Here is a 106,578-nt window from a genome sequence, read left to right as displayed (position 1 = left end):
ACAATAAAAATACAGAATAGTTTGTCATGTAGTCATCTGAGTAGATATCGACATGAAGCTAGGATAGGTTTTCATCATCTGAGTGATTCATCAGTTGTGTTAGAAAGATACAGGGACTCAGATTGTGATTTAAGTGTTGCGGAGTTGCAACAGTTGCGGCCAGAGTTGTGTCTTCAGCCAGTAGTTTGACTCTGAGGGAAAAAATAAATCTTGTGTACCCCATTGCAGTGTGAGTGTGGTGGTCCCTTACTGGTCGATATTAGAGCTTACCACGTTCTGGTACTTAAGCCATTTTGGGCCGTACATAACATAAGCATAGCCAAACATGATTCACATCTGTTCCGGAGAGCAGCTATTACTGATAATTACAAGCATAGGGTAATTGTCATGAAACAGCTGGGGCAGGCAAGATGTAAGACCCAAAATGCAGGACACTCAGACAGAGGAGTAAACTCTAAGAGGCTGCTTTATTGCAGTTATAGGACAAAACTCCGAAAACAATAAACTTGCAAAAAACAAGCTAAAACTAGAAACTAAAACTAAACTCTAAGAAACCTGGAGACAAGAGACTAGGAGCACAGAGGGAAACACACACACAGCATGAGGGGGCGACACAACACTGACAGAGAGAAACACAGGGCTAAAATACACTGAGGGATAACAAGGGAATGAGACACAGGAGGAGAGCACAGCTGGGAATTATCACACTTGACGAGACTAAGGGGAGACAAGGCTAGAGACGTTGGCTGTATCCCAATTCAGGGTCTGCAGCCTTAAAGGCTGCATTTTAAGGCCGATTATGTCACCGCGACGCAACGAAGGCTGTCCCAATTCGAAGGCTGCTCGAAATGCGGCCCTCAAATGCGTCCTTAATTTCCCTGAATTTTAAGGACGTACGCGGCCCTTGAGGATCATTGAGGCTGCGTACTTTAAGGCTGCAGACCCTGAATTGAGATACAGCCACAGGCTGTGTCCAAATTCAAGGCAAGGCAAGTTTATTTAAATAGCACAATTCAACAACAAGGTGATTCAAAGTGCTTTACAGAGACAATAAAAAACAAAAACCAATAAAAAGCATGATTTAAAATGAAGCATCTGGTGGTACAAAAGTTAAATTGTTATAGTGGTTGTATTGTTAAGCAGTGGGCATCTGCATAGACGTGTTTTTTTTTTAATTAAAATAATCGTAAACTAGCTTGTAAGGTGGGTCCCACAGTTTATCCTATATTACTGCTTCCATACAGCCAATTTTGATTTTTGCAAATTAACCTTTTTGTGATATGTTGTAGGGAACAAAGACCAAAGGGCTCATTTTATTAAAACAAGGAGAAAATGATCACCTCTTCACTGGGGTGAAGAATTCAGCCACTGTGGCATGGAGGTACAAGAATAAATCAATTTACACATCATATTCATATGAGTACAGTTTTATTAACCCTCATGCTATATAGCAGCGGTCCCCAACCATTTTTGTGCCATGGACCGGTTTAATGTCAGACACGGAGCGGCCTTTAAGGTGTCGTGGAAAAAAACAACAAAATAAAATGATAGGACCAAGACAAAAACTGTGGTATTTTGTAAATATAACAATAAATGTGAATTCACTGTGTAATTGCGCAACTTTATTAGCAGCATCCTCCTGAAAATGCACGAACAACATTGAGAGTAACATCTTCCTCTCTGCCCTTTAACGCTCTCTGGTCGCTATGGTAACGTGTAAATATTTCTTTCGAAATAAGAGACACAACTACAACACGGGAAAAGACCCAGGGAAACCGAATTAACAATAAAAACCCTGAAAACCATCAATTTCACAACCGAGCCTCAACTCTCACGGCCCGATACCAAACGACTTGGTATCGGCCCAGAAATTGTAAGGTGGCTACTGGGTACAACTTTATTTGCTGTACAGAACCTGTGATGTCCAGACGGTATTTGTCTTATGTTATCCTGTGCAAACTTTTGGATTTAGGGATTAACATAGTTGCCATGGTTTCCTCTCTTCTCCTATTTGTTGTGTGTGATCAGGACAATTCTGGAGAAGATGGGCCTGCAAGGGAAAGTCACCGCCTTGCAGGCCAGAAGACATGGGATAACTTGTGTTATCAAGAAGATAATTCTTAAGAACACACTTTAATAAATGTGCAATTACAAAGAGTTGTTTTGTTGTTTTTATTTCGCTACTGTCTACTCTTTGTCTACTCTTCCAAAATTACTAGACAGTCAAGCAATGGCACTGGATTCGCCACTGACACCAGGTGAACTCCAGGAAGCGCTAAGTATGCCCAATAATAAGGCTCCAGGTCCAGATGGCTATCCTGCAGAATTCTACAAAGAATTCTGGACAATTTTGGCACCAGTATTCCACAGAATGTTGCAGGAAATCAAGAAAAATGGCAGACTACCACCAAATATGTATTCTGCCAACATTAGTCTCCTGCTAAAACCAGACAAAGACCCTTTATGTCACGGATTGCCGGGGCAAGCCGTGTGGAATGTAGGAAGGACCCAAAAGGCAGCAGCTCTGGTGCAGGTGAGTGTTTATTAACAGGGGTGGGTAAGTACAAACAGCGGTGGCGACAAAACATGAAACTGGAAACCTAAACTGGGTAAACTAATAAGACAAACCAGAACGAGGATGCAGGGAGGTCCGGAGAAATACATATGGGAAGACGCAGGGAGACCAAGGGGAAACAACACAGACGAACCAGCAATTACTAAGACAGAAAATACAACTTAAATACACTCAGAGAACACAGGGAGATTACACACAGGTGGGAAACACAGCTGGGAGTGATTAACATAACGAGACTAGGGAGGCAAACTGAAAACACTCACATAAGACGCAGACCTTCACAATAAAACAGGAACACACGGGCAGAACAGAGTAAACACTAAACAAAGGAAGAACAGAACCAAAATCGAAGAGAAAACACAAAATGCTGGGTCAAAAGGACCCAGGATCATGACACTTTATTTCCCTCAAGCTATCGTCCAATATCCCTTATAAATGTAGACCTCAAAATAATCTGCAAAGCTCTCTCAAAAAGATTAGAGAAGATAATTTTTAATTGCAACTTTACACAAATTTGGTTTTGGAAACTCTTTCATAAACTGGATAAGAATATTTTATAATTCCCCAACAGCTTGTGTCAGAAAAAATGACCAGACATCCTCCAGCTTCTGTCTCCTGAGGGGCACCAGACAGGGATGCCCACTCTCCCCTTCACTGTTTGCAATTTTTATCAAACCACTAGCAGCAGCATTTAGACAGGCTACAACAATTAAGGGCATAAAATGTAAGAACGTAGAACATAAAATCAGTCTCTATGCGGATGATGTATTGCTTTTTCTCCAAAACTCACAAACCAACCTTTCTGAGGTAATTACACTAATAAACAGGTTTTCAAGAGTTTCAGATTATTCAATTCATTGGTCAAAATCTAGAGTTCTTCCCATTAACTGCTCCTTCCATAATTCTTCTTCTGCCCCACTACAATCTGGAAATATTAAATATTTAGGTATTCATTTCTCTCCTAAGCTTTCAGACTTAACTAAATTAAACCACATCCCACTTCTAAAGAAAGTACAAGGCGATCTGACTAGATGGAAATCTCTACCCATATCACTCATGGGAAGGGTCGCCACTATAAAAATGATGATCTTGCCAAAAATAAATTATTTATTTTCAATGATCCCAAACAAACCATCACAAGATTGGTTCAGATCTCTTGATTTGTATATTTCTAAATTCCTTTGGAAAGATAAACCCCCCGCGTATCAGCTTAAAACCACTACAAAGAACCAAGGATAAAGGAGGACTAGATCTGCCTAACGTTCAACAATACTTCTTAGCCAACAGGCTTCAGTTCATCTCAGGATGGTTAAAACATACCTTCTTAGATGAGCCCTGACTAGATGTTGAACAGGCACTATGCAATAATCTAGAGATTTCAGACCTACCATTTATCAGCTCAAACATCAAAAGACATGAATGCTTTAAAAGCATCAACATCAGCTCTTCTCTGACAGCATGGTGGGAGTTTCTAAAAAATAACGGAGTCTTCATTAATCCCATGCCAACGTACACCTATCTGGAATAACCCTGACATTTTACAAAACAATAATATGATTAATTTTCCAGATTGGAGTTATAAAGGAATTAAATATTAGAAGGAAAAGACTTTATTCCGTTTGACAGACTAGTTATACAATTTTGGATCAACAAGAAAAGATTTTTAGAATATCAACAAATTAAATCCATAGTAAAAAAGAAATTTAACCTCGGTCAAGTTGAATTACAAACACCACCAAGTGCGGTACATTTTCTTACTCTTAAATCCCCCAAATTATTGTCTAAAATATACAGAACACTTTCTAAAATAGATGAATCAATATCCCTTCTTATTGCAAAGTGGGAAGCAGATTTATCAGTCAGCCTAGACCAAAACTTCTGGTCTCAGGTATGCTTAAAAACCTTTAAATTGATTAGAAATCCCAGTCTGCAATTAAAAACAGGTCATTTTTAAATTATATATATAACCCCTTTGTAAACCCTGTTCACTGAAGTCTATTTACCAACATAGATAAAGATATCACACATAAAAATACACACAGAAACATTGGAAATCAGTTTTTGGCAGGCAAACACTTTTTGGCACAACACCCCGGCAATAATTCATTCGCTGAAATTATTCATGAAATTAGCTAAGTAATTCCTAAATGCGTGTCAATTAAAGAAAATTGTTTGATTGTCTCTGATGAGCCTAAGGTACAAAACATGCCGGCGATGATGATAAAGTCTTTCTAGCTCCTTTTGCTTCTAGCTGCATACCCAGCCTTCGAGGATCCTACCTACATGACGTAGGTAGGATCCTTCGGAGCATCCTTCCCCTGAATTTGGACACAAAAACAGACATGAGACAAGGGACCGTCAAAGTAAAATGAACACAAGCACAGAGAACACCTAAACACTGGAAGAAAAATAACACAAAACTCTAAAAAATTAATAAACATAAACACGGAGTTACCAGACAGTAACAACTGCAAAAATTACCCTTTCATTTTGCTGACCATCAGATTTTGTTGTAATGCAAAATTGTGCAATTATTTAAAAAGTTAGAACTCTAAATGATATAAGTGCCAGTGTCCTCTACAGCGGTCTCACAGCCCAGCATAAAAGCTTCCTGTTGTGAGTCAGAACATTGTCAGGAATAGGGAAGGACGTAAAATTCTCAGTAAACAGTATCAAACTTTCTCAATTTATATCTGCTACTTCCTTATTGGGTTTAGAATTTGTAGTTTCAGATTTCAAACAACAGTGCAGATAACCACAAGCTGTGATTTGTACTCAACAATCTCTGTATCAGTGATGCTTGTAAGTTTAATGAAGTTAGCAAATACTTGCTCAATAAAACGGTTTTGAACATTTAACAGTCTGATAAAGAGAAGACTTTGAGCTAGTTGTATGTTCTATGTAGACCCATTGCATGTTTCCTCGAATCTCTGCATCAGAGGTGGCGAGGCTGAAGCTAACATGTCCCATTGAGCTCCAATAGCGGTAATTTTTACTCCCAAGTTTCAAAACAACATCTCTGGTTTTCTGTTGTAATAAACACTATTGTGTATACATGTCAAGACTATTAAGATTGCTGATAATGCACTCAAAAAAGATAAAAACAGTTCTAATGAGTACTAAAATAAAACATGTTACAAATAGATCCTTGACATATGAAACTCTTCATCTACAAATAGTGTTTGATGTGTAAGTAAGTGAAAGCTGTCTGGATTTAGACTTTCAATTAGATCTTTGTCTTCTGTGACTTGTGTCATTATAAGTTTAAATTGGTGAACTACTGCTTGTAAAAACACTTCCGGATTGTTTCAAATGTTATGGAGTGCAAGATAATGGCTATTTTACCTCCCCCCCCCTCTGTAGCAACTCTACCCTCTTCTGATCACAAGTGATGTACTTGTGCCCTCAGACATGTCAGAGTTACCGTCAAATAGAATGACTTGGCCCAGTGATTAATACTTATTCAAAAAGGGGAAGTTCCTATTTTTAAATGATACTGTGGAAAAAAAACTTTCAAGACACTACTGTCAAACTAATAATCTGTACTATCCAAATAGCATAATGGAAGTCACATTATTTGGAATCCAAGCTCCACAAATATCCTCTCCAAAGAACTTAATTGTTTAGGAACATACATCAAAAATTTAATGGCAAAATATTGTAAAGGTCAGTTTTACCAAAAAAGAACCTTTGCTAAATTAAAGCAAATTATATCATTAAAGGTCTTAAAAACTGTTAACCATTAATTTATCATCTCTCAGATGGTGTCAGGGCTCTGTGTGCGGGCAGGCAGAGATGAGGATCCAAATGCAGGACTCAAACACAGAATTGAAACTCAAAAAACCTCAGCTTTATTGCTGGCAGAAAAACAAACATGGAGTGAGGATGGAACACTGAGACCAAGGACACACAGGCATAATTCTGAGGGTACGACGCGACACTGAGCATGGGAAAACACAGGGCTTATATACACAGGGTAGTAACGGGGGAATCGGCAACAGGAGGGAGACACAGCTGGGAGAGATCAGGGCTAACGAGACGGGGGAGCTAAGCTGCACACACTAACATAAGACAAAGACTTTCACAATAAAACAGGAAACATGAATTACAAAACAAGCATGCAGACTTTACACTGAGAGACAGACAGAATGACACATGGAATCTGAACTAAACTAAACGTGAGATATAACTGAGAACAAATCCTTAAGCACGGATAAACAGAAACAAGAAATAATCATCATCATCATCATCACTACGAGAAGAAAACAATCCATGAAGCAGAAATAAACCAAAACATAATAAACTCAAAATACTGGGTCCAACGGACCCAGAACCGTGACAGTACCCCCCCCTCTAAGGGCTGGCTCCCGACAGCCCCAAACAAAAAAAAGCACAACAAAGCACCAGGCCAGGGCGGGCGGAGGGGGTCCAGGATGGAGGGACAGGCCCAAGCAAAAAAAAACAAGGAGCACCAGAGTCCAAAAAAACGCAGGAAAGCATATCAAAAACAAAACGAAACCAGAGCTCACCAAGAGTCTACAAAAAAGTCCAGGGAGCCGACCGTGCACACGGCAACGGTGGCGACGTGCGAACAGTTCTGGAGGCCGACCGTGCGGACGGCAACGGCGGCGAGGAAGCAGTTCTGGGGGTCGACCGTGCGGACGGCAACGGCGGCGAGGAAGCAGTTCTGGGGGTCGACCGTGCGGACGGCAACGGCGGCGAGGAAGCAGTTCTGGGGGCCGACCGTGCGGATGGCAATGGCGGCGAGGAAGCAGTTCTGGGGGCCGACCGTGCGGATGGCAACGGCGGTGGGAATGCAAGCCTGGAGGCCGGCCACGCGGAAGGCAGTGGCGGCAACAGAAGTCCGGAGGGCGGCCACGGTGGTGATGATGCCCAACAAGCGGCCTGGCAGATGACCGACAATGTGGAGGTGGTAGGAGGGGACCCGAAGGCTGCGTGGCCCCTGCAGCCCCAGGCGAAGCGGAGGTTGGATCAGATGAGGCAGAGGCTGAAGCCGAAGCTGGGCCAGGCGACGCTGAAGCGAATGCGGAGGCTGAACCAGGTGAGGCTGATGCAGAGGCGGGGCCAAACGAAGCTGGTGATGCGGGAGCTGGACCAGACGAGGATGAGGACGCGGGAGCTGGACCAGACGACGATGAGGACGCGGGAGCTGGACCAGACGACGATGAGGACGCGGGAGCTGGACCAGACGACGCTGAAGCGGATGCGAAGGCGAAGCTGAAGGCGAAGCCGGACCAGGCGAAGCTGAAGCCGGAGCCGGACCAGGCGACGGCGTGGGTGGAGACACGGAGGCTGCAGCTGGCGTGGATGGAGACACGGAGGCTGCAGCTGGCGTGGATGGAGACACGGAGGCTGCAGCTGGCGTGGATGGAGACACGGAGGCTGCAGCTGGCGTGGATGGAGACACGGAGGCTGCAGCTGGCGTGGATGGAGACACGGAGGCTGCAGCTGGCGTGGATGGAGACACGGAGGCTGCAGCTGGCGTGGATGGAGACACGGAGGCTGCAGCTGGCGTGGATGGAGACACGGAGGCTGCAGCTGGCGTGGATGGAGACACGGAGGCTGCAGCTGGCGTGGATGGAGACACGGAGGCTGCAGCTGGCGTGGATGGAGACACGGAGGCTGCAGCTGGCGTGGATGGAGACACGGAGGCTGGACCAGACGAGGATGAAGCGGAGGCTGGACCAGACGAGGATGAAGCGGAGGCTGGACCAGACGAGGATGAAGCGGAGGCTGGACCAGACGAGGATGAAGCGGAGGCTGGACCAGACGAGGATGAAGCGGAGGCTGGACCAGACGAGGATGAAGCGGAGGCTGGACCAGACGAAGCAGCTGATGAGGATGCTGAAGCTGGGCCAGGCGAAGCAGCTGATGAGGATGCTGACACGGAAGCTGGGCCAGGCGAAGCAGGTGATGAGGATGCTGACACGGAAGCTGGGCCAGGCGAAGCAGGTGATGCTGATGATGATGCTGATGATGAGACCGCAGCGGGCGAGGATGATGAGACCGCAGCTGAAGGCTGGACGGGCTCCTCGGGCCCCCCAGCTGACGAGGCAGAAGGCTGGACGGGCTCCTCGGGCCCCCCAGCTGACGAGGCAGAAGGCTGGACGGGCTCCTTGGGCATTGACTCTGCTCAGGCAGTGACAGCCGGGTGCAGTCCTCAGCTGGGTTCCTAGCCTCCAGGGGTCCAGAGTAGGCTGAGGGCTGAAACTCAGCCTCTGGGGAGGCCCTGGAGCGCGTCACAGTCTCTGAACTGGCCAGCTTTTTAGGAATGATTACATTATCATGAGGTTTGTTGCTCTGCTTAGAACAAACTGATGAAACACAGTTCCTTTTAGATTGATTTGACTGAGCTTGTTGTACCGGGGTAGCAAGTGACACAGGGTGCAGGGCTAGTGGCTGCTGAACAGGAGGCTGAACTGAGGGTGACTGAAACAATGGTTGGGATGACGACGGTGGTGGAATTGGAGACTGAGCTTGAGGCCGGGCGGCTAACTGAGCTTGAGGCCGGGCGGCTAACTGAGCTTGAGGCCGGGCGGCTAACTGAGCTTGAGGCCGGGCGGCTAACTGAGCTTGAGGCCGGGCGGCTAACTGAGCTTGAGGCCGGGCGGCTAACTGAGCTTGAGGCCGGGCGGCTAACTGAGCTTGAGGCCGGGCGGCTAACTGAGCTTGAGGCCGGGCGGCTAACTGAGCTTGAGGCCGGGCGGCTAACTGAGCTTGAGGCGAAAATGGTGGTGGTGGAGTTGGTGTCTGGGCTACAGGCGGCTTCTGAGCAGGAAACACAGGACACTGAGCTACAGGTGGCTGCTGAGCAGGTGACACTGGAGACTGAGCTACAGACGGCTGCTGAGCAGGGGACTGAGCTGAAAGCGGACGGGCAGCTGACTGAATAAACATAGCTCCAGAATAAACAGATCCAGACGGAACAGTCTTAACTCCTGGATCTGAAAAAACATCAGGCGCACAGTCTTCTGAACCAATGGGAAAATAGTCATTCTTAAAACGAAAACTCTTATTTTCCCGAACCGGAGAAACACGAGCTGTAGTGTTCATGTAGCTGGCGTTCGCAGCTTTGGGAGAAACAGTCTGTCTATCCCTTGACAAAAAAGGCGAATGAAGGGAGACTCTGTCACTCACCCTAGGCGGTTGTTTGAGCTGAATCCCAGGCTCCTGCTGGAGCTGTGAGTGCTGGCTGCGTGTTCGCTGCCTCCCTGTTGAAGAGGGAGCGGCGCTGGCGGAATGTGACGAGGGAGGACTCTGCTGTGGCTGCTCCTGCTGTGATGTGGAAATGCTGGGTGAGTCAGGCGGCACGATAATAATCCCTAACATCTTGTAAAAGGCTTGTGCAGGCGTGAGCTGATTGCTTGCAGGCTCGTAGTAATCCTCCCGGGACCGGCTGGAGTGTTTTCTGCGAGACCTGGGCGTCCGCGGGGAGGAAGCAGACGAGTGGGCCGAAGGGTAGGCTGCCAGCGAGGAACGGCAGCACGGAGGCCCTCCAAGCGCTAGCCGAGTCCCGTCAAAACGGGAGCTGCGCTTCCACGGTGAGTCCGCTGGATCCATTACTGGTCGCGTCGTTCTGTCAGGGCTCTGTGTGCGGGCAGGCAGAGATGAGGATCCAAATGCAGGACTCAAACACAGAATTGAAACTCAAAAAACCTCAGCTTTATTGCTGGCAGAAAAACAAACATGGAGTGAGGATGGAACACTGAGACCAAGGACACACAGGCATAATTCTGAGGGTACGACGCGACACTGAGCATGGGAAAACACAGGGCTTATATACACAGGGTAGTAACGGGGGAATCGGCAACAGGAGGGAGACACAGCTGGGAGAGATCAGGGCTAACGAGACGGGGGAGCTAAGCTGCACACACTAACATAAGACAAAGACTTTCACAATAAAACAGGAAACATGAATTACAAAACAAGCATGCAGACTTTACACTGAGAGACAGACAGAATGACACATGGAATCTGAACTAAACTAAACGTGAGATATAACTGAGAACAAATCCTTAAGCACAGATAAACAGAAACAAGAAATAATCATCATCATCATCACTACGAGAAGAAAACAATCCATGAAGCAGAAATAAACCAAAACATAATAAACTCAAAATACTGGGTCAAATTGACAATGAAAACTGTCGGTTTAACCCTGCCTGGACTGACAAATACTTATTCATTTTACCGAGTTTAATAATCTTACAACCGGAGTTGTACTACCATGGTGAGGGTCCTGTACAGCCCAAGATAGAGCTGCAGCATCTTCCCTTCGTGTTTGCTTCTTGGCGAAGAAGAAAAGGCCTTTCACAGATTCTGAAACAATGAAAGACTGCATGCTGGCCGTGGTGGATGCGGTGAAAAGTGAGTGTGACATCTGCTATTAAAAACGTACCCCTGTAGGACAGTTCAAATATTCGTAGAATTGAAGTTCTGGCGTCAGACGAGTTTGAAATGCTGTTAGATGACCTGAAGAAAACTGATGTAATGTCTATAGCAGGAGATCACAGACAGAACTGATAATGCACAGTTATGCGTATATGTCCGTTTTTTGGATGGGAAATTGCTCGGTTTACTACCGTTAGAGGGACACACAGCTGGCGAAATGATGTTTGAGAAGATTTAAGCTCTTTTTGAGGAAAATGGTCTGGATATGAAGCGTGTCTGTATACTTGTGACCGATGGGGCTCCATCCATGGCAGGAAAAGTGAGTGGTCAGCGAAATATTTATTTTAATTTGAAAGGAAATTATCAAAATGTTTTTTGTTATTATTATTATTATTATTTCAAATGTGCAAAAAATAGTTTAGTTATAGCTCCCTTTTTTTTAAATGGACCTTTTGGTGTGCATTTGTGAGAGGTCACCACCAGATTTACAGGGGAAAAGGAATAAAAAAATACTTGTTTTTCAGTACAGTTGTGTGGGTTTGAAATTGATCATGATCTGCTGCTTACTGGCTGCAAAAAAAATATCTGGCCCAGATAAAGTCCTCGGTTTGAAAATCTGGCCCAACTAACTTCGTAGTTGAATAGGCATGATTTAGACAGTTTTTAACTCTCAGTTTTCCACAGTGATTGCTTGACTTATGGACCTGCAGCGGAGTTTGGGCCCAGACACGCAGTGTTGCCAACTCCTCAGTAAGGAAAATCGCTATTGGTTGTCCTAAAAGTCGCTAGAAGTCGCTAAATGACGTCATCGCCTAATTTGCATAATTGGTCATGCTAATCTAATTGTAACCTATGTTGTTGGAGAGCGAAATAACATCGTGGAAGAGACATAAAGTGAGTAAAAAATGTCCTAAATGCATTTAGAGTTTATTTAGAACTACAAATTAAATTTCTTTTAGCAATTGCTGTTTTTTTAATGTCACAATTCCAACCCTGCTCCTTTACCTGGGCTTGGACCGGCAAAAGTGACCCGAAACAGGCACTCTGGTGGAGTTACTTTGTGTGTGTGTGTGTCTTTATAAGTAGTTTTAAACCTTGTGGTCCACAAAACAGCATAAGAGTAAAAGAGTAAAAGAAGAACTGACTGCGTTACAGCACCCGCTGCTTGTTGAGAGTAAAAGCGATACGCACTTTCACGTCTTTTTTTAGCGACTTTTTTTTAGAAGAAAAGTCACTAAGGGGTCTGAAAACTCGCTAAATATAGCGACAAAGTCGCTAAGTTGGCAATACTGCAGACATGGCTAATGACGTCAGACTTAAAGACCGGATTAGAACAGGTTCTATAGACACAGAGACAACCATTCAAACTCACGTTCACACCAATGGGCAATTTAGATTTACCAATTAACCTAACCCCACTAACTGCTTGTCTTTGGACTATGGGAGAAAGGATGGAACTCAGGACCTTCATACTGTGAGGAAACTGTGCCACCGTCCATATACAATGTTTTAAATATTTACATTCAGAAAATAAAGTGTAGGAATGTTTAGCTGATTTAGAGTTTAGAAATGTGTTAACATAGAATGTAGAACTATTGTAGAGACACTGACCTTAATATAATAAAGGCCTCATTGTGTTGTGAACTTAGGAGTAGATTGTAGGAGACCCCTCCCCCACTTGAACTGTGAAAGTAAAACAGAGAGGAGTTAATGCTGAGTGGAAATTCCCCAGAGGATGTTTGGGTGGGGGTCTCAACATTTGTAACTGGATAACTGTGGTCTGGAAGGGAGATGGGTTTTATGACCTAGGGAGTCACCTACACCCACAGTGTTTTAACTGTCACGCACACTCACTCATGTGCACACACACATCCACACGCACACTCACTCATGTGCACACACATACACACAGGTATGCGTACACAGTCACACACGAGCACTCACATAGACACGCGGGAACGCGCACATGTAGGCATTCATGTGCTCGTGCACATAGACACAGACAGAGTTTGCAGCACACCGTGGGGGGTTTTATGATAGGGTCGCCCCTACAAAACTGTGTTTCACAGACAAAGGAGTGAAGATTTGGAGAGGGACACACCGGCCTCGTCTTCCCTTCTAGAAGATGCATGCTTAAATGAAGATGAGTAAAGATGAGTAAAAGATGAGTAAAGAAGATGAGTAAAGATGAGTAAAAGATGAATAAAGGTTTTGTGAAATGACTACTGAGTCCGGTGCCGTCTCTGGATGCTCGAGGAATAAAAAGAACCGGGGTAAAACTGATTTCGTAACAAAAGCAAATTTAATCAATTTTCACAGTCATAACATACATATTTGGTTAAACATTCTCCTGTGTTGTTTCAAATATGCTTTTAGCCATTTACTGCCACCTCAGCTCAAATTTTCATAACATACTAGGAATCACATGGGCCATGCAAATGAGCCCAAAATATTTAAATTACATACTGATTAAATCTCCAGTGTTCTCTTCTGCTGCATTCTCTGCCAGTATACTGGTGTCAGCTTGCTCAGGCTGTGACACCCTACTACTGAAGAAGAGCGGGTTATCGAAAGTGTTAGGGGCGGGTAACTGATGACCAAATTTCTTGAAGAAGAAGACAGCAGTGACTGCCACCACTGCAATTCCAGTAATGACTAACACAACTGCAGTGGTTATATAGACACGCTGATGATGAGGTAATCCAGTTTCTGTACAGAGTGAAAAAGTAGATGGTAATCAGCTAAAAAACATTTGTAATAATTTGAAACAAGATATGTAAAATAAATAGTTAAAAGAGGTGTTTCTTACTCGATGATGGTGATGGCTTTGGTAGCAATACTACAAAAGGGAAAAAAAGAACAATCAAATAAGACACTTTATCACAAAGTAACTCTACTTCATTTAAAAATAAAAGTAAATTGCTATGGCGTAAACAGGTATTTGCATTTGTAACACGGTAACAAGAGTTATTCCTTTTGGATTCATATGACTGTGTCATGTCTGTTGTGAACATCTTACTAGAGATTCATATCATTACAGAAAAGAAAAAGAGAAAACACTTTTATAAATAAAGATTATTTTACCTTTTTGTATCTTGCAGATGTAAGGTCTTTGAACCCACATGCCAGTATCTGTCCATGTCCCATCTGATGTACTAATCTCTCCTCTGCGGGGTAATCTGCTGCCATTAACAGGTTGACCTTCAGCCCAGTTAGTGTAACTAATGACTGTTTTATCCAACCAGAGCCATTCCTCTGCAGGCAAATAGACAAAAACAACAGTGTACATCATTTAAAAAAAATATTTATTTTGAACTGAAAATTTGGTTTAAAAACAAATGATCAAAAAATATGTTACTATTGTTATTATTATTATTATTTACCATAAAAATAAATAATGACTCACCTTTGTGTTGTTTTTTAAACAGGCCAATCCAGAAAGATGTGTAGCCATCTTGAAAAGTTCTTAGGTTAATTTCTAGAAATTTTTGCTCAGAGGAATCTTCAATGCTGGCAAGCATTCCACCTTAACAAAACAAATCAGTTGTTAATGAAAACTACAGCAATTTATTGCATAAAAGTATCTTTCAGATAAGTCGCCTACCATGTGCTACACAGCTGGTAGATGCTTCTTGCCAGCGCTTTTGCTCTGTAATAAAAATATAACAATAACCCCTGAATGGTACCCAGATATAGTTCTTGTTTTCTATTGTTGCCTCTGGGTCTAGAGGACAAACTCCTGGAAAAAGAGTTGACTCTGTTGGCAGCACATCTGTGAATGAGACAATGATGTCAATGAGATCAATGAATTACATCTTTTAAAACTCTTAAATGTATTGTTTTGACAACAAACGTGTGTGTGTGTGTGTGTGTGTGTGTGTGTGTGTGTGTGTGTGTGTGTGTGTGAGAGAGAGAGAGAGAGAGAGAGAGAGAGAGAGAGAGAGAGAGAGAGAGAGAGAAATTTTACGGACATCAGTACCTGTGATCTGTAATTTAAGCTTCTCAACAGTGATTCAAGTTTAAATGAAACAGACATGCCAGTCATTACAGGGTTATAGGGTATCTATTAGCCAGTGTTTGGTCGTACCTGTCGACTTCATGCAAACACTCATTAGTGTCTCGTTACAGTGAGTGGTTTTCCATTTTCCATCCACATCCATGTATACACAACTTCTGTCCTTGCTTGGTTCATTTTTACCCCATCGACTGAATATTAAATGCCATCCATCAACATAGCGGAAAGAGCCATTGATCTGAAAGAAAAGATTAATGAGACAGCAGTTACCAATCAAGAAAACTAGCAGAACCATAGGAACCCTCTCATCTGTAATCCAGTTTTGAGATCCCTTCCCACACGCCTTAACGCCCTCTCACATCTTGGGTCATTTGATCTGAGTAACTCAAATGATAGGGTGGCGTAAGATCTAACAGTGGGTTCACCGGAAACCTTGGCTGATTGTGACCCACACCTGTTTTTATCTATTTAATTCGGCTTTTAGGAATATTTCCCTTAGTAAGCATAGCTGCACAGAGGATATAACAGTTGAACGGAGTTGACTCAAACTAACATGATAATCTATACTGCTCAAAAAACAGGTAGTCCAGCTCCTCCAGGATGGCAAATCAAAATGTACCATTGCCAGAAGGTTTGCTGTGTCTCCCAGCAGAGTCTCAAGAGCATTGAAGAGATTCCAGGAGACAGTTACTCTGGAAGAGGTGGACAGGTCTTTAGAAGGTCCTTAACTCATCAGCAGGATCAGTATCTGCTCCTTTAGCTAAGACAGCCGGAGCTGGGTAAAATGATGGAGTTTAAAGTAACAGTTTAAGAGTTTACATAAGAAGTGCTGCTGCTCAACATGCCTTCCTCACACAGAGCATCTCCCTGCTGGATTAGGGAGGCTGCACTGATCATGCCCTGGGTAAGGTAGGCACTTTAGTAAAACAGTGAAACTTTCCACAATGCTTATTTAATGACTGCTGCATTTAAAAGTGTTTATTTTTAATGCAGCATAATGTGCAACTGCTTCTTTATATGACCTTTATTGGCATCTTTGTAATCAAGTTAGCAAGTGCTACACAGCAACTTCAAATGTGTTTACGTGGTGCTGGCAGACGTATTATGAAAAGCAATAGCTAGATTTAACTGAAATGGATGGATGATTAATCTCAGTTCACAAATAACCGAATGATTGGATAAATAACTAGGCCAGTATATTTATCCATCAACGAAGATTTCATTTTCATAATTACAGATTATTTCGTTAGATAAAATCTTTGTTGAAATAATTTTTTGTGCACATAAGTAGATTTTTGATTGAATTTGCAGTCAGAAGTTTCGAAGTGGTTGGCCCTATTATTGAGTTATGAACTTTTTATATGTCTTCAAAAGTTTACCTGCGCTTTGTGTAATCCAAACCAAAGAGGAGCCTTGAGATTCAGCGCCAGGAGCTCAACATAAGCTTGCGTCCACTCACTCCTCAGGCTAGCTAGGAGGGCATCGTCATTTTTACAGTACTCTGCAGCTTTATCCCAATTCATTTGTTGAGGAACAACCTTAATGGAGTCATTGAGTATTTTGATGTAGTTAGTAGAAATTGTTGGTTCTGGAGAATCTGGTTGAGATGTGTCTGTTTAGGATGAGAATAGAAACTATTTTATTTTTTTTACATAATAAAACCCTCTGAATCATTCTTAAAAAGTTATTATAGCTATTTCCAGTGATGAATCATACCCTTGATCATAGATATTATTGTTATTATATATTATATATAGATATTAATTACAGGAATGAAATGTCAAAGCAAATTTTTAGTTGTTTTAGAAAAGCTAGAGAGAGTGTGATGGAGCTGCAGCTGAAGTTGGGTGGCAACAGGCCTGGGGTTAGAAATGGACTCACCAAGATTTCGATGACAGATAAATCCATTGGTGTCATTGCATGACTTTTGAATCCATTTCCCAATACCAATTAAAGGCTTGGTATTGATCACAAAACAGTTTTTCTGTGGAAACAGAGTTGGGTCAACAGAGAATAATGATACGTGATGATACAGGGAACTGTGTCAGGGAACACGGGGCATTCTTGGATCTTTAAAATCGACTTACCTTTTGTTTATAATACCAATACCAATGCTGCAACGTAAACACAAAGATTTTAATTATTTGTAAATACAAAAATATAAAGTTATGGATTATTTCAATGTGCCTGACCCTCCACAATAGGTAATATAGACTGTATCTACATGGTGCAAGTTCACTGCTCAAAAAATTAATGGAACACTTTTTAACCAAAGTATAGCATCGAGTCAGCTAAAGTTCTGGGATAGCAGAGCAGGTTGTTAATCAGTGTCAGCAACTTTGGGGTTAATGAAATTATCAACAGGTGCACTAGAGGGGCAAAAGTGAGACAACCTCCAAAACAGGAATGGTTTTACAGGTGGAGGACACTGACATTTTCCCCCTGCTCCTCTTTTCCGAGTGTTTCTTCACTAGTTTGGCCTTTGGCTAGAGTTAGTGTCACTGCTGGTAGCATGAGGCCATACCTGGATCCTACAGATGTTGCACAGGTAATCCAGCTCCTCCAGGATGGCACATCAATATGTACCATTGCCAGAAGGTTTGCTGTGTTTCCCAGCACAGTCTCAAGAGCATAGAAGAGATTCCAGGAGACCGGAAGTTACTCTGGAAGAGCTGGACAGGCCTGTAGAAGGTCCTGAACTCATCAGCAGGACCAGTATCTGCTCCTTTGTTCAAGGAGGAACAGGATGAGCACTGTCAGAGCCCAGCAAGTCATCTCCAGCAGGGCACTGGTGTAAATGTCTCTGACCAAACAATCAGAAGCAGAATTCGTAAGAGTAGCCTGAGATCACTACATCATGTAGGGTGGCCTGTGCTCACTGTCCAACTTCATTGAATTTGATTGGTATTTGCCATAAAATACCATAATGTTAAATCGTTCAGCATGACTAGTTTGGTTGTGGCTCTGTGACAGTCTGGAGAGGCATATCCATGGCAGGATGCAAAGACTTTTATAGGTTTGGCAATGGCACCAGTGTTGCCAACTTGGCGACTTTGGCGATATATTTAGCGAGTTTTCAGACCCTCTTTTCTAAAAAGCGACTAGTGACAAATCTGGCGACTTTTGCTGGTGTTTTTAGGAAGACTTATGACCACTTTGTGACGTGAAAGCACGTATCGCTCTTACTCTCAACAAGCAGCGGGTGCTGCCATGGGCACCTCGCCCGTGCCAAAGCGCTCACAGGCAGCAGATCATCCTCACACAGCAGTGTCCCCCAGCTGGTGTCAGAGCAGATGTTAACCCCTACGCGTCCAAACTGCAATGAATCGCGCATGAGCAAAGCCACTGCTCCAGCCCTGACTGTAACACAGTCAGTTCTTCTTTTACTTTTACTTTTTGTGGATCACAAGGTTTAAAACTACTTAAAAACACACACACACACACACACACACACAAAATAACTCCACCAGAGTGCGTATTTCAGGTCACTTTTGCCAGTTCCAAGCCCAGATAAAGTAGGTGGGCTGGAATTGTTACCAAAAAAAAACTATAATTACTAAAAGAATTGAATGTGTAGTTCTAAATATATTCTAAATGCATTTAGGGTGTTTTTTACTCACTTAATGTTCTGATGTCTCAAATCTGGTGGGAGACACCTGAAACACTATCAGTCGTGTCATTAGAAACATGCCCCAATATCATCAAGCATGTATACAAACATGCGGGGGCCATACAAGCTACTGAGTCATCTCTGTTCTTTTCCTCCTAGATCTTAGTGTGATACTGGTAAAAATATTAGAAATATGGTATCTAACCACATGCGTACTCTGGATAGCATTACCTTGGCCTCCAGAGACACTGTGATGAATCTTAAGAGTTGTTTTGACCAGGATATTAAACAGATATGTAAGACTGCTTTCTGGGACTCTCCACTGAAAAACTAGTTCATGCATTTATTACTCCTAGGCTTGACTACTGTAGTTTTTTTATTGTCAGGATGTCCTAAAAACTCCCTGAAAAACATTCAGTTGGTCCAAAATGCTGAAGCATGAATACTGACAGGGACTACAAAGAGAAAGCACATTTCTTTTATATTTGGTTCTCTTCACTGGCTCCCTTCTAAATCCAGAATTGAATTTAAAATCTTTCTCATCACATACAAGGTCTTAAATAATGAGCCCCCATCTTAGGTTAATGACCTATGGTACTGTATCACCCCATTTGAATTTGGCCACTCTCTAGGTTGACCATTTTCATTTTTGTCAAGCCAGGTGGCATCTGTTCGTTCCTGACACATTACCCAGTCTATATAGCTACAGATTTTCAGCATGATTTTTTTTACTCACTGAGAACAGATTATTATTTTCCCACTTACATCATTACCCAAATTGATGTATGACTTTGGTTGTCCATCAGTCCAGTAAGTTCTCCACTGTGACTGAAATAAACCAATCCACAAGTCTGTAGTAGGCGCATCAGCCATTTGAGACAGTAGAAACACTGAAAATGTAGACAAAGATTTATGGTTAAGATATTTTCTTGCAAATAAAAGTGCACCGTGGTATCAGCTCTAACTTGTGGGTATGCCAAAACTGCACAACAAAAGAAATTCAGTGGTAGTATCATAAATGGACCGCAAAAGACGAGAAGGTAACAAAATCGAAATACTTATTTGAGTGAAAAGAAAATGAAACAAACCTTCCACCTGTCTTGAAGTAATAGACACCAAGTTTCCACCCTTTTGTTTGCATTTTTCCCTTGCATCATGCCATGTTAAATTCTGATTGTCAATGATGCTGTAACACTAAAATTGAAAGATGAAAAAGATCAATATAGTGTTCCAAGCACTAAGAACATATTGCTTCAACAGTAAATAATAGAAAGATTAAAAGACATGAAAAGACATCTGACCTTAGAGTTAAATTTTTTCCAGGGGTGTGGACATCCACCTTTTGGGGACACTGTAGGCACTGCGGCGGTGGTGTTTGCAGGTGTTGAGCTGCTGCGCTTACAAATGGACGCATACTCAAGCCCACAGCTGGAGTCATGCCAGAATCCTGCAGGCCAGGTCAGCATATTAAATTAATAACATTATTGACTTGAATGAATAATTAAAAAAATCAACTTCAATCAATTTTGATATCACACACTCATTTTATCTTTTGTAGCATGTCGTCTTGAGTAGTTTCTTTTTCTACATACTTTTTACTTTTACTCCCTACATTCTTAAACAAATATCTGTATTCTACTTCTTACATTTTCAAAACAGACTCATTACTATTGCTTTAACGCTTTAGGGTCAAGTTATTATTTTGTCCCTGCGAGCCTCAAAACATCAAACCGATTTGAAGCAGAAGTCAATCCTGTTCATGTGTTTATCACCAGAGGATGACTCGTAAAAAGAGATGACGTGTGCCAAAGTCAGGGGTTAAAGGCGGGATGGTGTTTTTCTTTTTTTTTTGTCATAACACCACAACAACTGCAGGTGTCCGTACGTTGCGGTTTAGGTACTTTAGCATCATAGCTAGTGCTACAATAGAGGAATGAGCATAATGGGAGTGACTTTTTTTTAAGTGGCAGGTAATTTCAAATTTCAAATGTTTCTATCAGCTCAGCAAACATCAGCAAACACACAAACTGTTTGTGTGCAGTTTTTTACACAGTGTGTTGCAAGCTAAAGGTCCAGCTGCTGTGATGAATTTAAAGTAAAACAGTGTGTGACTGTGACTACATTTCACTTTTTTTTAACTTTTACTTGAGTACGAAGTTGAATGTTTACTTCAACTCAACTTATATTTTCTAATAGTAGTATTTCTAGGATGTCTGTACTTTTGCTGTTCTTTGATATGTGTGTATGGGCTGTAAAGGATACGTATTACTGTGATAAAACTAGGGTGCCAGTAAAACTGAAGGGATAGTTGTGACAGGATGGCCTGAGTGCTATCACTGGGTGATACCACTTGTATGTATTTCAGTGAAACTGAATCGTATTTCGGTACACTCACCATTGTGATATGTCATGAAAGCACAGTTCTCATCAAAGTTCTTGAAGTCAGGTTGATTTTCCTGCCAACTTTGAAACAACAACTGAGAACCATCCATCCACCTTAATGTAACACAAAAAATAAATTTGTTTAAATATATCTGTAAAAGATTTGTGACAATAATACCAAGACAGTGGCATACTGGGTTCATTAAAGATACTCTTATCCTTCTTCTTTTTGGTCACACTTTTGTTGTTTTTAGCTGTAATAACTGAGTAAAATTGGTGGGAAAGATTACAAACAGGAAACTCCAAAATTTTACAAATACAGACAAAGCTTCGCAAATAGAAATGCAAATAGATCTGCATTTGCAGTTAGAGCTTAAAGTATTTGGACAATAAGACACATTTAATTTCCCCTTTGTGTATCAGAACAGTAGATTTTAAATCAAACACTCAAGATATGACTGACTGAAATTAAAACTGGTATACTTATCTGACATGCTGCCTTGCACTAAGTACTTTTTAACTTGCTGTTACATAAATTTAAGTTAATTGTAAATTGCATTTACGTTTTTGTCACTAAATTCATACTCACTGAAATGTTCCATCAAGATCTACAGATAGGCCAATCCAAGAATTCTGATAACCTGTTGAAATCTGCACAAAAACATGGATACATAGGAAAAAACTGTCGGTGTCTGGATGTTTAAGTTTTTGCAATTATAACTTAAATACCCATTGCCTTGGTAAATCTTTTACAAATGCCATTGCTCACCTGTTTCCATAAAAATATCCTTTCTGCTTCACTGTTGATAGATACCAGGTCACCATGCCTCTGTCTGCAGAACATACGAGCGTCCTCCATGGCCATCGCCTTTTTGTTAATGTAATACTGAGCCCCATTCCATTCTAGCCACCCATCAGATGTCGTGTTATATTCTGAGAATAGATAAGAAATGCGCAATCTATTTCAGTAAATGTGCAAATAGTATGACCCTCTTTTTCAAAAATTTCAAAGAAAACGTTATAAAAACATGTTTGGAAACTGCTGTAAATGTGTTAGATAAGCAAGTCTTAAAAAAATAACTTTTTTCATGACAAGCTCATGTTTTTCCAGCTGTTCACAGTGAGGCTTTAAAATTATGAACAACAACTGCATGTTTTCCATCTTTTCCTCAAACTACACAATCCAATCTTCCTTTCTTCACTGTGAGGTTTATGCTCATACAGTATCAATGAGATCTGGTTGTGGCAGATGGCCCCGCCTCCCTGAGCCTGGTGCTGCCGGAGGTTTCTTCCTGTTAAAAGGGAGTTTTTCCTTCCCACTGTCGCCAAAGTGCTTGCTCATAGGGCCTCATATGATTGCTGGGTTTTTCTCTGTATGTATTATTGTAGGGTCAACCTTACAATATAAAGCACCGTGAGGCAACTATTGTTGTGATTTGGTGCTGTATAAATAAAATTGAATTGATAAACAAATAAACAGTTCAACTATGAAAAAACAGTTCAGTCTAATTCAACTGATCCTTGCACCGTCAGATACAGAGAAAAATAAAGGATGGTCAGCCATTAAATCCTTTCAATGGGCTTCACACACTCATAGAACTGACTTTCTATTTACTATTACTATTCTCACAGGTTTTTATCTTGTTTTGTTTTTTGAAATCATTATTCCATTATCTTTTGAGATTTCAGAAGAGCAAGTCTAGGTTCTGTAACATATTTTGGATTTGTTGTTGGATTATGAATGGTAAACGGCCTGTATTTGTATAGCACTTTATATAAAAAACGCATTTCATATGAGTTCATAAACATTCATACATTCATATATTCATTGTACATGTGTCCTAGCAGACACAGCTATGGTATCAATTTCAAAAATCAAAAGTGTTTTCTTGAGTTATCGCATTCACAAACACAACACCCATCCATCCCATCTGCCTGCCCAGTGGGGGTCACAGCAGTACCCCATCAGCCTTTAACAGCTTAGTGGTAAAAACAAAACAAAACACAATAATATTATTCAGCCTATTATTATTATACTTATTATATTATACTAGTTTCAAATATTTGCCACGCAGAAAATCAGCATCCATGAGACATCAGTTTCCCTGTCAGCATAGTATGAATAATGGTCTCAGCCTGGTAATCCCAATAGAAAGTCAACAGTCATGTAAAGATGCTGTATGGCAGTATGGTCAAATTCCTCAACGCACTGGTGCACTTACCAGGGGTGACAGGGTCTGGAGCCGGCTTTGGGGTGACTCCTGTGAAGGAATAAAAACAGAATAGTGTTAAGTTACTAGTGACCAGCTTGACATTGTGAGAATACATACAATAATCTTCTGGTCCAAAAAAAAATGCTACAAAAGAATTGTATAACTGTGACCATGCTGTACCTGCGTGGATCTGACAAATCCAGTTATTGTACTTCTCACAGTGCACATCACTCCAAAACAAAGTTTTCTCCCAATAATTGGGTTTTATTTCAGCACATGATTCGGCGTTATTTTCATTGTTTGGCTCTCCATCACTCCACTCTTGAAAGTTTACCTTTATACAAAAATAAGATAATTATGAATAGTAGTAGTAGTATTTGTAGCAGTAGTAATAGCAGCTGTAACATCAGTAATATTAATAATCATCATCTTGATCGTTATCATCATTTTGGCTACATAAACCATTGTAGAGAGTTAAAAACTGTAAACTCACCGGGGATCCATCGCTCCATACATAACCTGTGTCTGGGTCAGGAGCACTAAGTCCAATCCAGTATTGATTATGCCTATAATGGACAAATGTATGTTCCAAATGTTTATACTTGTGTAATTTCTTTTTCTTGCTCAAAGACCTTTTATTTACTTATTTTGTGTAAATATTTTGTAAAAACATGTTTCCTTTTTTCTATCAGTGATTATGCTAATACGCAACTCATTGCTTGAAAATGATAAGAATCTATGACTGCCACTAATGTGTGACTTAGGCTGGAGGTGTACTTTACGAAAGATTTTTATCTTATGTAGCTCTGATTGTAGACCAGATAACACCATACCATGAAAATTGCCTTGGTAGTAAATCAGCACCGCTGTGAATGCTGACTAGGTCTCCTCCAATGGCTCTGCAGTAATCTCTAGCCTCGTACCAGGTCTTTCTCTTTTCTGAAGCCTCTGGAAAGATCTATAAACAAAATATAAGAAACTGAGTTGTGATCTGAAGCTTAATAATATTTGTACATTCAGAACTACATGCTAAACATGGGCCGTCATCTCTGTTTTTATGTCATCCTTGTTATGAATAAGATCAACAGAATAATCATATCCTTCTACAACAGAAAGGATTATGAGTATGGAAGTGACAGAAACCCATGTGCAGAAATGATCAGAAATCACTAACAAAAAGGAAAGTCAAGTTGTTGGCAAAAAGTCACAACTGTCACAGATATTATGAAATTGATGGGACACACACTCAAAACAAAATTAACATGTTTTTCCTCTGCTTATTCAGCAAGAGTTTTTTGGTTGTTTTTTTTTTTTTTTTTTGGCCAGTTTTGAAGTTAGCTCTGCAATCCAAACGGTGATATTGCAGCTAAGCTAAGAGGAATACCATCTATATTTACATTCTGGGATGTTATCACAAGTAGAAGCCTCTTGTCATGTGTCAATGCATACTTTCTTTTGCATAAATGATGCAAATGACAAGTGTAGTTTGGTTGGAATGAAATCTTTCCTACATAAAACTGATCACAAGGTTGTGAGGCTTTTCTTTATTTGTTTGGTTTTTTGGGGCTTATAGCAGCACAATGCATTCTGGTTTCAATAATTTTTCGGAGTAAAATAACATCGGACATGTCTTTACCCGTTTATTCTTTTAACAAAACCAGTTAATATTGGTCCTCTGCTACTGCCTTGAATCAGGAGGAGCTCAGGGTAACTTACTTGTTTATAGTGCTACTATACTGCTGCCCTTGGTAACTCTACTGTTTGTAAAGGGCTTGTGAAAAATAGAGACTGCAGAATACTTAAGTCATGTACCACTGTGGCAGCCACAGTACCTTATAACAGATGCCTCTGGATTGCATCTTAATCCATCCATCTGTGCAGTTAGGCGTGGCAGTGGTTGGTGGAGCTGGGGTTAAAGCTTCCCCCTCTGCCAGGTGTTTACAGATGTATTTTTCCTTATTGGTACAGGGCAACACATCCCAAAGGCCAGCAAAATGCCCAGTTGCCATAGCAACACAACCCTGCACGTTACCTTGTGTTATAAAAGAAATTGTTAGCTGTCATTTGTGAAGTCATCTCCCAACTATAGTTTACATAGCGATTCACATTTTGCATTACCTGGCATATGAGTGTTCCAGTGAGTATATCTTGCATAGGCATTGTTGGTCCACATAAAATATTCTCTGTTTTTCAGGTTTGAGAGACCTATCCAGAAGTGTTTCTCTGGCCTCAGCCCCACCAAGCTTACAAGGAAAGCATTATCCACCCTGGAAATATTTACACAAGTCACATTAGAGGCAGCCTGATGCAAAATTACATATAATTTTTTTTTTATGAAAACTATTTTACCCAGTTGAAACGTCAGCTAAGTAAGAGTTTGAGCTCTTGCAGTCATCGTTGGCTTCATGAAACGTCTTTGTCTCAGTCCCTAGAAAGTAGCAGTAGGATCCATGTCTTTTCCAACCCTGCATTGCAGAGAAACAAGTTGGAGAACTATTCAAGCCTGTCGTTAAATGCTGTCTTTCTGTCTTTTTGTGATAGCAAGGAGTAAAACACCAGAATGCAGAATCACACTGCATCAGTGTGACTACTTGTTTACTCTACAGGAATGTTTTTTTTTTCCTAAAAATGCAATGACTAAATAAGATGTTCTCTTAATCTTTTTACTATAAACAGCACCCAAATACAATGTTTCATTAGGCATCATACCTTATGTGTATGCTGCTTTCCTAGATATTTCATGGACCACAGGCACAAAATTAAATTTAGACATTGTGCCATTTGAAATATACAACAGCCTTTACAAAACAGAAACAGATAACAGAATGTGTGCATTCGACCAACCAGATGCAGACATTCTTTGGAAAATATATGAAAGGTTCACATACAGTTTTGCAGCCTGCGTTCAGCTCCACTTCATCTCCAGAGGGTTCAGAGTCACTTGTCTTCATGCAGATAAAGCCATGTTTCTCATCACACACACGGTCAGCCCAGTTTCCATTCTGCAAGAATGAAAAGAGCAAAATATATGTGGAAACTGAAATTAACAAGAGATAGACAGGCTGCGGTGCATATCATAAAACAAAGACCTAATTTTCCTGGATATTAATGGACCTTCCTGGCATCCAGTGTTCTTTAACAGAACTGCATAGTTTTACAGAAAAAAGCTGGCGTGTCACATTCATTAATAATCTCTCCCACACTGTGCACCTTACCTCCCCTCTGATCAGAACACAGTCTTCTTGTTCAGAGGTGACAGTTGGTTCCCGAGAGTCCCAGCTAGTGTAACTCACAGGAGAATGATCACTCCAAACAAACAGCCTCTCTCTGTTCCTATCGTTTAGTCCAATCCAGAGTTCATCAGTGGATGCTGCAGACAGAAAATAACATTAATTGTTGCATAATCTTCTTGATAAATTCTGCTCATTTGCTACTCTTTAGATGTTACTTTTGCACTTAAGTTTTAGACTGCTGCTAATCGTCTGCCAGAATTGCTGGACTTGTAAACAAACTTCATCATATGTGAGATGTGCAGTGATACAGGGATCAGTCAACAGAAAGTGACTGAATGCTTATGAAGTGACAAAATCAAAAACCTAGTTTTGTGTCCAAAATAGCAGGATTCCCAAGGTGACCGACTAATGAACGGTCATTATTCTAAAGAGGTAGTCTGCATGGTAGGTCTGAAGTGACTGTTAGCTGTGGTGAGAGCCCTGGATTTTCTGAAGGTGGTGGACGGCTATACATTTCCAAGAATAGATTGCTCACAATTGTATTATGTGTGTAGCTATAAAATAAGATATTCATTAATATCTGTGTTTGAGTGTGTTTTTAACTTTTCAGTGTGATGTTCAAATTAGACATTTTAACAATTAAGGAGAGACAACTTCTAATGACTTAATTACAAGCTGAACACTTCCTGTAACTTTAACAGTTAACTTGATATTTATGTGGGATTTGCATCTTTCAGTTAAATGGACTGAAGTGAATTTAGGGCTGAAGTATAAAGGAGCATAAATTTGTTCAATATTCAATCACCTGACTTCTTGTGACTTTAGTTTTATGAGGTTAAATGTGTTCTCAGAAATGGACTATCTGATATAATCATGTTAAATCGAAAATAGAATTGAATTTAAAATCCTTCTCATTATGTACCAGGTCTTGAATAATCTGGCACCATCTTGTCTTACTGACCTTATCACCCTATTAGAGCACTTCGCTCTCAGCCTGCTGGCTTACTTGTGGCTCCTACAGTAAAGTTAAACTTCATTCAGCTTCCAAGCCCCCTCGACTATGGTTCAGAGAGGTAACTGTTGCTGTGATTTGCGGTATATAAATTACATAAAACTAAATTGTTGGTCTTTTTCTTAGATCAACATGTTTGTTTGTCTAGGATTCACACTGTATATGACAAATAACATTGTTATGATTTCACAACTTTGCAACTTGGAAAAAACTTGCGTTCGGCATTGGTATGTGATCATTGTTAAGGTTTGGGGTGTAGGGTTAGGGTTTGGTGTGTGGTGTGATGGTGTTTCCACATCACAACATTATGACATCACTGCAATGCGATTGATAACTTGCAATGTTGAAACTGGACAAACATTACTTTTGTTGATCCAGGAACATACCAACACAATCATATTAGATCGTGCCTCAAAAATATTTCAGTTACTCACCAGCAATTGCATAAAAATTGCATAAATATGAAAAGTGTAGGGTGAAGATTATGTTAAAGGAATGCAAATGGTGCTCAGAAGTTTTTATTGCCATACCATATCCAAGTTGAGAGATGATGAAGCTTTGGTCCTCTACATTACGAATAGTTACTAGGTCTCCTCCTTCTTTACGGCAAGCTTTCTGAGCATCAGACCATTTTTTTGTTTCATTACGATAAAGGTAAAAGCAGTGGCCATTGTAGGGGATCCAGGGTGCTGTACAAAATCCACTCTCGGGAGCTATGAACCAAAAGAACAAAAGAAGATCAAAGAAATAGAGTCAATCAAGTTTTTTAAGAGAAGGGTAGAGAAGGGATTTTTTTCTATACCTTCAGTAGGTGCATCCAAAGGTCCTTCACTGTAGCAGATGTATCCCAGTTTCTTGTTGCATTTTGAACTTTGCCAAGAAAGCTGAACAGCGCCATCAATAATTCCACACTTATATCCTGGATTAGAAACTGGATGTCCTACGGAGCAGTGATGGTAAATGAAACTTGTCACTTATGAGATGAGACTCGGCAACTTTCAATTCACAGGATTCTCAAGATATTTAGAAGCATGGTGTGTATTGTGTATGAGCATTTTAGTTTTCGTGGAAATAAAATAGAAGCCTATGATTTCTACCCAAGAGTGATAAGGTTATGTGACACACAACGCCACCACAATAATTTAGCGGTTGTTGAAATTGCTGAACAATAAGAGGTTCTCTGATTATTGCTATATCTGCAGTGTGACTGGCACGCCTGCGTGGAAGACATTTTATAAAAAATAGGGAAAAAAATATTGACTTGCTGACAGATAACATTTCTTATATCAATAAAAAAAGATGACAAACATGATCAAGATGACTTGCTGAAATATTTTAACAACAGTAATGTAAATTATCATCAGAATGGTAACACAAGCTCCTGAAACTTGAAAGAAAACTTACCTGAGTCCCAATTCAGATATGCATAAGGATTCCCATTAGACCACTTCCACACATAATCTAAATGCTGGAAGATCAGTCCAACCCAGAGCTTGTACTCCTGTCCCCAATTTGTCCCTAATAGTGCTGTCAGTAGAGTTTAACAGACAAAAGAGACAGAGAAAACAAAAGTTTACAAGTATAATACTCAAAACATAATCATCAGCTGGAGCAGTGTCTACAGTCTACAGACCACAACAACTTTAATGTTTCAAGTTTTAGCTATTTGTAAAACTCTCTCAGCTTAAACGAATTGTTTTGTTTTCAATATATTCAGTGTAGTGTGGAGACTTGTCTCCTTACCTGAAATATAAGCCTGCTCATGAGGATTGCTGATACTGAGCAGGGAGGCACTCTGCTGTTTGCAGCTGGCATCAGCCTGATCCCAGGTCAGCGCTGACTGTGTGTTCAGCTGATAAGATGCTCCTGTTGTAGGGTCTTTGTTCCAGGTTTCTTTGGCTGTGACACAAACACAGTTAAGGTATTATAGTGTTACACTGAACTTGTACCTCAAGATGGTGTTCCTCAACATTTAAATTTGGATGTCCAGGTTCTGCTTATTACTCTGAAAACCTGTATTAGAATTTGTTGTGTACTTACAGTTAGTTGGGCAGTAACCCCAGAGTTCATGATCATATTTTGTTTCAACCGCACACCATTTACGGTTCCCTGGAGAGTCAAATGCAGTGCACTCCGAATACCAATTGCTTTTGTAAAAGAAAGGAAACATGCACGGCCTCCCAGCTGCATTTCCTTCAATGGTGTAAAGTTCTGAAGGACCAAAATAAGGAAAACATATAAGAAAAGAACAAAGAATAGCTTGAATAGTTTAAGCAAAATGATACTTTTATCATTTATCAACATCTTGTAATCATTTGACACACTATCTTTGCATTACAACTGTTTTGGAACTAAATATGAAAATCTACAAATTTATTATGCCACTAATATTATTTCCATAAAAGTTATTATGAATTACTTTACAATGTATTTGTTTTTTTGTTTTCACTTACCTGTATATGTTCTTGTGCAAGCACCACTGGAAGTCCCAGAAATTGTAAGGTGGCTATTGGGCACAACTTTATTTGAGAGCACAGCTGTGTTATCGGCAGTGAGGTCAATGTAAAGTTCTTGGCCTTTGAGAGCGATCACAGTTTCATTCATGCATTCCCACTTTTGGAGCTCACTGGTTTCATCACAATCATACAGGTTTACTTCACTGCCCACAGTTTTTCCCTGAACACCCAGGCACTTGTTCTTATTCTGAACCAAAAGTCGATCCCCAGATGTCCAGCGAATGTCATTGCAGTGGTTATTTAATTTTACCAAACAAAAACCAGTGGCCCTGTTAATTAGTTGAAATTGGGAATCTGTAGAGAAAAAAATATTGAAAAACAGTACTGTTGGAGATGTAAAAAAACAAAGAAAATCTTCATCCATTTATCATACTTGCTTCAACTGATTTTTATATTTATAATTGCGGAAAGTTTACTTAAAGAACAGTTTTTATGATAAAATCACGAATAACTCATTGTAGAATTGTAAAAAAAAACAAACATAAATACAGGAAACGATGGAGGACACAACAATCTTACATTTAGTGCAGACAGGCAGGACGCACGATAGTCTGTTAAAAGCCTTAGCAAAAAATACAAGAAATAGTTGATTACCATCTGAAGCCAAACAAAGAAATGTTTGGATGAGAAGCACAAAGACTGTAGAAGTTATCCTCATTGTTAGTATTCCCATTCCTGTGTCTTATATTTTCATATAAGCTAGTTGCACAGAAGCAAAACACAGGGTGTGAATGATTGTCAACCATGACTCTTTATATCATCCTGTCTTGGGTCATCATGATGAGTGATGTTTTACAAGAAAAAGGAGGGGAGGGTTACTGTGAATTTTGCCTCACTGACTTGTATACTGATTTTCTAGCTTATCCAAAGAAACACAAATGTAGACATTTTCCCTGTAGTCAAGAGAAGTAGGACGGAGGGAGATTTAACTCAAAAAATGTATGATTTAGTAAAAAGAAGTTGAATTAAGTTAATTGTTGTTAGCAAACAGAGTTTTAAAGGGGGGGTGGGGGAGTAAAATAAAGTATTCATATATAGCTGTATAGCTGGATTAAAAGGGATCATATTTAGTACCAGCGGAATGAGCCACTGCTCAGACTGTGAACCTTTGGTTTTGTATTTTTTGTTTTTTTCTCTGCTAATTTTTGCCATGCTAGAGTAAGGAATCAAGAAGATTGGGATTTCCACTCATAAGTGCATCTTATGATCCAGTTGTGCTTATCCTCAGATCTTGTTTTTCCCCATTCAGCTGACTCTTCAGGACCTTGATTTAGCGCTTTGATTTAATTCAACATTGTGATTTACCAATTGTGTTAGAAGGATACAGGGATTCAAATTGTGATTTAAGCACAGCAAAACATGATCCACAGCTGCTATGATTGGCAACTCCAAGCATAGGGTAATAATTGCAAAAATTAAGCTTTCATTATTCTGACGGTCAGAATTTGTTAAAGTGGAAAATTATGAAGTTTTTTTTAAAAAATATCACTCTAAATTATGTTTGTTTGTTTGTTTGTTTGTTTGTTTGTTTGTTTGTTTGTTTGTTTGTTTGTTTAATCTAGAATTTGTGTTCGTACTTAGTTTTTTCACTGAATTCGCCACAAGCTCTGATCACCAAGTTCTGCATTGGTGATGTTAAGGCTTATATGTTTAATGCAGTTATCAAAATACCTGCTTAATAAAACTGTTTCAACATTTAAAATGTCTGATAATAGAAAACCCTTTGAGCTAGCTATATTTTTTATATAGTCCTACGTTTCCCTGAATCTACATGCATAAGAAGTATAGAGGCCAACAAAGGATGACACACATAGGAAGTTTCAAAACAGCTCTGGTTTTCTGTTGTAATAACCACAACTGTATGTAATGTCAAGACTAATGATGCATAATGATGCAATAAAAAAAAATCAAAATGGCTTGAATGAGCATGATAATAAAACACACGTAAAAAAAGATATATGATATATGAATCTCTTCAGCTGCAAATAGTTTGTCATGTAAGGATGTGAAACTGCCTGGATTTAGACTTTCAATTAGGTCTTTTTCTCCTATGCCTTATAAGGCACCCGTATGACGATAAGTTTAAATGGGTGAACTACTGTATGTAAAAACACTGTGAAATTGTTAGAAAATCCTCTGCTCACACTGTTAGAAAAAACATCTTAAAAAAACAGTAATATTCCAGCAGCTGGGGCGCCAAAATAATACCGTAAAATAACAGAAAATAACTCATAAAAATATGGTTATTTCCAGTAATGAAAATACAATTTGTTGCCCTAATTTTACATGGGATTTTGCCTTTTTCAAGTGCTTTTAAACATTAAATTAGGAACAATTTAATGTGATTAAACAATGAAATTACCTATAAACAAGGTCAATGAATGCGGCAATATGAATAATAATACTTAAATGTACAGTTAACAGTTGGTTTAAATAATAATGGATTGCATTCATATTGCACTTTTTGAGACCCTCAAAGTGCTTTACAATTCCACTTTATAATTCCCCTCTGGCCATCACCTGTAGGTGGTAGGTGAAGTGCCTTGCCCAAGGACACAACGACCGAGACTGTCCGAGCCGGGGCTCGAACCGGCAACCTGCTGATTACAAGGCAAACTGCCAACTCTTGAGCCACGATCGCCCTAAATAGCAATAATAATTATTATTATTTGATGTAAAAAAAGTTTATAAGACTCATTTTTTATATTTTTCCACATTTTTTACATTTGAATTTAACAGTTCAACCTTTCAAATAACGGAAAAATATTTGTGAAATTATGATACATTTGTGAATGTATTTTAACAATCTAAATATGCATATGTACAGACAAATACATTTAAAAAACAAGAAAATTATGTTTTATTACATTACAGTGATTTTACGTTAATTTACATTTGAAATGTGAAATCACAGTCTATTGATGTAAATTTAATGATATTCTAGAAGAACAGTACAAAACTGTAAAATACACAGTAAAATACTTTTATATTAGGATTTTCTTTTACAGTGCACAGTTCTTTTACCTTTTTTTTCCTGTTTAGCAACCCTACTCTCATGATCAGAAGTGACGTACTATGCATTTGATCATGTCAGAGTTGACTGTAAATAGAATGACTTGCTGCACTGATTAATTGTTCTTCAAAAAGAGGAAGCTCTTATTTCTGACTGATACTGTGTCATGAGCCGATGTTCTCACAATTACTGGACCCAGAAACAGACTCAAAACAAATTAAGCAGCAAACTATATACAAAGTTTAGTTCATGTATGTCTCCAAAAGTTGATTCTGTTCATCTGGACGTAGCGTTTTGTGGGAGAAACGTTTCGTCATCATCCAAGTGACTTCTTCAGTCTCAGCTGACTGCAGGTTTCCCCAATCTTATAAACAGTACATTTGCATAATGACTGAAACTAGCACCACTGAAGGAACAATGGACTGGGAGGTCAGTTCCTTAATTATAATTATGCAAATTCTCATGACCATTGATCAACAACCACTGACCAAAACCCACTGATCAAAGACCATGAGTACCATTCACAGAGAGTTGGGGAATGGCTGCAATCACAGCATTGTAAGATGGCGAAAGATGTACCCTTAGGCCCCCTCCTCGATTCAGAGATGGTCTTTCCCTTTCCACGTAAATGGCCTCCTTGACTCTGCGCTCAAACCAGCGTTCCTCCCTGTCCAGGATGTGTACATCCTCATCATTGAAAGAGTGTCCACTGGCCTGTAGGTGTAAATAGACTGCAGAGTCCTGGCCTGACGAGGTAGCTCTTCTGTGTTGTGCCATCCGCTTCGCCAGAGGTTGTTTGGTTTCCCCGATGTATAAATCCTGGCAATCCTCCTGGCACTTAACAGCGCACACTATGTTACTCTGTTTGTGTCGGGGACCCGATCCTTGGGGTGGACCAATTTTTGGCGCAGCATGTTTTGGGGTTTAAAAGCCACAGAGACCTGGTGTTTCTTGTATGAGAAAACAATAGCAAACTATGAAAGTGAAATTTAAATTCAGGCCAGAGGAAACGGAGCAAATATGGAGGTCAGTGCCGAGAGAAGCCATGATTGGGACTGTGGGAAAACTGCAACAGAAGAGGAAACAATTACTTAACTGTGGGAGAATCTAGAGGGATGAACTGACAGAGAGTGTTATCCAGCATGCAGGGCAGGCAGGAGGACAGGCAGGTGAACAGGCAGGTAGTATTTCCAGCGAGCAGGACGGAGACCTGAGCACAAGGGAGTAGAATTAAACCCGAGCAAAAAACCAAAATGGGTACAGAGCAGTTAGTTACCACTAAGAGTGACTGAACAGACTGGCGTTGAGCAGCAGACCATGCTGCCTGAAGTATTCCTCCTGTGATTGCCTGTCGATGGAATTCAGGTGTGACGCTGGTGGCCCTGGCCCAGGGCGTAGCCAAAGAGCGATCCCGAAACACTCCCCGCATGATTGCTCCCACGGACCATGACCTCCTCTTCCTTACACACTGCTGAGTTTGTCCTGGTGTATTATCAGGGGTGGACAGCCTCCGTCCCATCAGCTCTCCGTCAGAGATGATCACAGATGATCTGCAGCACTGTGTTTCTGAGTATGTCCTGAATCTGGACACTTGCAGTTTTCATACATGGAAATCAAATGTGTGATAAGCTGCAGGATTAAAACACAATGCATGCAATAACAATGAATGTATGCTCCTTCCTCCGGCTTGGCATACAGTCCCAGAGTGGTGGACAAAGCATCTCCTTGGTAAATCCTGCATGATGACTTGTGCTATAGGCTTGAAGTTGGCCAGTGTTGTTCACCATATCCCTGTTGATCTTATATAGTTTTAGGCATTCCAGGATCCATGCGTGAGGCAATTCACTTCAATTCAATTTCTTGTAGTCAATTCAGGTGGTGCACGGGTCTTACAGTCTCAAGCGAGTGATCTTTTTACCTGTAGCTGGTATTTTGCCCCTCTGGTGTTTTTGCCTTTTCCTTATCTACCCCACTCATGTATTGATCCATGTACAGGCGTGACAGCATCGTCCATGTGGTACTGAGGGAGGTTATTGGTTGATAGTTGGATGGGATAGGTCCCTTCTGTGGAATCCTTGGGGATCAGGCCCATTTGGCCTTCAGTTAGCTGTTCTGGGTGTGTCTCATTCATTAGCATCTGGTTAATGAACATTTAATGAAACATTTTTCATTAATTACATTTAATATCTCACTTCAGCTGTCTCTTGCGAGCTCAACATGCAAGTTGTGTAAGGAGAAAAAAGGAGAAATCACAACTCTAAATAACAGCAGCATGGAGCATAATGACTGATTTTGAACCAAAATAGCGTTCATCATTTAATTTACATTGTACATATCATTGACTTGTTGTCAATCATTACTTCACAGATAAAATTCAAAAATTAAGGAAAAATTAGTGCTTGGATGAATTTGTTTTTAAATTTTTTTTACAAAGATAAGATAGATGTTCAAGTTGAAGCTGACATTCACATACACGTGAAGAATGAGTCCCAGCCTCTTCAAAACAATGACAAATAGTAGGACCTGTACCCATGGCGGGTAGGAAGGCTTACACAATAGAACCTGAGCCTTTGTTCGCTCTGTAAAGAATACACAAAGCGCATACGTGAAAAAAAGAGGGAGAATTCATGAGGAGCATGTATTCTTGCTTTTTTTTTTTTTTTTTTAACTAAAGGGCAGCTACACTAATGCTTTCTCATGAAACTGGTGGTGAAATGTTTTGTTCAGTTTTGTACAGTGACTGTAACTATTTCCTTTAAGGTATACTGACAGACAAAGACTAACAAAATCCAACGATAAATGAGAAGTGGAAACCAGGTTGGCAGAAGCATGAGAGCCTAGAGCAGGGGTGGGCAACTCCGGCCTTGAGGGCCTTTAGATCTCACCCTGGGTCAACACACCTGAATCAAATGATTAGGCCAATTATATTATATTATATTATCCATCCATTCGCTTCCGCTTATCCTTTTCAGGGTCGCGGGGGGCGCTGGAGCCTATCCCAGCTGTCATAGGGCGAAAGGCGGGGTACACCCTGGACAGGTCGCCAGTCTGTCGCAGGGCCAACACACAGGGACAGACAACCATTCACACTCACATTCACTCGCACATTCACACCTAGTGGCAATTTGGATTATCCAATTAACCTATCCCCACAAGCTGCATGTCTTTGGACGGTGGGAGGAAGCCGGAGTACCCGGAGAGAACCCACGCAAACACGGGGAGAACATGCAAACTCCACACAGAAAGACCCCGGCCTGATGGTGGAATTGAACTCAGGACCTTCTTGCTGTGCGGCAACAGTGCTAACCACCGTGCCACCGTGCTGCCTCTATATTATATTATATTATATTATAAATAGAATTAATCAAAAACTAAGCCATCTGTGACATGACATGGCATGGCAAAGACATATTAAAAATAAATAAAAGAAACAAATACATTAAACTAGTAACACTGTCATGAACAGAAGTAGGCAAAGATCTCTTGTGAGATTGAGAGAAAAGAATGCTGTGGCAAGTTAGAACACTGTGTCCATCTTGAATGAAGCAACACAATATCCTGTTTAGGGATGGAAACAGTCAGATGTTTGCTCTTAAATTCTTCCCAAACGTCTGTCATAGCATTTTCAGTTCCTGTTTTGCTATCAATCTTTCTAGCACAACATTGTGATAATATATGAAGCTTTGCTACCACAGTAAGAAAACCCCTGATATATATATATAATTGGAACAATCACTGCAGTTTTTCAAATCTCAAATATATCAGAGTTCATAAAAACATCTTTTCATGTATCTCTTTTCTGGCATCTATTCCCTTTCTCAAATACCCAGATTAAGCAATGGTTTTAACAGCACAAACAGGGTTTCGGCATTTAGAAACTACCGTATTTTCTGGACTATAAGGCACACTTTAGTATTCTCAAAAATCGACAGTGCACCTTAACGTAACCCGGTCATAGATTACATATTGTTATAATTACACAAAATGTGTTCTTCTCCAAGCCTTGTAGTTATATTCATTATCAGTTAGAGCATCTCCTCATTTTTTCTTCTTCTTCTTTGGTGCAACCGTATAAATACAGTTGTCATGTTCAAATTCTTGGGCTGCATCCTCCTGAAGACCCGGCCTGCGCGGTCTACGTGAGCCGGGTCCTCAGAAGGTCGGGTAGGCCGGAAGTAAATGGCTGTGAAATTGGACAGTCTAGCCTTCTGATTAGCGTCACCACTGTCTCGAGGGAGTTTAATAAACTCAGCCGTCTGCTCCTTGCTATCTAAAATATAACAGGACACTGGTGTAAATTCTCGACCATCTCACACTTCTGTTTAATCAGTTTTCTGTTTGACGTTTACTCAGCTGAGTGAAAACCAAGGAGGAACCCACCTGGGGGATTAATAAAGTTTTATTTTATCTAATCTAATCTAATAACTTTAATCTCAGCCAAACCGATTTACTCACAAATGAAATAAAACACTGAAAAAAGCCAAACAATGACAATTTTAGTTTATCTAAGTGACATATATTACGTTTAACCTGAGTAGCGAAAGACTGCAGTGATCTGAAAATGACGTGCCTGGAGTTGTGCCATTCTCAGCGGCTCTAGTAACCCTCGAGCTCCTGGCTAGCTATCAAGCTGGTGGATAACGGACGTCTCCGAATACGTCGGAGCACTTTTGCAAATATGTGAGAGCTTGATAAACCAAGCAGATATTTGAAGTTTACACAGCTACATTCTCGCCTGAAAATATGCTAAAAGTTTGTTTTGTGACCTGGAAAGAGTAATAAGAGTAATATTAAAAGCTTAGTAGCGGCCGCCATTGTTGAAAACTGGAATTGGCTGGGCCTTGCTATGAATTCTGGGACATGGTGAGCCATGAAGGATATACACGACCCATCCTTCAAATGATGGAAAAGGAAAAGGAGGATACTGTCATGGTCCGGAGTCTGTGACTCCGTGTTTATGTTTAGTTTATTAGTATTCTGTGGTTTTGGTTACCTTGGGTGTTTGTACTCTTCTGTTTCATGGTTCATGTTCCTATGTTCTGTGTCCCCCAGTCTGTGTTAAGTTGGTGTGTTATGTCATTGCGTGTATGTGTTTCCTGTTTTATTGTGAAGGTCTGCGTCCTATGTGAGTGTTTTCAGTTTGCCTCCCTAGTCTCGTCACGTTAATCACTCCCAGCTGTGTTCCCCACCTGTGTGTAATCTCCGTGTGTAATCTCCCTGTGTTCTCTGAGTGTATTTAAGTTGTGTCTTCTGTCATAGTAGTTGCTGGTTTGTCTGTGTTGTTTCCCCTCATCTCCCTGCGTCTCTCCGTATGTATTTCCTCGGACCTCCCTGCATCTTCGTTTCTGGCTTGTTTTGCTAGTTTTACCCAGTTTAGGTTTCCGGTTTCATGTTCACCCACCATTGCTGTTTGTACCCACTCCTGTAAATAAATACTCACCTGCACCAGAGCTGCCGCCTTTTGGGTCCTTTCTCCAACTCCACACGGCTTGCAGCGGCAAACCGTGACAGATACATTTGTTGGCTGCATTTAGAGGAGTCTACGAATTTGGACAGCCTTTGTCGCGTCACTGTGATGTAATCGGCCTACAAATGCGGCCTCAGGAGGATGCATTCCATGAATTTAGACACCCCCAGTGTACCCCTTTGGCTTCTCCCGTTTTCTACAATTCCCCCGTGGGAGAGGTTGGTGTAATTTCTTTCCCAACACTGTAAAGCGATCATATAATGTATATTTATCCACCCTGATGCTTCTGATTGTGATTTTAGTTCAATTATTGTCATCATTGTGCCTGTTTTTGTTAGATGCTATAAATGTGTAGTATGTGTGTGTCATAAATGTGTTTTAGGCGCCGTTAACACTAGCATTAATATATAATTCTGGCTAGCTTGGAAGTTGTGATGGGTTGAGCTAACCCTCTCCCCCACTGTTGTATTTGGTCATAGGAGCTGGAGCAGGCAAGTTATTTACTTGGAGGTCTTTCTTTCTTTTACCTTTCTTTGTCAGACACAACGCAGGAACACATCGGTTACACACCTTATGTATCAATTCTGGTTGTGCTTACTGACCTCGAACCGATTTTGTGTGGTACACGGTGCTCAAAAATCTCTCAAAAAATGTTTTAGTACAACTTTGGTGAGCTACGAAGCTGCACCGCTTGATGGATTGTCGGAGCATTATGGCTACCGTTGTCAGAAGCTTTGCGGAGTAAACAGAGTTCAAACTCTGCTTAAGGTCCCAAAGTCAAACAAACACTGCGGCATCACTTAGACTTAAAATCTGCCTAAATTCTTTCATCTTTAATAAAAGGATCACCGTTGCTGCTTCACCAGGTGTAACAATTAAGTTTAACATCCAGGCATCCATGAAAACAGAATTTATTAAATTTAATGGAGTTCGAAGTTAGCAGGAAGTTAGCTTGTTAGTTTCCACCTAATCAGTGATGCTGCAGTGTTGGTTTGACTTTAAGTGGACTGAGTTTAGGACCCAGATTACTCCCAGATTTATGAGCGCCTTAGTCCAACAAATACGGCAATAATGACGGCCCGCTTGCATGTTCTACAAAAAATTTGCTTTGTAGTGTATCTGACGGGCAAACACCAAACCAGTTCCACATCACTGAAGTGGCACCATTTTTACAAACTAATGCTGGTTCATCCGCTTCACTCAACGATCTGCTTTCTCCCTTCTCATTCTCCGTTGCCGCCATGCTTGTTTGGCCATGTGCGTATGAAAACAAAGGCACTGCACATGCGCGTTTTACCCATATTCTATTGCGATATTTCATTTTCTTATCGTTGCCTAACATTGTAGCGGTATTACCGTGAACGGTATAATATGGCCCAGCCCTACCTCGAACCAACCTGAGTAAGAGTCAACTACAACCAGGTGATGTTGACCATTCCACTCAAAGATGTCAGTGGCGACGGTTGACCAGGGTAACTCCGGCACTGGATGTAGCTTGAGTGGCTCCTTCTGTTGATGTGGCCTGGTGCTGTTGCACACTGGACACACAGTTGTTTCTTGCTCTATATCTTCAGTCATTGTGGGCCAAAACACGATACCACGGGCCCTTTTGCAAAGACTTTGGGATCACTGTCTTCGGGCCTTTCATGACAATGCCATCTTCTAGGGTGAGTTCATCTCGATATGGGTGGTATTGACGAATTTCTGTGGGCAGCTGAGTTTGTCTGCAAGGCCACTCATTGTGACATTTCTCAGTTTCTGTAGCTCTGGATCAGAGGCAGTGTGTTCCTTCAGCTGGGTCAGCCTAGAAGAAGAGATTTGTTGGATCGACATGATCTCGTAGTCTGCTGTTTCATCACTGTGCTGACCTGTCAAGGTTGTGGGAGCACGGGACAAAGTGTCGGCGAGGTACATCTGTGAGCCTTTTTTGTACACCATCTGAAAGTTGTACTTTCATACATGCAGTATGAAAGTCTGAGCATCAGTCTGAGCAGTCTGAGCATCATGCGCTGCAGTTTGGCTGGAGCTGAGTGTATGGGCTTGTTCAGGATAGTGACTAACGGCTGGTGATCGGTTTCGATTTGGATTTGCTTTCCATAGATGTAATCATTGAACTTGGAACATGCAAATACAACTGCAAGAAGTTCCTTCTCGATCTGCGCATAGCGCATTTCGGTCTGTGTCAGAGTACGAGAGGAGTAGGCGATTGGGGCGCCTTCCTGGAGGCATGCAGCCCCGAGTCCATACTCCGAGGCATCACACGTTAGCGTGACGGGTTTCTGGACGTTGTAGTAGCTGAGAGTGGGTGGACTGGTTAGGCTCTGTTTTAAAGCATCGAATGCATCCTGATGCTGCTTCAGCCAGCACCACTGAATGTCTTTTCACGTTAGCTCCCGAAGTGGGGCTGAGAGCTCACTGAAATTAGGAATGAACATTCCTAGGTAATTAATCATCCCTAAGAAGCGTTGGAGACCTGTGACATTTTCAGGTGTGAGCATCTCCTTAATTGCTTTAGTCTTTGCTGGGTCAGGCTTTAAGCCCTTGCTTGTGAAGACATGACCAACATAACAGACTTCTTTGAGAAGGAATTTGCACTTTAGGGGGTTGAGTCTCAGCTTGACTTCCCTTGCACAGTCAAGTACCTTTCTGAGATTCTGTTCATGCTCTTTCATATCTCTTCCGCCGATGATTATGTCGTCGACGATGACAGCACAGGGGTATCCAGCAAAGATCTGCTCCATTGCACGCTGGAACACTTCGCTGGCTGAGTTTATTCCATACGGCATTCTGAGAAAGCGGAATCTGCCAAATGGAGAGCTTAAAGTCATGAGCATGGATGATTTGTGTTCAAGCATTACCTGCCAAAAGGAGCATTTTGCATCCGGGACAGAAAAGACTTTGGAGTTAGCCATTTGGGCGGCTACCTCCTCTATAGTATGCATAGGGTGATGCGGGCATTTCAGCGCTTTGTTTAGATCTCTTGGATCGATGCAGAGTCTGATGTCATCTGAATTTTTTTTGGTGGGTTGCCACCATAGACAACACCCATTCTGTTGGCTCGGTGACAGGGGTGATCACACCCAACTTGACCATGCGGGTTAATTCTGCTTTAACCTTGTCTTGCATTGGAACTGGTATTTTACGTGCAGGCTTTACTACTGGTGTGACTTCTCGGTCTATTTTCATGGAATAGGTAACCAGAAGCTTACTAAGTTTATCTTCGAAGAGATCTGAATACTCTAAGAAGATCTTTTCTGAAAAGGTGCTTTCCACATCCATGGCTACATGGTGGACTTCTTTGTTCAATGTGATTAATTGTAAGCGGAGTGAGCCTGGTAAGCCAAGTAGGGGTTGTACGTCCCATTTCACTACGAAGAACTGCAGAGGGTATTCCTTGCCTGCAGAGTGGCATGAGAGTGTTGCTGTGCCAGCGGTTTGATTTCCTCACCTCCATATGCCACCAGTTTAGTTTTCTGTGATGGCAGGAGTTTTTCATCTTGTCTCAGATGTTCAAAAAGGTCAGCTGGCATGACATTACATTTGGCGCCAGTGTCCACCTTGAGCTCTATGGGTTTTCCATTAATATACACTGTGGTGAAAATTTCATTCTTGTATGGAAAGCAGGGATTTATAGTGTCTATATTAATTCCAATCACATAGAACATTTCCTCATCGCTGCTAGGCGCTTGCATCTCAGTGTGGTTAATGGGTCTCTTTTTGAATTGCCGTGTGTGTGATGACTTGCAGTATTTCTGGAAGTGATTCCATTTTTGGCACTTATGGCATTGCTGGCCATATTTATTATTATTAACCTTTATTTAACCAGGAAAAGTCCCATTGAGATTAAGAACCTCTTTTTCAAGGGAGTCCTGGCCAAGAGGCGACAACATGTTGAAATTATTATGCTGGGCATTTGTCTCTTTTTGCCCCGTGGCTGCCCCCGCAGTTGTTGCAGTTTGTTATTGCGTGAGCGGGCCTCTGTTCTTGTTGTGTTGCACGCCGCTCATTGCCTGTCCTCGTCTTGACTTTGTGTAGATGTTTTTTCTTTATTATGTGATGCAAGGTGTCCACCTTTGCTGCCATTTGTTCTGGAGCTGCTAGAGCTTTTTTGTATGTTGATCTGTCTGCTCGAATATCTGGCACATTTCAATTGCTTTGCTCAAAGTTAGGTCACTGTTGCGCAGCAGTTGCTTTCTCATGCTGTCACTATTTATGCCACAAACGAGTCTGTCTCTGATGAGCTCGTCTTTAAGCTGGCCAAATCTGCAACTGCCTGCCTTCTTTTTCAAGTCGCTCATGTAAGACTCAATTGTTTCATCTGGTCGTTGGTTTCTAGCGTTAAACTTGTGCCTTTCCATTGTTATGTTTGTTTGGGAATTACACAGTTTCCGAAATTTGCGCTTGAGACATTCCGGGTCTTCTCTCGATTCTGCTTCTCTCACCAATTGTCTGTGTTCTCCTTCCCCCGCGTGCACAGCGGGTGCATAAACGAAGGCGCGCTCCCGCTCGATGGCTTCAGAGCTGGCCAGGTTTAGCAGGATGAACGCTCTAGTTCGAGCATCCTTATGCTATGAATATGTCGTATTCCTGCTCGAAAACACGCCACTTCTCGGCGATGTTTCCACTGAACACCAATGGTTCTGGTCTACGGAATCCGTCTGACATGGTCATTGATGCTTAATAGCCTTTCCTGCGATAGCCGAGCAATGCTAGCTGGTTACTTGCTTGCTTCGTCTGCAAAGTGCTGAGAAAACTTTGGCCTTACCACTCTGTCAGCAGGGCTGTAGCACACGACCAAACCACAACTTCTGACACCATGTTTGATGTTCAGCAATGACTCTGGATTCGTGATTACTAGCAAGCTTTGTTTTACTACGTAACTGAGCAGACATTACATGTAAGCAACTCCACGGGGGGGGGGGGGTTAGGAAAATCACTATTGGTTGTCCTAAAAGTCGCTAGAAGTCGCTAAATGATGTCATCGCCTAATTTGCATACTTGGTTATGCTAATGTAATTGTAACCTACGTTGTTGGAGAGAGAAATAACATCGTGGAAGAGACATAAAGTGAGTAAAAGACATCCTAAATGCATTTAGAGTTTATTTAGAACTACAAATTAAATTTCTATTAGCAATTATTGTTTTTTTTAATGTCACAATTCCAACCCTGCGTCGTCATAAATAAGTCTCCAATAACACCAGAAAAAGTCACCAGATTTGTCGCTAGTCGCTTTTTAGAAAAAAAGTCGCTAAGTTGGCAACACTGGGGGGGGGTCTCACCTTCGCGCTGTATCGCTGCATGCGTGCGCAGCGTACTACTCGGAACAGGTATATGAAAGCGGCATTAACGAACAATATTAGTCAGATGTTCTACAATGACTGAAAGGCACAGACAGTTATTTTTGCAGGTTTTTCGACTGTAATTTTAAATCAGAATCTACTTGACAGGTTAGGCACAAAATTTGGGATTTAGTCTGCATTTGGTCTTATTCAATGTCAGGCACAAAAGCATTAGTTTATTGTGTGTGTGTTTGTCTGTTTTTCCAATAACCTGTCCAATCTGTACCCCACTGTCATCCAATGCTAACATTCACACCTACTGTCAGTTTAGAATCACCAGTTAACCTAACTTCATGCATGCCTTTGGGTTGTGGGAGGAAACCTCTCAGACACATGCGAACACCACACAGAAAGCCCTGACTTTACACCCATGAACTACTTGCAAGAGGCAAGAGGTACTAAGTACTAATCACCAACACCATGCTGTTTCATATGTAGATCAAATCTGTTAGTCCAAAGTGTGCCTGAGAAAAAACAAATTACACGGTAACGCTAACACAAATTTTGCTTTTGAAAACTAGAAAGATAGCAACTAAACATACTAAATACACATTAATTGTTTATTGCCAAGTTTAATGTTTATTCAATACCAACAGGCAGTACATTTATGTATTTCAAGACTACAAGCAATGAACAGCTACTAGTGGATCTAAGCACCACATGTAATAATTATATACATTCAATCACAGGGATAAAGAAAAACAAATTGTTATGGGGAAATGTTTTTATGCTTCGCTTCATAATAATAGTGTTCATATTTTACACTGTGCAGCCCAGCTTCTAAACAGTAAACTGTAAGCCATATAAGCCATATGATAAGACCACATGAGATTAACACACAAAGCTGAGTTTTGCAGAATTTGACTCACAAACAACACCCACACACGAACATGAAAAACAGGAACTGCTATGCTTGTTAAATAAAGGAAACGCCTGCGACTCGGTGTGAGTCTCTCTGTTGAGCTCTCACCCGTGCACGTTAAAAATCTCTCCAAGTGTCTAAGTGTTGTTTCTTCACCTGAGTGTTTGATAATTGTTGATATCCTTGACACAAATCAAATAATAATCCTATTCATACAGACATCCTAGAGCTTAAATTGGTCTGTAATGAGGTTGCCACCTCCACTGAAACTCACATTTAGTGACTTACTGTTAAATAATTGCATGTATTTACTGCATATAGTAAACAACCAAATAATAAATCATCAAAGTGTAATGCATCAGTTTGGAACACAGTAAAGTTTATATCCTAATAGACCCTACCTAAAATCACAAAGTTAAAACTGGTTCAGGGTTTTCTGCATTCTCTATTAGTTTATTGGTGTCAAGCACATCAGGTTGCGATCGTTCACCATTGAAGTACAGTGGATTTTCAAATGTGGGGAAGGGACCAGGAGACTTCTTGTAGAGGAAAAATGCAATGACTACCAGTGTGGAAGTGATCGTAATCACCAGTACAACTACCACAGTAGTGTGGACACGAGTTTGATGAGCTTGATCTCCATTAGATCCTGCAGGTTTAAGCAAGTAAGTTCAGATTTTAAAACATGATTTAAATTTTCACAAATTTTCACTAAATTTTTCACATTATTAGTAGTAGTATTGTTATATAATTAAACAACACAGAGCCATATAAAGACAGAACTTACCATCTTTTGATCCTGAAGTTTGAGGCATCACTAGTGGCAAAAAAACAAAGGAAAAGAAAGAAAGAAATGGTAAAAATGCAAACATATAGGTTTATTAGCTCTCTCTTTCCTGTAAACCATAAAACTTTAGCATTAATGTAAAGTAAGATGTAAGATATCCAATGGTAGATGGCATCTGTGTGGTGTACTAACAAGCTGCTTAGTAACACATGTAATGAGTATTATTAATTATAAATTATTATAGTTGTGCATTTGTTAACATTTTCCTTCAATAAATAATTGGATATAATTACTTCACATTGACACAATTATTTTACCTTTGGCTGTTTTACAGATATATGGTCTGTCGTGCCATCTGCGACCCGAGTTCCAAGTCCCATCTGAGGTTTGGATTGCTCCAAAATCAGAATCCGGCTCATCTGGAGCCCAGTTAGTGAAGTCCAAAATAGTTCTATCCAACCAAAGCCATGTCCCTAGAGACAAACAGAAATGTATTCCTTTTTTCACTTTGCTAACTTACCAATACCCCACTGAATGTGGCTACACAGTTGCTGACAAGAAAGACATGATAAATAGTACTGATTTAGTGGTGATTTGAGGTTATAGTTTGTTTCTTCAATTAAGTCAATAAATTGTTAATATGGTTTCATTAAATAGTTTTTCTATAAACACTAAAAGATTACACTTATTGTGGCCATACCTTTATGAGTTTTAAACAGACCAATCCAGAAAGAGTTGTGTCTGTCTTTGAAATTTGTCACAAAGCCTTTGATGAATTCTTGCTCGGAGGGATCTTCAATGCTAGCCAACACTCCACCTTAAAAACAAAAATCGACTGGTTGTGACAATGTTGAAAACACATATTAGGCTTAATCTTAACACCACATATTTACTGTATAGTGATTCTAAAATTATTCAGCATGTATCTTACCATGCCTTACACAGCTGCTAGCTGCATCTGCCCATTCAATTTCATCTTGGATAAACAAATAACAATAACCCCTATACGGCAGCCATGTGTAGCTCTGTTGGTACTCTAGATCTGTATCTTCAGGACAATTTCCAGGAAATATTGTAGACTCAGTTGGTGCCACTTCTGTGAAGAATAGAAGCAATAATGCTCAATGAATCACAAAATGTTTTACTGTGACTTGGTGAAACGGTTATCTCCTGGGATCAAAATGTTCTGCGATGTCTGTTACTGTAAATTAATGTAAATAATAAAAGAAGAACACTTGAGCTGACCAACAGCCAGCTAAGGAAAAAAAGCCCTCTGAAATAGCTCTTATTTAATGGACAGTAATGGGTCTCAAACACTCACAGGCCATCAAAGTTCTGTTCTCGTTACTCTCACATGATCAGAACACAGAGCACTGAAAATCCTGCCTCTTACTTTTAACTACATCCTTCTAAAGACATTAATAAGCACAGATTGCTTGACATTGGCCAGTTACCTAGCAGTTGCCAATTTAGTGATATCTAATATAGACGTTAAGACGTATAATCAAGATGCCAAAGATGTAGGAAAAATCATTAACTTGTTAAAACATACCTGTAGACTGCATACAGGCACTTTTTATGGTCACATTGCAGAAAGCGGTCCTCCATTTTCCATCCACATCTACATACACACAAGGTTTGTCCCTGCTTGGTTCAAATTCAGCCCAGCCGGCATTGTTCAGATGCCAACCATCAATATATTTAAAATAACCTCCAGTCTGAAAATAAACATGGATCAGATGTTGTCAAATCAATAGTTTTGTGGGGGATGTTTTCTGTCTGTCATACCTTGTTAAAACTGCTTCTGCCAATATGTGTTACATAGATTACAAATTTTGATTTTATTAAGAAGTCAGCAATCTTGGGTCATATGCCATTTGTCATGATTTTCCAAAATAAGTCATTTAATAACTTTATCACATCTTATTTCATACATAACCAAGAACCCTGTATAACTCTTATTTTCAGGTGTCCTGTATGTTTAATCATTTTATAGTACTTTTTATAGTTTTTATAGTAATTTTGGATAGTTGCAGCCTTGTACCTGCTGTTTGTTAAGTCCAATCCAAAGAGGACTATTGAGTTTTATAGCCAGTAGCTCAACATATGCCTGTGTCCAGTCATTTCGCAGGCTGGCCAAGTTGGCTTTCTCAGCGTTACAACGTTTCTGAGCATCATCCCAGGTCAGATTTTGAGTATTAATCTTGATGCTGTCATTTCCCAGAGTCTCATAGATATTATAATCTATGGTTTCAGGTGGTGCTTTAATGTTTGGATCTGTTAAGAGCAAAAATAAAATTAGACATGAGATTAATTCACATTTTTTTGCACCACTGCAAACATTATAACTGTCAACAGGACTTTTTATTTATTTTGTTGTGCATTATTTGCAAATTTGTTCCCCATAGCAGGCCAAACACATTGATATGAGTGAACTACCACTGGAATGCAGTTGTACAACAACAATTTAACTTCTTAACATCCACCAGATCTCCAACGACCTCATTATGGGTTAGAGCTGGGTTTACATCAACCTCTCTATAACATTTTCACCTGTTTGCTCAAATGTAAATATAATAATAGAATTAAGGCTTATGTTTGAAATGAAGCTCTTTTTGAATTTGGATCAAATGCTACTTAACACTACCCCTAAATGGTGAGACTGCAGGAGAACAAAATATTTTATGAACTATGTTTAGCCTCTGAAAATGTCTACTCCAAAGAGATGAACTCACCAAGATTCTGTTGACATATATATCCATTGGTGTCATTGCAAGACCTTGTTGTCCATTTACCAATCCCAAAAACAGGATTTCCATTCATTACAACACATTCATCCTGGGTAAGAATGGTAAGTGAACATGATTTTAAAATCTATTTTTTTAAAATGCGCAATTAATTAAGATTACTTGTTGCATACAAACAGTGGTGACATGCTTAAATTAATATGGAAAATCATTACCTCATTCCATCTTTTATAAAAGCTGCCAGGATGACGATGATGTCTCTGCAATCAAAATGATCATTATTAATATTTCATTAACATTTCTATTCCTGGGAGAAGAAAAACTTTTGGTTGGAGTTTGACATTGACCTCTGACCAAGCCCAGCATCACTGGACACATCTCTAACCACACCTACCTGTCAAATCACAACGCATAGCTCAAACTATGTTTACCTCATTCCATCTCGGATACACCATCCCAAAAGGTTGTTCACGTCTCTGAAATCAAAATTTGCTAGTGTAAATATTTCTTTAAAATGTCAGTGAAAACTCAAAAGCTGGTCAAAGCTTGACACTAAATTCTGTGTAGTTCAATTAAATCATAGCATCACTGAATATATATCTGTAACTCGACAAGAAATGCGCATTGGCGACTGCTGCTGTGATTTGGTGCTATATAAATGAAATTTAATTTAATTTAATTGAAAATGTGAAATCATGATACAAAAGCAAGCTGTAAAATGACAATACAGCTACTGATAGTTGTACAAAGGATTAGCTTCACATTACACCTGTATGAGATTGAATGAACTCACAGAATAGCCCCAGTTGGTGTATTGCCTTTTTTTCCCATCGGTCCAGAAAAATCCCTCTTGGCTTATAGCATTCAAACCAATCCACAGGTCTGTAGATGCTGTATGAACCATTCTGGTGATCAAAAATGCTGAAAATTGAAGATACAGACACAAGATATTAAATGTAGGTTTCTGGTTTCTTTTCCATTTTTGGTAAAGTATTCACATCTTCATAAGCTGTATGATATGTTTAACTCTTTCCTCCATAATGACCTCCCCTGTGCCCTTAATGAGGAGTTTTGAAACCTTAATATACACCAATAAAAATGTGGTTTGACAACCATTTGAATGGGCTTTAGGTTTTTCCAAACTTAGCCCTAGAAATATGTAGCGCTAAGTACAGACAGAGATCAACCACACTAACTTCAGAAGCACACCCAGTAATTTTGTTCTGGAAGCAGACCTAAAATATAACAGAAACCATTGAGTCCAGAAAAGAGAAACGAGGGATACACCTAGTAGGTATTTAAGGGGGAAAGAGTTAAAGTTTAAATCCAAATCTGAATAAAACACAATTAGAACTAACCTTGCACACTTCTTGTAGGTATAGAGACTAAATTGCCTCCCACCTCAGTGCATTTTGACCGTGCATATTCCCAGGTGATCTGCCTTTCGTTAAAGATGTTGTAACACTGCAGAAAAGAAATGTAATTATTATTATGATAAGACTTAGGTGAAACATTTCACCACTGAAACCTGTGTATTTTAGATGATCTCATTTATAATTAGTACTGAATGAAGTACACAGATGGAGGGGTCAAAATTTGCTGACTTTTTTTAATGCCACTCCACATTCGACAAACTTCTTTCTGCTTCCTTCATTCTCCTTCATTCGTGTTTTATTTAGTTATTTATTACATTTTAAAGAATCAACTTGACATTTGAAGCCAAATAAAGGCTCAATGTAAAATTTGATGGTGGGCCTCTGCTGTAATGTTGTCATTTTAAAAACTTCTCTGAAATAAAGGTTTAAAAGTCTGACCTTTGTGCCAAATTTCATCCATCTTTTTGGGCAGCCACCTGTTGGAGCAACTGTTGGGGCTGCAGTGGTGTTGGTTGGCAACATCCTTCCTCGCTTGCAAATAAATGAAAGCTCTCTTCCACAATTAGAAGTCCTCCAGAAGCCTATAAGATCAACAAAGAATTCATTAGGAACATTATCCTAATCCATTAATCAATTATTTTAATCCAGACATCGTGTCTAGATTTGATCATTTTTCAATTCAAGCGTTCAGCGCATTTTTACTCACCCATGTGATAAGACATAAAAACACAGTTTTGATCAAAGCCACTAGTGCTGGGTTGATCTTCATCCCATCTTCGAAATGACACTGGAGTACCATCCATCCACCTTAATGTAGAGAATTATGGTTAAATTTTTAATTGTATCATATGAAAATATTCATCATTTGATGTTAGACTTTTTTGTATTATGGTGTCACTATTTCTATTCCATAATAAATAAACAAACATGTGACCACATGGATTTAGTTCACTGATGGCTAAAAAAGAAAAATCTTCTTTAGATCAAATGACAGGTCTTTTGAACTGATATCTGAAACTTAACCAGTAAAAAAAAGGAAATGTACCTCATTACAAATCTAATAGGAAATGCACTTCTTATCAATGATCATGAGTTGGCCTAAAAGCTCCCTTTTCCCCTTATGGCATTAATGATTACTCACCAAGCTGACCCATCAAGATCCACAGACAAACCTATATAATAACGCCCATAGCTTCTGGATATCTGTAGACACACACATAAATATGCACAATTATCTCTAGTGTGTGTCACATTCTAATGTTTTCAGCCTGCTCTAATGTATTAATAAAACAAAACAAAAAAGTACAAATTAAATACATAGATATTTACCTGTTTCCATAAGAAAACATTTTCCTCTTTACTGGTTATAGATACTAGGTCACTGTGCCTCTGCTGACAGAAGTGACGAGCATCTTCCATGGGCATTGACATTCTGTTAATATAATACTGATTCCCTCTCCGCTCCAGCCAACCATCCGAAGTGGTATTGAATTCTGTAAAAGTTTAGAAATACATTGATAGACTTGTCAGTGTTCTACCGTATCTTTTGGTCAGATCCGTTTGTCCAAGGAGACCCAACCTTAAAAAAGAGCAACTAAAACACCTGGTGGCCACATCAGACTTTTGAAGAGGGCTGAAGGTACACAATGAATAAAAAGGTATAAAATGTAAAATCTATCCCATTGATATTCAGATCATCCCAAATATTTTTCAACTAAAATTTATTTTTATTCATTAATTTCTTCAGTGATGTCATTATCAGAGGTGGAGCAAGTAAAGTACAAGCATTCTTTACCCAAGTAGAAGTACAGATATATTTGTTTAATTAAAAAAAGTACTAATTCAATACTAATTCAAGTTCATTACACACTCACTCAATTCTACCACCTATTTTTTATGCAAAGGTAACTGAACCTTGTCCTGTATTAATGTCATTCTAAAATAATATTATTATTACATGAGAACACAAATGTTATTTCAATCTAAATCTAAACCTAATGAATGAACTTTGCTTAAATCTTTTATGTAGGACACAAGTAGTTAAAAAACATTTTTTAAAATAACCATTTTCAGTTGTCCACATCGTAGAGCGTGACTTTGCCTCCACACCGCCACCAAATAATTTTTAATGTGTTCTCCAGTAGATTTTCTTAATGTGCAGGGTTTGATCACTTCATCACTTTGTGGATTTACAAAACTGAATTCAACATGATGTATGCAGATGTTTCACAGCTATACTAACAGTATACTGTATATTGTCCTTATACTAGACCTTTAAAGATGGTAAAAAGGTGGATGCTTAATCTAAGCATCACATGCTTAAATGCAAATTAATATACTACATTTACATAACACTGATCGTGAGCACCACAATATGAAAATGGATAGAAATTATCAAAACACATCATATACAAATCCAATATGTAAAAATGCTGATGATTACATGCAATCAGTTTATGAGGTGTCACTAAGCAGTCCTTATCTTTAAATATAACCTCTCTTTTTCCTCCTTAGTTTTTTTCTATATTGGTCTCATGCTCTATAAAAAATACTGTTTATAATTTATAGTATAAGTTTGTTTATTTGAAAGGTAACAATGAAAATGATTTATCAGACTGCTTTGGGAAATTGCAAGTTTGAGCTACAATGCAAAACCACCAAAAAGGATGAAGCTGTACTCGGGCAAATCCGCAATCCAGGTTTTGTAGTGCATATGTGTTATTCACCCAGGTTATGTTCAAGGTTAATTCATGTGAACTTACCCACCACAGTATTATTCGAAGGTAGTTTTGGAGTCACTCCTGCAAGAACACAGACAGAAGTCCATTTTATTCAAAGGAAAGGAAAGCAACAGTAAACATGTGGTGGCACTCTGTAGTCTACACTGCGGTATACTGTAATGCAGTCATTATTTTTAGTCCGAAATGTGTTTCAACAATAGTGACAATTTCTCCAATCATATGCACTGAAATCATGGCAAGAAGAGATTACATAATATTGTGAATATTAACAATAATCTCTTCACCCCTGAAGACAGAAAAGAACATGCATATGAAAGTTAGTTAAAAAATGTTCCAGCAGTGAGACTGGTCAGCATTCAGTCAACTATACCTGCACGGATCTGACACAACCAGTCATTGTAACTGTCACAGTTCAAATCATTCCAGGAACCTTCTTCATCCCAGTTATGTATCACAAACTCAGCACAAGATTCTGCATTGTTGAAATTGTTTGGTTCTCCTGCCTGCCAGTGCTGGAAATCTAGCTGTTAACAATAAGAAACAACAATATTATGTTGAGTTATTGTAAATATTTTATTAAAATAACATTTAATGATTTAATGACCAAAAACAAAAGAACAACAAGAACAGAATGCCATTAACTTACTGGGCTTCCATCAGTCCAGGCATAACCAGTGGTTGTTTCAGGAATGTGAAGTCCAATCCAGGCTTTTCCACCTCTGCTGTACAAAAAAGGAAACGACACTCTCACTGTCTTCTAAAGTACTAAAACAAACATTTTAGCTACATTTGCAGTTAGCTGATGGTGTCAGTCTCATCAGAGAAGCTAAAACATGTCCATATGTTTTCACCCTACAGGCAAGATGTGGTACTTCAGGTGATGAAAGTCGAAAATATGGTGCATCTGAATTTGCTACTGCATAGAACAGCAGTCCCCAACCCCCGGGCCTCGGACCGGTACCGGTCCGTGAGAGTTGAGGCTCAGGTGTGAAATGTATGGTTTTCAGCGTTATTTTGTTATCGTTTTTATCGTTAACTCAGTTTTCCTGGGTCTTTTCACGTGTGTTATGAATAAATCTTCTTTTTTTCGGTACCGGTACTAGTTGTATTTTGTTGTATTTGCCGGTCTGTGAAAATATTGTCGGGCATAAACCGGTCCGTAGCGCAAAAATGGTTGGGGACCGCTGGCATAGAACACAGGTCAGATAAGTAGGTGTGAAATGTACTACTATATGAATGCTTTTTTTCAGTAGGTTAAAACACCAACATGGTGTGTTGTGTGAATGTGAAACATATTTGCCAGCATGCTGAATATTTTTAAACAGGATTATTTCACATAGATGATCATTGTCTAGAGTTTGATCTTATGTTAGGATAAACTAATGGTTGTATGATTTAGACTGGAAAATAATTGACAGAAGATATTATAAACAGTAGTTGTTATTGTAGACTAAGTCATGCTGTACCTGAACAGTCGTAGCTCAGCAGAACTGTGGATGCTAAGCAGATCTCCTCCAATGGCCCTGCAGTAATCCCTGGCCTCAAACCAAGTCTTTTCTTCTGAGCGAGGACCTGTAAAAAACTTCAAACGCAAGACAACAACTCTGTAAATTTCTCAACCGCAGATAGTTCATGCAATTGAAGGTAATTGAATTTAATTTAATTTTGTGAGCACAACACTGAATGGAGTCCTGAGGAATAAGGAGAAATAGAATGCAAAACACGAAGAACAAGTCCCTATCGTGATGAATGAAGAGATTCTTAAAACTGACAGGTTGCTAGTGTATCATAGGACTAACACACAGAGACCCAGTTACACTCACATTCACACTTATAGCATATTTTGGCTGACATCGCATTGCTGTAAAGTGCCAGTGCTAAATACTCCACAATAGACAAAGTTTCTTTGAGTCCACTCAAGGCTGACCGAAGGTTGTACCTTAGCGCACATAGCTCTCGTTCCCACTCGAGTCCAACCCTCTGGACATTTAGGAGGAGCTACAGTTGGTGGTGGAGCAGTTGGAACCATCCCCTCTGCCATGTACTTGCAGATATATTTTTCTTTGTTGGTGCAGGGAAGCAGGTCCCAAAGTCCAGCCAAAACCCCAGTTGTCATGGCAACACAACCCTGCTGGTAACCTTGGGGCATTGAGGAAAGCAATAGTCATGTGCAACTTATTGGGCTGCAGTTTATTCCTGATATTTAAGTACAGAAATTCAGATGCATCCATACCTGGCATTTGACTATTCCAGTGAGTGAACCTTACTGTGGGTGAGTTGGTCCACTCAAAAACATCAATATTCTTTTGATTTGAGAGCCCTATCCAGAAGTGTTTCTCTGGTCTCAACCCCACCAAGCTGACAAGGAAGGCATTATCCACCCTGCAAAAATGTATACAATTCATGGATTTCTTGTCATTTTTAATATACCGTGCAGCACATGCATCTGCATGCATGTTTGTGGATTTCCCAAAGAAGTCGTTATGTGATTTATAACAAAGATGAACTGGTTGTTTTCTTACCCATTTGAAACATCAGCTAAGTATGAGTTTGAACTCTTGCAGTCTTCACTAGCTTGACTGAAAGTCTTTGTCTCAGTGCCTACAAAGTAGCAGTAGGAGCCATGTTTTTTCCATCCCTATAGGAGAGTAAATACATCACAACTGAGGAGTACATTAAAATTTCATTTATCTATTTTTAATCTGTTTTTTAGAATGTACTACTGATTTCACAAAGTGAAATTTGAACCTTAATCATGCTTTGTTATTACTCACGGCTTTACATCCGATGTCTATATCTGGTTCATTTCCAGTGCTTTCAGTGGAACTTTGCTTCATACAGATAAAGCCATGTTGCTCATCACATGACCGATCTGCCCAGTTCCCGTTCTGCAAGAACAAAAGCATTGTAAACACTTGCAGATTTGTGGGCTGGATTGCTGAATCAATAAAATTCAAATATTTAAAGCACTGTAATTACAGTTACTCCAAGGTTCTTTGGTATATTTCTCAGAATGCTAAGCACTCAAAGTGCTTATATTTGCAGTAAAACACTATCACATCCAAAAAGCCTGTAACTTGCCCAAAACCTTTAAATCATGAAAGGTTTTAAAGTTTAGATATTTCGTAAGAATGACACATGGCTATAGAAGTAAATGCATTGCCTTCTAATTCTAAAGGAGTCTTGTCGTGTTTTCTCTCACAGTGAATCTACTTTACCAGTCTACCACACCTAAGATACTGATTTCATAACATTCAACTTTGTAAACCAGTGTGGAAACTATGAAGAAAAATGTCGGAAGAAAATATTCTGCAGCTCACAACTAAGTTAAAACGGTAGAAAAATATGTAAAATATCAGTATTGTAAAACATGTACTCTAGAAACAGCACAAAAAATACAGTTTAATATTTCTTGCAAAACTTTTTCTTGAAGATCAATACATCAAGGGTAGTGGATTATGCTTCCTCCATGCATGATTTGTCTAGCTAAACACATATAGATGAATAAATATGCACAAGGTCTTACCTCTCCCCTGATGAGAACACAGTCATCTCCATCAGTGGAGAGTCCTGGTTTTCCATATTCCCAGCTGGTGAAGGACACATGAGACTGGTCACTCCAATCAAACAGTCCCTCTGTCCTAATGTCATTCAGTCCAATCCAAAGCTCATCAGTGGATGCTACAGAAAAATAATGGACCAAATATCAGCCAGAAGCTCAAATTTCCCCATTGCACTGAAAATTACTTGTACAGTTCATAGACTGGTAAAGAGCGACAGGCATTGTCTAAATCGTACTTTAACATATGAAAAAATCAACAGCTCACACATGCGTGGAAATATTTGACATAGACTCGCAGCAAGCTAGAGCTGAATGAATGACATGATCTCTATTGTCACTCCTAAATGTACAGTCATGCTGCCAGTTATTATGTGTAAAGTGTGCATGTCATTCTCATCTGTTAAGGCTTTCTTAATAATTAGTCTTTTATACAAAATTCAGTATTTTTTTATTATTTGCCAGAGTAAAAACAATTATGATATAGGGATGAATACAGCACTCTCTCAGTGATATTACGAAGTGAAACTGTTATTCATATATTGTTATTCATATATCACTGGCTGTTTATGTATTAGTAAACATTTTGGTTTTAATTAAAGACAAACTTGAATAAACTCAGTAGGTGTAAATAGAAACTGGATTAGGTGGAATACACATTTTGATTAGGTTTAGGTGAGATAGACAGTTTAGTTAGAGTTTAAAAAAACACGATTTAAATTAAATGTAAATAAAGATGTTGTGACCTAGCCTGTGTACTTTTTTTAAACCACAAAATATCCCTAAAGTTTACCATATCCTGCCACAACAATAAAGAGTTTAATGATGCTATTAGTGAATTACAAACTGGAAACTGATGTGTTCAATCTCAGCACATGTGCACCTTGTCAAATGTATGAAATATATTTGCTGTTGGGAATCTGTTTTATATTAACATTATTTCTTGGAGATATGATTGCCACATACCGTATCCAAGCTGAGAGATCACAAAGCTTTGATCCTCCATATTTCGGACGGTCGCTAAGTCGCCGCCTTCTGCACGACAAGCTTTCTGAGCGCCAGACCATGTTTGAGCATTACGCTGAAGATGAAAACAGTGGCCATTGTAGGGAATCCAAGGTGTTGAGCAAAATCCTTGTTCAACTGATGATGAAAAGAACAAATATATAAGAACTTCACTTCTGATGTCCCCCAAGAAACTACTGCAATCTAGAGAAATATTCAAATCGCGGTAAAACAGAATCGAATTTTTTTATATACTTTGTGGAGGTGCTGGTGGGACCCCATCTTTGTAGCAGATGTAGCCCATTTTCTTGGTACAGGATGAACTTTGCCAAGAGTGCTCTCCAGCAGTGTCAAGAATTGCACAGTTGTGTCCTGGATTAGGAAGTGGATTCCCTAAATCAAGATAATAATGATGATGGTTAACACTCACACATTACCCAATCATGCACAATAAGAATTTTAGGAGTACTTTAAATCTTTGAGTAATTTGTAACAATATTGGTAGTATTTAGCATTTAGAAAAACTAACAAAAGACGGATAGAAAATGAAAATACTGTATTAGTTGTTAAAAAGATAAAAATGTGTAATAATTAGCCGAAACTTGGAGACATGAATGAATATTTAGTTGTTGGTTTTTTTAGGTTTAGACTGTTGTACTTCTTACGTACATGAATTCTTGAAAAACCTTTTACCCTAAGAGTCTAGTTGTCACAGGAGTTAGGCTAACAGATTATATTTGCTTAACACTGTAATTTTCTGCAACTTTTCAGTTAATTTCCAGATCGCTCAGATGTTTTGAGGATTATTGCTGAAAGGAACTTCGTCCTTGCAGGGAGGACTTACCAGAATCCCATCGCAGATAACGGAAAGGTTTGCCATCAGTCCACTGCCAACCATGTTCTGGGTCCAAAACTAACCCAATCCAAAGTTTTTTTCTCCCTGCTCCCAATAATGCTGTGTGTTCAAGTGTTTACGAGACAGCGGGACGAAAAAAGAAAAGCACTTATTTTTCTTTCCTGAATTAAAATATCAGCTTTACAAAAGTCAGTTGGTAGGAATAACACAGATAAATACTAAAATATAGTGCAGGTTCATGCAACATCAAAAGTATTTGTAATCCAAAATCTTGATTATTTCATTTAAAATTCAAAAAGCTGCATCTGTTTGAGCTCTGGCAAATATCCACCAGGTGGCACCTCACCTGAGATCAAAGCTTGCTCACTGGGCTCCACAATACTGACCAAGGAGGCAGCCTGCTGTTTACAGCTGGTATCAGCTTGTCCCCAAGTCAGAGATGACTGTATGTTCAGCTGGTAATATGCTCCTGTTATGAGATTTTTTCTCCAGTGATCTGTGGCTGTATTTTGACAGAAAAAAAAATGAATTCAAATAATTCTTACATTTTCACTCCAGTGATGTTGAAATTTGACAAACTCACAAGTGGTTGGGCAGTATCCCCACTGTTCACGTTCAAATTTTGTTTCAACTGCACACCATGGTCGCTTTGTTGAGGAGTCAAATGTAGTGCAGTCTCCATACCACCGGTCTTTGTAAAGGAAGGGAAACATGCAGATCTTTCCTAATGCATTTCCCTCAATGGTAAATAACTCTGGAGGTGAAAAGAAAAGGCTTCAGGTTGGGTCAAGTGGCTATAGACAAATGCACACTTACACATAAAAGCATATGTTTTATACTATACCTCTGTATGTTCTTGTACAAGCACCGCTTGAGGTCCCTGTAATTGTGAACTGGTTATTTGGTCCTGTTGTTTTTGAGAGAGCAATTGTTTCATCAGCTTTCATCTCAATGAATAAATTATTATTTTTGAGGGCAAGCAGAGTTCCATTCCTGCATTCCCACTTTTGCAGGTCGCTCTTGTCATCACAGTCATACAGGCTCACTTCACTTCCTATACTTTTGCCCTGAGCTCCCAGGCATTTTTTAGTTGTGGTAACATAAAGCCGGTCATCAGTCGTCCAGCGTAGGTCAAGGCAGCGGCTAACCCTTTTCAGCAAACAAAAACCAGTGGCTTTGTTCATGAGTGAAAACGGGGAATCTGCAAAGGGGAAAGTTAAAAAAAAAGATCAGCCTGTTGCACAAAGTTTATTCCAGTATGGATTCAAACAAGCCTTTAATGAAAGCCGTGTTTGAATCAATAAACATCCTAATATATAAATATATTTCCCAAACAATTGTGGGGTTTCTCAAGGCTTGGTCATGACAAATCGTTAAATCAAATGTTTGAGCTTATACTGTACCATTTGTTGTTGAGCATTGGCATGTTGTGATGAAGAGGCCAAAGACTGCTAGAGATATTCTTGGGAGCATCATTCCTCCAATCAGTCTCAGAGCAGCAGACAATGTCCATGCATTGCAAGCAGAGGACTTATGTGCCTGAACATGAAAAGGAGGCAACCTTAATATCTCTGACATGACTTTGTTTCCCCCCCTTCATTGAGAAAGTCTCATGTTTCACATTGGCACATTTCAACATTTTGCTACTGGTACGTGGGTGGACAGGAAGGAAGGAAGGGCAACATACACAAAAGCACACAAACACACACTCTTTCTGTTAGACTCCAGACACGGCAAAAAGCTGTCCCATTCACTTCCCCTCCATAGGAAGAACGAAATGTGTAAGACAATTTGCTAAACATGTTTCATGAATCAGCATTAGTGATCCAGAGAAACAGTAATTCACAAGCTTTGATGCAGTACATATGGATTTATAGTGTTGCCTTTGACATCTTCCTTATGATTAAGTAAGGGTCAGAATCACAAAGTTCCTCACAGTACTACAGTACCATAATACTGTAACAATGTTATCAGGATAAAGGCATTCAGCAATATTCTACACAGCCCAAGATTGTCTACTATCACACTCAGTGATATATTTGTTACGAATTAAGAATATTGCTCTGAAGAGGCAAAGGCAGGAAATGTGCTTCTATTTATTTGTACACATATATTAAATTCATAATGAATTTTCTGTGTAGAGTTTGCATGTTCACTGCAAGGCTGCGTGGAGTCTCTCCAGGTTTTCTGGCTTTTAAGCCAACAAGTAACGTACCCAATGGCATGTTAGCTTATCTTGTGATTCTAAATTGGCTGTAGGTGCAAATGTGTGCAAGTGAATGGTTACCCTGTGTCTCACCCAATGAAGCTGAGGTGACTGATGCTACCAATGCTATAATTCATGATGTTATGACAGATCCGGGGGGGGGGGCTGTGTGCATCCTGAGTGTAGTAACATAATGTCCTGCTTTACGGAGTAGGCATTCAGATGTTTTTCTTTTTGTTTGGTTTGTTGTGTTTTGTTTCCAGTTCTTCCTTAATATCTATCACTGCATTTTGTATTTTCACTTCCCCTTTGGTTATTCTCCTTTTTGTGGTGGCACATTGTGCTGAAGTATGAACCTTTGTTACCACGATGATGTTTTTATGATGCCTGGATGAAGCTGCTACACTAATAAAGCTCGAGCTTTTGTTAAGCAAAAAATAAAATTATACTTTTTTCAACATATTTAGAAACAAAACTATTATTGTAGGGTAAATCAAAAGAAATACCTTCAAGAATATAAACACAAATGCTTTGCAACAAGGTGCAAACTATTGTTTACACAAAAAGCCCAGATTAGACACAAAAATATCTAAAATAGAGTGCACAGTTCTGAAAAAAAAATCTTTGGAGAAATGAAAGTAAGATAAATTTGGATGATGGGAAAAGAAAAATGCAAAGAAAGAGAAAAACATTAACGATCCGAAAAATTATGGTGAAGGCAGTGTTATGGTATCAGCATGTTTGGCTACCAGTGGGACTGGGTCACTGGTGTTTATTGATGATATTAATGCTATTGATGATAGAAGCATCCGGATGAACTCGCTGCTCAGATTTAGCCAAATCCTGGAAAACTGATCGGACAGAGCTTCACAAATGGATAAAGTAAAGCTGTTGGTTATTTAAGATGTTCTTAAATAACCAAGTCAGTCAGCTGATCTAAACCCAACAGAGCATGCTTCTCACAAGCAAGCAGCAACTAATGGTGGCTGCTTTAAAGGCCTGGCAGAGCATTATTAGGGAATAATTACATGTGATGTACAAGGGTAAAAGGTGTGTTATTTCAATTGCTATCCAAGTATAAAAAACAATCCTTATATCCTTATATTAGTTTGTCCAGATTTTCCTGGAGCCGACCCAGTTAGAAGGTCAGATCAGACCCAACAGGCTTGACCATTACATCTTTTAAACAGGAAGTTTACTTCACAAAAAAAGTGAGAGGTCTCCACTTTTGTATATTTATATCAATTTTAATAACAACGAGACACATTAGTAAGACCAAAAGAAAAAAAACACTTAAATGCTTGACCATAAACCATGTTCTCAAGCCATTAAATGCTTTTATAATCTACAAAATATAAGTTAGCCATGCATTACGAGTTATGATTTACAAGCAAATGATAGAAATGCAGTGTCGCTCATTGAGCACACCCTGGACTTTGGTGTTTGATAAGGTTTCACAGTCTCAGCTCAGCTGTGGTAATAAAAGCTGATGTCCAGTATTTCAGGTACAAACTGAAATACTGGACTTACACTGTAACCTGGTTATGATGTTGAGATGTTTCTCTTTATCTGGACTCCTCACGTTTCTCTTGTCATCTTTGTTTAGATGTGAAACAAATATTTGCTCTGCTTTCAGGTATGTTTCTCTAATCTGAAATTGCTTGCAATATATTTTTTGTACATCCTGAGGAAATAAGGGGTATAACAGTGAGGGAGAGCACTCATGACTTGTGTAACCTCTGACAAATTGTGCAATGTTTGCTGTAGACGCTTTAAAATGTATGAATAAGAGTAATATAAATAAATATGCACCAATAAACATGTCTCCTTGATATCTTCTTGTAATGAAACTGTCTTCACAGTACTGTTAGTCATCGTCTCGTCTCGTCCTGATGAGGAATTTAACAGTAATTCTGGTGAATGTGTTCCTGCTGGCCTCAACTGTGATTTCAAAGAATTGTGGCGACGGCTCTGATGAAGAATTTTGTGGTATGTGGTCGTTCTACACAAGTTAAGCTGAAGCTTAAATTTATATTTTAGTGTCAGCTATTTAAAATTTACCAGACATTACTGGAGAAATTGTGATGTCCTTGTCTCATGCACACGGCCAGTTTAACATGTGTTGAGTAACTCGTGCATCTGTTAAGATTTTTAACTCTTTGACTACATCATGATCATTATTTTGTACCTGTTGCAGTCTGTGAGAAATGTAAACACAATTAAAGCACAAATAAACAAATATAAGCGATCATGTGTTCTACTTACTGTTCTACTTTGAAGTGACTATTTTTCTTTTTACATGAGTAAATTTGTTCATTAATTTACAAACACTGGTCGTGAGATGCTATGTAAAAGCTTGATATCAGAACTTTTTCTTTGCACTTTTAGTTTGTAGCTTTCAATGATAAATCCATAATTTGATATATCATCTAAAAGGCTCATGCGACTTTGAGGATCACTCCTGTGGTTGGAAAGATGTTAGTCAGACCTCTTATTCCTGGAGAAGGCAGATGGCAAACATTACCTTAATACCTGGACAGGACCATACCACAGGAAGTGCATGGGGTGATTAGTATAACTTCCTGTCATATTGTTGATGGCACATTTTAAAGTGGATGCAAAAACTACTGAGATCCATTTTTCATTTGATTATGAGATTTAGCCTGTTAACACTGGATTTTTTTTTCTGATTGCCACAGGTCATGTAATGCATATAGATGGTAAGGAAGGAGGTGGGTTTTTTTCAGATGCTAATTTGGAATATTCTGTTGACCAGGGAGCTGCTCTGGGATGCCAGATTAGGTACTAAAAATTAATCATTAATATATGAGTCCCACAGCTGAGTTCCTGATTGATAGTGCATATCAGTATGCCCCATGCCAGCAGTTATCTGTTTTTATGTAATCTGTCTGTTAATATGTTTCAGGTTTTGGTACCATATTTATGATCAAGAATCATCATCGCTCCCATCAAGATCAGCTCTTACAGTAAAAGTGATCAGAGACCACACTGAAACAGATTTACTGACGATTTCTGGTGAAACAGATGGTTGGGAGAATGCCACAGCGCTAATTGGGAATCAGCCAGGAGGATACAAGGTTAGCAAAGCATCCTGTAGACTTTAACCAATACACAGAAAGTAACAGCAAACATTTAATTAAGGTTAATATCTTTTTAGTTCCTCCCTCATATTATATTGATCTTTATCTGATCTTTAACTGTTTCATGTTCTTCTGGAACACCTCTGCATCTGGGGCAACAATAAAGCATTTTTTTCACTAAAAATGCAACACCATAGCACTCAGAATGATGAAGATGCTTTTGTAAATTAAAATACACATCATAATTTCAGGTGAACTTAAGCAAACAGGCCAACCAGGTAAAATCCGGATGCTTTCCATTAATCAAAGCAACAAATGTATCAAAATTTAGATGTACATGAATGTCAGTGACCTAAAGTGTTATTAAAAAAAGAGATTACAGTAATACTAATTTTATGGCTGTTTGTTCTGACGTATCGACCAAAGTAGTTGTCATTGTTAAAAAATATGCCTTTAATTCTTTTAATTTAGTAATCTAATCTATTCTTCTCATTTTGTCATGTATGGACCCAATAGACGTCTTTTCTACTTGTAAAAAATGTCAACATCCGTCAGTTTTTTCAGCTATACTGGAACCCAGTAGATCACATCAGGGTTTCAACCGTGTTTTCATGGCAAGATGAAAGTGTCATGTTTTCAGTAATTTCCTACTGTACTTAAAAGCAGCAGTGTACAAACAGTACAGAGAGTTTAAGGAACCATTTCTTCATTTCTGACCCTCTGCAATCATAACTAAGAGATTGTGGGGGGGTGTCTTCAAAGAAATGCAGTAATCTTCTCTTATAAGGGTGAAAAAATACTTTCTAACTTTTGATTATGAATTTAATACTGACTTTTCAGAACAAATGAAGAGTAAAGGTCTTTTTCTTTTTGCAGCTACTGTTTTTATTCAGTCTTTCATTTTTGGAAAAACTGGATGTTATGTTGGATGATATCAACTTTGAATACTGTAAAGAAGGGGAAGTCCCAGCTGGAGGTATAGACAACCTTTCATGTGACTTTGAAAAGGATACCTGTGCATGGTACCATGACTACAGAGCCAGTCTCTTGTGGGAAAAGAGTAAAGGTGGATATGATCTCCCAACTGGGAATGGTGAGTAGCCTACTGAGCATTAACATATAGGTTTAATATTTTGGATCTTCCTGGGTGACATGGATTGAAATATTGTGATTAATAAATAATATTAAAGCCATCATGAAACTATATACAGTAGCAACACAGTTTAAGTAAACTATAAAACCATCCAGAGTACTATGCATGGCCTCTGATGTGTCTTTTAGGTCATGTGATCTTCTGTAGTATTAATAACGCAGTCATTATCTTAAATATCTGCTCACGTGTAAGATTTATGTATCATCTATTACAAATTGCAGTAAATTCAAGTGAGTGTATAACTTGACTTTTGCATCTCACTCATCACTTCAAAGTTTATGAGATTGCTCTGAGTGTATCTCCTGTTGTGTTTTGTTTTTCTTCTGCAGGCTACTACATGCTCATAGAAGCTAAACGAAACCTAAACATCTCATCAGCAGCCAGACTCATTAGCTTTCCTCAGCCTGCGGGTCAAGTGCTTTGTGTGAGTTTCTGGTACCACATATTTGGCAACAGCATTGGTACGTGAACCGCTGTCCCTAACTGCACTTGGAGGCAAATTTTATCTAAATGCACAGAGAGATAACAATATGTATTTTAATGAATTGAGATACATTTAATGTATTGCTGTTCTCTCATCATCAGGCTCACTCAAGTTTATTGCAAAGCATTCTGGTGAGCCAGAGACAGTTATGTGGATGAGAAGCGGCACCCAAGGAAACAAATGGCATTATGCTGATCTTACCTTCAACAGCAACAAACCAATACAGGTATAACTGATGCTTTTGTAATTGCTATAGCTTGTTTGTTTGTCTGTTGGCAAAATCTTTTTCAAGAAATACTACTGGAAAAATATTTTGTGCAACAAAATCTGATGTATACCTGTTTTCCAGTTTATTATAGAAGCTGTTACGGGAGGTGAACAAGGGAGCATAGCCATTGATGACGTAGTGGTGTTCAGTGGCAAAAATGGTTCTTGTCCACCAGAGAGAGAGTGCACCTTCCAGGGCTCCCTTTGTGGTCTGCTGCCTCACCAATCTGCAAACTTCAGCTGGGACCGGATCACCGGAGAGTCCCAACCATCCCTCTCTTCAGGCCCCAGAGTGGATCACACACTGGGGACAGATCAAGGTATGCAAATGTTTAGAATAACGATATACGGTTGATTTTCAAAACCACACATATATTAAATGTTTTGTGTTGTTGGAATAAAGCTCAGTAGATCAGTTGAAGTGATATGATTCATCCTCTGGGGAGTATGAATGAATTACATTTTATCAAGGCCAAAGTCCACTTTATTGTCAGTATTTGTTGTTTCCTTTCCAATCTTGAAGTTTAAGGCAGGAATAGAGATGCAGTGCATGTGTTGTGTTTATTGGCACATGATACGTTTTCAGTAGAAATATTTGATCTTATTTGAAAGTACCTGCAATGTTTTTTTGAGGATGACGCATTGTCACACATGATATAGTTAGTGATTTCATAAACACGGTGCCTTTCCAAGCTAAGCAACCTGTGCACAAAGATAACTATGCATTTCCTCAAAATAAAGCAGAATGTATGATAACGCCACAAATTTTGTAGGTTATTACCTGAGCGCCCAATTGTGGAGCCATCCTGTGGGGTCCAGAGGTGCAATGACGAGCGCGGTGCTCGAGCCTACCCCTTCAAAGGGGGAATGCCTAATGTTCTGGTACTACATGGAGGGAAGTGGCGTGGGAGAGCTAAATGTGTATCTTCAAACCCCCGACAGCCATGAAGATCCCGTCCAGCTCTGGACCAGAGCAGGTGATCAGGGGAAGCACTGGAGGCATGGAAGAGTGACACTTCTCAGTCCTCATAGCACATATCAGGTATGTACACATAGACACAATGTTTTTTGTTTTTTATGTCATTTTATATATTTTCTGTAGTTTGTCTAATAATATAATATAAAATATATACTGTTTTGAGGTTTTTTCCTCTGGCACAATATTGTTACGCTTCATCTAATACTATATATATCTATAAAGATTGCCACTGTCGATTAACTGATTTTTTTAGTTATGTTTTCTCCTGTATGGCTTTTTACTTGTGCCTTGTGTTCAAACATTTTATATATTTCAAGGATAATGAAACACTTAAAAAAACACTTACTTTCATCATTTTAGCAATTATACTTTAAAGGATGTCATGTAAAAGACAGAGCTATTACACGACATTTGTGCTTTTGAATTCGAGGTGATTTTTGAGGCGATAGTTGGGGATGAACCAAGCAGAGATATAGCCATTGACGACCTCATAGTCCTGAATGATGCATGCCCTCCGACGGGTAAGTAGCCACTGTAGATTTTAGATAACAAATTAATCGTAGTGTTTATTTGTTCGATTGATTTGATTTGATTACACTGTGTGTATCCAGCTGTATAATGTGTCTGTGTATTTCTTTGAAGGTTTTTGTGACTTTGAGAGGGACTTCTGTGGTTGGGTCAACAATCCTCCCCCAGAGTTTGGAGTTGAGTGGGATTGGCTCTCTAGCAAAAGTGATGGCTCAATGATTCCACCCAGAGACCACACCACAGGATCTGCTTTAGGTAATTTACATGTCACACATGTACTTTAACTATAATGGCAGGCTCACTTCAATATTACTGTTATAGCATTTGCTCTATAAGTGAAGATATCCTTCAAATTCTTAGGCAATGTCAGAAGATGCCACTTTTTAAAAAATAAATATGTTTTTCAGGCCACTTTGCATTTTTCATGGCATCCGATTCTGATAAAGAAGAAACTGCCCAACTGGAGAGTGAATCAATGGCAGCTGTTGACCAAGCTTGTCTGGAGATGTGGCACCATGTTGGAACATGGCTATCAAGTAGTGAGTACAGTTTGTTTTTTTTTTTACTTTATATTAATCTTGTTTTATTAACAATCTGCAAATATGTGGTGTAAACAAGATAAGGTCTGCTTTTCTGCAGTCAAACATGAATAGTTATCAACTTTACAATAACTTAAAGACAGAAACTACCAACATTAATGTCAGTCATGCCATGTTAGTGTTAATTACACAGTGTAACAGTAATTTCATGCTAAGTCCAATGCCAGTCATGAAAAAACTCAATCCAGATCTTAGTACAGTTATCAAAATTGACATTGTAAGTGGAAAATTTATTTCAACCTGTCAAGAGATCAGTGAATCTACTGTAGTAACATGTGGATACAAAATAATAGCATCAATGTAACTACTAGCAGCTATAAATTGAAGTAGCAAAAGCATTTGTGTGAAAATTAGCATGCAGTTGAACCTTCACTTACATTCATTAAAAGACCCAAACAAAAGTCTTATCATTAGTGGTGCTTTGTGTTAGAAAATTAAATTGCTGTCATTATTTAAACCCCTAAATAAATTGTCACATGTTGATTATTGAGGCTTGGATCCGATACAGACAAGTGAGGCAGAGCCATTTATTGAGGCTGAAGTTAAAGTCAAAAACAGCACACTGAAGTTGTTCAACCAACTCTAGAAAAAAAACTGAGAGGAAAGACTGTTTATACACATAAGGGGTGGAAATACCAAAGTAACAAGTCACAGCTGCAAATAGTCAAGACAGCAGGGGAGGGAGCAAAACCCAAAACCAGGCACAAGAGTTAACTAATTAATAAAGTATAACCAGTTAACTAATTAATAAAGTATAACCAGTAATGAATGCAGAGACAAAGAAATAACTCCTCTGTTAAGCATCTCCTCAACAGAAGGGATAGCACAGGAGAATGAAACAAAGGGAAACTAGTAAGGGAACTAATAAACTCCACAATTAAGAAACAAATAAAGGCTCCAAATACTAAAATAATAATAAAACTTTAAATAACTTATACATAAATAGTAAACATAACTAAGAACCAAACAGAGAACCTCTAATAACAAACATAGTATAAACAAAGAAATAACACTTAATTATTCTCTTGATGACCCAGAGCCTTCAGCCATTACACTGACGGTGTTTGTCAATGAGCCTGCTGGACTGCGTGCTGTGTGGAATACAAGTGGATTTTCTAATAACAATTGGATCAGAGACAGGGTGGATTATAGCGCATCAGGCCCTCACCAGGTAAGAATTGCATCATTTTGATGTTGATTTTCTCATGAAAATATTGACCAATGATAAATCAGCGCAGAGTTTTAAACTTCTATTGTTCTTTATCGCAGATTATTTTGCAAGCCAGGTGTCCCGCCTCAACAGATGACAGCTTTTCCCTGGATGACGTTCACATAATCAGGAACATGTCTTGTGATGACCTCATTCCAACCACTACACCATACCCAACCACCACCATGACCAGCGCTCCTGCCTCTGCCATGGACTGCACCTTTGAAGAAGGTAAAAGTGCAAAATTTACCAGAAATTTAGCAGAAATAGCTTCATTTGTTAATAGTATGCTACAAAATGAAATGCCATTCAAGTTCTTATGATTACTGGCATTAGAGCTTACAAATCATGGTCATGATAATGAAAATGTTAGACATAAAATTACCTTTAAGAGCTTTTTCCACAACTAAAAGCTCATAATCATTGCCATTGTGTTTTTCTTTTAATCATCAGTGACTTTGAAATATATGGACACAACTTAGCTCAATGAACAATAAAGAAATATAAATGAATTTACAATATTTGTTGGTATTATTGGTATCCCATCTCCTTCATGCCCAGTTCAAAACACCGGGCTTCATAACACGACTTCGCTAAGTATGCATTGGCTATATCCATCACTATATATGATCTATAACATATATAGTTATATAACTATAACTATATATGATCTATCTATAACATTTTAAAATATTATAGATATGAATGTGTAACCACTCCTACATGCATTTTTCTCAATTTGAGTATGTCAATTTTTTCTTTCCTGCTCATGTACTTATATCGTGTTTGAATACTCTCTTGTAAAAACAGGTCTGTGTAACTGGGTCCAGGAGGCCAATCATGATTTGAACTGGACTCTCAGTATTGGACTTCCAGTTGAGCAACCATGGGATGGACCTCAGTATGATCATACTGTTGGGAATAATGAAGGTATTCATTATTGACAGTAATATAAGCACAGAGGCAGTGCATTTATAACAGAAGTCTAGTGATACACCTTAGCTGAAAAATAATGAACAACTTTGATACCCAGTTATCCTTTGTCTTGTTTTTCTAGAGAAAGTCTTTCTTTCTTTCTTCTTCTTCTTTTTTTGGCTGTTCCTTGTAGAGGTCACAACAGTGTCTCATCTGCCTTCAACTCACCCTGTCCTTACCATCCTCACCTGTCACATCAACCTTCTGCATGTCATCCTTTACTACATCACTACTTCTCTTTCTGTTATTCTCCTGTTTAGAAGCTCCATATTCAACACCATTCGGTCACTATATCCACTATCCCTGTTCTGCAAATGTCCAAATCATGTCAGCCTTGCCTCTCTAGGTTTTTCTCCAAGCTGATCAACCTGAGCCGTCCATCTGATGTACATATTTCTAATCTCGTGTATCACTCCCAGTGAAAATCTTGGTACCTTCAACTCAGCCTCCTGTCTTCTTGTCAGGGTCACCATCTCAAACCATACATGATTACATCATACATCTCACAACCAACTTGTAAAGATTTCCTTTCTCTCTTGTTGGTATGTTTCTGTCACCTCTGACACCCATCTCCATCCACTCCACCCTGCCTATACAGTATTCTCCTGTTTTCACAACAGCCCGGCCTTTTATTCTCATCTTCATCCATTTTCCCCTCTCTATCAAGGTTTCTTTCTACTTATTAATGGATTTGGATCTAAGAATGGTGAAAAAGCAGTCATCTCTGTTCCTGTCATTACTTGTGCGTCACCAATCTGTGTTGATTTCTGGTATCACATGCTCGGGCCTTCAGTGTCAAACCTGGATCTGCTGGTTCAAACAGTATGTAACCTTTTTAACACAACTGAACCTTCAGTTTCAGGCTGTGCTTTATATCATCTTCAGATTTCTTCACATTCCTTTACATAATTTTTTCTAGCAATCATCTGAACTCTTAGTTTGGACTCGTCGGGGAACGCAGAATCCAGAGTGGATGAATGCGAAAGTAACCCTCAGCATGAATGACATAGTACAGGTAAACCTCACCTTGCCATAAAAATGTCAGTCAATTTTCAAGTAATTTTTTAGCTTCTGACTCTGAATAGAAATGTCTCTAATTCAGAAACATTTAATGTAGCACTTTGGCAGCATTAAACTTTGCATCATCCTTAATTCACAGATTGTGTTTAGTGGTCAAAGAGACACCAGCAGTCAAGGATTCATTGCTATTGATGATGTTAAAGTTAAAGAGGGGGCCTGCAGTAATCACGGTATGTAAACATTAACTCAGTACTCCCAGTTATCGTCAAATAACATCAAATCAATATCAAATAAATAAATAAAATAAAACTTTGCAACCTTTTTGTTTTAAACACCATTTAGATGTGTGTGGGTTTGACTCGGACTTGTGTGGCTTTGAGAATGATGTGAGTCATTTGGGTCGCTGGATTCGCAGAAAAGGAACAAAGCATCATGTGGATCACACATATGGAACTGAGAATGGTGAGTGCTGAACTGTGCCACAGTGCCACTGCACAATGTGGGATTAACAGAGCTGAGCAGTCATGGTCTCACTCCTACAGGACAATATTTATGCTGTAACTATAATGGTAATATATTGTAAGTCCTAAGTTTGTCCCTTGATATCAACTTGTGGATCAGAGCTCTACAATAATAAGTCACAATAAAAATGCGACTCATCATCTTGTAAAATAATTATCAAGAAGGAGTATGTTGCATAATGTAACACATTGTTTTAATGCGAAAATACTGCATAGCTTTATTACTCAATCCAATCATCTGTATTTGATGTGTTATATCTAATATTTCATACAACTCTGTTTAAAAAAAGGATTCTGTTACTTAACAGGCCTGCAGGATTATCGAGGTGTAGGCTCTTCTTTTAGCTAATCCTCTGCAGTGTTTGACACCTTTTAGATGGCAGCTAAAGCTTAGACGGCTGTTACAGACAATATAATACAATACAATATTTTACCACTGAAGCAGGAATGTTATAAATTGCCATAAGCTGATTTTCACAATCAGTCATAAGTTCAACAAATTGTCTGAAAGTAGCAGCATTGTTCTCTGCCTCAGATTTTAGTCATCGTTTCTCAGAAATGTCCCAGTCAACAGTCGTCTTTGCATTTTTGTCACAAAACAAATTTTGTTTTTATAGGTTTCTACATGACGGTAACATCAAATTCTACACAGGATGAGATCGCTGAGCTGTTCACACCAGATTTACCTTCAGCTAAAGAAATGTGTGTGCGCTTCTGGTGAGTTCAAAGATCCATCACAGATTTACAATTGGAGGTTGAAGACTGGTGCACATATTACTGTACACTTAATGTAAATGTACTATTTTTAGGTACTGGTTACCCACAGACTCCTCTAGCAACCTCGCTATCCATATAAGACAAAGCGCAGAAGTTGGTGATGTCCTCTGGCAGCAGACTGGAGGGCTCTCTGCAGGCTGGGAGGTGGCAGAGGTCATGGTGTCATCACCTACAAAATTCAATGTAAAAGCATTTGTTTTCTTTTCTGACAATCAGACAGTCTTATTCTTCCAGTATGTTTCATTTTGTATTTTTCTTTATCTTCTGTGGGAATTCTACCTAAAACAGCTGTGTTGCTTGATCAGGTGGTGTTTAAGGCTGTTCATGTGCATGGCACGAATACCACAGTGAAAATTGATGACTTTTCTGTGAGGGACGGAGCCTGTAGTCCTCTGGGTAGCTGTGACTTTGAGTCTGGACAATGCACCTGGGTCAACATCCTCCAAGAAGACGGACATGACTGGGTGCTGGCCAGAGGAGGCTTCCACGGTCCACCAACAGACCACACCACTCAAACCCCGGAGGGTATGGCCTTAAACAAGGATTACTGAGTCAAAGTTTTAGCCACAAAAATGTGATATACAGGGGGAAAAAAACTTGATAAGCCAACAGTTCTCTTTGATACATTTGGATAAAGATTCTTACATGTTGGGTTGGTTTTCCATCGTCTTGCAAGACTTGGTACAGGACTTACAAGGATTTATATGACCTCCATTGCATTTTAGTCTGATGATATCAGCTTTTTGAGCCTTTTAGGGAGATTTGCATGCACATTTTGCATATTTGTGCATATTGAATAAAACAATCAAGAAACCACTCTTGGTTTAGAAAGAATTTATTTTGGTTCAAACTCTAGTGGCTGACAGCTCAGTTTTTCATTGATATCCGCATTGGCATAGACAGTATTCAGACTTATTTAAAATACATTTAAATCCTTAAAACTGAACTGACCAACATTTTTTATTTGCTTACATATTTTATGTATAATATTAAAGTGGTGACTCTTGGGATTCCCATCAGCTCTGCACTACTTAAATGTCTTCTAGCTGACACTAGCGTTACAGTTTAAGCTCACCCTTACTGCTCTTATCTGCCTTACAAATAGCTAAAGCTAAACACTCAGAAAGTCAACCAATGGTGTGGATTTCAGTTCCCAGTGAACATTTTGTCTTTGTTTGAAGTTTCAAAATGTGACAGATGGTGTGAATCATCTGAAACTTAGTTAATTATAATCAAAAACTGCTGATGTTGCAACCTGTTGATGTTGCAACCTGATCTATGTGAACTGAAGTTAATTTTTAACTGACATAACATAGTTACTTGAAACATACTTCTCTTTTTTTTATCCCTGACTTATGTCCTGTTGCTGACCTAACCTCCTCCCTGACTAGATGTAATGTTTCTAAATTCTAGATGCTCTCTATTTATAAATATCTAAACCTTAACAACTGCATTAATATCATTAGAAAATAATATGTTTAATCTTTTAACGTTTATGCTGGTGTACCCCAAGTTTGAATTGTTAAAACAGCAAAAGGAGCAGCATTAAATATTAACTGTATTTATTTATTGTGTGAATTTTGTTTTCTTTTTGCATGGAGGTCGGTTCCTGTTGAGCTCGTCACCAAACCAAAGTCACAGCAGTGTTGCACAGGTAGTGTCTGAATGGATCCAACTTAAAGACACCACATCCTGTCTCACTTTATGGTACCACATGGACAACAGGTCAGCAAAAAAAAATCAGGTTGCACTTTATCCTGTTTATCTTGTGTAGTTTCCTCACTGACTTCCTCAAGAAGTGTGCACAAATGTCATGTATTCATGAATCACCTGCTTTACTTTGTGCAAGACTGAGAATATTCTGTGGCAGAGTTCAGTTTGTTCCAAAAAGAGTTGCACTACCAACAGTGAAACCAGCAGCCTTTTAACCCTGTAGCAGAAAGATGCCATTATTAGTTTTGGAAATGAAAAGTGTATATTTCTTGTTTTTAACAAGAATCTCTCTTTTTTTTCTCTCAACTAAAACAATTTTCCTGTTGTCCATCAGCGACTCCGGGACTTTGCAGGTGTTCATACATTCAGGGCCGTCAGACGAGGATCTGATGTTCCACAGTAACAGCAGTGAGAGCCGCTGGGGCAAGTTCTCTCAGTCTGTAGAGACATCCAAACCTTTCCAGGTATTGCAAACAGATTTAGCTGTTACATTAGAACCCAGGAATATTATATACATATTTACATGCTCTCTCAAAAACAGCTGCTGATCGAGGCAGAGACTAGCAGAGGATTCATTGCCATTGATGACATTTTTCTCACACCAGGCCTCTGTCAAGGTACAGCTATTCTTTTTTTTTTGTTGCATTCCCTTTTTTCTTAGTAAATCAAGTTACACAAAATATTTTGTTTTCTTTTTGACACAGTTAATGAAACAGATTTGGGGTTTGCGGGTTGCTCGTTTGAGAATGGCACATGTAACTGGGAGGACATCAGTGTTGGCCAGTGTCGGTGGATGAGAGGAAGGAACGTTACTGGGAATACAGGACCACCCGTGGACCACACTCTGGGCACTAATCTAGGCAAGGCCAAATACACACACTAAAGATATAATAATACATTTACACCAAGCGTCAAATCAAACTGTCTCAGATTACTTTTCCTAAACCTGGACTCTTCTTACAATCTCAGCCGGCTTTTGTCTTTTTGTACAATTTGGAAAGTCTTAGCAACACTTGTGTTTATGCAGTTTCACACTGAGATAAGTGTAGACAATCAGCAGTTTTAAGTAGGTTCTGATCTGATGTGTCCAGGTTGGTACATGGCAGTGGAACCTAACCAGGGTGATCAAATGAGCCCTGCTACCCTCCAGAGTCCCCTTATGAAACAGGCCAGCACCACCTGCATACTGCACTTCTTCTACAACATGTATGGGGAGGGTATGTTTATAGGATCTATGTCTTCAGCAAATAAATAAATAAATAAATAATACAATTCAAAAAATTTATTCCAACCTTTGCAACAATCAATCAACAGATGCAGAAGAGCTGAACGTGCTACTGAAGGAGGGATCCAGGACCACCAGGCTGTGGTGGTTATCTGGTAACCACGGAGATTCATGGCAACACGGTGAAGTAACGATTGGCAGAATACCTCAGGACTTCACCATCCTGTTTGAGGCCTCCAGGACCTTCGATATACCCGGATACATCGCTATTGATGATGTGGACTTCACCAACTGCAGCTTGCCTGGTAGGCTACCTGCTCACCCTGTGCGCTCTGATGTCCTCTTTACTATTTTGTCCCTTCTGGACATTTATTTTTTATCTTTTTAAAAATTATTATTAGAGCCACACCCTCAGTGTCCTGAGGGTGTGTTCACATGCAACAACAGCGTGTGTGTGGACACCAACCATGTCTGTGACTTCAGCGATGATTGTGGGGACTGGTCTGATGAAAACAACTGTGGTGAGAAAAGAAAAAATGCTCTGTGGTAGATTTTGTACTTGGAAACTGAATTTTTGTATTAATTACATTTATTTTTTTAATTATTCACTTCTTTCTTTATCTGCTAATCACGTAGAGCTACAAGGTGTGTTGGAGCGCTGCAGCTTCGAACACGGCCTGTGTTCCTGGGCAGCAAGCGATGTGGACACACCCGGAGCTGAGTGGACATATCACAAAGGAGAGGACGCCTGGCCCCACCACGGACCTCACAGGGACCACACACAAAATTCTGATGCAGGTCTAAGAGTTAAAGTCTGAATTAACTTTGCTTTGAATCAGTAATGCTATGATTTATTTTAGTTTTTAATTCCGTCTTATCCAAACAGGTCACTACATTATACCTGGAACTCACCTGAGTGCAAGTGGCGAGACATCAGAGATTCTGTCCAAAACTTTATTGCCCAGCTTTAATTGCAAAGTGAGTTTACTGTATGTAAATTAAAGTGTTGTTTACAGAAAAACACCACCTTGTGTTTTTTAGGGTACTGACAAGTCATAAAGTTCCATAAAAGCTAAAAAATAAAAAAAATCACCAAAATGTCAAATGGGGAGAAAAAGCAGGCAGTTAATAAGCTTTTAATAAGCTGCAGTGGTTTCATTAATACAGATAATAGTAATAGCTGATGGGGGCAAAATCTTGACAGATTGACAAACTGCAGGAGATAATAATAATAACCTTTGATGTATTTAATAGCATCTATATGAAGCACTTATGGGGCACAGTACAAATAAAACTGCTGAACACTTCTGTAATTATACTACAGTAATAACAATGCTTATCTACACATATTTTTATTACCTTTCTGATTCTTATCTTGAGTAATTGCAGTAAAGTATTAACTACTCCTGCAGGTTGCTGAGTCTACAAGAATTCTTTAGCAAACACCATCCTGTCGTCAGCCCGTTCTTTTTATGCTCACGGTACTGTTGTAATACTTTCAGGTGAGATTCTTCTACTTCAGCCTGAATGATGCTTCAGGCCGACTGACTGCACAGTCCAGGACTCTACGGTCCGGTAGTGACGACAGAGTTTTATGGACCAGGGAAGCATCACAAAGCTACAGCTGGCAGAGAGCCGAGGTTACGTTGTCCTCCGCAACCAGCAGCAAGGTTAGTGAGGACACAAGCAGTTAATTGAATGGCAGCCACTGCCTCATGTGTATAAATGCTGTTAGACATCAACTTAAATAATAGCCTTAAATCCCTGAAGCTTACAGACATTATTGAAATTATAAGACCAAGAAGACTGTTGAGGCCTTTGCATAAAAGTATCTGTAGACGAATGAATACTTCTTATATGTACAATATAATTATGTGTTGTATCAGAGCAGTTCCCTGGCAGAATAATAGCTAAAAGGCCACAGTCTAATCTCTGTTTTATCCTCAGATTGTCTTTAGGTATGAGCTCGGCGACGGTCTCAGAGGTCTGGTTGCACTGGACGATGTATCTTTCTCCAGGGATTGTGTATTTGACCCTAACAACAGCGAGCTACCTGACCTGTCGTCAACCTCTGCCCCACCATCAACCTCTAACACACCCACTTCTCCACACTTGACCTCTACTGCACCAATAAACCCCTGTCAGGTAAGCTGCAGAATCTGACTTTATTTCTGTGATAGCAAACTTAGGAAACATAAATTATAAACAAGTCTAAATACACAGTGGGTATTTGTCTCTTTTTTTTCCTGATGCAGGATAATGAGTTTTTTTGCTGGCAGTCACAGGGAAAAGTGTGTATTCTGGCTACCTTACAATGTGACTATCATCTAGACTGCCCGCAGGGGGAAGACGAAGCCGGCTGTGGTGAGAGCTGCATATTGTATTCAAGTTTGTCTTGAAAAAAGTGTTATTATCAAAGTTGTGGCAAAAATCCATTTAATCACTGTTTTTCCTGAATGTGGCTAGTTGGAGAGGTCATTTAAAACAGTAACGCTGCCATAAAATACACTTCTGTAGTCCTCTAAATGCTAATGTTGCCTACTGCGACAGTCCTTAAAATAATTCCTCCTTTGCAATGGTTAAAATGGTTTATTCATCCCATTTTAAAGCCTGCATGTTGTGGTGCTGCTGAATTTCATTATTAGTGTTTTTACATTTTGACAGTAAATATGGTAGAGTAAATATTACCAAACAGTATTATGAAATTTCACTCTTACTTACAGTGTTTATCCACTGTATAAAGATAGTTTTATTCTCAGGCTTTTTTTTATGCCAAATATTCATTTTTTTTAAGCCGTGCTGTATAAAAAAGAAGCACTGGAATAGTTGGGAAAGTTTTCATAAGCGCAAGAAATCAGATACAGATGGACTCTGCATAGAAATGAGTTGCACACTTATCCCCAAACAGGTCATGTGCAATTTCAGCGCCAATGAAAGAAGAAATTTAAGTCCTCGCACACTTATGCAGTGTTGTGATTTGTAAGCCTTGATGACAATTTCAGTGCTTTGACATAACCCTAAATAGGCTGTTTGTGCTAGAAAACCCTCCAATGTGGTTGAATTATAACAATTCTGCAAAGAAGAGTGGGTCAAAATTCCTCCACAGCAATGTGAACGATTCATTGCCAGTTATCGCAAACACTTCGCTGCCGAGGGTGGTGACTTACAATTATTAGGTTTAAGGGGTGAGTACTTTTCATATATGGGAGACTAGTAGGTTTGCATAGCTTTTATTCCCTTAATAAATGAAATCATCAAAACTGCCTTTTGAACTCAGGAAGGGGGCAAAACGTTTTCACAGCACTGTAATTGCCACCAAAACCAATTGTATGCCTTTAACAGGAGAAAACTGGATCAGTTATGCTCTTCTTTCTTTTGAGGCTTGTGTTTGGGCCCAGCACCTGTTTTTTCTTTGGCCGTGATGACCATGAATATTGTGACTGTTTTATCAGCAGAAATTCCTTTGACTGACGCACCTGCATACAACACAAAATCTTTTAAAAGCGGTTTACTTCTCTCGAGTGAGTGATTTCCACAGCAGTGTTACATCTCTTGATTTGAACCCTTCAGGTCCGTGCACATTTGAGAATGATCAGTGCCGATGGACTGATGTTAGCGATGGACAGAGCAAGTGGCAGAGGCAGCGAGCCAGTAACAACACTGAGCCACCCACTGATCACACTGCAGACACAGGTGGCTGTTATTGAGTAGTTCATTGATGTTATTGTCATAGCTTCACTTCACAGCGTGTTTAATCACCACGTGTCTGTTATTCTCAGGCTACTACATGAGAGTTAATTTCAGTAAGGGGTCTACACAGAGTGAAGCTCAACTCCAGAGTCCCCCGCTGTCTCCTTCGTCCCCCTACTGCCAGATTCGGTAAGCAGTGATGCGCAGACAAATGATCGCGTCAAACCTGGTTATTTTGATGGATATATTTGATGGATATGTCCGTGTATGAATTGCTCAATGCTTCAAAGCTCCCCTCCCCTCTTTCTACCATGCAAGTGTCTTCCCAATCCAACGCTCTCTCTGCGTCTTCCTTCCTTCTTTCCTACACACAGGTTTCACTTCCACATCAGTGCAGAGAGCGCTGGGTCACTCAGAGTGCTTATGCAGCAAGCTGGAGGGAGTGAAGCAATCTTGTGGTCACGTAGTCACAGCACCGTCTCTCATTGGAGCCCGGAGCATCTGCCTCTCGGCCTGCACCAGCAGCCTTATAAGGTGTTTGATTTTGCCTCCTCTCAACAATGAAAAATGTACACAGGAAGCAATGAGAACAAATGAGTTTCATATAATAATAAATAATAAATACTAATCATTAAAAAGTGCCTGACCATTTTTGTCACCAGGTTTTGTTCAGTGGCATGAATAATGCAGCTGCTTCTCATGTTGTTGCTGTGGATGATATCTCTTTCCTAAACTGTGAAAAATCCTACCAACCTCCAGGTAAATAAAGTTAATTCAAAGTGACTGTTAGTGAATATATGACATGAGAGGTAGGGGAATGAGTGTGGTGCATGTATCATTTTATATCCATTTTTGTGCCATGTTCAGACTTCCAGGATTATTTTTGTTTTCCTTCCCTTCTCAGCTCTGGCGTCCTTTGGCTGTTCTTTTGAAGATGGTCTGTGTGCTTGGGTTCAGGGGGCTGAGGATCAGCTGGACTGGCTTAGCGGGGCAGGTCCCACTCAAACCTCTAACACCGGGCCTGCAGGAGACCACACCAGCAGCAAAGGTCCTTTTACCTCATGCTAAATTTTCATTATGCTAGTCTGTATATTTATGCAAGTGCCAGATGCCTTGTGTCCATCAAGGCTGGCCTTTGTAACCTTTGCTGAGCATCAGCCACTGTAACCACAAGAGACCATTAATGTAAATTGACTGTTGACATTATAACAAGTAGAACTGAGTGAACAGGACAGACTGAGTAATGTCCATCACAAAATGGCAGAATGCACATAAAAGACAAATCCTGCAAGACTAACTGCAAGATGGTGCATCTTAATTCCACAGTTAAAGCTTAAAATTGATTAACTGGGGAGTTTTCATAAATTGTTATAAACATTAGCTTAGTTTTTGGGACTATATAACCAAAAAGAAATAGTATTGTATTGCTTGAAGCAGTGGCATGATACATAAAATTATAGTCTTACAAAATGTCTATTTCTTTTTACCTTTAGCATTTATCAAATTTTGGTTTCTAAAATTCTCTCTTTAAACCTTTTATGGCTCAGTGTGACACAATGTGAAAGTGGAGCATCACTCCTCACATGCCACATATGCAAGCTTAGGACATAAGTTGCAAATTTATTTTTATTAAAAGGTTGAGACCTTGAAGTTGTCTTGTTTTTGTTTCACAGGGAAATACCTTTACATCGAGAGCTCCTCACCGAGCATAAAGGGTGATTCAGCCCAGCTGAAGTCTTCACTGCTTCCACCTGCTGGTGAAAAAGGATACTGTTTTTCATTTTGGTACCACATGTTTGGAGCCACTGTGGGTTCCCTCAAGATGTTCCTGCAAACATCTGATCCCTTAGAGAAAACTCTGGTAAAAATATGCATGAAATTAGTCATTTTCTCAATTTATTTTATCCAGTGAACGCCAAAAAATATGGCAGAGGCCTTAAGAAGGCCACTTAGGTTTTTTTTTTTCTTTTTGTTAGTCATGCTGTTTTAGTCTGGACACGTTACTTCCCTTTACTGCAGGAAAAAAAAGGGAAAAAAACGTCTGTGTGGCCGATTGAGAAATATTTGCGGCTGTTTCCACTGTGTTTTTCTCTGTGTTATTATACTTTTCACATTCTTGTGAAATGCTGATTGCAAAATCACATTAATGCATGGCATAATGAATGCAAGATGCACACTTTCAGTGCATAACACTGAGAACCTTAACAGACAGTGCATAACACTGTGTTGCAAAAATCCTCCTCACATCCTTATTGGGATGAGTGAATCAACATTCTGTCTTTCCTGTAGGTGTGGCAAAAATCAGGAAACCAAGGAGATGAGTGGCTGCAGGTTCAGAGCCATGTGAACCTGCAGAAAGTCCACCAGGTTGTTCTGGAGGCAGCAGTGGGGGGAGAGGCTGGAGACATAGCCATTGATGACATCTCCTTGAGTCCTGGAGCATGTCCTGTTTCTGGTAATGGAGCTGAAAATGATAAAAATTCCAAGCAACCACATTAATGTCTGTTATTTGCTATTTTTTGCCACACATGTTAAGTAATTATATTGTTCCTTTTCAGTTTACTAACTGTATAGATCAAATAAAATGCTAAATGGGGGCGTAATAGTCATTTTGCAAGTATTCATTTAAAAAATGATGCAATAAGTGTATAAAAACATACCAGGTACTTCACATGGGCATTTCAAGTTGCCCTGCCTCACACTCTCCTCTCCCCAGATACCAAAACAAGCCCTCCAAAATTTGTGAGGAAGCTGCCAAATTTCTATTTCATCCTCTGTCAGCTGCATCTCTCTCTGATGTTTCAAACTTCCATCATCCCAACATCCACCCCTTGGCTCCAAAGAGATGTTTACTTAAGTTTAGACTCCAATTTCATTCATTTGCTCTATTAGAGTTCAAACAGGAGCTCTCTGACCAAAATACAAAATAGTTTAGCAGCTCACTGAAACTGCAGCAGAACTAGTCTTATCCAAGGCACAGGGAGCTAATTAACTGCAACAGATATTACAGTGTTAATCAAAAACTGTCATGTCTAATGTCCTCAGATTAAGTTAAAATGTAATAATGTTGTACAGATTTGTGTGACTTTGAGGATGGGAGCTGTAACTGGGAGCAGCAAGCAGCCAGTGATTCTGAGTGGATCAGACATCAGGGATATACTCACAACCCTTACACAGGACCGGAGAGCGATCACACCACCAGCACACCTACGGGTCACTACTTCTACCTGCCTTCATCGTCTACTGACCGAGCTGGCCAGAAAGCTGCAATGTTTTCACCTCTGTACCCAGCGGGTGAGAGACTCAGCAGTATTTTTATATAATGCAGACAGGGGCCCGCGTTCAAACAGGCCCAAAACAGTTCAGGGGATTCAGATGTGATTTTTTTTGTCCTTCAGACAAAGGATCTTGCGTGCAGCTGTGGTACCACATGTATGGCAAAGGAATGGGGACACTAAATGTTTACCAGCAAAGTGAAGATGGGAAGGAAGCTCTGATTTTCTCTCAGACAGGAGACCAGGGCCTTCTGTGGAGGTTCGCTCGGGCTTCTCTTCTGCCTCGGCTTCATCCTTACAGAGTGAGTCACAAAGATCCATCCAAACTAGTGAACAGAGCAATTTAAGTCATAAATAAGTTATTTAGTCCAGTGAGAAAATTAGTTTTGTGTATTCAGTACATACAGAAGCAGAGGGCAGCGCTCCAGCTGTAAACCAGTGCCTTGATCAGAGGCACAAAAACAGTTACATAAATAAACACGTGTGAACAAATAGATGCACAGACAACAACAAAAAAGCAGTACAGTGTCTAAATACATTTTTAATTTTTCACACACACACTTATTCTAATATAAAACATAGTTAATGCTTTTCTGTTAATTCAGTAATTATAAAATATTAGTACATTTTAATACAGGTTTAACCCTGCTGTGGGTCATTATGTCCCCATAATCAGTATTATTACTCACCACTGAGGTTGTTCTTTTTTTTTGATGACACTGTACTTTCACTTCCACTACATTGTGGTATTGTTACACAAGTAAACTCTGGGAGTGTTTTTTTTTTCATTACTACAACTGTATATATTTGTAAGCCATTTCCTTTATGTTGTTTTCATATGCTGCTTAATTTGACTGTGTTTAAACAACATCTGTAAATATTCAAAATAATGTAAGAGGTGTCATATTTTCATTTAATCTTTGTGTTGTGTAGAAAAAAGAGTTGTTTTTGTAAAATGGAGTTGAAACGCATGCACTAATTGTTCTCCGAAAACACTAAAGTGTTTCCTGGTAATAATGTGGTGAATTAGAGTAATCTACAAAAAACAGAAGACCAATATTTCAAAACCTGATCACATAAAACTGCATAAACACATATTACTGTGAGAGTTTATTTTCTTGGGCAGACAAAAATTATGGCACATTAATTGGTAACACTACTTTGAGTGTACAACAGTGCAGTGTCATGGAAATGATACAAAAATATATAAAAAAAACACTAAAATAACTCTTCCACTAAGATTTTTTTAAAATCTGGTGTACATGCTTTGTGTCTCAGATTGTGGTGGAAGGTGTGAAGGCCGGCCCTACACAGGAGGGGGACATGGCTATTGATGATGTACAGCTGACTGATAATCAGTGTCCTCCTCGTGGATTTTGTGACTTTGAGGACACAATGTGTAGCTGGAGCAACCTGGGTGAAGGAGTCGACCAGGGAGACTGGCTCCATGGCAGTGGTGGTTCCCCGAACCCACATACAGGACCCAGTGTGGATCACACTACTAATTCCACACAAGGTAGTAACTATACCGGATAGAGACAAAAAGTAGACTTTACAGATGCACAAAAAACACAATTGCCATGAGCAGTGTTGGTCAAGTTACTTGAAAAATGTAATCAGTAACTAATTACTGATTACTTCCCCAAAAAATCCCGTTACTTTACTGATTACTTATTTTCAAAAGTAATTAATTACTTAGTTACTTCGTTACTTTTTAAAAGCACGATTTACAACCTGAATAGGTGATAAAGCAATAGCTCTTTCAGCCCAATTCTACTTTTTTTTGCATAATCCATCATACAAAATGTAATCAAATGGAAAAGTCCCTTTTTAAAACTTGTTTTATTAGTTTTAATCTTTTAACTTTATGCATCAAGCAAAAATTTAATTATATGTAAAATTCTCTGACTGGAAGAAATTTGTTTAACATTTAAACCTATTTTCTGCACATTCCAGAACATAAAATAAAATATTTTTTTGTGTTTACACTCAGTCTTTCAAATAGATGCAAGTGAAACACAGTAGAAAATAAATAAAATCAAAGACTAGCAGCCCTGTTGCTCTATTTTCACCTGTAAAGCAGGACTGCGGTAGGCGGAGGTTTACCCTGGTGCAGGTGTGCCACAGCGGTCAGTGGAAGAATCCGCGAGTTTCTCTGTGAATTTCCCATTACGTGGTTGCGCACTCGGTGCTTGCTTGGAAGTTTAGGGGTTTTTTTTCGCTGTAAAAAGAAGTTTTCTTCCCACGCACAACGGACACTAATGTTTTTGTCACTTTTTACGGAATCAAACTCAAAGTAAGGTCAGTACTTCCACGCTTTAAACGCTGCACACTCATACTCTCTCCCACAATCGATATATTATCCTTTGTTGATCTGCACACAGCTGTTGTCACGAACGTCGCACTCGCTTACGTCACTGTCATGAAACATTCTCGCAAAAAAAATCACGGTTTTAGTAACGCAGTAACACAGCGTGCTTACGGGAAAGTAACGGTAATCTAATTACCGTTTTTGCGATAGTAATCCCTTACTTTACTCGTTACCTGAAAAAAGTAATCGAATTACAAGTAACGCGTTACTGCCCATCTCTGGCCATGAGTTCAGTTATACAGGGAGTGCAGAATTATTAGGCAAGTTGTATTTTTGAGGAATAATTTTATTATTGAACAACAACCATGTTCTCAATGAACCCAAAAAACTCATTAATATCAAAGCTGAATGTTTTTGGAAGTAGTTTTTAGTTTGTTTTTAGTTTTAGCTATTTTAGGGGGATATCTGTGTGTGCAGGTGACTATTACTGTGCATAATTATTAGGCAACTTAACAAAAAACAAATATATACCCATTTCAATTATTTATTTTTACCAGTGAAACCAATATAACATCTCCACATTCACAAATATACATTTCTGACATTCAAAAACAAAACAAAAACAAATCAGCGACCAATATAGCCACCTTTCTTTGCAAGGACACTCAAAAGCCTGCCATCCATGGATTCTGTCAGTGTTTTGATCTGTTCACCATCAACATTGCGTGCAGCAGCAACCACAGCCTCCCACACACTGTTCAGAGAGGTGTACTGTTTTCCCTCCTTGTAAATCTCACATTTGATGATGGACCACAGGTTCTCAATGGGGTTCAGATCAGGTGAACAAGGTGGCCATGTCATTAGTTTTTCTTCTTTTATACCCTTTCTTGCCAGCCACGCTGTGGAGTACTTGGACGCGTGTGATGGAGCATTGTCCTGCATGAAAATCATGTTTTTCTTGAAGGATGCAGACTTCTTCCTGTACCACTGCTTGAAGAAGGTGTCTTCCAGAAACTGGCTGCAGGACTGGGAGTTGAGCTTGACTCCATCCTCAACCCGAAAAGGCCCCACAAGCTCATCTTTGATGATACCAGCCCAAACCAGTACTCCACCTCCACCTTGCTGGCGTCTGAGTTGGACTGGAGCTCTCTGCCCTTTACCAATCCAGCCACGGGCCCATCCATCTGGCCCATCAAGACTCACTCTCATTTCATCAGTCCATAAAACCTTAGAAAAATCAGTCTTGAGATATTTCTTGGCCCAGTCTTGACGTTTCAGCTTGTGTGTCTTGTTTAGTGGTAGTCGTCTTTCAGCCTTTCTTACCTTGGCCATGTCTCTGAGTATTGCACACCTTGTGCTTTTGGGCACTCCAGTGATGTTGCAGCTCTGAAATATGGCCAAACTGGTGGCAAGTGGCATCTTGGCAGCTGCACGCTTGACTTTTCTCAGTTCATGGGCAGTTATTTTGCGCCTTGGTTTTTCCACACGCTTCTTGCGACCCTGTTGACTATTTTGAATGAAACGCTTAATTGTTCAATGATCACGCTTCAGAAGCTTTGCAATTTTGAGACTGCTGCATCCCTCTGCAAGATATCTCACTATTTTTGACTTTTCTGAGCCTGTCAAGTCCTTCTTTTGACCCATTTTGCCAAAGGAAAGGAAGTTGCCTAATAATTATGCACACCTGATATAGGGTGTTGATGTCATTAGACCACACCCCTTCTCATTACAGAGATGCACATCACCTAATATGCTTAATTGGTAGTAGGCTTTTGAGCCTATACAGCTTGGAGTAAGACAACATGCATGAAGAGAATGATGTGGACAAAATACTCATTTGCCTAATAATTCTGGACTCCCTGTACAGCATGAGTAACTCAAGCAGCATTCATAAAGAATCATTGTGCGAATAAAGCACTTTACAATTATTGGCTCGTGAGAAATAGCAAATGAGCGCTGACTGTTTGAAATTTCATGCATGAAACACTTGGCTCGGTGCCTAATGCAGAAGCAAGCTGTAAACCAGACGACAAAACTGTTAGCAGGAGGTCACTTTTTACACAAGCAGAAAATATAGAGCTAAGTTTATTCAATGTTTGCATTAACCTGATGTTCTTGAATCTAACATTCACTTTTTTTTTTACGTCTCTTTTGGGTCTCCTTTGGTCCTGGAGGAACCTGGAGGAGTTCTTACTTGCCTGAGTCTATGATAGACTCCAGATATATAAAAAGATGAATTAGATTAATTCTAAATAGAATATAAATATTAATTGTAGCAGTTTTATTCGCCAATAAGGTTCCGCATAGAGACAGAATTGATTATATAGAATAATTTGTCATCGGTAGACTGTGTTTGGCCTAAAGGAAGTATACCATCTGATAAGATAAGATAAGATAAGATAAGAGGAACTTTATTTATCCTGAGGGAAATTCTTTTGTCGTTCATTATTTTGATATGCATGCTTGTTTGAAATCACAGTTCTTTATGACACTGGCTGCTATTGTTAATCTGAATGTGCTTGCTGTGTTTCCATCAGGTCACTATGTTTACGTGGACAGTTTTGTGGGTGAGTGGGGAGTCTCATCCTTCCTGGTCAGTGATGTTTTACAGCCCTCCACACGAGGGCACTGTCTCACATTCTGGTACCACATGTTTGGAAACCATGTTGGGACTCTCCGTGTCTATATAAATAACAGGTAAATACTTCTGTCTGAAGATCATTAATATTAAACAATATTATTATACGAATGAAATTTTCTGCATTACATAAAATAAATGGGTGTCATCCTGTCTTGCAGGAAAATGCAGGCTGGTGGTGATGAAGTGGGCCTATTGAAGTGGACTGAAACAGGAAACAAGGGAGAAAAGTGGCAGATGGCAAATGTGTCTGTCACGCATGATGAAGCATTTTGGGTATTACTGAGCTTGTGATAAGTTTCATGTGGAGAAATACACAAAATATAAAAGTGAAAAATGAAATGTTGATTTTATATTGCAGCAGATTACATTACAGATTACTTACCATTACAGAGAAATGATTCACAGATGGACACAAGTAACACATTTGGAACAAAAACTCTTATGACTGCTTTTTGATAAAGCCCATTAGCCAATTTTTATGATGACTGTCAACAAAGGCAGGAGTTGACTTTAGAAGTCTAAAATTACTCCATTTTAAAAAAATATATACATATAATAATAATAGGGGTATGGGTTGTACAGTGGTTACCCACTTTGTACCTATGGACGTAAACAAACCCAGGTCCTGGTGACTCAGGATTTAAACTATGTGCTTTTCAGATGTGGATCCCAGGGCCCCACATCACATGAAAATGTTTCTGTTAAAAAAAAAGGCTTTGAGTGCTAGGTGAGAGTAATTGCTATATAAATTAATGCTGCATTATCACTACGTTTGATTTATTTGTTTTAACACTTACAGTTGTAATATTATATTCTTATGGTATATATTTAAAATTATGACTTATTCAGTTTCATCTTATTCAGCGTCACGACGTGGACGTGTGTATTGCACTGCTTTTGTCGTTATCAGTCGATGAACATTTGATGACCTGATTGCTCCTCGTGTTTTAACTTTGCTCTTTGATGCGTAACAGTTCTTCTCAGTTGGTTCTTTATAATATTTAATGATAATTTTACTTATGGATGGACAAAATGTTAATTTCAGTTATGCAGAGAAGGTCTGACAAGGATTTTTATGCAAACCCTTCATGAACCTCAGCATTAACAAAACACTGAAATATTAAACTAAAAGCAGCACTTAAGAGATTATGTATTTGAATGGGTTTACTGAGGATTTATATAATTTGTGGCTGAGTATTTCACTTTCTCTCAAAGCCTTCATTGTCTGGGAATTTTGACAGATGTCAGGAGCAAACGTTTGAATTTATAGGCGATGGCATACATGCTGTAAATGCACTTGTATTTATGGGCTTTAAGACTTTATTTACATTTAAATTACAGATTGTTTGTCAGTTCTTTTGTTAAACCTGCGACTCACCGACTTCATTCATGGAATTGAGCACTCATATACACCCATACAGTGATATACCAATCCCTTTAATTTAAGCAGTCTGGATCATAATTTTGTTTTTGCATGGAAGTAATATTCTTCTTATGTGATTTGTACACAGTTGTGTGAGCTGAGAGGTGGGCAGCAGTATATATTTGACAGCTACATTGCCTCGCTACAGTCTGCTTCATGTTTTTTTTTAGATATTTATGTAACCTTTAAACTTCTCTCTCTTTCCTTGCCACAGTTTGTGTTTGTGTATCAGCGAGGCAGGATGGCAGGTGGGGATGTTGCTCTTGATGATATCACCATCATCCCAGGCAGCTGCTACACAGAGCCTTCCATTGATCACTCTGACAATAAGGGTAACTGTAACTTCATGAATACATCTTACTATTTTTTTTCATAGAAAACTAGAAGAAAATAATTTCTTGTACTGTGGAAAAATGCTTTTCTTATGTAAAAAATGACAAATTATTTGTGGGTTTACATATGATCCCAAATGACCATAGCAAAACACCTACTTGCATTAATATTTGGGGCAGACACTGTCTCTTTTTTTTTCTTCTTTTGCACTTTATAGCACAGACTGCCAAGCAAGGTTTACTCCCAATTGTTCAAATCAAGATACTTTAAATGGGTCACGAATATTTATCATTTGATTTTGGCAGCTTGAAGTTAGTGTTAGGATGCCTGGGTCGTTGACCCAGGGTTTTTGAGTTTATTATATTATGTATACTTTCTAGTCTTTGGTTTCTTTGAGTTCTGTCTTATGGTTTATGTCTCTGTCTTCTTTAATGGCTCTGTCTCCCCTATCACCTGCATCCCCTTGTCTAGTTCGCGTCTATGTGTATCCTAAGTTCCTATATCCCCGTGTTCAGTCAGTGTTTGTGTCTGCCCTGGTCCCACGTCTCTGTTCCCTTTGTAGTGCCTGCATGTGAGTCTGTGTCTTTGTTCAGTCTGTGTTATGTGTTTCCTGTTTTACTTTGAAGGTCTCTGTCTTTTCTCAGTGTGTTCAGGTTACGCTTCTTTGGTCTCGTCAGTTCTGATTTGCCCCAGCTGTGTTTCCCTCCTGTTACTCATTCCCTGATTGCTCCCTCTGAGTATTTAAGCCCTGTGTTTCTTAGTGTCTGTGTCGCGATCTATATGGGCTCAAAATGTGGTCATAAATAGTTTGTACTTGTAAATTGGTTTTGTACTTGTGACAAAGATTTGTGTGTGCGTGACAAAGATTTGTGTGTGCGTGACAAAGATTTGTGTGTGCGTGACAAAGATTTGTGTGTGCGTGACAAAGATTTGTGTGTGCGTGACAAAGATTTGTGTGTGCGTGACAAAGATTTGTGTGTGCGTGACAAAGATTTGTGTGTGGACTTAGCCAAAAAAACCCTACAAGTTACAAGTACGAATTTTGACCCTATTTTTCTTCCTTTCATCTGATTGGTGAATGTCATGTCAATCACAAATGTAACAATCCAATCAGAGAACAGATGGGTTTGGCTCTCAGAGGGGCGCTTTTTTTGAACTGCAGGTCTTTGAAGGGAATAAATGCCCTTTTACATGCCAACCCAGCGTTTACCTTCATCACCACGAAGGAAAACAGTCTGTGGTCGTCCGAGTTTGGTGATTTTTGTGTCACAGGACTACGTGTTTAATACAGGGACTTCCACAGCCTTTTCAACAGTGCTGCGGACAGCGCTGCGGACGCGGGGGGGCGGGCCAGTGTTTTGGGAATGACAGTCTTCATTACAAAGCTTTCTTCGTTATGGATTAGCATACATGTTTTTATTGAACTTTTGAAGAACCAGCAAAAAACCTCCACAAACTCTTGTAGTTCACATAAAGTCGGAGATAAAAACGACAAGGAGCAGGTGCATCTAGTGCAGGTAGAGCTGCTGCAAAAACCCACAGAGCCCAGCAGCCAGCAACAAATTCTGGATCCTTTGCTTTTAGTTAGCAATTAGCATTAGCAGCACATCCGATGCGTCTGATGTGAAAGGACTTTTATGCTGCGCGCTGTGACTCACAGCAATGGTCCCGGGTCAGCCCTGACGTTGTGTTAAACTAATCCTAAAGTAATAATGGTATTTCTAACCACTGATATACCACAACTTAATCCTTTCAACAGCTGCTGAAAGCAGTGTTGGGTAAGTTACTTTAAAATAGTAACTTAGTTACATTACTAGTTACTTCTCTCAAAAGTAACTCAGTTACTTCAAGTTACTCGTTACTTTCAAAGTAACTAGTTACTAGGGAAAGTAACTTTGGTTTTACTCAGAATTCTCTTGTTAATGTGTTTCTTCCATAACTTTGCCAGTCTTCTAGCTTGCTTACTTGCCACAAGTGCACTGTGCCACCTACCAATAGAAAGAAAAAGATAATGTGCATATTTCCACGAGAGAAATCCCACGCCTGGACCGTCATTGACTGCTGCCATGATTCTAGCCTACGTCACAGAGTCATGTGCGCCTTTTACATCCAACACAAAAACTGCAGTCGTGGTGCTTTCGATTGTACTCAGAACTCAGAAATTCTGCCTTCTGAATAGGAAGATGTAGGCAACACCAGACTGCAGATGAGCTGCATACAGAGCTGGACTGGGAAAGAAAATTGGCCCGGGCATTTTGACTAGAAACTGGCCCACCATTATAGGAAAAATCATAAAGCCTTTGAATGAAAACAAACACTGTTGTGACAGTGATGTACACTGTTTTGATGGTATATATGCATCAATCTATCAATCGTTTGTTGTAAGATTCAGATAATTATTTTTTAAAAGCTAGACATTTTAAATGAGAATAAGAAAGAAAAGTATTTCTTTGTGCCCCCCTTTCCCTGTTAATGCCCTACATGCCCCCTTGGCCACACTTTGCTAGATCCGCACCTGCACAGTTACCAGCTGTCAGCTACCTAAAAAAGGATCCTGGTGTTATTTGTCTCTCAGAAACAGTTCATAACTTCAACTCATTCATGTCACCTAAAAGGTAAACCTGTTTCTCCATCACCTGCTCAGCTCTGATGATCCAGTAAGGACATCTCCTGGTTTCATCTTCATGTTTCCCTCTCACCAGATAACCAAACCATATCATGACCAGCAGCTTTTTTTACAGCTGTGGCTCCAGCAAACATCAGCTGATACTAGAAATTAATATTAAATAAATTCTAACAACAGCTGATCAAGCTTAAACGTGCTGCTGTTGTTTAGCGAGACATCCGCTGGCTTCCTCTTTCAGCGCAAAGTGGGCGATAAACAAACAAGAGAGCCGATCAGCTGATCATTGATCAGTTTCATGATTGAAGTAGAAACGGGAGAGGGAGGGGGGAGAATGAGAGAAGAAGAGGCAGCTGTGCAGCGTAAAGACACAGAATAACTCCAGCTTTGTGCCTTTTTCATTGTAGCTGAATTACGGGACAAACTGTTCCTTTTCACCTCAATAAGAAACGCGTAATATTTTCTCTGAATACCAGACGGGACGGTTGGCAACTCTAATAACTTATGAACAAAATAAAGTTAAACATCATTAACTTCATAGCACCCACCCAGCTGTATAGAAACTCCGTCATGCTAGCTAGCACGCAGTACGGAAAAAGTCAGAATAACGAAAATAAACTCCACCTAAGCTTGGTTTATATCTGACCCAGAGAGACTGCAGGTCATAACTTCTTACCTGAAGTTCAGTTCACACTTGGACCGGCGGCCACCTCGGGTCTCTTTTCCTTCTGCGTCCCTTTTCCTTCATCCACCTGCTGCCTCCACCACTTGCTAATGTTACTGAATCTGTGGAAGCTCCGCGATGCCACCACACGAAGTAACGAGTAACGACCCTATCTAAATCCCAGTAACGAGTAACGCGTTCCTGATTTTGGCATAATAACTAGTTACCGTGCTCGTTACCACAATAATAACGTAGTTACTGTAACGCGTTACTTAATAACGCGTTAGTCCCAACACTGGCTGAAAGTAAGGGGACCTAACTGCTATCGGATATTTATATAGAGATTACCCTTCAAGGACCTGCAGTTCAAAAAAAATGCCCCTCCGACAGTCAAACCCATCTGTTCTCTGATTGGATTGTTTAATTTGTGATTGACATGACATTGACCAATCAGCTTAAAGGAAGAAAAATAGGGTCAAAATTCGTACTTGTAACTTGCAGGGGTCTTTTTGGGCTAAGTCCACACACAAATCTTTTTTACACACGCACAAATCTTTTTTACACATACAAATCTTTTTTATGCACGCACAAATCTTTTTTACACATACAAATCTTTTTTACGCATGCACAAATTTTTTTTACACATACAAATCTTTTTTACAAGTACAAAACCGATTTACAAGTACAAAATATTTATGACCCCATTTTGAGCCCATATGTTTACCTCCACCGGACAGTGTGTATTTGACTAAACAATGACCAGACAGTGCTGCTCATTTATGTGCTTTTATCTGCCTTCACTGATAAGAAGAACATCTTTGAATACTGTCAGCTTTGTCTTTCAGAAAATTAAATATTGGAAAAACAGTCATCTGTTTGAATGTGCATTCATCATGGTTCTCTTTGTGTGCAGGTATGATTGTCGGCCTTGCAGTTGGGCTAATTGTTCTTGCTGGGATCATCATCTTCATCGTCCTTGTTATGCTGAACCAAAATCATAATAAAATGTAAATTTAACAACAGTGATTAGGGATTCAACATCAGGTGCACATTAATGATTGCTCGTTTTTGATGTTCAATAACATTTGTACTTTGTGGTCAGGAATCAGCAGCTATTTGTGAACGATGACGATGCGATTAACCAGAACTCAATGTTTGACCTGTATGACTGCAGAATAGATGTAAGTAAACATGATGTGGTAACAGGAATCCTGTTTTTTTTTTTTTTTTTTTTTTATCAGATTATTTAAATATGTTTCTTTTCAGGGCACGCAACATGGCACTGAATCTGACTTCTCCTTCTTTAACAAGATTTATGATCCATCGCCGCAAGCAAGGGAGGCCACCACTTCATCGACTGACGCTTAGGACAGATGTTTTTCTGTCAAAGTAAATAAAATAAGTAAAATCGAAAGGATTTTCTCTTTATTGAATAGATGTTAATTTCATGAAATCAAGTAAATTACGTTGGAATGTGCATGTGGGACTTTTCTCAGGAGAGAACATAATCAGTAATTCCTTAAGTGTAGGATGCATCCCCCTGGTGGGCCCTGAAGATACTGCAGGTTGGCATAACAATCTTTTGCCTTTTAAATTATTCACATAAAAAAACGAAACAACACTAAAAGAAGACAACCATTGTATTTAAAAATGAAGCATTACTCTTGGTTTTCTGAACCATTTTCCCATCTTTAGCATTCACTTGTAACAGGAAAAACTAAAACAGGGGAAATGGCTATCAGGTGCAAGAAGTAAAGCTGCTGCCAGCAAGTCGAGACTAAATCAAAGTGAATCAGTGAAAAATACATTGAAGAAAAAATACTCTAGCTTCTGCCTGTGCTGAGGTAAAACCTTTGCAAAAACTTATAGTATTCTTATTTTAGGAAACTATACATTTTCCTGTCATTGTGTAAGGGCACTTTTTCTATAAAGGATCTTATGATGTCCAAAAGCAGCAGCTTCTTTCAAGTCTTTTTATTAGACAAAGTGCAATGTATAATACAAAGCACTTTCAGAATTTCTACATTCTAGTTCTCTCCTCGACCATTAAACAACAAAGAAAAACACACAACCAAACATAAAACAAACAAACAAAAATCAGGAACAATAGTCGTGGGCCTTTCAAAAAAAGTCCAGAAAAGGGGACCACAGTTTATAACATTTGTTTTTTGGCCCACAAGAGATTCAGGGTAGCGGCTCAGTTTTGACCACATTACTGAGGTTTACTACAGTGTCAAGCTAATATACAGTGGTGCAGCGGTCTCCATTCCACATGTTTTCTATGGTTATATTAGCATCAAAATACACTTGAAGTGTTTGAAGTGCTACATGTAAAAGGCTTTCCTTATGGAGGATGCATATTTTCAAGAATGATGTTTGGTCCTGAGTTCACCCACTTTAACAACTGTGTCCGTCCTGATTGTCCATGGGAAATATTCAACTATCAAAATAAAAAAAGAATTCATTTGTTTTCTTTTCTAAAAACAAATATAGAAGGTATAATTTATTACGTTAACATAGGCTAATTCTGACTAATTACAACAATCCATTTCACACTGATCAGTAGCTGCACTTCATGTTCCAGAGGTTGTTCAACAGAATTAAACTTAAAAACATTCAGTTCTGTTATTTCAAGGCGCATCCTAATTTATGGGCAGGGATAGCTCAGTAGGTAAAGTGGTCGCCCCATGATCGGAAGGTCGGCGGTTCGAATCCACTTAACGGCTACCCTGAGGTACCCCTGAGCAAGGTACCGTCCCTACACACTGCTCCCCGGGCGCCTGCTTAGTGGGCTGCCCACTGCTTCACTGAGTGAATGGGTCAAATGCAGAGAAAAACAAGTAATTTCCCCATGGGGATCAATAAAGTATCCATTATTATTATTATTATTTTTGCCTATCCAAAATGAGAAACCCATCCAAGTCAAGTAAAATACTTTTACCACAAAAAAAGAAAGAAAAAGAAAAATATTTAATTTTTAGGATGATGACTGAAGTACTCTGGTCTTCTGCAGGCACATCCTTTACTACTCAGTTTTTAAAAATCCTGGAAACACCTGCTTTCAAGATTACCTGTCTGCATAACGTAATAATCTGTGTGTGCAAGAGAAAAAAAATGTCTTCTAGAACATCGAAGGCCCTTTTTTTTCCCATTGTGATTCATTTATTTGATTACTCAAAAAAAAGAGAAAACTGGATCTTCATGGGGCCCCTGCTTGGGTTTGAGAATGTCACTACTACGCCCCTGTGTCCGCTCAACGAACCCACTAGGTCGGGAAAAAATCAGTAAACTGCATTTTTAAAGCCAAAGATTGGCTTTAAGGCTCCTTATTTATTCCCACCGTGGCATACATCGAGCAGCAGTTGAAGACAGCCGCGTTTTTTTTTACGGCTTTTAGCCCACCAAACCACTTGGGACGTTATACTCGACGGCTTCATTGAACGAGCTCACAATCAGAGAGTACCAGGAAGACAGACAGAGGGAGAACTGTGCTGAAAGAACAATGGGAGTAGACGTCGAAACCCTCAGACCAGGAGACGGTAAAGCTTTTTTTGTCCTCCCCTCTTTGGTTCCAATTATTCCGTCCGTTTAAAACTATATTTGCCTTTGGGTGTATATCAACCTTCGTTTTCTTTCTTCAGGAAAGAATTTTCCGAAGGAAGGATCGACAGTTTCAGTTCACTATGTCGGTAAGCCTCGCCTCTTTTTGACCATTTATTCATTTACTTCGAGGTGAAAAAATAAATATGTATTAGTATAAACTGGGTTTGTAATAAGCATAATTTCTCATTTCGTGGACCTGCGGACAATTAAATGAGAATTTGATTGGTGGCAGCAAGCTAATTCTGTAGCTAGCACTGCTTAGCTTAGCTTAATTTAGCGTAGCATAGTTTAGCGCCTGGAAATGAGGGGGCGGATAGCCGGACTCTAAAGACACCCTCTCTGTAATTCCTTCCCACCTTTAAGATTGCCTCGTAATACCTACAATAAATAAAATGCGAGAAACTGCAAACTATCGCTAGGGTAACGTGTGTCTTTATTCTAAGGATTTGTGCTAATGTGAGATATTCTAGCCGCATCCTGACGGCAGCTTCCGGCGTCCTAAGATGTCGAACAATTCCTGCTCAAACTAAGCTGCACCGTGTACCCTCAGCAGTACATTTTTACCCAGTCACCCTGTGTGTGAATACAACATGACAGTCACTCGAATCTTTTAATTTGTATCGTTTGGCTTCGCAGAGGCTATCAGGCTTTGACTTTATTAATTTGGGGGTGCTTTCCGACAGGCACCCTGACAAACGGCAAGAAGTTCGACTCCTCCAGGGACCGAGGATCACCCTTCCAGTTCAAACTGGGCGCAGGTGAAGTCATCCGTGGTTGGGATGAAGGTGTAGCTAAGGTAAGTGGAGCTTTGAAGGGGCACACTGATCAATGTTATGTTAAACACATGAAGATACGTTCGGTGCCTTCGTTTTGGCAATAGCTCCGAGTCATTTCCCCCTCAAAAATAACAAAAAAATATCACTGTGGCTTACTTTAGTGTTTATGTGTAAGATTATTGTAAGTCACAAATGAATCTGTTAAGATGTTTCTGCCTTTTATTATCAGAGGCTGCAAATATGAGCAGAAACCAGGCCATCCATTATCTACATTTTACACTCTGAGCCATTTTATCTGATGTTTGCTAGCAAGCCATTTTAATTCTGTTATTTCAGTACTGCTTTTTAGAGCTTATGTTTTATCATATAGATTTTTATTTAATATTTGCATACTTATTTTAGTTTACATTTTCATTTCAAAAGGATTTTATTTTTAATAAAGTAATGGTCTGCCAAAAATACCAGAGATTTCATTGCTTGGCTAGATTATGAGGTAAAATTGTATCATAAAGGTATGTCAAAGATCGTAATTAGGATTGGTTGTTTTTTGCTTTTTATTTCATGTTTCTTATTAACTTAGTCATGAAGTGCACAAAGGCCAAAATACTACTGTGGTTATGAGGTGTATAAGTTTAAATATTTCAAAATACAAACACAATCTTCTACACAGAAAAAAAACCCACTTTGCGATCGGTTTGGTTGCCAGCAGCTTGCTGCTGTTGCCTGAAATTTGCAAGGAAGACACTGCCTTTTCCGCAATCACTCGCCCACTACTTGCTGCACAGTAGTAAAGCACTAAAAAGTGCAAGGTGCAAACAGGCAGTGCAGAGCAATCAGTCATGCAAACTGCAGCTGCTGCACACACAGTGAAACTGTTCATGCTGCATGTTACAGTAACAGAAAATACAGGCAACTTTCATCTGGGGCCTTCAGGCCTAGTATTTGTTGTTGTTTGTTGCTGTCTCATATGGCTTCACTCATTTAAGCCAGCGTGAAACGTCTAATGAACTATATTCACTTGTGTAATTTTTTTTTTCTTTTCTTTTTAACACATCTTCAAAGCTGTATCAATCACTGGGAGGGCTTTTAAAACAAAGTAAACTTTGTTCATTTCACTCACCTATCTAACTTGGTCTTCATCTCCTCCACAGATGAGCCTGGGCCAGGTGGCCAAGCTGACCTGCTCTCCGGACTACGCGTATGGCAGCAGAGGATGTCCACCCCGGATCCCTGCAAATTCCACTCTTATCTTCGAAGTGGAGCTTCTGAAATTCTGAGGGTTTAAATTGAGTGTTACTATTCATTTTTTTTCTTCCTCATCCTTTCCATCCACATTTAATAGTTTGATCAAAGGTGCTGTCATTATCATTCTCAAACCCTGATTATTGTAGAAAGAATTTGTCTCAAATACATCTTGTGTAGATGTATTTGAGACAAATGAGAACAGGCAAATAAGCGTCTTAAGGTAGTGAGATGATTGTGAAGTCTCTAAAATTTGAAGTAGTAGTAAAATAATTTGGGGAAATGCTGGTAGCTTTCTTGCTGGAAGTTGGATGACATCGGTAATACTTTTCTCTGTTCAATAAATATGAAAAACCCAGCTTAAGACCAGAATTCAGCAATGTCTCTGTTCAAAGAAATCAAAATCCACCAAGGCCAGTGCTTTATCTTGTGAATTTTAAATAAAATTATTTCAGTTGTTTCTTTCTTTGACCATGCTCAATCTCTCCACTGAAGTGACCAATAGATTCTGGGTTTTATTTTTTGTTTTTGTTATTTAAAACTCTGTGTAACAGCACTGAAAATCTAACTAATTAGTGATCTAGAGGTGTTGGTAAATGACTTTACTGACCTTTTAAACAGTAGGCTCATATTTACCAAACGCATATGAGCAATATTGATCTCATCTCACTTTATGTAGAAAGTCTTTGCCAAAAAAAGCCTGTTTAATAGGTTTCAGATGAATTTAAACTGGCATTGGACGAAAAAAAATCAGTATTAAAGGATATGATTGCTGAATCTGGCCAGTTTATATTGGTAACCTGAAAATGACAATTTAATGCAGTCTTGGATGCTAAGTGAAATTTGAGGATTTATTTAGCCTTATTTTCTGCCACTTGCCTGTTAAATTTTTAAGTTACCTGTTTATCTGCATCTTACCTATTACTCAACACAAAGGGCACACGATAGCACGCCAAAAAACAAAGTAACATTTCAAAGCGTGTTGGATATCAGTCCTTTTTAGGAAATTTTCATATTGTTCAAGCGTTTTTAAAGTAATGTGGTAATCCCTGTCAAAACACATATAACACCTTTTAGTAATTTTTTTTTTCTGAGTAGATTTATCCCTTCAATAAAAGTATTGATTTCACAGCTTAAACAACCAAGAAAAAAGGAAACCCTTTCTATGTTTGGAAATAGTAATGCACGGTGACCTGTTCAGTTTCAAACCTAATCATGCCATTTATATTGTTGGTTACATTTTACGAAACCTGTTCTCCTTTAACTTTCCTCCTGTATCTTTGAAGTTACAAAGTGTCTTTGTCTTTTGTCATAATACAGTCACATTACTGGTAGTGGGGGGGGTTTCTTCACTGTATCATCCATTGGAATTTGTCTTATCTTTGGGAACTGCATTCTTGAATTAAAAGCGTAAACTATAAATGTCTCATTCATTGCTACACCAAGTCTCTTTGGGAATTCTAGTTTAGAAGACTGCTGCATTTCCAAGAATTGGTGCAGATTTCTAAATGACTAAAAATGTGTTTTTGTTCTGCTTGCTTAAACGTGTGTCAAAATTGAAATCCTTAATCAGAAAGATTTCTGCTCTGTGGGTTTACTGGTTGGAGTTAAACTGATCTGTAGCAGTTTAATGATAAATCCTGACCAGGAGTGTGAATTGCATTTTTTTACTTAGCAATACTTTAAGTGTGCTTTTTTTTTTATATAGGAAAGAGATGAGTTTTTATAAAGTGCCTATAAACAAAGAGTATTGTTAGGCTAATAGGCATTGCATTACTGTAATTAAAAGCAGTTGTTGTTTAAGTTTTATCATATTAATGCCTAATTGAACATGTTAATATTATACAGCTTCTTCAGTTAAAGACAATAGTATTTGAGATATATCCATTTATTTGATGTCATATATATATATATACTCTGAGTTCATGGGTTTATTTTTAGTAAGTTTATCAATAATTTAATGTAATTATGCTAATATATCTGTAATAGCTATTTTATAATACAGCAAAGCAACACCCAGGGTGCTCCTGCTTGTGTTGAGAGCCTAGCATAAAGTCACACAGGTGCCGCAGTTTCCTTGATCTCGTCTACATGTTTGTGTCCATGATGCACCGCCATCTAGTGGGGAATAATTGAGTTGCATTCACTTAGACTCAGTAAGCTACCATCATATATATGTCATAAGATTTCAAATCATTTGACAATGGCTGTTTTATAGTCTGTTGTGTAAAAACACAAACAAAATAAACCCCAAATAGTATTGATATTTACTGCAGTTTATGCCCCTAGTAACCTGCACCACCTAACGGATGAAAACAGGAAGTCACTGTAGTTTTGAGAAAACTTTTATGATGACAGAAAAATTTCAAGCATCAACACGTTTTTCAGGTCATAATGAAACAGCATTGCATAAAATACCATAAAGAATATATTGCAAAATCAAAGTGAATTTACTCAAGTACAGGTGTTAGAGCACATCATCTCATGTGCCACTGTGCTTTTTTTCATTGTATATTCTGATCTTGATTTGTTGAGCTGTAAAGTAGAATTTAGCAACAAACATATACAGATATACAGCCATTAATATAGTTATATAGCATAGCTACACTTTTACTGTAATGCACACGATGCTGGAGAAACAAAGCAGAGTTCAGCAATAAACAGAAATATTTGGGCACAGCCTGGTGGATCTGAATGTCTCAAGATTACTTTATGTAAGAAGGATCCATCAAGTGGAACGATCTTTGTTAAAAGGATCCCGGTCATTCGATATGTGTTTGGGCTTTTATGAGACCTATTTAACAAAGCCCACCTCTGCAGTCAGTCACGAGCTCTCCAGCTAATGATCCAGATGATAAGTTTTAGCCCGTTACACTTCCACTTACTAATTTACCTGTATTAGCTCATTTAATATAACATGATTTTCCTATATTAGATCGAACTCTATAGTATTCATTATTTTCCACTTTCTCCGGAGCTACATACAGGTTTTCACTTTTTAGCGTTTGTGTCATCTAGCAATCACTTTCTTTATTGCAGAAGCATCGTAGCAGAAAAGAAAAATAAACAGATCTTCAGTACAAGGCGTGTAGTTTGCCTTTCTGAACACTAGAGGGCACTCTGGTACTCTGGAGTTCATGAATTCAGAAGGCTATATAATAATCATTACTGTAATCCAAGAAACAGATTGCTACAGCATTCTTAGTGTGCTCTTTGTTCTCTGGCTGAGGAATCAGAACTTACATGATCAGCTGCTAATTTCATTGAACATGAGTTCAAAGGTGACAAATGTTAGCTGGTTGCTGGCAGTTATTACTTATCCCTTTTTTTCTACAATGACCAGTAGATGGGAAAATATAGTATTATAGTATTAGTATTATAGTATAGTATAAGATCAAAACATCAAGAAAATAATTTTCTTCACAACACAGAGAGCTTTGTGATCTGGTAGGTGAAAGATCTCCATAATTTCCACTCTTGATTTGCTTGTAAGAGTCACAATCTCAGGCCTTAGAAACTGAAATGTTAAGAAAACACAAATACACTCAAATTTATGCCATTCTACTCCTCCTTTTCATTAGGAATCATATGTAAATGATGAAAATATGTTAGTTTTTTTAAATTATCATATTAAATGTAATTTTACCTTTTCTTCACAGGAGGTTGGTGACTTTATTCCTGTGTGGATCATTTAGATTGTTGTAGCCCTGGTTATTGATCCACTCAGTAATGGTAGTTAGATGGTCATTTCTCATGACACCTTTGTTTTGAAGCAGAGAAAACCATGTCTTTACCACCTCTGTGCTGTGTTTCTGAAAACTGTTTTCGAAGGTGTCAAGCCTGGTTTTACTCATTGGGTTGTTCTGAAAGTTTTTCAAGTCCTTTTCACTATCCAACCAGAATGTTGGCATTGCACCAAGGATCGTCAGCTTGAAGGTTCCCACAATATCATCTTTACTTATTGTGTTGGCCAAGTGTGTTTGTGATGTTGTACTGGGAAATTCACAATGTATTTCTTTAGGCACGTAAATGATTGGGCGTTCACCGCCATGATATTTGTGTACATCAGAAATGTTCCCAGTAATTGAGTTTGTTGCCATTTCAAGCATGGCTTCTGCTAATCTGCTATTCTGGTTCAATTTTCTGGCCATCAATATGCTACTGACTGGTGGCTGGTGATCTGCATTGATGAAATGCCCAATTCCTTTATTTTTTTATTGCATATGTTTTCCATTCTTTGCATAATTTCACTTTTCCAACTTCTTCCTGATGTAACTTTTTGCTTTCTTTTATGACTTTTCCAGAATTGCTTTTGCTGTTCCTCCAGTGTGTGATTTAGTTTTTTCAATCACTGTGTAGAGGGATGAATTCAGTTTGTTCTGCCAGCTGAGGTCTTCATGGAATGGCTGTATTGCAGTTTTGCTTAACTCTGTGAAAACGGCCAGCAGCTCTTTCAAAGTAAAACAGAAAACATAACACAGAAACTCGCACTTGACACGGGGATACAGCAGACAGAGGAGGTAGCAACTATGGATCACAGAAAGAAAACCAAAACACTAAAAGTCTAAGAAAACCCACACAGAGAATCTAAACTAAGAATAATCCTATAACCCATAAGACAAAGCTAGAATATAATGAAATAAACAAAATCAAAGAACCAAAAACACAAAACACTGGGTCAATGAGCCAGGCACCCTAACAGACTTATGGCCAATATAGTAATTAAAAGAGAGGAAGGCCCTAACATCGGCCAGTGAGAGAGTGGGGGAGGCCGGCTTTAACCTGACGAATGGGAAACAACCATTGGGGGGCTTTGACACAACACCACCCCCCGCCCCGGGTGAAGGCAGAGATCAGAGAGAGACTCGAACCTAGCATGCCATTAGATTCAATTACAGGAAGAGGCCCCTGAATCCCACCCACAGCCAGGATATGGATAGAACACAAATAAATAATGAAATGAAATAGACTGAAAATTTAACTGAGTAATCAGGAAGCCCTGTGTTTGGGTCCAATTTTCCGTAAACCTGACATTTGTTTCTTAGTTGCTTCACACTAACGGTGCCTATTCCATCTAAAAACAGCAACATGGTTTCCATATGACACAGAGTGATGACTTTGAATGAACCTGGTTGATTGAATCTTGATTAAATTTGTATTGTTGCTCTGACCACTTTGCAAAGACAAATTAAAAACTCACAAAGACAACCAGCTTGTGTGTAATTCTATTTATTTCAGAATGTTCATAACAGTGGCCAATTATGTTTATAGGCCGTTTTCACCAATATGTTTTAAATATATTTAGATAAACTTTTAAAGTATGTAATATCGTATTGGTACATTTACCTGCAGTTTTATTGTCCACTATTGTGTAAAAACATTTCCATAGAGATAATATATTTTATAATTTCACTGTTAACCCCCCCCCCCCCCACTACCACCTTCATAGTTACACTGAATTAAACAAAAATTATACACCGTTTGCATGATAACGAATAGGATGCTGCTGACAGTGAACTACATGCAGGTTTTTTTTTCCTGTAGCTTCTGTGATTCATCAAAAGCAGTTTCTTTATCTCCAGAGCTCCTTTCACAGTCAGGCTCTGCAGAATTACTCCAGCTGTCACCTTGTGCTCCAACCAACAAAAAAGAAAATCAAGCTGCTAGATCTTAATATGACACATGTGTAGTTTGTCTCTTAAAAACACTAGGGGGCACTCAGGTACTCTGTGGATGATTTAGAAGCCTTTCAGAGTGATTAGTAATTTACTACAAGAAATACTTTGTTGCATCATTTTAGTGTGCTCTTTGTGCGCAACAAAAAACAAAACCTGTCATAAGCAATCTACATTAAGCTATAATGGCTAAACAAGCAGTTAGGACTTTCTTTTTTTTTTCTGTGATAAGCACAAAAATTAAGTTAAAATTAAACCAAAGGTACAGAGAGCCTTGCCGTAATGGTCCATTTGATTCACCTTTTATTGTTTATTTTATTTTCACTTACTGAATACGGGACAGACTTGACTGGGGGAAAGAAGGGGAGAAAGAAAGAGGGAAAGAGAAACAGCTGAGAAGAGGGACGGGGGAGAAGGGCAAAAGACAAAAACCAACAGAATGAGCAGAAAAAAAAGAAAAAAATGCATATATCAATCACCTGGATCACCTGCTGAGAAAGAAAAAAGAAAACAAGCAGAAGAGAACAAGAGTAATAGAATAAACAACATCACAATGATATATGGGAATATGACAGTAAATACTAAATATTAAACATTATTGTGCAGCACATAAGATCAACAGAACACAGTGTGCTTTGAGGTAGGAGCCAAAAAGGGTGTAGTTTGTGGGTGTGATCACCCGTGTGTACACCTGTGAGCATGGACGCGCTTGTTTTTTCAAAAGGTTCCTTCATGTAATGATCTGCTAGAGGGTGTGGGGGGGCCACAGCCCCGTCCTCCAGGGCATGAAGCAGGTATGGAGGAGATCAAAACTCCAGACATCCAGAGGCCCCCAGAACACAAGAGACCAAGGAAGACCAACAGAGGGGCAGCCGCGCCACTGTCCCAGAAAGAGCTGAGGAGAGTCCCAGATGAGGGGTCACTCAGCAGCCGCGGAGCAGAAGCCAGGGGGGGTTGCCAGCCATGCCTGAGTGACCGAGCCCCAGGCCGAGAGGCTGGGGGCACCCCACCTCCGAAGTGGCCCGAGCGAGCCCCAGGCTCCAGGCCCCGATAAGCGGCCGCCAAGGAGTGAGCCGGTGTGTACCTGGACACCCATCCCCGGACACAAAGAACCACCAACGCACCGATGTCTGAGGGGGTCTGCCACTGGTAGGGAAAGTGGTGGGGGGAGATAAGTCTCCAAACCTTGGAGGGCCTAAGATGTCCCCAGAGAGGTGGCGCCTGATACCCAACCTGACATATAGACACAGACATACAGGCACACACAGATACAAACATCCATTCCCACCCTCATGCTCTCATATGCACTTACTCCACACTCAACCAACGTGGAGACAGACATAAAGAGACGCTGTACACACGATCACACTCCCCAAGCGTACTCTACAAACCGGGTCTAGGTGCCCCCGCCCTGGAGGGGGGAACTGCACCCAGACCCAGGTGGTGTTACCCTTTTCCCTGCGGTGGGGGGAGGCAGACCGCCCCGACTCCGCAGCAGCAGGGAGGCCCCACACTCCAGACCGCAGTCGGACGGCCAACTCCTCCTCCTAGCCCCCCCGCTCCAGCAGGTCGCAGAGAATGGGGGTGAGAGAAGACTCCAAACCTCCCTCCACCCGCTCATTGTAGTGTTGATGCATGTGTGTTCTAAGGTGCATTTAAAACCCAGGAGGGCTTGGAGCTACCTGCCAGAGAGCAGCAGGTGAGCGCATGGTCCCTCCTGCTAGCCCTCAATGTCTACGTGTATTTAACATTGAGAGGTGGGCAACGACGCCAGGGGTGGGGTGTACACCCTGATGGTACTTTGGATTCCGTGTATCGTGCCCACCCCCAAGATCCTATATGTATGTGTAATGAGAGTGTGAGTAATGTGAATGTCTAAGTTGTGGGATAAAATTGAGGCAGAGGCAGCCAGAAGGGGACAGGGGGGGTGGTAGCCTCCTCTGAGGAGAGGAAAGCTCCTGCGAGATGTGACAATCTTCCCCACCAGTTGAAGAGCCCCCCAGGTGGCTCGATGCACCGGCGGCACCCTGCTCCAGGGCTGGGCCCCCATGCACCCACCCGCCCACAACCAACACACCAACCAGGACCCAAGCCCCCGAGGCCCGGCCCGGGCCCCAGCCCAGAGACGGAGCGCCCCCAGAACCTCACGCCCATCCCGGACCCACCCAGGGGCAGCCAGGCTACCAGGTCAGTAACCCACGTCCGTCAGCACAGACCCTCCCCTAGCCCCGCTGCACGCAGCCGCGAGGAAACAGTCACCTGAGAGCCAACAGAGCCCCTAACCGGACATGACCGCTACCCCGGGTTGGGCCAGCTTTAACCTGACGGATGAGAAACAACTATTTGGGAACTGCGACACTGCCTCACTCCACCCCGGCTGAAGCTAGAGATCAGAGAGAGACTGGTACCACTAGCATGCCATGAATTTCAACTACAGGAAGAGGCCCCTTAATCCCACCCACAGCCGCGATCTGGATATTGCACAAATAAATAATGAAATAAAATAGACTGAAAGTTTAACTTAGTAATTAGGAAGTCCTGTGTTTGGGTTCAATTTTCCGTAAACCTGACATTTTGTCTCTGTTTTTTTTTTCTTATAACTGTTGCTTCACACTAACGGTGCCTATTCCATCTAAAAACAGCAGCATGGTTTCCATATGACACAGAGTGATAACTTTGATTGAACCTGGTTGATTGAATCTTGATTAAATTTGTATTGTTGTTCTGACCACAAAGACAAATTAAAAACTCACAAAGACAACCAGCTTGTGTGTAATTCAATTTAATCCAGAATTTCATAACAGTGGCCAATTATGTTTATAGGCCATATTTTCACCAATATGTTTTAAATATATTTAAATAAACTTTTAAAATATGTAATATCATATTGGTACATTTCCCTGCAGTTTTATTGTCCAGTATTGTGTAAAAACATTTCCATAGTAGTAAGGGAAATTACTACAGTTTACAGTAATCTGCACCACTGGAAGAAAACAGGAAATCACTGCAATTATTACTACTAACTCACTTTTATTTTGACAGAAATATTTTAGAGATATGGATATATGGTTTTCAGGTGAATACAGATAATATGTATTATAATTTCATTGTTAACCTCCCTCGCCACCACCATCATAGTTACACTGAATTAAACAGATAACGAATGGGATGCTGCTTACAGAGAACTACATGCAGGTTTTTTTCTGTAGCTTCTGTGATTCATTGCAAGCAGTTTCTTTATCTCCAGAGCTTCTTTCACAGTCAGGCTCTTGCAGAATCAGCAGTCACCTTGTGCTCCAACCAACAGAAAAGAAAATCAAGCTGCTAGATCTTAATATAACACATGTGTAGTTTATCTCTTGAACACTGGAGGACCCTCAGGCACTCTGGAGTTAATGATTTAGAAGCCTTTGAGAGTGATTATTAATGTACTTTAAGACACACTTTGTTGCTGCATTTTTGTGTCCTCTTTGTGCACTGGCTAAGGAGTCAGAACATGTGTGACCAATTTCAGCTGTTCATATATTCTTTTCTTTCTTTTAACTCATATAACATTGAGTTAAAAGGTGACAAATGTCAACAGGTCTCAGGTTTTAAAATCTTCCCTTTTTGTTATTGTCAACATTGGTATTGAAGGATTAAAACTATCACATCTAATATCACCACACTAATTTGCTGGACACAGTGTAATTATTGCTTTGCTACAAAGTCTAAGCAAGTTAACAAATTAATTTACAATCTATACTGAGCTAAAAATGGCTAAACAAACAGTTTTTTTCTGTGATAAGCACACTGAATACAAAAATTAAGTTAAAATTAAACCAAGGCACAGAGATATCTGAT

At 39.5% G+C, this 106,578-nt stretch overlaps 5 protein-coding genes across 6 annotated transcripts; 3 read left to right on the top strand and 2 right to left on the bottom strand.

Moving 5' to 3' along the window:
- Nucleotides 1–13,307: 13,307 nt before the first annotated feature.
- LOC309694655 (macrophage mannose receptor 1-like) lies at nucleotides 13,308–30,676 on the bottom strand. Its single transcript, XM_082514842.1, has 31 exons — nucleotides 30,563–30,676; nucleotides 29,906–30,262; nucleotides 29,493–29,663; nucleotides 29,196–29,351; nucleotides 28,857–28,979; nucleotides 28,255–28,392; nucleotides 27,983–28,165; nucleotides 26,423–26,577; nucleotides 26,096–26,209; nucleotides 25,557–25,672; nucleotides 25,326–25,474; nucleotides 25,040–25,239; nucleotides 24,041–24,165; nucleotides 23,701–23,773; nucleotides 23,388–23,541; nucleotides 23,217–23,255; nucleotides 21,764–21,927; nucleotides 21,584–21,645; nucleotides 21,008–21,108; nucleotides 19,914–20,059; nucleotides 19,701–19,806; nucleotides 19,378–19,502; nucleotides 17,090–17,116; nucleotides 16,884–16,986; nucleotides 16,382–16,614; nucleotides 15,075–15,240; nucleotides 14,592–14,759; nucleotides 14,394–14,513; nucleotides 14,072–14,242; nucleotides 13,797–13,826; nucleotides 13,308–13,696 (listed from the first exon to the last, which is right to left on the bottom strand). The coding sequence occupies exons 1-31, from the start codon at nucleotides 30,639–30,641 to the stop codon at nucleotides 13,446–13,448; spliced, it is 4,305 nt and encodes a 1,434-aa protein (XP_082370968.1). The 5' UTR covers nucleotides 30,642–30,676; the 3' UTR covers nucleotides 13,308–13,445.
- A 13,668-nt stretch (nucleotides 30,677–44,344) lies between these two features.
- Nucleotides 44,345–59,307, bottom strand: LOC309694653 (macrophage mannose receptor 1-like). Of its 2 annotated transcripts, none has more exons than XM_082514839.1 (32): nucleotides 59,125–59,307; nucleotides 58,566–58,922; nucleotides 58,305–58,475; nucleotides 58,068–58,223; nucleotides 57,710–57,820; nucleotides 57,121–57,258; nucleotides 56,827–57,003; nucleotides 55,828–55,982; nucleotides 55,076–55,189; nucleotides 54,824–54,939; nucleotides 54,535–54,683; nucleotides 54,241–54,440; nucleotides 53,768–53,883; nucleotides 52,948–53,020; nucleotides 52,672–52,825; nucleotides 52,323–52,361; nucleotides 50,890–51,053; nucleotides 50,702–50,763; nucleotides 50,267–50,367; nucleotides 49,999–50,141; nucleotides 49,543–49,648; nucleotides 48,978–49,105; nucleotides 48,616–48,660; nucleotides 48,400–48,444; nucleotides 48,173–48,275; nucleotides 47,482–47,714; nucleotides 46,990–47,155; nucleotides 46,369–46,533; nucleotides 46,138–46,254; nucleotides 45,755–45,910; nucleotides 45,438–45,467; nucleotides 44,345–45,299 (listed from the first exon to the last, which is right to left on the bottom strand). In XM_082514839.1, exons 1-32 carry the CDS (start codon nucleotides 59,297–59,299, stop codon nucleotides 45,058–45,060), a joined length of 4,407 nt encoding a protein of 1,468 aa, XP_082370965.1. In that variant the 5' UTR covers nucleotides 59,300–59,307; the 3' UTR covers nucleotides 44,345–45,057. The 2 variants fall into 2 exon arrangements, with proteins under 2 accessions (XP_082370965.1, XP_082370964.1); XM_082514838.1 differs by having other exon boundaries at nucleotides 52,948–53,023; nucleotides 59,125–59,303.
- Nucleotides 59,308–63,755: 4,448 nt separating this feature from the next.
- Nucleotides 63,756–68,345, top strand: LOC309694743 (apical endosomal glycoprotein-like; the record flags this gene model as incomplete). The annotated part of the gene is made up of 11 exons (XM_082514953.1): nucleotides 63,756–63,816; nucleotides 63,905–64,121; nucleotides 64,511–64,642; nucleotides 64,767–64,891; nucleotides 65,015–65,252; nucleotides 65,706–65,974; nucleotides 66,342–66,432; nucleotides 66,554–66,694; nucleotides 66,847–66,978; nucleotides 68,076–68,144; nucleotides 68,308–68,345. The coding sequence occupies exons 2-11, from the start codon at nucleotides 63,950–63,952 to the stop codon at nucleotides 68,343–68,345; spliced, it is 1,407 nt and encodes a 468-aa protein (XP_082371079.1). The 5' UTR covers nucleotides 63,756–63,816; nucleotides 63,905–63,949.
- Nucleotides 68,330–92,885, top strand: LOC309693213 (apical endosomal glycoprotein). The gene is made up of 37 exons (XM_082512239.1): nucleotides 68,330–68,479; nucleotides 69,059–69,178; nucleotides 69,891–70,045; nucleotides 70,143–70,238; nucleotides 70,383–70,473; nucleotides 70,586–70,705; nucleotides 71,382–71,481; nucleotides 71,574–71,724; nucleotides 71,847–72,066; nucleotides 73,143–73,266; nucleotides 73,589–73,718; nucleotides 73,796–73,871; nucleotides 73,959–74,114; nucleotides 74,346–74,471; nucleotides 74,569–74,784; nucleotides 74,881–75,000; nucleotides 75,116–75,277; nucleotides 75,366–75,457; nucleotides 75,982–76,149; nucleotides 76,427–76,624; nucleotides 76,735–76,843; nucleotides 78,050–78,172; nucleotides 78,259–78,358; nucleotides 78,544–78,703; nucleotides 78,832–78,928; nucleotides 79,074–79,217; nucleotides 79,843–80,030; nucleotides 80,459–80,624; nucleotides 81,245–81,463; nucleotides 81,568–81,746; nucleotides 82,723–82,960; nucleotides 86,293–86,452; nucleotides 86,555–86,669; nucleotides 88,034–88,151; nucleotides 92,353–92,446; nucleotides 92,542–92,620; nucleotides 92,706–92,885. The coding sequence occupies exons 1-37, from the start codon at nucleotides 68,383–68,385 to the stop codon at nucleotides 92,805–92,807; spliced, it is 5,109 nt and encodes a 1,702-aa protein (XP_082368365.1). The 5' UTR covers nucleotides 68,330–68,382; the 3' UTR covers nucleotides 92,808–92,885.
- Nucleotides 92,886–94,685: 1,800 nt separating this feature from the next.
- On the top strand, nucleotides 94,686–98,482 carry LOC309693214 (uncharacterized protein). Its single transcript, XM_082512240.1, has 4 exons — nucleotides 94,686–94,978; nucleotides 95,081–95,128; nucleotides 95,726–95,838; nucleotides 96,970–98,482. Exons 1-4 carry the CDS (start codon nucleotides 94,942–94,944, stop codon nucleotides 97,093–97,095), a joined length of 324 nt encoding a protein of 107 aa, XP_082368366.1. The 5' UTR covers nucleotides 94,686–94,941; the 3' UTR covers nucleotides 97,096–98,482.
- The last annotated feature ends 8,096 nt before the right edge of the window (nucleotides 98,483–106,578 follow it).

The sequence above is a fragment of the Aulonocara stuartgranti genome, assembly GCF_965226115.1.
Source record: "Aulonocara stuartgranti genome assembly, chromosome: 18".
Lineage (NCBI taxonomy): Eukaryota > Metazoa > Chordata > Actinopteri > Cichliformes > Cichlidae > Aulonocara > Aulonocara stuartgranti.
This window is presented reverse-complemented; position numbering and strand designations above follow the sequence as displayed.

What these genes read in the sequence shown, in the direction of transcription:
- LOC309694655 (XM_082514842.1), bottom strand. Translation starts at nt 30,641, where the DNA reads ATGGGAATACTAACAATGAGGATAACTTCTACAGTCTTTGTGCTTCTC. An exon ending in TCCAGACCCTGTCACCCCTG is followed by an intron (nt 21,928 to 23,216) that starts GTAAGTGCACCA and finishes ATCTATTCTCAG; the next exon opens with AATATAACACGACATCTGAT. An exon ending in TATCTGTCATCGAAATCTTG is followed by an intron (nt 16,615 to 16,883) that starts GTGAGTCCATTT and finishes CATCCTAAACAG; the next exon opens with ACACATCTCAACCAGATTCT.
- LOC309694653 (XM_082514838.1), bottom strand. Translation starts at nt 59,299, where the DNA reads ATGTCAGAGATATTAAGGTTGCCTCCTTTTCATGTTCAGGCACATAAG. An exon ending in TTGTACAAGAACATACAGAG is followed by an intron (nt 58,476 to 58,565) that starts GTATAGTATAAA and finishes TTTCACCTCCAG; the next exon opens with AGTTATTTACCATTGAGGGA. An exon ending in CCCACCAGCACCTCCACAAA is followed by an intron (nt 57,004 to 57,120) that starts GTATATAAAAAA and finishes TTTCATCATCAG; the next exon opens with TTGAACAAGGATTTTGCTCA.
- LOC309693213 (XM_082512239.1), top strand. Translation starts at nt 68,383, where the DNA reads ATGTCTTGTGATGACCTCATTCCAACCACTACACCATACCCAACCACC. An exon ending in TGGTACCACATGGACAACAG is followed by an intron (nt 73,267 to 73,588) that starts GTCAGCAAAAAA and finishes GTTGTCCATCAG; the next exon opens with CGACTCCGGGACTTTGCAGG. An exon ending in CTCGGCTTCATCCTTACAGA is followed by an intron (nt 81,747 to 82,722) that starts GTGAGTCACAAA and finishes TTTGTGTCTCAG; the next exon opens with ATTGTGGTGGAAGGTGTGAA.
- LOC309693214 (XM_082512240.1), top strand. Translation starts at nt 94,942, where the DNA reads ATGGGAGTAGACGTCGAAACCCTCAGACCAGGAGACG. An exon ending in AGTTTCAGTTCACTATGTCG is followed by an intron (nt 95,129 to 95,725) that starts GTAAGCCTCGCC and finishes GCTTTCCGACAG; the next exon opens with GCACCCTGACAAACGGCAAG. An exon ending in GGGATGAAGGTGTAGCTAAG is followed by an intron (nt 95,839 to 96,969) that starts GTAAGTGGAGCT and finishes TCTCCTCCACAG; the next exon opens with ATGAGCCTGGGCCAGGTGGC.